The 144,179-nt window shown below is 34.2% G+C and overlaps 7 protein-coding genes across 14 annotated transcripts; 6 read left to right on the plus strand and 1 right to left on the minus strand.

The window, feature by feature from the left end:
- The first annotated feature begins 4,441 nt into the window (after positions 1-4,441).
- LOC104894269 (hypothetical protein) lies at positions 4,442-8,108 on the plus strand. 2 transcript variants are annotated; one of them, XM_010680455.4, is made up of 3 exons: positions 4,442-4,749; positions 5,211-7,211; positions 7,559-8,108. In XM_010680455.4, exons 2-3 carry the CDS (start codon positions 5,272-5,274, stop codon positions 7,767-7,769), a joined length of 2,151 nt encoding a protein of 716 aa, XP_010678757.2. In that variant the 5' UTR covers positions 4,442-4,749; positions 5,211-5,271; the 3' UTR covers positions 7,770-8,108. The 2 variants fall into 2 exon arrangements, with proteins under 2 accessions (XP_010678757.2, XP_010678758.2); XM_010680456.4 differs by having other exon boundaries at positions 5,244-7,211.
- Positions 8,109-20,707: 12,599 nt separating this feature from the next.
- On the plus strand, positions 20,708-27,469 carry LOC104894270 (uncharacterized). The gene is made up of 9 exons (XM_010680457.4): positions 20,708-20,931; positions 21,017-21,091; positions 21,853-21,939; positions 22,796-22,852; positions 23,910-24,002; positions 25,903-25,975; positions 26,067-26,142; positions 26,405-26,495; positions 26,708-27,469. The coding sequence occupies exons 1-9, from the start codon at positions 20,881-20,883 to the stop codon at positions 26,825-26,827; spliced, it is 723 nt and encodes a 240-aa protein (XP_010678759.2). The 5' UTR covers positions 20,708-20,880; the 3' UTR covers positions 26,828-27,469.
- A 985-nt stretch (positions 27,470-28,454) lies between these two features.
- LOC104894271 (peroxisomal membrane protein PEX14) lies at positions 28,455-34,559 on the plus strand. 2 transcript variants are annotated; one of them, XM_048644124.1, is made up of 13 exons: positions 28,455-28,613; positions 28,728-28,813; positions 30,083-30,324; positions 30,497-30,542; positions 30,664-30,845; positions 31,067-31,262; positions 31,352-31,441; positions 32,555-32,625; positions 32,720-32,759; positions 32,852-32,916; positions 33,028-33,072; positions 33,165-33,233; positions 33,893-34,559. In XM_048644124.1, exons 2-13 carry the CDS (start codon positions 28,759-28,761, stop codon positions 34,382-34,384), a joined length of 1,593 nt encoding a protein of 530 aa, XP_048500081.1. In that variant the 5' UTR covers positions 28,455-28,613; positions 28,728-28,758; the 3' UTR covers positions 34,385-34,559. The 2 variants fall into 2 exon arrangements, with proteins under 2 accessions (XP_048500081.1, XP_048500082.1); XM_048644125.1 differs by having other exon boundaries at positions 32,858-32,916.
- An 847-nt stretch (positions 34,560-35,406) lies between these two features.
- Positions 35,407-40,555, plus strand: LOC104894272 (UDP-rhamnose/UDP-galactose transporter 6). 3 transcript variants are annotated; one of them, XM_048644122.2, is made up of 5 exons: positions 35,407-36,018; positions 37,445-37,629; positions 37,709-37,840; positions 39,519-39,680; positions 39,907-40,555. In XM_048644122.2, the coding sequence occupies exons 1-5, from the start codon at positions 35,889-35,891 to the stop codon at positions 40,219-40,221; spliced, it is 924 nt and encodes a 307-aa protein (XP_048500079.1). In that variant the 5' UTR covers positions 35,407-35,888; the 3' UTR covers positions 40,222-40,555. The 3 variants fall into 3 exon arrangements, with proteins under 3 accessions (XP_048500079.1, XP_010678762.2, XP_048500080.1); XM_010680460.4 differs by having other exon boundaries at positions 35,410-36,018; positions 37,709-37,909; XM_048644123.2 differs by lacking the exon at positions 35,407-36,018 and adding an exon at positions 36,482-37,381 and having other exon boundaries at positions 37,709-37,909.
- An 11,747-nt stretch (positions 40,556-52,302) lies between these two features.
- On the plus strand, positions 52,303-58,726 carry LOC104894273 (1-deoxy-D-xylulose 5-phosphate reductoisomerase, chloroplastic). Its single transcript, XM_010680461.4, has 12 exons — positions 52,303-52,626; positions 54,291-54,475; positions 54,573-54,659; positions 55,126-55,251; positions 55,334-55,396; positions 55,505-55,654; positions 55,815-55,882; positions 55,979-56,090; positions 56,234-56,338; positions 56,783-56,904; positions 57,002-57,148; positions 58,168-58,726. The coding sequence occupies exons 1-12, from the start codon at positions 52,539-52,541 to the stop codon at positions 58,334-58,336; spliced, it is 1,422 nt and encodes a 473-aa protein (XP_010678763.2). The 5' UTR covers positions 52,303-52,538; the 3' UTR covers positions 58,337-58,726.
- Positions 58,727-69,375: 10,649 nt separating this feature from the next.
- LOC104894274 (uncharacterized) lies at positions 69,376-71,463 on the plus strand. The gene is made up of 4 exons (XM_057395253.1): positions 69,376-69,509; positions 69,846-70,071; positions 70,551-70,632; positions 70,931-71,463. Exons 1-4 carry the CDS (start codon positions 69,464-69,466, stop codon positions 71,159-71,161), a joined length of 585 nt encoding a protein of 194 aa, XP_057251236.1. The 5' UTR covers positions 69,376-69,463; the 3' UTR covers positions 71,162-71,463.
- Positions 71,464-117,303: 45,840 nt separating this feature from the next.
- LOC104894276 (probable inactive poly [ADP-ribose] polymerase SRO2) lies at positions 117,304-125,567 on the minus strand. 4 transcript variants are annotated; one of them, XM_057395254.1, is made up of 5 exons: positions 124,896-125,564; positions 121,357-121,565; positions 119,834-119,973; positions 119,623-119,755; positions 117,304-117,561 (listed from the first exon to the last, which is right to left on the minus strand). In XM_057395254.1, the coding sequence occupies exons 1-4, from the start codon at positions 125,408-125,410 to the stop codon at positions 119,645-119,647; spliced, it is 975 nt and encodes a 324-aa protein (XP_057251237.1). In that variant the 5' UTR covers positions 125,411-125,564; the 3' UTR covers positions 117,304-117,561; positions 119,623-119,644. The 4 variants fall into 4 exon arrangements, 3 of the variants coding, with proteins under 3 accessions (XP_057251237.1, XP_010678766.2, XP_010678768.2); XR_008969629.1 differs by lacking the exon at positions 119,834-119,973 and having other exon boundaries at positions 124,896-125,567; XM_010680464.4 differs by lacking the exon at positions 117,304-117,561 and having other exon boundaries at positions 119,413-119,755; positions 124,896-125,563.
- Positions 125,568-144,179: the final 18,612 nt, after the last annotated feature.

Consider the following 144,179-nt stretch of genomic DNA (forward strand, 5'->3'; position numbering starts at 1 on the left):
GTCTTGCATGGACCCGGTTCACACTAAAAATAGTGTAGACCAGGCCCAGGCACGTGACCGGTTAAGAAGTACTCACTTATACACTATATCAAAAATCGAGACACTATATGATACATAAGTACACTATATCAAAAATAGATACACTATATCATAACTACGTACACTATATCATAAAGAGTTACACTATATCATAACTAGGTACACTATATCCTATAGGAATACTATATCATAACTAGGTACACTATATCCTATAGGAAAATATTTACTTAAACGCATTATAGAAACATACATACACTATATCAAAAATAGATACACTATATCAAAAATAGATATACTCTATTATACATAGGTACACCATATCATTTTAACATACACTATATTATTTTAACATATACTATAGCATTTTTAACATATACTATATCATTTTAACATACACTATATCATTTTAACATACACTATATCATATCAATATACACTATCCTAAACTCACGTGATATGGATCGGTGCACACTAATTAGTGTGCACCGGGTTCATATTAGTTTTTTTATTAGTCTTTTAAGAAAGAACATTCAAAAACGAAGGACTTTATACATATAGCTTAAATATCAAATAATTCATCAAGAAGGGAAATATTATTATTTAGGCTATATAGGACTGTAGGAGTATAGCGTAGAGTGAGCTTTGCTCGCAACTAATTATATAATTGCTTCAGGTGCAAAAGCCATGCTCCAACTTCTAATTAATGCATCTATCAATGCTCAACCTCATGCATGACATTCATACTACAACCATGAGATATAAGTGGTACGTTTCCTCATGCATGACATTTAATTTGAAGACCTAATGAAATTTTATAAAATACGACCTAAGAGAAAAGTTCGCAAGAAGTATGTGAAGCCCAATTGACTCTAGAAACGCTCTTGTTTCTAAAAAAAAAATAAAACAAAACTAGTTTTTAGGGTTGAACTATGCTTCAGGTACTTATATTTTTTATCTATTAATATTTTAATTTTAAAATGATTACACCATATATTACTTGGTATAGACCGTATAGTGTTAAATGTATCTTAATTCATATTAATAGGTCATGGGATCAATTACAGACATCATGATATTTTTCCAAAAAATATGATGACTAGTGACACCGGTCTATTGTTTGTTAATTGGACACGCGACAAAATTCTAGTGCAAGAGGAAAGGTTGCACATGGCGCATAAAGGCACACCTGAATCAAATTATATCTGCAATCAAGGAATTTGTGCTATGATTAACAATTTCACTGATCTTCTTTATGGGCACCTATGACCTTTGAACTTCATCTTCCGATTCATATTTTTGAACAACAATAATAAGATATGATTAGCATCAGGAATTATTTGTAACGCTACCCCATTAATTACGAAGTAGAGGACTCTAACGTTCATGTGAATTTCGAAAAGAGAGATGGATCAAGGGGATGAATGTAAAAAAAATAAAATAAGAAAAATAAACTTTATGGCTGGAAGTAGGAATCGATTGCCACATTACTAACTACAACACATATTTATAATTTTGTGAAAACGTGAATCACACTAAAAGATGTTAGATAAGATTGTGAGTCTTTGGAAATCCTTATCTGAGGTCGGGGGTTCGAGCACAGACTTCAACATACATATATTTTTAAATAATAATCACCTGACTTATTGTTAGTTAATAGACACGTGGCAAAATTCTAGTGACAGAAGGGTGTCATATGACGCATAGACATTGTCAATCACACCTTTTAATATATTTGTATAGATTAAAGTGAAGGCCAAAGATGACGTTAAAAAGAAGTATATTGGATCATGTTAATATGTTATGTCGTATATTATGGGCTTGTATTGTTATTTTATCCCTTTGTATAGCATGGGACTTGGCTCTCTTGATATAGGTTGTGTATAACTCCCAGTTAGTTCAGTAATACAACTATCACAACTCATTAAACCTAATATTTTATCAAAATACCCATAAAAATGTTCAAAGAAGTAATTCGAATAATATGACTATGTCTATATGAGTCTATGCACCAACTCAAGAAGGGTATAAAAGATCAAAAGTGCTCCCACATAATGTAGGCTAGATATAGCTCCTGAGGGAGTAACTCGGGAAACCCTCTATCAAAAATCACAAGTGGTCGAATTAAAATTATGTGACCTTTATGAATGGTTTGGTAGATCTAGGTGATGCTTAATGACAATAGTAATGGTAATAATTTTTCATGTAATTGCATGGTAACTTCTATATATGCATTATCATTGTTATGTATCCTATCCCAAAACATAATAAATTATTTTTTTCAATACTTTATTCACACTCGAATAGATATCACTTCTAAATTGATAATGAATAGTAATGTAATTGTGTAAAGAAAATCACAAATTTGAGTGTAGTTGTACAAACATCACTGCTATGAACATCGACATTATACTTTCTATATAAAACTACAAATTAAACGAATTTATTACTGTTATCACTAAACAACCATGAGGTCGTAAGGCAAACTCTTAAAGAATCCACTAAGTTTCTATAGTATTTTTCGTATCATTTAAACTATATATAGTGTTTTTTTTTTATAAAAACAAGTGTTACTGTTAACACTATTATTAACAATATGGTAAAACAACAAAACTTATGGTCCCTAGTCACTATGAGTTGTGGCACCAATGCTTAGAAACCAAGTAGGGCGATTAAGGTGAGCTTTCTTTGAGTGCGACCCTTAGTCTAATTCTAAAGCTAAGAAAAGTACATTCACTCAAAACCAAAATTTCACCAAAAATAGAAATAATGAGATCTCAAATCTCCTTTTTAGGTAAACCTTTATTATCAAGGGGTACTACAGTGGAGCTCTAAAAGTCTCATTAACTTGTGATGATTAGATATACACTATGGTTATCATGTATCACTTAGGATAGACTGCAATGATTTTCTCTTTAAGAAAAATTAAGATCTTGTAAAATGTATTATAACTTACTATATGAAGTATGTCACTTCATTCTTCTGTCATAAATAAAGAAACTTATCCATCAATATAATCTTTTATCAAAGTAAGAGTGATATTATTGGCTTTTAATAGTAATTATGTATTTAAGTGAAGACAATTCTACACTCTCCCTTAGCCTCCAAGAGTGACATTTTAATGTATGATATATATGGATAAAATGACTTTTTTTCTTTCTTGATCTCTTTAGTTACTAATTTGATGTACACCTAATTACTAACACATATAAATTGATCACAATGATTGCACATCACTTGCCAAATGTAGGACATTATATGATCAAGGTATTATATTATAATTTGAGGTCGTATTAAGCTTTGTTCTTTTGAGTTGAATTGAACTTAAGTGAGTTAAGCTGAACTGGACTGAAGTGAGTTGAGATGAGCTAAACTGAACTGAAATAAAACTATGAGAGTAAAGTAGCTGGACTGCACTGGATTGAAATGAATAAGTAAAAATGTGAGAGAAAAGTATAGCTAAACCGAGCTGAATTGAAATTGTGTTCAAAAGAACATGACTTTAGAGCTGTTTGAAAAATGTATCTTCAATATATTAGGTTTTCATTCTCAAAATAAAATTAAAAATATTAATAGTTGAAATTGTGCATTGAAAAAATCGTGAATATTTCGGTGTTACAATTTAAAAACTTATATGTTTTTCGTGCAACTTTTTTTCTCCTTAAACGTTCAATAAGTGTTTAGTATATGTAAACCATGATTGCAGTGCCGACTGGATTAAAACAAACCCTTTTTTTTTTTTAACAATTACTCCTTCTCACATTGGATTAAATAATATATTTTACACAATAACATTTGGTTATATATAGTTTAATAATATAATGGTGAAGTTAGGTATTTGAAAACTCATACTAGTTCAAGTATATGAGCAATGCAAAAGTTAAATCGATATCTTTTTCAGAAAGAAAAAACAATAAAGTAAAATTAGGAGTAATTAAGTTAAGGTTTATTAATCATAACGCATGCATAAATGAATTAAGGTTAAATTCTCAAAACTACCCCTATCTGAAAAAATCCTTTAGACGGGGACATGTTTAGCCTTTTAGGATCGTTGAGGGAAAAAAGAGCGGTGGTAATGGAGTGTAAGAGAATGAAGGTGGGTCGGTTGTATTATCTATTAAGATTCTTTTAGTTAAGTGCATTAAGTCATCTAGAGAAATTGATCGAATAACTAATGCTGCGAGGTGATATTAAGAAACCGTAACCAGTTAACCATTTGTTAGCAAACAAGAAAGAGAACAATATATGTATAATCTTATTTATACGACCACATACCAACCTCATTTCCTCTCTCGCTTTTGTTAACAAATTGTTTACTGTTTAGCCATACTCCTATTACGAATCCCTAATTCTCTATTGAACAATGAGAACAATCCTGTTGTATTAAAGGCAGAAACAAACAGTAAACTGAGCGGCGGTTGTAGGGAATTCAAAGAAGTGAGTGGGTTGGGGGAGAAGTCCACTTCTCTTACCTCTGACATTCCAACTTCTCTCTCTTCACATTCCCCATTTTGCCCTCTCTCTTTCTCCCTATATTCTCTCTCTTTCGTCTTCAGTTATTCTGTAAAACCTTCAGTTTTTTTCTTCTTCTTCTTATATTCTTCCAATTTCCCACTATATATTTGTCTCTTTTCTCTCACTTCTTCTCTCAACTATCTTCAAAAAAGTTACATTAACCACTCACATTATCTTCTTTAATGGTTAATTTCTGAGGTATGGATTTATTTATATGTTTTTTAGTTAGTTGCATCAGTTTTTTTCTTTTGACTTGAGTCAATAAATCATTGCATTTTTCTCCATCTTTCTCACATTGCTTCCTTTTGATTAGTTTGTTTAATTAAAATATTTGAACCCATTTGTTAATTTGTCCAAAAATTGGGTCTTTTTATATATATTTTATATCTTCTTTTTGCAATTTATGTTATTTTGTGTAGTACTATAGATCTGTTATGTGATTAATTGAAGTGGGCATTGTTTTGTTTTTCTCGTCGGTGCTGTATGCTTTAGTCTGTAAGGTGTTTGTGTTAATGCGTGAACTAATTTTTGCTTGGATCTGTTTGTAATAATTTTGACATTAAATTGATTGGTAGTTGAAGTAGTTGATGTTTTTTCTTGTTGGGTGATTCTGATTTATGTTTATTATGTTTTTGGTTAAATTTTTGTGGAAACTGCAGATTGTATAGCTTTCTAATTGAAGTAATTTGCAGTTAAAAGTTTACTGTAAAGTTTATAAAGATGCCTGGAGTTGTTGTGGAAGGAGTAAATGAAGATGGGTTAGAAGTAAATTTAACACCTGGTAAGGAAAATTCTGTTCAGAATATGAGGTCTCCGAAAAGTACATTGAGCCCTCAAAGTCCTAGGAGTATTGAAGAGGAAGAAGTTCTTATGGATGGAGCTGTTAACACTTCAATTGAGCAACTTTATGATAATGTGTGTGAGATGGAGAGTTCAGATCAGTCGCCTTCAAGGCAAAGTTATCTGTCTGAGGATGATAACGAGTCTCGAATTGATTCAGAGTTGAGACATCTTGTGGGTGGTGGAATGAGGGAAGTGGAGATTATGGAAGAGGAGGTTGCAGAGGAGGATATTCATGGTGATTCTGATAAGAGAGAGAATGATTCTGCTGGTGAAACTTCTGGTATGGTAGAAAAGACTCGATCTTCCAGCTCAAAATCTGCGTCTTCAGGGAATTCCAAGAAGGCTTCTAATTTGCAGCTGGAACTTGAGGAATGCATAAAGTCAAGTCCAGAGAAGAAGGCTGAGAAACAGAATGGCAAAATTCCAAAGAAAAAGCCAACCCCTCCTAAGAAGCAGAGGAATTTCCCACTTGCAGGACCTGATTCTGCCTTGGATAACCCAGATATCGGACCCTTTTTGCTAAAGCAAGCTAGGGATTTGATCGCTTCGGGAGATAATCTCCCCAAGGCTCTTGATTTTGCACTACGAGCCTCAAAATCGTTTGAAATATGTGCTGACGGGAAACCCAGTTTAGAATTGGTCATGTCTTTACATGTTGTAGCAGCTGTATACTGTAGCCTTGGCCAGTATGATGAGGCGATCCCAGTTCTTCAGCGCTCCATTGAGATACCCTCTATTGAGGATGGCGACAATCATGCTCTAGCTAAATTTGCAGGCAATATGCAACTTGGTGATACTTATGCAATGGTTGGACAACTTGAGAATTCTATATCATGCTATACAAAAGGTCTGGAAATACAGACTCAAGTTCTAGGTGACAAAGATCCTCGAGTTGGTGAAACATGCAGGTATCTTGCTGAAGCCCATGTCCAAGCTATGCAATTTGATGAGGCTGAGAAGCTTTGTCAGTTAGGACTCGATATCCATAGGGAGACTGGATCACCAGCTTCTCTTGAAGAGGCAGCAGATAGAAGGCTTATGGGTCTCATTTACGAAACAAAGGGTGACCATGAAAAAGCTCTGGAGCACTTAGTATTAGCTAGTATGGCAATGGTAGCCAATGGTCAAGAAAAAGAGGTGGCATCCGTTGATTGCAGCATTGGAGATACATACTTGTCTCTCTCACGGTATGATGAAGCTATATTTGCATATGAGAAAGCATTAACGAGTTTCAAGGCAACCAAAGGAGAGAACCATCCAGCTATTGCTTCAGTATTCGTTCGTCTTGCTGATTTATATAATAAGACAGGTAAGCTCAGAGAGTCTAAGTCATACTGTGAAAATGCTCTACGCATCTATAGCAAGCCCATTCCCGGAATCCCTCAGGAGGAAATTGCAAGTGGGTTCACTGATGTTTCTGCCATTTATGAGTCCATGAATGAGCTTGATCAGGCAATCAAGCTGCTGCAAAAGGCTCTGAAAATTTACGGTGATACCCCTGGACAGCAAAGCACAGTTGCAGGGATTGAAGCACAGATGGGAGTCATGTACTATATGCTTGAAAAATATACTGAATCTTACAATTCTTTCAAGAGTGCTGTTACTAAGCTCCGTGCTAGTGGGGAGAAGAAGTCTGCCTTCTTCGGAATAGCTCTTAATCAAATGGGGCTTACTTGTGTCCAGCGTTATGCCATCAATGAGGCAGCAGAGTTATTCGAAGAAGCCAGGAGCATTCTGGAACAAGAATATGGTCCATACCACCCTGATACTCTTGGTGTATATAGTAATCTTGCTGGAACATATGATGCAATTGGCAGGTATTAAGCCTGTTTCTCATATTTCTTATACTAAGTGCTCTACTTATCTATAAGGAACTTTGAAAACTTATCTTGCAAAGATATTGCAAATCATTAACATTTTTGCTGACTATGATTGTGTTCTCTTCACCTGAATTTTGCTGCACTTATCTGAACTTAACTTATCGGAACTTATGTGTCCTGAATTTTTTATAAATTATATTTTTTAATGCGAAAAGAATGCACCCTATTTCTGAAAGGTACTGTGGTATTTGTTTAGGAGATACCATGTTATACTATCGCAAATCGCAATCATATGTACTAATTATAATTCATTGCCAAAATTTTTGCCCTTGGTTATGTTACAGGTTGGATGAGGCCATAGCATTATTGGAATATGTTGTTGGAATGAGAGAGGAGAAGTTGGGAACAGCAAATCCTGATGTGGATGATGAAAAGAGGAGGTTAGCTGAGCTGCTAAAAGAAGCTGGCAAAGTTCGCAACAGAAAAGCTAGATCTTTGGAAAACCTTCTTGATTCAAACTTTCAACATATAAATGATAATGGTATTAAGGTATGAAAAAGTATAGGTTTTATTTATAATAAAGCAAAAGAGTAAAAGAAAAAGGCGGTATCGAAAAATCATTAGATTCTTATTGTGGGGGTTAATGAAATAAGATGTTGAGTAGGTTTTGGTTGTGATATTGATTCTTATATCATTCTTATTGTCTAAAGGTGTTTTATCTTCTATTAGATTCTGTTATCATACTTTGTATAAATGCCAGTTCTTTTGTACCTTTGTATCTTTGAAATGCTTAAAGAAGTGCTATACAAGCAATTTGTACGTATGATCCAGAAAATGTTCCATGTTGTATCGTAGTGATTCAGATAAATTGTGAGTACTTTTCTTACTTATCTAGTGAATTGAGTCTGGTTCTATGTTTACGGTCGAAAAAGAAAAGAACACATTATTTTAAGAAGAAGAAAGCAGGACTGTGCTGTATCTATGGACTATAATATGGTTGTTTTGTAATAGAAGATTGATTGGCATATCTCAAACTAGATGATGTAACTAAAGCAGATAAAAGGGTGATTTTATCTCCTCTGCTCCTTTTGCGTTATTTTCGGTTGTTCTTCACAATTTCTGGTATAAATATCTTTAATTATGTAGTCGTATCAATCATAGAAAAAAGTTTATATTTTCTATAACACATTTAAATATAACTAACAATATCTCACATGGCAATGGTTTTTTTTTTTCACCTTTAATGATTAGTGAAAATTAATGGTCCATATCGGACTTATTATTATTATTTTTAAGTTGGACTTGTTAATTAATTTCTTAAAGACCATTTCAAAACCTGTGGATTGATGCGTTGTACACTTTTAAATTAGTTTAAGAAATCTTGGTAACGAGAGGCTATTTGGCTAAATTTTACGAAATTTTTGTCTCGTGACGCCGTGTTTTAGGTAATACATATCCATGAGATGATGAGATATGGTAGAAGTAGAAGAGTGGGACTAATTAGGAGTATTAGTTTCTTTGTCATTAGGGCCTACTGCTGGTCTGGTATATTGAGTATTGACAGTTAGACAAACTGGTGCTGTCAGACAGTTGCCTTCACTTAATGCTAACTCTTCTCTCGTGTTTCCAGTGATTGGCATATTTGTCCAACTAGCATATACTTATAATTCTGCAAGCTTCGTTGCACGTCAAAGCAATTGTTTTTTCAAAATTTGATTTTGAAATCATATATATTACTGTGCAATGGGGTATCCACTCACTATCCATAAATTGTTACAGTATCAACTGGTTAATCGTAAAGTACCGGTTCCCCCTACCTGTGACATCTGCACTCATGAACCTGAAACTCTTCAGCACCTTTTCAAAGATTGTTCTCTCACTGTTCAAGCTTGGCAGCTCTGCCCTTTCCCTCTTCACAACCCACATAGCACCCCTCTCTCCTGCTCGGATTGGGTGGCTACACAAATCCTGCTTCTTCATAGCGAGGATGGACTTCATAGTCCGAACCTTAAGCAGTTCATTTGGACTCTTTGGAGCATCTGGCTTCACAGGAATGAGCGCATTTTTCGCCAGATTGATCCTGATGTTAGTCGCATTACGCATCAGATTAGGGATCTCATGGACTTGGATACCCATCTGAGCTCTTTGCCTTGTTTCAATAATTTAAGGTTCCTTCACCCACCGGAATCTTCCCTCCGGTCACCCCCGGGGTTTCTTGGGGTCCATCTAGGTACCTCACAAGGTTTCTCTCCACAATGTTTGATCGCTTTTGATGCTGCCTGGCAGAAAGATACGGGGGTAATGGGCGGTGCCTGGACCCTACATAGGCCTGCGGTTCCTTTACAGGCAATTGCCACTGGTGGTGGGCGATATGGTCTCGCTACCTCAGCACTTCACGCTGAGTGCCAGACCTTGCTGCATGCTTTAAAATGGGCAAGGCACAACCACCTAACCTCAACCACCTTCTTAACGGATTGCTCCAACTTAATTACCGCGCTGCAATCTCCCATGGCTACACCATCCACGATCTTATGGACTATCAATGCAATTAAAGAAATTGCAACAACTTTCCCATGGTGTTTTATTTTAAAGGTGAATCGCCAACAAGTTCAGGCTGCCCATGATGTGGCTCAACTATGTGCTCGAACTTGTTCGCAATTCACCACAGCTTATTTAGATTTTCATTAAGCCTTTGCTTTTGTCCTTCCACCTTTGTCAAAAAAAAAAAAAAAAAAAAAAACTGATAAAGGAGCAGTTTCCCACCTTTATGAGTTATCAGTTTTAGAGGTAGGCAAAAATCCAAAAAACAACATAAAACACGGTCCGCGCCTGCTGGAGGCACGAACCCGGCTTGCAGGCCCGTGGGCCTGGGCCAAGTCGTGGACAAAATCTAGAAATTTCAGGCCCGGCATGACACATCCTGCTACTCACGGGCTTGGACCTAGCCTGGCCCGTCATTTCCCCAAGCCTGCGGGCCGAGCTCGTAAACAGGCTCGGCCCATGTCCAGGTCTAGTTATCAACTATAAATAGTATTGTCGTGTATTCTTCCGTTTTCTTCTAACTTGCAACATTTTAAATATGATACAAGAATTTAGAAGAAAAGGAAAAAGAGAGAGATAAAAAAACAAAGACCTCTACGAGTCTACGCAAAAAGAGATATATTGCCATTTGAGATATATGTTGCCAAAAATGGCGTAAGTAAAAGAAACGGGGAAATATATCCTAATCTTTTCAGCTTTGAATACCTACTACCTAGTCTAACAAATTACTAATAGAAATTTCAAGGATTGGCATACCATCAAAGATTAACATCATGCTATAAATGCAAGAATTTGGATTGGGTGGAATCCAATAAATGTTGATGTAAAATTGTGTAGAATATTTTTTGGCTACAACATTGAGGTGTCGTGTTGATAAGGGAGCTCTAGATTTTTTTTTTTATATCGCATCATAACTCAAGCTAATAAGCCTAATTCCTTTGTGGTGATTTCTAATTTGTTTTGCTTCTTTACAGTTAAGGGTAAGATTCCCCTCAAATAAAAGGTAGATTGATGTAGGATCCTTTGTATTAAACTCTAAAATCTGAAATTTATTGTTTGTGTTTGGGCTCAATAAATGACTAGCTCAATACCTTCACAAAGTCATCATAATCATTAGAAAATAATAATAATAATAATAATAATAATAATAATAATAATAATAATAATAATAATTACTATTATTATAGTTATTTTTATTTGACCCACAGCTGCCACCTGTTCATATAATAATAATAAAATTATTTTTGAGACGTGATATCATCAATATCTTGCCATTGTGGAGGATTTGGATAAGCTCCAATGATTCAGCATAATAATAATCATCCATCACCGAAACACGAATCCAAGAACTCATCACCCCGTACTCCTTTATCACCCAAATTTCAAGACTGCTACTATATGTGCATATACTGGAGGCTCCAACACAAAGTAATCCATCTAACAAGATAAAGAAGCTAACACCCATGACCCACTCTCCGTTGTAGGGTGTAGGAAAGAACTCGAAAACCTCTGTATCGATGTCGAACCTTGAGATTGAATTTCCATAACTTTTTAGCCAATGGAAAGAATCATTCGCCAAAACTGGAGCACTTAATTACATTATAAAAACCATCATGATCATCATATACACCAATTTGCTACTACCTAATATAGTTAAGACCTCAAGAACTCAATAATTTGAAAATATATTTCTTGTAAACCTAACCACTTTGTACAGCCCCGACTTCTGGCTATAACCCCGCCCATATTTTGGTTCCATTATTCTTATTAGAGATGGTTCGTCATACTCGAAAGCAGTGTAACAACGACGTGTCACGGGATTTATGAGAAGCAAAGACTCGCAAAGACGACCAATAGTACTATCATCACTCTTATTACATACTTAACAAGAAGAACACCGTTGCAAGAACACAAAATGTGCAAATTTGACATTATTATTCTAGAGTCTTTGTTATTATTTAGTACAAGACAATTCATGTCAAGCTTATGAGTAAAGACACGAGTGTTATTTTTCCTCTTGTATTCTATGAGATAGGAGATATTAGGATTGCCATATAAACCTATGAAAGTGCATGGATAAGTTATGTTATTATTGTGACGGCGTTGGAATAGCTTAGCAAAGTGAGGGGTCTTGACAATACGTAAACTCGACATTAACACCAGTAATACTGCGTAATTAATGATGAAGGACAGGAACATTGAAGTATAGTATAAACAGGTAACCTACTTATAATTCCCATTAAGATTTCAGTAGGTAGCACACCAGAAGATTTTATCTTCCTCTTCATCATTCTAACTAGTTGCGCCATTATAGATTATAGTTGAAGCTCTTCTTAGTAAGAGTGAAAACTGAGAAGTTGAAAATTGAGAAAGACGAGAATTGGTGTGTGTTTTTCTGACAAAGGATAGCTAGCAAAACAAAACAGGAAACCAAGAAACATAATATCTAAAGCCTATCATCTCTACTTGCCTTAATAGCAAGTATATGGACTTTCCCGATTTTTCCTTGCTAGCCATCTCTTCATCCAAAAAGAAACGCTCTTCGTTACTTTTATTAAAAACAATATTGTTCCTTAATAACCAGATGCTCCATAGTATGGCCATGAATTCAGCAATTCTTGTGTCATCTTCTTGGTTGTTATGCATAAAGTACCATAGCCATCCTCGAGAGTCGAGACCAAGAGGAAATTTTGCATTGCCTTGGCATAGTTGCATTGATCCCAAGATTCGAGGATTTCCATTTTCTCATTGAAATTTCACAATATATGAAAATGGGCCTGGGTAACCCAACAAGGAGGAGGAGAGTTTAGCCGGTTCCATCCTAAAACCAATTGGTGATAGGAGGAGTAAGTCCTCATCTTATAAAGTGTCCTCTTAGGGGCTGGACATCCTGTCGAGGTAAACCCTTATCCAGTTGCTTGATTAGAAGCCCAGTTTAGAAGAGATCCACAATTCGGGCTCTGATACCATGTTAATTTTTAGATTTATATGAAAATGGGCCTGGGTAACCCAATAAGGAGGAGGAAAGTTTAGCCCACTTACAAGCTAGGAGGTTCCATCCTAAAACCAATTGGTGATAGGAGGAGTAACTCCTCATCTTATAAAGTGGTTTATTCTCTCCTCTTTCTCCAATGTGGACACTCACAAGTGAACTTTCAATGGGTTTCAACAAAATTGTATCAGATTCTTCATGTTTCCAACAAAGTGGGAAAAGAATATCGCTTATTATTATTATTATTATCATTATTTATTTTTATATCAATACTATTAAGTATTATTATTATTATTATTATTATTATTATTATTATTATTATTATTATATTATTATTATTATTATTATTATATTATTATTATTATTATTATTATTATTATTATTATTATTATTATTATTATTATTATTATTATTGTTTCTATATATTATTTTGTTTATTATAGCTTTACTCATTAATATTAGGAGGAACATGGTTTAGGTCAAAACACAAATAAACCCACGTTTTTTAGCCCATAAACCAATCAAATTGCGTAAAAACAGTTTATAATGCCATTTTCGCGATCCGATCCAATCATTATTTTTATTACTAAGTATTATTATATTATTAAATCTAATTATTAAAATAGTAACTAGTTATTAGGCCCGGGCTATGCTCCGGGTAAGAAAATTTTCATTTATTAATATTGTACTTTGATATGATATCACTAAATACAACTTGGTCTAGTGGTTAAAACTTTAGTACATGAACTTGAGGTCACGGGATCAAAACCTATACTATGCATCAGGTATTAATATATTAATACAAATAATATAAAATTATTATTATTAATTATCATTATTATCATTAATTATTATTATTAATTTATGATTATTAATATTATATATTTATAACTATCATTTAAAAATATCCAAAATACTATTATTATTATTATTATTATTCATTATTATTACTTATCATTATAATTATTATTTAATATTCATATTATTATTGTTTAAATATTATTTATATATTTATTACATTCAATTATATTTATAACATTCAATTTAGTTCAATTCAATTCAATTCAAATCAGTTCAGTTCAATTCAATTCAGTTCAGATCAGTTCAGCTGTTTTATGCCGAAGAGAACATGCCCTAAGAACTTTTTAGAAAATTGGTGTTATTTGAGTTATTATAGTAGCATATGGTACCCTGAGTAAACCAAACAAGAATAGGTTTAGAAAACAACGTAACTATCCTTAACACCATATACTAACAAACAAATAAAAAAAAGTGTCGTGAGGTTAATAAAAGTCTCTCTCTAGGGCGAAACTAGGGTTTGAGTAGGAGTCTCGGGTGTCCAGCGTTGTTAATCCCCTTTGGGATTTGGATTAGCCTCTATGGCTGATCAATTGATTGAACGAGTGTTGAGTATGAAAATTACAGCGGAAGAAGAGGGTATAATCGAACTGGGAGGAATTACGGAGGAGTCGACGGACACGTCGATGAGTATGGCGGTTGTGGGGAAGGTAGTTACTGTGCGATCGTATAATTTCGACGCATTAAAACGAACGATGAACCAAATTTGGACTTTAACAAAAGAGGCACTTTTTCGGCAAATTGAGAATGGATTGTTTGTTATACAATTTGCCGCAGGTAAAGACAAGAAGAAAGTCATGGAGGGCAGACCATGGACTTTTGACAATAACCTTATCTTACTAGAGGAGATTGATGGGAGCAGCCAACCATCAAATATACCAATGCAATGGTGTCCGTTTTGGCTACGATTGTATAACCTTCCGATGAACAGCAGATCTGAGCAGGCGGTTAGGGCAATTGGAGGATGTATTGGGGAGGTGCTTGAGGTGGAATCCGATGGGATAGTGTGGGATACGTCTGCCAGGCTAAAGGTGAGGCTTGATGTTTCGAAACCGCTTCGCCGCGTTCAAAAAATAAAGGCGAAAGGAGGGGAAGTTTCCATGATAGAGATTAAGTACGAAAGACTTCCTACATTCTGTTATGAGTGTGGGGTTATAGGGCATATTGAACGAGATTGTCAGGTGGATCGAGACGAAGGGGATGAAGATACTAAACAGTGGGGGACGTGGCTGAGAGCGTCTCCTCGAAGGGGCAGAATCAAGTTAATGGAGGAGACAAAGGCTTTCCTCCGTAGTAACCGTAAATTAAATTTTGATGGCCCGCTGCATAGTGGATGGATGAAAGGTGATGGAAGAAGAGTGGAGGATACGAGGGGAAGGGAGACTATAACAAGGGAAGATGGGGTTAGGGGATGTGCTAGCGTAGAAGTGGAAGGGGAGAGAATCACTACTGGGAATAATGAGTGGGTGGTACAATCCAACCCAGGTGCTCAAAGTATTGCGGTAAAGAATGCAGAGGAAGGCATTCAAAGTGGTGAGTCAGGCCTGCAAGTAGGCAGCATGTATGGGAAAGCTATGGGGGAGTGTGGTGATAGTGAGTATAAGGAACCCCAGGTGGGGGAAGGAGAGGCAGGTAGGAAGGTTAAGGAGAGTTATGGAAAGGCGAACGGGGAGGTGGCGAGTGTAGGAGGGGGGTTGGAGAGTCTGAGGACGATAGCGGGAGAGGAAAGTGGAAGGAGTGTTGTGATTACCAACCTTGATACCCAAATGGAGGAACTAAGCGAGACAGTTAAGAAGGAGGGAAAGAAATGGAAAAGAGTGGCCAGGGAGCAAGCTGGGGTGAAAGGCAACGGGAGTATTGAGAAGCATGATGGAAAGGCGAAGCAGAGGGAGAGAGATAAGTTGGCTGATGAGGAGGAAATGGTGAAGAAACGTATTGTAGCTGCTGCTGAGGTTGTTGTGGCGGGCCCCACCCCCTGGGCCCTCGGTGAGCAATGATGTACACCCTCTCATGGAATTGTAGGGGCTTGGGGAATGCTCCTGCAAAAAATGTGTTAAAACGCATTGTTCTTCTTGAACATCCCCAGCTAGTGTTTTTATCTGAGACTCGGCTAAAAGCACATGAAATGGAGAGTATTAAACAAAAAATAAGGCGAAAAAATATGCTAGCAGTGGATTGCATGGGTGAGGGGAGACGCAGGAGGGGTGGCGTGGCTTTGTTATGGGGGGAGGATCTGGAGGTTGATATTCAAACATTCTCGCTGAATCATATTGATGCGTATATTAAGTCTGATGAGCAAGGGTGGTGGAGATTCACGGGGGTGTATGGCTACCAAGAGGAGGAGCAAAAATTTAAAACGGGTCTTTTATTTGACCAACTTTGTAAGGACCCGAATGAGCCTTGGTTGTGTGGGGGGGATTTCAATATGATGATGATGTCCCATGAGAAGCAAGGAGGTAATGAGTTTCGGGTTAACGAGGCTGAAATTCTTCGTAAAGTGGTTAGAGAGTGTAACTTTGAGGATTTGGGTTATATTGGTCATGATTTCACATGGACAAATAATAGAGGAGGGGAGGATAATATTCAAGAGCGGCTAGACAGATTTTTTGCTACCCCGGCTTGGCGGCAAAAGTTTCCTGGCTCGTATGTCACGCACCTTGCTAAGCGTAAATCTGACCATCTCCCCCTTATTCTGTGCGCCAGAGGGAATATTGACGCCAACACACAACGAAAGAAGTGTAGAATATTCAGATTTGAAGAAATGTGGCTGAGAGATGAGCATTGTGAAGAGGTGATTAGTTCTGCGTGGAGTGGATGCCAGGAGTTAGGTGCTAAAATGGGTCAAACGTCGAGTAAACTGAGCGCTTGGGGGCGGAGGAAGTTCGGGGATTTTTTGAAAGAATTGAAGGAATGCAGGACGAAAATGGAACATCTCATGACCGAAGTGCAGATAGATGATATAATCGCACAAATGAAAGCTCTAGATTGTAGGATGGATGAGTTAGAGAGTAGAGAGGAGATGTACTGGAAACAGCGTAGCAGACAAAATTGGCTCCAACATGGTGATAAAAATACTACGTTTTTTCATACGAAGGCAAAACAACGAGAAGCTCGTAATAAAATTGTTAATCTAAAAGATGCGGCTGGGCGTGAGTATAAGGACGAAGATCAGATTACAGAGCTCCTGACCACTTTTTTCGAGGAGCTTTTCACTACGAGTGGCAATGTTGAAGTTGAAAATGTGATTGATAAAGTGGATGCTCGAGTTTCGGCTGAGCAGGTAGCACAGTTGGCGGCTCCTTTCACGGGAGCGGAGGTGTATGATGCACTATTTCAGATGCATCCGACGAAGGCGCCAGGCCCTGATGGTATGTCTGCACTCTTTTTTCAAAAATTTTGGCATATTGTTGGCAAAGATGTGGTGGAGAAAGTGTTAGATATTCTGAATAATAATGGTGAAATTGGCTCTATAAATCAGACTTACATTGTGCTTATCCCCAAAAAGAAAAATTGTGAGTCCCCTGTTGATTTTAGACCAATTAGCCTATGTAACGTGATTTATAAGATGGTTTCTAAAGTGTTGGCAAATCGATTGAAGTTTATCTTGCCTACAATAATTAATGAGTCTCAGAGTGGTTTTGTGCCTGGTAGATTAATCACGGATAATGTGCTGGTGGCTTATGAATGTTTCCATTATCTGCGGAAAAAACAAAAAGGGAAGAAAGGTTTTTTGGGGCTCAAACTGGATATGAGCAAAGCATATGACAGGGTGGAGTGGACCTTTTTAGAGAAGATGATGCTGAAATTCGGTTTCCCGGAAAGGTATGTGCATAATATTATGAGATGTGTTAATTCGGCCTCTTTTAAGGTCTTAGTCAATGGTCAACCTTCGAGGGAATTTGTGTCTAGTCGGGGACTCCGTCAGGGAGATCCGCTATCTCCGTTCTTGTTTATCATGTGCGCTGAAGGATTGTCGGCACTACTTCGTGATGCGGAAAAAAGAGGAGCGATCCATGGTATTAAAATTGCTAGGCAGATTGACCCCATATCTCATTTATTTTTTGCTGATGATAGTCTACTGTTTGTGCGCGCTAGTGAAGATGAGGTGGAAAATGTGATGGATATTCTTACTACCTATGAAGCTGCTTCAGGGCAGAAACTGAATATGGACAAGTCCGAGATGTCTTTTAGCCGAAACATTGATCTTGAAAAGAGAAACATGCTTCAGATGAAGTTAACATTTAAGGCTGTAGAAGGACATGACAAGTATCTTGGTCTGCCGACATATATTGGTAGCTCAAAGAAACAAGTATTCCAAGTTATTCAGGATCGTATCTGGAAAAAGCTGAAAGGGTGGAAAGAAAAATATCTTTCTCAGGCGGGTAGAGAGGTCCTTATTAAATCGATCGCTCAAGCCATCCCTACATATGCCATGCAATGTTTCTCACTACCGAAGAGCATATTATATGATGTAGAAAAGGTATGCCGGAATTTCTTTTGGGGTCAGAAAGGGGAGGAAAGGAAGACGTGCTGGGTGGCATGGGAGAAGCTATATGGCTCGAAAAAAGAAGGGGGCATGGGGTTCCGAAATATGCAGATTTTTAATCAAGCTATGTTGGCAAAACAAGCGTGGAGAGTGATGAACCAAAGTGAAACCCTTATGGCAAGGGTGTTGAAAGGGAAATATTTCCCGAAATGTTCCTTCTGGGAGGCCAAGGTCAGTAACAACATGAGTTATACGTGGAGGTCGATCTTAGGAGCGAGGGAGGTTATAGCGAAGGGTGCACGAAGGATTATAGGAAATGGTGTAAATATTAATATTTGGCATGATCCTTGGGTTACGAATCTCCCTGGGGGGAGGGTGGCTTCGGTTCCGGGGGAAAATTTGGAGTGCCCACAAGTGGTAAGAGAATTGTGGTATAATAGAGAGTGGAATTCGGAGTTGATAGAGACCCTCTTCTCGCATAGAGAAGTTACCGCCATTAAAGGTATGCAGGTACCTTTGTTTGACAATGAGGATAAATGGATGTGGAAGTATTCAAGGGACGGTGAGTATTCTGTGAGGAGCGCATATTATATGTTGTTGAAGGAGGAGAAGGAGGGGCAAGCATCATCATCCAGGCCTCGAAATAGTTTCGCATGGGAACGGATATGGGGGGCAAATTTACCCCTAAAAATCAAACATTTCGCTTGGAGAGCAGTGAAGGAGGGGCTGGCTGTGAAGATCGAGCTGGGGAAGAGAGGCGTGGCGGCGACCAAATGGTGTCCGATGTGTGGGGAGAAAGCAGAATCGGTCCTCCACGCCCTGGTAACATGTGTGGAAGCACGCAACATTTGGTATTTATCTCCTTTGCGGTTGGAATTTGAGGGGGACGAATCCAGTACCTTCATGGGTTGGTGTAATTCTCTCGAGAAGACGGCGAGGGATAAGGACTGGTGGAGCATTTTCTGGAGTTTGTGTTGGGGCATCTGGCTCAAAAGGAATGCGTGGGTCTTTGAGAATAGAAAGAAAGGGATTGTGGAAGTGCTCCATAAAGCTTTGGAGATAGTTGGGGAATTTGAATTCGCGGCTAAGGTGGGGCTCATACCGAGTGCCAAGGCCCAGCTTTCTCAGATATGGAAGCCTCCTGATGTGGGTGTTTACAAAGTAAACACGGCGATGTTCAAGGAAGGGGGTGTTGGTCTGGGAGGGGTGGTGAGGGATCATAAGGGGGAAGTTGTTGCTGCAACTTGTCGCCAGATGGGGGGCGAGATGGACGTGGTCATGGCGGAGGCCCTTGCTGTGAGACATGGCTTGCTGACCGCAATGGAGGCGGGATTTTCCAACCTTGTGATGGAGATGGATAATCTTGTGGTGTTTTCAAAGCTGAAGAAAGGAAAACACGAGGCTACGGTGCTTGGGAGCATCCTTCATGATATCTTTGTTTTATCTAGACAATGTCATAGAGTTCTGTTTGCTTTTGTAAAAAGAAAAGGGAATGTGGTAGCTCATGTACTAGCAAAATTAAGTAGTTCTTTCGAGGGTCTTCGGGTTTGGGTGGAGGAATATCCTCCCGAAGCTCATGATGCTGTAATGGCAGACTTATCTGCTAGCCACAATTAATAAATTTGCTTCCCTTTCTTGTCAAAAAAAACAAACAAATATACTCCTAAAGGAGGGTGAGGTTTAAGCCTTGTAAATTGTGACTTATATGAAGTCTTGGGATTAATAAGCAATTTCCAAAACGCGTCATCATAAAAAATTAAGTCTTATGTTTAGCCAAATTCTACTTGTAATAGTGAAACTAATATATAACGTTATCCCCCATATACTTATTGGGTTCATCCTTTTTTGTTATCATTTTGAGTGGGAGTTTATATATATGGTAGGTTAAACAATCCGACTTGTGTGGATCCGGTTCACACTAAAAATAGTGTGGACCAGGTCCAGACACGTGACCCGTTATATCACTTTAACATACACAATATCATTTTAACATACACTATATCATTATAACATACACTATATTACTTTAACACACTCTATATAACTTTAACATACACTATATCACTTTTAACATACACTATATCAATTTAACACACACTATATCACTTTAACACACACTATATCATTGTAACATACACTATATCACTTCTTTAACATACAACATATCATTTTAACATACACTATATCACTTTAACATACACTATATCACTTTAACATACACTATATCACTGTAACATATACTATATCATTTTAACATACACTATATCATTTTAACATACACTATATCATATCAATATACACTTCATAAACTCACGTGATATGAATCGGATGCACTAATTAGTGTGCATCGGGTTTATATTAGTTTTTTTATAGGTTAAAAGTTTAAGTTGAATTTGAATAGAGTATTTTCGAATTCGGTTTATTTTAGAAGATAGAAATAGAGTAGGATATTATTTTTATTTGGTTTATGTTTATCAGTTTACCACATATTTGGGTTATAGATTTAGGCTAAATAAGGTCGAGCCAGGTTGATTTCATCTACTTAATTTTTTTTAGTTGAACGAGATATTGAAAAATAACAAAGTTCTTTCTACTTGCTTTCTTTCGTTTTAAATTCTTTTTACCAAACAAGCTGTTATTGGGAGTTGATGTCTTGCTGTCTCCCGCTAACTTTCATACTGCACTGACAGTCGCACCCCTCTTCTCTCTCCTCCCTCCATCTTCTCCGACCAAACCTTCTCCGCGCCAAAAAACGACGCTCTAATTTTGATAACACACAGAAAATTATAATGGAAGAAAAGCCATCTACACCACCCAAAAACTTTATTAATCAATCTGTTGTAAGTTTCTAATTTCCTCTTTTATTTTGTTTTCTTCTTCACTTTATACTTCTTCCCTAATCTCTCTCCTACTTTCTCTCTCCAGGTTCCTGGTGACGTCGTCTTGGATCTCTCAACTATGGCGGAACAAACCATCAAACTTGGCGGCGGTCTTCGTCAGGTTATTTTCTTTTCTAGGGTTTTACTCCATTGTTTTGGGGAAAAAACCAACTTTATACAGTGAATTAGTAAATAAGGACGGAATTAAGGTTTAATATTTCACATTTTGATTTGTCAATAATATGCGATTTTGCAAAATGCCAGAATTAATTAGCTTGATTATTGTTTGTCTGAATTTAAGAAACATTGATTGTTGTTGTTTCCTAATTATATGCAATTTAGGTTTTTTTAGGGGTGGAATTGTTTATGCGTGATTGAGATAAGACAAGTGATATTGGTGTAATATCTTGAAGTTTTTGGTCTCAACATTTATGTATAAGATTTCTGTCTATTGTGAGCTCTGATTTGTAGTTTGTTTCGGAGCATATTGTTTATCTCGCTCTTGCCTCTTGAATTCATTAATTTATCATTTTTAACTGAGGAAATTGAGTGGCATTGGTTATTACATACTCCCTCCGTTTCTTTTTAATTTACCCAACTCACTTTCGGGAGAACTAAGGAGAAAGTACAAAAGTATGTGAGAGAAAATGAAAAGTGAGAGAGAGAAACTGAAAAGTGGGTTAAAATATTAAAGAGTGGATGACATTGGTGGAAAAAGAGGAGAAAGTAAATGTGACATGTTACTAAAAATAGAAAAATCAATAGTGTGTAGATTAAAAAGAAACAGACTAAAAAGGAAAGTGTGTAGATTAAAAAGAAACGAAGGGAGTAGAAACGTTTTTGGTTTGTTGATATTAACTTTCTTGTTTGAATGTTTTGTAGGATGGTGATGTAATTTCCGTCACAAAAGCTGGGAAATTGAGGTTTACGAAGCCAAGCAAATACTGGGTTGAAGGTTCTCATAAGAGGGTAAGTAGAAGGCCCCTTATCAATATGTATTGTTCATATATTTCCAACTAAGTGTTTAGGCAGAAAAATAGACGAGAGACAGAAGAGCTTAGCTTAACTTTTTAGAAGAAGAAAAAGAAAAGAAGAAACTACCAGGATTTGGACTTAGAGATGTAATAATACTTCAAACATCTTTAGTTTAAACCAATGATGTTTAGAATTGAGATTGACCAGCTGATTACTGATAGTCATTCATGTAGAGTGCATGACGTTGTGCATATATTTGACCTTTGCAATTCTAAAACCTTTCTTCTTTGGAAGTAATTGGAGCCTTATATGAGGTGCATCAATCAATTCTTACGTAAGTGGCTCTGATGGTAGTCTGATATTGTGTTACTTTCTTATCCGAAAATGGCAAACCGGTAGATTCAAGTGGTATACTTCATGGCAAAAGGATTTAAATTAGCTAATGGATTGTGTTCCATAGCTTTTGTTGTCATGCAAATTAGGACTGTTTTATTATGCTGAATACATTAGTTTTTGAAATATGCAGCAGTTGAATTGACTGTTCATATGGGCGTACAAAATACCATAATGAGGGTGAAACAGATTCTCTTTTGTTAATCAAAAGTTTCCAATCAATTGATTTATATAAACTGATGAAAGATTTGTTATTACTAATTACAGCTTTTACAAGATGAAGGTTTGAATTTGAACTCTTTAAAAGATTTATGTTGTCAGTTTTGTTTTATTACACACCACTTAGCTATAATGCACATAGTGCTGTAGTTTGAATGCTTAGGCATTTGATGTTGTAAACCATCCCGCTTAGACAAAGGATTGAATATCTTAGGTTCTTGGCTCTTGCTTTGTGCAGTATGTACCATCGGTGGAGGATCATATCCTTGGCATAGTGGTAGAATGCAGAGCTGAGGTAAGCATTTGTATCTAATCAATACCCATCTTCTAAGCTTTTTTTTCCCATTCAAACTCTTTCTTTACATGTTATCTATCCTATAATATCCTTGTTCTACAAACTGGCATCATTAGAATTTTGCTTTCAACAACTATTTTATTGCAAAATCATCGGAAATTGGCGGTTGAGGAGGATGCTCTGCTGAAAATGCATTTAGAAAAATATTAAGTGGAGATTATTACTTTTCTAGTCTATTAGAATTGAAATGTTTGAGTCTCAGCATGTGGAGAAGATTCTGCTACTTAGCTGTTATCAACTTTGGTGTTGATCTTAGCATCGGGTTGCTAATTATTTGGCAACTGTGGTGAAAAGGAATAGAATACGGGTCAGAAATTGCTTGAATGATTAGTTATAAAGATTTGGAAAGATCTGATATCAATTTTTTGTATGTTTATGTGTGTGCTTGTACATGCTTCTAGATGTAGTGCTAGGCTGCTAGTATATAGCTTATGCACTATTCCCTTGTCTGATATCTCATACTTCTGTGTTCCCTATTAATTGAAACATTTCTCTTATATGGAAGTTTCACATTAATTGCAATATCATCTTATATGGTAATGGGTTCTCTCGATCTCTCTCCTTATCACATAAATCCCTCTTTTTATCTATCTCTATCTCTCTCTTCTTCACGTGAACACCTTAAAAAATGTGACATCCTTATATGTTGCAATTAACATAGAACACTCGAAGTATTACAATATATGTTTCTCTAATGATAAGGTAGTTGTTGGTTTATACTTTCAATTTTGAGAACAGCTGCTTTATTGCAGTATTTTTTTCATCTCATGGTTGTTAATCTATAGGTATACTCATTTGAGTCTTGGAGGAAAAGGCAGATTCTCCGGTATTTCTCCTTGCCCCCTCCCCCTCAATAAAAAAAGATAAAATTAAAAGATCTTTATTGCATGATTGACTATGTGCTGGTTTTATCAGCTTAATTCTGTATAAGCTGTTGGTGATAAGGTATTTGAACTTACTACTTAGAAGTGTTGCCTTCTGTTCCTCTGATGTGCAGAACTTTCTAGTGGACATCAAGGGACCTACGTTAGCAGTTTTGCCAGTGTTGGCTTTTGAAGGAGTAATTAGGCGTAATATCCCAAGGTTTGAGGTATGTATCTGAATATCTTTTGGAGTTTTCTTTTGATCACTAAATACCTTTGGAGTTGCATCCATAGAAATTGCAATTTTAGAACTATTTAAGCAATCTCTTGTACTCAAAGTATATATTTTTTTTCTGTGTTGCTTGATGAGCTTATTGTTAGCATTGAGATCTTGAGGTCTAATATGGGATTGAAGAACCTTTTTTATAACAGCTACATGAACCAAACGGGACAAAAAAAAAAGCTAATCTGGTTTCGAGATAGAATATTTTTAATCCAGGTTCAGTTCTAGACGTCTAGCCTAAACCCAGAAAAAATCAGTAGTGGATTGTGTCCGATTATATATTTTGATTATATGTTCCATCATCTTTTTTCATTCTAAGCTATCGCTCATTTGCATCTATATTTTGATTATAACGATATGGGTTTAAAATTTGGTGGAAAAAGCAAGATTTTATATGAAGGGAAGGTTCTTTGAGACATGAGTGGTGGTAGACATTAGCTCAATACTAAATTTCTAAGAATGGAAGGAAATTTCAGGTGGGTTACGATGATGATGGTAGCTTAAGTGGTGAATGTTGAGATGAGCTATGAGAAAACTTGCTGCACAAAAGCAACAAAGAGGAGGGAAAACCTGAAATGAAGGCTGGGTATTTGGCTTCTGATTGTAAGGAAGAAAGGAGAATAAGAGAGGGAGACAAGAGCGAAATTCTAATTGGGAAAAGGATGGGCTGAAAGCAGTTTAAATGAGGAAAGTTGTGGGCAAAATTTAAAACGGTAGCAGCGTGCTGGCTTTGGCCCTTTATAGGTATTGTTCTTTGCTAGGAAAACTTTGATGCACTTAAAATTCTGAGGTGGAACCACTATATGAGTGCGGCACGTTGTTGAGCATGTCCAAGCCGGCCAGGTTTGGACTTCGTGATCCTGTCCCCTGGTTTTAGTTTGGTTTTCTACTCTTACCTATCTTGGTGGTACACTTGAAATGGGAGAGATGGGCAGAGTTTTATGGGCATAGAGTGTACACTTGAAGCTTTCGATTTGTTGTTGACACTTCTGTAAAGTTAAAGGTATCTATATGGACCATTGTTCGCTATGTGTGCTACTTTTTAGATATTAGTTTGAGATCTTGCTTATTTTTTCTCTTACCCTCTATGTTTAGTGCCATTTTGATTTAGAAAAGGCCTCAATTTCTTATCCACATCTGACTCTTGTGTTATAAATGGGTGATCTCTTTCAGTCTTTTGCATCTTTACAATATGTTTCCTCTGTATTCTGGAAAAGGGCATTTTGTTCTCCTCTGCTATGAAACTCAAATAGGCCAAGGAAGCAACTTGAAAGTTTGTTTTTATTGCCTTTTCGGCTATATGTTTGGTTTTATGAAAATCAGTTGGTTCATCATTCATAGCTTAGTTCCGAAATAAACTATAGGTTGATTAGTGTTAGTTTGTTATAGTGAATTTTTTTTATGAAGTTATAAATGTTGGAAGGACCCTGTGTTTCTTGACAAGCTCCGATGATGATAGCATAATGCACTCTGAATATATGGAGACAGAGTCTCATTGAGGATCATTTTGGTTTTCTAGACACTCTTAAATTCTAGGATGTCAGTATGTTACTATATAGCATCCTCTGTATGTTACTATACAGGATCATTACTGGTTGATCTGCCCGGAGAGGTATTTTTGCCTCTTGTGTGTGTTTCCTATCTTCTTTGGAAAGTGGGGTTGGGGTGAGGAACAAAAAAGAAATATAAAGGTATTAGATATGTAGATGCTCAATGGGTGATAAATTGTTAGATTGTGAAGCTGGCTTTTGATACATCTTTTCTCACTTCCCTCCCCAATAAATAAGATCCGCAGTATGTATATCTGGTTTCTTAATCATATATTCATATGCTTTCTGTTGCAGATTGGAACCTTGCTCTATGCTCGTGTTGTTAAGGCAAATGCTGGCATGAACCCAGAGCTATCATGTACAGATGGTGGGTTGTGGGCATTCTAACTTTGTGAGGCTTCAGTTGAATCAGAGTGATGAAACTTTCTTACCTATTTCTGTTATTTTGGTTAATACAGCAAATGGTAAAGCAGCAGAATTTGGTCCACTCAAGGAAGGTCTCATGTTTGAAACATCAACTGGGCTTTCACGAATGTAAGAACTTTCTCCTCCCAGGCAAACTATTTTGTTTTATGTTTCAAAACATATATTTTCTTTTCTGGATTATAATATCCTGGAAAGTAAAGACAACTAGTTGCCAAAAGTAGAGCTACAAGAGTTCCAGGATCAAAATATTTCGACAATGTAGTTCTCCATTCTAATTAATGTGCTTAATATGAATTGTTTGATTATTTTTAGTTTGAGAACCCTTTTTGTAAGATTTATTAATGCTCCAGTCTCCACCTTGTATCTTTAGGCTTCTGAGTTCGCCGACATGTCCAATCCTCGAGGGTCTTGGAAAGAAGCTATCGTTCGAGCTTGCTGTTGGTTTAAACGGCCGAGTTTGGGTATGATTCTTAAAACATCCCTTTTCTCTTAACAGGACATGCTCAGTTTGTCTTTCTGGCTACCGCCTCTTGTGATCTTTATGATGTTTATCTTTTTCGGCTATCATGCTTCATGAAGCCTGTCACATTCCTTTATGCATTTGACATCTTCTGTTTCCCTTGTATTGAAAGTGGATCATGATATCCTGAAACACATATCCTCATCATTGCAGGTGAATGCGGACTCCCCATCAACAGTGATCCTAGTCAGCAATGCAATCATGAAATCTGAGTCTCTAAGTGCCGCTCAGCAAAAGATTACAGTGGACAAACTGCTTCAAAGAGTACAATGACCCCCAATTTTGATAAGATTATGAACCTGATAGGTCTGAAACTCATAGATCAAAGATCACAATTTCGCCTCCAACCCTGTGAAGCTTTAGTTTCAGGTGTTGCTTCTGGTAGAGAGGTGCCTTTTTTTTTGGTCTTCAGTTTCCGGTGGTACATCGGTCTGTAGGTTATGCCCATCTTTGTTTTTCATAGGATTCAGAATTACATGATGCAATTTACTTTTGAGTTTCCTGTTGGACTTGTTAGAAGAGGATATTTTAGGGGTGCTAATTGAGTATATCTAGTTGCAAGCGACTCAAACCCAACTCAGTCTACTATCGACTTATTCTGTTTCCGAGTAGAGTCGAGCACGACTCAACTTAGCTTGAGTACTTGACTCAGCTCTATTAGCACCCCTAGGTCATTTTGAAACAGAAGGTAAAGAGTTTAGATGGAGCAGCAGAGGAACAGTAAGCTAGCAGGTGTATTAGAGTATATAGCAAGCAGATTTGCGAAGCTAAAATGGATCACATCTTTACGTATTCTTATTTTTATCATGGTTTGTGCACGGTACACTTGCTGAGAAAAATTATGACACAAGTTGAAATTATTTTTCCTCAATGCTCTCCACATTAAATATATTGGTACTTTCTATGTTTTTCAAAGTTTTTCATTTCGGATGAGAAGATCTTTCTTTTGAAGTTGGGTTGGAGTATCTCCAACGACATCTACCTTTCTCTCTCATCAATAAGACCTTGTATTTTCTGACTAACTTTTACAGGCTCAATAAAGAAAATTATCATCCAGGTATTTGTACATCAGTGAAGTTTTACGGGATGAATGGAGTAGGTTTTTGTCATCGTCTTACAGAAAGTTGCTTTTTTGTGTACTATTATCAATATTGAGTGTCACCAATTGTCCAATTATATGCTCATGCTCCATATAGATGGCATGCCATAACTTAATTGAGCTCATAGAGTTATAGGGCGTGTTCTACAGTAGCTTTTGAGGTAGTTATTAGTGTTTGGATTAACTCAAAACTCTAATAATGGTAAAAAGTTGTATTTGGAGTAGCTTTTGGTGTTTAAACTAGTGTTTTGAAAAAGCTATAATATTAGCTTTTGGAGTAGAGGTAGTAAGTTTTGAACGTGAAATATAGCTTATTTTTGTTAATTTTTTAAACTAAAAGCTAGTTTTACCGAACACTAATTACTATAAAGTTATTTTTATAGTCAAATTTTAACACCTAATATCTGACTGTTGATAGCTAGTATAACAATTAATAGTTACTTTTACCACTAATAGTAATAGCTCTAACAACAACTACTTTTCCTGAACATGCTTATAATGAACAAGTTTTCAAATTGCGACAAAAAATGCAAGTTAAGTTAATGCTCCCGTCGCTTAAAAGTATGAAAATGAAATTAGATAATGGACCTAATTATTAAGAAAATGAGAAAAAATAAAATTAATCCTTATAAATATATATACTTCAACCGTCCTAAACCGCAAATAAAAATAATCCTTATAAATATATATACTTCATTTGTCCTAAACAGCAAATAAAAATAATCCTTATAAATATATATACTTCATCTGTATTCCGTCCTAAACCGCCAAAAATCACACATGCTTGATGCTTCATTTCATTTGTTATAAACACAGATAAATGTAATTCATTTCGTACAAAAACATTATTCAATTATGCAAGGTTGAGAAAGATTGAATTTTGGCGTCTACTGAAATAAATTTACTATTCGAAGACGACCTTAATTTTCTCAACTCTTCCATCATCGTCTTCTTCCTCCAGTAAGCTTTCTCTCTCCTCCTTCTCTTCCCTTACACTGTAGTTTACTGTTATATTTCATGATTGAAGATTCGAATTAAGTAGTGGATTATTTCATGATATTTTATTTTTTACAGTTTTGATTTAATGCTTTGAGGTCGGTTCGCAATGGCGAGCGAATCACCTCCACCTAATCCCGCAGACAATAATTCACCTAATCCAGGTCTTTCTCTCTCCTCTATACTTCTTACTCATCATTTTTCATTTGTATGAATTCATTTAACTCTTTCTTCTTTTTGTAATTTTTTTGGATGTTGCTAAACATGTTCAATTTTGATTTAATTTGCTATAATTCTTGTTTAATTTAGTTGCACGGCTAATTTGTAATCATAATTTAGTATTTTAACCTTGTTTTGTTATGATTTTTGCGATTTAGGGCGGATTTTGAGTTGTGATTGGAGGAGTGAAATTGAGACGAAATTGATAAAGAATTATAGTTTAATAAGCTGAGTGTTATTTGTATTTTGCAGAGGACGATGTGTTTGTCTATCTGTGAATTGTATATGATGTTGTTGTTGTGCGGATTGTGAAAATCTAACATCTAAAACAACCGAAGTTTATCAAGATGATATTGAACGGAAGTTGAGCATGGAACTTAACTTCGAAATATGTTCTAAAATCAAAAGTCAAGATGTTTAGGTCGTGTTTCATTTAACTTATTTTGACTTGTTTCGGAAAAAACTAAGTACACTTAACTTTCAATGAGTTAGAAATATTTAAGTTCCAATGAGTTTAGATGAGCGAAGGTCAGTTGAATATAACACACCATTGAAGTGAAATGGAGCAAGAACTAGGAATCATTGCAAAAAGGTACCCGTCAAATTTTAATCATTATGTCTGGAAATTGGACAGGAATTTAATTGAGACCTTGGAAGATTTATGATAGGAAATCTTAGGTATTAAGCCTTGGCATTTCGTATAAGCTGAACTCCTGCAAAATTGCCGAGGAAGAAATTCTTTTTTTTGCCTAGGCTTTGTTCTCAGTGAGATATCAATATCTTCGATTGGTATGGTGCCAAACTTGTCGTTATTTCTGCTATATTGAGTGCCACAAATTTACGATTTCTTAGTGTGTGCCCCTCCAAAACGGGGATGACGCATATCTATTGCATTGGCTGCCTTGGGTAGGGTGAACATTTGTGCATCTCTTAGTAAACTTGTTTTGCTTGTTGACTAGGATATTATTTCTAATTTGTACTTTGGCGTCTTCTGTACTACAAACATTGTTCCTCTGGATAATATGCTCTTCAACTATGTATCAGTCTTTTGACATCTAAGTTTTGTCCTGTGTCATACTGATGCTTGCTGCCAACTGGAACAGGTGTAGGGACTTTTTCAATTTCTTGGCTGAATATTAGGATCCGATTTGATGCGTAGAGTTTGTGCATTTTACCAAAGTTCCATTTAACATGTTTAACTTGTTCTTTCACAGCTTCGGAACCTGCACAAGCAGTTGTGAATGAGTCACAAGCAACTTTGGAATCCTCAAAAGAAATTCCAAAAAAATCTGTATTTGTGAATTCTGAACCTATAAGAGAGGAGCAGGTGCAGAATGCTATTAAGTTTCTCTCCCATCCAAGAGTTAAAGGATCCCCCATTGTCCATAGAAGAAATTTTCTTGAGAAGAAAGGTCTGACAAAAGAGGAAATTAATGAAGCATTCCGTCGAGTACCTGTAAGTGATTATAATTGTACATAAACCTAATAGGGAGAGGGATGCACTGAATTGGAGGAAGCATGAGAAATCTTCTAATCCCTGTCTTTCTGTGCATGCACTTGTTTGATTTGTCTTTCTTTGTGGTTCTTTTTGCTTCTCACGCAGCTTGACTTTCTGTACATAATTACAGGACTCATCTCCTGCTGTTGCGAGTGATCAGGGTAGCACATACCAAGGTAAGATACATTGATGTATGTTAGGTTAGCTAACTTGAAGAAGCCTCATAATATTTAAGCTAAGAGTTTAGAAAATCCCTACTTTGTGAATTCAATTGATTTCTCTATCATTTGACAACAGCTGCACAGACAACCCCTGCAACAAATACTCAAGCTCAGGCCCCTATGCAGGCCATGCAGCCAGTGACAGCTTCTCAATCTGGTATTATGTCAACAATGGCCAGACGATTTCACTGGTCGCATGCAGTTCTTGCTATAGGATTTTTGGCCATATCTGGTGCTGGGACAGCTATTGTTTTTAAAGTATGGTGCTCTTAGCCATTCTAAAATATTTTAGAGTGTCTGAGTTCTTCATGTGATCTGCTTTACTATCCAATTACGAATTCCTTTTTTTAGTGAAGTTGGTTGTAAATTCCTTCTACTGTGATGAGTTGATGATTATTTGTTATACTAGTTATTTTGAATGAGCTCTATTATCTTTTACCAGTATTTAGTTACTGATACAAGATGTGTGTCATCTGCAGAAGTCACTCCTTCCTAGGCTAAAGTCTTGGATCCGCAGGGTTGTTTTGGATGAAGAAGATGCCAGTGACCTTGATAAAAGTATTGAGGAAAAGCCAACTCTGGCTGAAGAAGCGACGGCAGCTGCAAAAGCGGCAGCTGCTGCAGCTGCTGATGTGGCAAAGGCTTGTCAAGATATGTTGATGACTAAGAATGAAGGTGTGTTTTTACTTAATGCTTTGTACATGCATAATATCTCGTTTGCTGGGTATTGACTTCTTTAAATGACATCTTTTTACCCATTGCAGAAAAGAAATGCTTCACGGAGTTCATGAGCTTGTTGGACGTGCAACTTCACGAGATCAGGACAATGAGAAATGCACTAACAAAATTAGAAGGTGATTATTGTTTTGCTGCAGTATAGGGTGTGCTTTTATCTTGGCTGTCAATTGTACATCTATGAATATGCAAGATTTTTTTTTTTATAAAATGTTAACATAAGAACACACACTCACGCGCGCACGCACGCACACATACACACACACGCACTCACGCACGCACGAAAACCCCCACCCCACCCCACCCCACCCCCCACACACACACACATTAAATTTTATGGGCCGCAGAGAGGATTTTTTATTTTTTTTCTAACGTGAGCAAGGTAGGAGTAGAGATAGCCGAGCAGAAGATAAGTGAAAAAGTGAAGTTTTCGACTGCACTTAGTTATATGGTTAGACAGTCGTGTGGGAGCTTTTCTTTGAAAGTTGTAGAATTATGAATGCTGTCCCTGCTATCTGGAGTTTGTTATCAGAATCAGTAAAAGACTCTTTGGGTTCAAATAGAGAGGTAGTGTGCACCATAATTTTCCTTGATGTTAACGTCTTTCTGTTAGCAAGTTATATCCGTCAACACTTTTCTGTACTTTATTGGTGTTAAGTAGGTGGCTCTTGAGTAGAGTTTATTAAGATAATAATCTCGAGTTTTGAATTCTGATTTCCCGTCAGAACGAATAACATAAGTCTCTGTGGTCTATCTAAATTTCTTAATGGACAAAGTCTTCATGCATGGATTTGAGTCACTCAGCTTGACTGGCTTACTTTCACGATTTCTTTTCTTCTGTGTGCTATTATTTTCTTTAACTTACTTTAACTGTCTAAGTTTCCTTTGGAAATTTGTTTCTGGTGTTTTTAAAATCCTTCTTAAAATGTTTTGGGGAAAAGGCCGATATGACCCTGAGATAATTTCCCCTTTTATTATCTATTGCTTATTGAAAGTTGTGGAGCATACTAACAAAATGAACTTAAGTTTGTGCTCAATCTTAAAATCTAAAAATCCCTTCTCTGTGTTCGTATAAATTTAAATTCGTTATTTGGTCTTATTGAACCATTTTAATCGGACAGAAGCTTGTAAGTATATTTATTGATGATTAGAGAATGCTATTTGGTATTTTCCTGCCATACGAACTCACATTGGTGCGCATGTCCATATACATTTGGGCTGGCAATAATCAGGGCAATCCTACGTGGCTGGGAGAAATCCTGTAAGGGAAGAGTATCTAGATGGCTCTGTTGCGCGTTCAATGGTGAGTTGGCCTGGATATCTTGATCTTACTTTTGGCTGGATGTGCTTAAAGAATATTATGCCTTAACCTTTTGCTTTCCTGTTCTAATGTTCAGCAACCAATAGACAGCAGGCCTGAATCTGACATGCGATCAGGTTATTGTGACATTTATTCAATTTATTGATGCTTCACTTGTTGCTTGCTTCTCTTCGATATGCTTTTTGACTGATGTCGTGTATTTTCTTAGTTGCAGTGAAGTCTGTCTCACAACCTGCATCAGCTGAACCTCCTCATCCAAAATCCTATGCGGAGGTTGATTTTTTTAATCTATTTATAACTTGCTTCAGAATTATGTGCTATATCAATCATTTACTTTTCTTCATTTGCCAACTTCAGGTTACTGATCCTTGATAATTGCTGCAGATCATGGCCATGGTGCAGAGAGGAGAAAGACCACCTAATGTCAGAGTAAGTGCATTCCCTTTCACTAAATTCAACATTGATTCTGGAATTTAGACTCGTTATTTATTGGCCTGATTTTGTCTTTTGACCAACTGCAGGATATTGATGATCGCGCTCCGAATCCTAATCAACCTATTTCAAATCCAAGTTTGGCTCCTAAAGCCAAGGTATTAAAAGTCTAATGTTTGTCACTCAGCTGTTTGATGATCTCAGAATCAGATTCACGTATGCTATCAAGTATCCATCTTACTCCATCCCATAATGCTGGATCAATATATTTTTTTCTCATTCTCCAAGACAGACCTTTGACCATTCATATATTTATTGATGATGTGCGGATAAAAAGTTCGATATTTTGGAAATACACATTGAAATGTTCTTGAAAAGATTCTACCTTTCCACATGATAATGTTCCATTTTATAAATTAGTATAGTGTCAAAGTTGATAAATTTTGGCTTCAAAGAAAGTTAATGTATCCAATGTCTTGAAATAGAGGGAGTACATTTAAGTATGTTCTTTTTTTCAAACCTTGATGAGGATCACATCCAACTTCCAAGTATGTAGTATGAACAACCTTGTAGAGGTGATCATGGGCTGGGCTTTGGCATCAAAAAGTGGCCTATTTCGGTCTGGCCTAGACGGCCATCTGGGCTAGGCTAAATTTTAGCCCGAAATTCTGAATTTGATTGTGCAAAGCCAGTTCTTTTGCTAAATAATCAACCCGGGTCAATGTGATCCCTCGAGAACAAAGTATCATGCATTTGAGTTTTTGTAGTTATATTTATTGGCGTATTACCGATGTAATCTTTCTTTCCTTGCTTTTAGCCCTGGGAAGCTGGTCAGACTGGTAGCAGCTCAAGCTTTGCTTCTCCATCTCAATTTACTACTGGAGGCGTTAATATTACACAAGATAATGGTGCTACCTATCAGTACAATAACGACAGTTCTGCATCCTCGTGGCAGCAAAAGAATGCAAGAATCTCCGAAATTGAGAATGGAGATAGTCAAAAGTTTGGTTCAGGATCAAGCGGTACTGTAAACATTGGCCCAACCCAACGTAGATGGGTCCCACCTACACCTCCCCCTGTATCAATGCCAGAAGCAGCTGTGGCCATTCGACAGCCTAAATCGACCCCGAAGGACATGAATCTGAAGGCTGAAGAAGCAGCAGCACAGCCTGTGACTAACGGGTTAGAAGAGTTGCAGAGAATTACACAGATATCTGAATCCGGTGGTCAGGTAGAGATGAATGGAGGGGGTGGAAGCTCAGAAATGAACTTCAGTGAGATACAAGAAGAGCAAGTTACAGAGGTGTGAAAACAGAAGCATGCTGAGGATACGAAATTATCTTATTTCAATATGCCATCAGTACTTCATATGTTTCCTATAGTAAGAATAAAAGATTGGTGATTTAACCAAATAATCATTGCCATGATGTAGCTATTGTAACAGTTATGTGATTTTTAATAGTTCGATCAGAGAGTTTCGTGTGTGTTGTCATTGCTGTCACTCAATGTTTAGGAAGAAGATTGATTTATCACTTAGATAGATGATCAGTCTCCTAATCTCCCATATTCCATCTATAGTCTGTGAGACAACTTGCTTGCCCATCTTTGTTGGCAGGATTTGGAAAACCTAGACATTTTTTAATTAACATTTGATCAATTAAGAAAACCTATTGAGAATCTATATGCGTGAAGTTACTCTTGAGTCATGACTCATGAGTTTATGAAGATTATAATTAATGCATATGGGGTCGCTTGATAAAGGTTCGACTAATTGGCTGAAGCTCTTCTTCCATCCTTGTGACAAAGGTTCGATTCTTGTCTTTTGTAATGCGGGGTTCTCAAATTTCTCCTAATTAAAAGGGGTTTTCATCCTATCTTATGAAAAATATGTGGAATTATTGACAGATAAAAACGAGAATAATTTGTAACAGTGTCAAGTTAGTGTCTTCTTTTTCTAAACGGAGGTTAGTACATAACAGTGTGTTTGGTTCATTTTTAGTAAAGGAAAGAAAGGGAATAGAAAGGAAGGGAAGAGAAAGGAAAAGAATGGAAGAGAAAGGAAAAAAACCTTAATTTCCCATGTTTGGTATAAATTTTCTCTTTCCTTCCGAATTCCCCCGCTTTTGGGAGGAAAGGAAAGTGAAATTTTATTAAAGAGTCTTTCCTTCCAATTCCTCCAATTTCCTTTCACTTAATTTTTTTTTTAATAAACCAAACATTGGAAAGTAATAAATTTCCTTCCACTTCTTTTCCTTTCCTTCCAAATTTCTTCTACCAAACAAACTGTAAATGTCACCAAATCATTTGCACCAAAAAAAAAAATGTCACCAAATCATTGATCATACCAAACTTGGGTAAATTTAATGGCCCAACAAAATCCAAAGATAATGGGAAGATAATAAAAGAAATCCAAAGAGAGAAACATTTGCAAAAATTCCAATTCTCTCTAGATTCATCCATTCCTAAATCCTATTCTCTCTAGTTCTTTCTTTAATTGTCACATTCTGATTCATTTCTAATTACGGACAAAAAACATTGAGACAACTCTCTATTTTCCGATTCATCCATCAAAAAAATTAAATTATCACACGCAATTCGGGATTTTCCACAATAACATTCTTGTTCAAACTCAACTTTTTCGACGAACTCCGAAAATCGGATCTTCCGAAAATCATCGAATGATCTTAAATTACTCCAATAAACTTTACGATCAGAAAATTTGATCTCCAACAAATTCGATGAAGAATTCAGAATTGAAAATGGAAGAGAAATTACAAGGTTGAGATATTTTTCGTCGCTTAATTATATAGATAATGGCTCCAGCTAGTAAGGCAAAGATGAAAGCTGCAGTTGATGTCGGTGCTTGGATGTTTAATGCTGTCACTTCCGTCGGAATTATTATTGTTAACAAAGCTTTAATGGCTACTTATGGCTTTAGTTTTGGTAACAATCTTTCTAATTATTATATACTCATCTTCTTTATTTTTATTTTTTTATTATGTAGTGCTTGAACATGTTTAAATATGATATATTGTTACATTATGTTATTTAATTGTTTAGATATTAGCAGAACAAGTAGTTTAGACGTGTTCTACATTATGGCTTTGTTTACTTCAACTTAAATACGATAATATTTAGTAAAGATAAAGTTTGATTAGTAAAAATTAATAGTAGTTAGTAATTTGCAGAAGATAAAAACAGTGCAGAACTAGCAAAATCAGTTTTGATTGTTGAAAATGAGTTTTATTTAGTAAAAATCGGTTTAATCATGGGAGATAATTTAAATTTGAGTAGAATTTAGAAATCGGATGAAATGAACGGTGTCTATGTTGAACTCTTAGGCTCCGTTTGGTAGGGCGTAAAACATTTTCAGTGTAAAATGATTTTCATGGAAAATAATTTACAATGTAAAGCACAATTCCAAAATTAGTTTTTCGTTGTTTGGTTCCATGTAAGAAAAATGATGAAATGAAAGGAAAAGTAAGGAGATAGTGAGAGGAGGGTACAATTTTCCCTTTATTTTGAAAGGAAAATGGTTTTCCATCATTGTGGAGTAATATTACCCCAAGGTAAAATGGTTTTACACTCTTTTGCCAACCAAATAATGTAAAATTGAAAATAGAGGAAAACAGTATTCTAGGAAAACGTTTTACACCCTACCAAACGGATCCTTAAACAATGACCTTCAAATTGAGTTGTAATTTGGAGATAACTTGCTATTATCGAACTCGATGTGATTAGAAACTGCACCTTTTGGCACGGACAAGTGATCTTCTATAAAGTATAGACATAGTCCGTGCTAATGAGCAGTTGAACATGTGGACGTAGGTAGGAAGACAGAGAAGCATTTTGTGGGGTGGAGATAGTGGAATGGCGTCAATATTGATGCATTCCAAGACTTATCTTACCTGAGGTGTAAGTATCGTGATTGGGTAGATTACTTAAATTGAGCTCTTTGATGGATCACTGCTAGTATTAGTATGGTTTGATAACGAAAGTGTTTAATGATGGTTGGTCTCGATAATGTACGAGAGATAGTTGGAGCTTTTAGAGATATGTTTTTGTTGTAGATGATCCAAGCATTGCATTTCATGTTACCTTTTGGCAAAAGCTTTTCACTTTTCTGTATTTTGTCCCTTGGTTTAATGTCACTGTGCATATTCTCCTACGTTCTATTTTTCTAGATGTTTCGGTTGGGCGAGCGAAAATGCAGCATCTAGAAACCTCCTTTGTCTTCCTATCTAATGATAATATTTAGTGGCTCGCATTGGTGCCAATGTCTTTATGATCTGGCAATTAAGTTATGGTACGTAATTTTACTTTCATCAATTTCGATAAATTTTATAAAATTTATGAATGATTTTTGCAGCGACGACCCTGACTGGATTGCATTTTGTTGCCACTACATTGATGACGCTTGTTCTTCGTTGGCTTGGATTTATTCAATATTCTCATTTACCATTGCTGGAGCTGCTGAAATTCATCTTGTTTGCAAACTTTTCAATTGTTGGCATGAATGTTAGTCTTATGTGGAACTCAGTGGGTTTTTATCAGGTGAGTTATCAGTTTGGTTTTTCCACCATTTTTAGTACTCGTTGTATTCATGCCGTAATAATTTGTTGTTGATTTCCAGATAGCAAAGCTGAGTATAATTCCTGTGCTGTGCCTGTTTGAGATCGTGTTTGATAACCTCCGATATTCCAGAGACACCAAGCTCAGCATTGGACTTGTTCTGATAGGTGTTGGTGTATGTACTGTTACTGATGTAAGTGTAAATATGAAAGGTTTAGTTGCAGCGTCAATTGCAGTATGGAGTACTGCTCTGCAGCAATATGTGAGTTTAAGTTTATTTTAATCATCATACAGTCTTTAATCAACACTTAAAGTAAATGCTTACATTTGACGGCAGGATTGTATGTATATGCGTACTTTATTGCTTGATTTTTATCCTTGTGAATCATACTTGCACAAGTAATTTTAGACCTTGGATGGTAATCCTGGCATAGCTGGTACTTGAGGGTTACAGATTCTTGACACGGTATCCTATTGTATTTAGTTGATATAGATTCTTTGTATAATAATAATAAGATTGAATTGTATGGACTATTTGCTGTTAGACAAGAGAACATGCCTAGAAAACGCAATATGTTTGCTGATATGCGAACAACCCTGTTCAAGTCTTGTGTTCTTTCTGGATATCGTAGTGCTGAATTTTTTGTTAGGTAGAAACAATGATATGCTGGAGCTGACTCATGACATATCAGTTGCTATCTGCTGCTATGAAAAAGTTAGGGGTTGGTCTGCTTGGCTGGATGTGTATTGCTGCTCTTTTTGTTTATAAAATCATTTTTCTTTAGCTGGCATCTTGGCATACTGCAATAAGGTTCTAGCTCATTGAGACGTGGCTCTTTTTCAGTGATTCCTCTAGCCTCTAACAGATGTGAGACCTCATGGAGTTTTAATGATTGGGTATAGTGTTGAAGTAGATTATTTGCTTTAGTGATTATGACAAAAGATCAGGATGGTTGATATTTGGTTTCAGTTGAAGGTGTTGGAAATTGATCAGAGCTGTTGTCCAGCTCTCTTAGCTGGAGATTGTGTTTAAGTGTGATTTTCATTCTTGAAGCTTTAGTTAATGTAATGTTTATTGTATAGTGTGTTAGTTGTTACGAGGTTTTAAAAGGATTGTTGTAATTAAGTCAGTAGCTTTATTGGGATATGCATTGTATTGATTTACACCAACAGAAGCTTTCAATATGCTTACAAAATAGTTTTTCCAATAGAACCCTGAACTACAAATTAACCTAGTTTGTTGCAAAGTTTCTGTCAAACTACCTTACAAGATAACTTTTCCCACATACCTGAGTAATTTTTTCTGATGGAGTTTGGTTTGACGTGGATGTGATTTGTCACAATGTCACTCGTCAGTGATGTTTTTGTATGATTACCCATTATTTATGGATGATTTCACTGATTTGTGGATATTTTTGCTTTCTCTAAGCCATGGTTTATGGGGACTTGTGGAGACATCGATCAAGTATAGTTTGTGCTGGCAGTGCACTCATTCTTTGATCTTTGCTTAATATATTGACTTGCGTTCTGCAGATGCAAGTGCTATGTTGTGTTGGTTCAGTAGGAAGTTTTCCATAACAATGCTGACACATCTGTGCTCACAAAATTGGCAATTGAGGCTTTTTGTCAACAAATTATCTGTACTATATGCTGTTTCTTCAAGATTAATGTTACTCAATGAACTCTTGGCGCAGGCTTGTATAAGATCTGTTTATCAGTCGAGAACAGTTCTTTTTTCTGCTCTGTTCTAGCTCTAGATTTTTCTTTTAGTTTTACTTGGGAGGGCCTTTGCGATCTTGTTTTGTTTCCTTGTCATAACTCATAACTTTGTTTCTCTGGTATGAGTTAATTTGGTTACATTGCCTTCGCAGTATGTGCATTTCCTCCAGAAGAAGTATTCGCTCAGTCCATTCAACCTCTTGGGCCACACTGCTCCGGCACAGGCTGGAACTCTGCTTTTAGTGGGTCCCTTCCTGGATTACTGGCTGACTAATAAGAGAATCGATGCATTTGACTATACTACACCGTCTATAGTAAGTGATGTCGACATTCTTTTTTTTTTTTTTTTCATTTTTCTAGTCTGCAATAGTTTTTATCCAATAAAAAAAGTTCTCTCTTCTGATTTTCTTTCTCCGGAACTTCATTAATTCTTGGAGTTAAAATAACTTAAATATGTAGTAGCATTCAAAGTTTTTAGATGTCCGTTCTGTATATTCTTGAAATTTTCATTTATATATTGCCATTTCTTGGTCCCTGCAGATGCTAATAATTCTTTCATGCATAATTGCAATTGGGACAAACCTCAGCCAGTTTATCTGCATCGGCAGATTCACAGCCGTATCTTTCCAAGTACTTGGCCATATGAAGACGATCCTTGTTTTGATACTTGGGTTTGTTCTATTCGGGAAAGAAGGTCTAAATTTACATGTGGTAGTGGGCATGATGATAGCTGTTCTAGGGATGATCTGGTATGGAAATGCTTCATCAAAGCCTGGTGGAAAAGAGCGTCGGAGCCATCCAACACCCAAGCAGCAAAGACATGGACAAGATTCCACAGAAGATGAGAGAGTCTAAATAAGCTAAATGTACACAGCCTGAACCATCATCTACTACATAGGATGAGTCTCCAAATTTTCCACTGGGGCTAGATGTTTCAAGGTCAATTTTTCGATTCTTTATTCTTTGGTTAGGTTCATTTGATCTTATACACCATCAGAAGAAGTACATCTTGTTAGATATGATTTGATCCCTAGATCAGTGTTTAGATTTAATTTCTTTGACATTGTCATACTCTGTCGTCGTCTTTACCTATGTTTAGAGCTTAATTCAATTTTGGCGATTTGATTATGTAATCCGATATTTGGTTTGTTAGCTGCATTGTTAGTTGGGTCCTCTGTATTGTCTTAAATTTTCTTTTACAACTTGTTTAAATTCTTATCTATTTAACTTGAAATAGCTGTGGATGACACTATTTTCCACGACAAGCTCGTTTTAACTCATGGATTTGCTTTCCAATGGTCTATGACCCCTCGATGTATTTCATGAGGTTTTGTTGTACGGGATCTAGGAAGTACAAAAAAGCGTATATTGTAGCCTTTGAAATCCAGCTATTTTGGCTTCTTTGGTGGTGAAAGTTTTTATTTGGGATTTTTTGGGATATACGTATGCCTCAGGATGATTATTGGGTGTTTTGAACCGTCTACATTGATTTAGTTTGCTCTGTGCACCTTGTTTTCTGAATTTATTCTTCAACTTCGAAATAGCTCCAAAGACCTTCATTCTTCAGCTTATGCTCATTCTAAAATTCCAACTCATGCATATGTTTTCAAATGGTATCTTATGACCCCAAGACATATCTCATAAAAGCTACGTTTCCCGAGCTCTAGTAAGGGTGAGTTTATTCCTCATACTCAACTCCAAACTTCAGACTATGCCACATCAGCTTTCCACTAATTTTTAATTCTACAGACTCACTTCAAACTCATTTCAATTTTGTACTTTATTCCTTAGATTCGGTACAGATTCACTCCACAGAAAAGAATAAGACACATCATTTTTTTTACTGGCCAAAAAATATATCATTTGCATGACAAAAGTTTTGAGAGGAGTCTTAAATATCAAAACCCAACTCAAGACTCTATCCAAGACTTTACTCAAATATAGTTGAGTCTTGCCATAACTCCCCTTAAGACTCTCAATATTCTGACCCTAAGGGTAAGTTTATCCCTCAGACTCAACACTACACTTCAGACTCTGCCACATCAATTTTCCACTAATTGAGACTCTTTATACTTTTATACTTTTATACTTTATCCCCAGACTCTAATCAAGACTCACTTATTCATCAAAACAAAATCTGATTTATATATATATATATATATATATATATATATATATATATATATATATATATATATATATATATATATATATAATTGGTTTGATATTTTAAAAAAACTCACCCAATCAATATTTGACATTGGGCAAGGGTGAGTCTTGAGTTGAGTGTTGGAAAACAAAAATCAACTCAAGACTCTCCCTAGTCTTGCATTACTTTATCCCTAAGACCCATGAAAATCTTGTCTCAAGAGTCTCTCAAGACTCCTCCTAAGACTAGGGATATTCACACCCTAAGGTTTCTAAAGCATGTACTTCCTCCATTTCAAAAAAGCGTGCCGCACTTCCTATATATGAAAGTTTCATATTACTTGCTACACTTATTTTTTTTTCTTTATATGGTAACTTTTAAGGTGTCATTTTACCAAATTACCCTTACTTATAAAATATAACCCACTATTAACAACTAACAATAATTAACTTTAAGGCGGTTTCATCCCCTTTTTTAACCACACATGCACCTTACTTAATAAAATTGCAAGTGGTCCCCTCCCCCATAATCACATACCTCTAACACAACTAATTAGACACTAAGAAAATTTGCATTGAAAACCGTGAAAAAAAGGAAGTGTAGCAAGCTTTTTGAAACGGATGAAGTATTATAACCTTCAAATTTTGGCTATTATGAACAATTTATATTTTTTTGCACACGACGATATTTCCCATTTGAGACCTTTCTGAGAGTTCCAGAACGCCTTGGAATAAATTTTGGAAGGTTGGATGCCTCTACATTGAATTAAAGTTCATTTAACATGTAATTATTTTTTCGTTAACCTAAAAGTTTTCCCATTATGCGTTCGTCCCAGCACGTGGTTATTCTTTAAAATGGTCTCCTATGACCTTAGAATGCATTTGATGAGATTTGCCTCTAGAAAAGTCTCATAAGTGTGTATTTATAGCCATCAAATTCAACGATTTTTGGGGCATTTCTAGACTTCCAGACTCAGCGATATTTTATTCGGGACTTTGGGCCTGTTCTCTTCGGCATAAAACAGCTGAATTGAACTGAACTGAACTTATTGAAGCTGAACTGAACTTATTGAAGCTGAACTGAACTTATTGGAGCTGAACTGAACTGAACTGAACTGAACTGAACTGAATTGAATTGAATTGAATTGAATTGAATTGAATTGAATTGAATTGAATTGAATTGAATTGAATTGAATTAAATTAAATTAAATTGAATTAAACTGAATGTTATAAATATATAAATAATATTTTAAACAATAATAATATAAATATTAAATAATAATTATAATGATAAGTAATAATAATGAATAATAATAATAATAATAATAGTATTTTGGATATTTTTAAATGATAGTTATAAATAAATAATATTAATAATCATAAATTATTAATAATAATAATTAATGATAATAATGATGATTAATAATAATTATTTTATATTATTTGTATTAATATATTAATACTTGATGATGATATATAATAACAATAATATCTAAGAAGTAAATTAATATTACTATTTTAATAATTAGATTTAATAGTATAAAAATATTTAGTAATAAAAATAAGGATTGGGTCGGACCGCGAAAATTACATCATAAACGGTCTTGATGAGATTTGATTGGTTTATGGGCTAAAAAAAGTAGGTTTATTTGTGCTTTGACCTAAATCATGTTCCTCCTAATAATAATAGTAATAATAACGAGTAAAGCTATAATAAACAAAATAATATATAGAAACAACAATAATAATAATACTACCTAATAGTAATGATATATATTTAAATAATAATAATATAATAATAATGATAATAATAATAAAATAATAATAATATAATAATAATAATAATAATATAATAAATAATAATAATAATAATATAATATAAAATAATAATAATAAGAGTAACTAGTAAAATAAATTATACCAACATAATAATAATATTTAACAAAATGGTTATAAAAGAATGGAGCTGAACTGAACTGAATTGATTGGAGCTGAACTGAACTTATTGGAGCTGAACTGAACTGAAAATAAGCTGGGGAAAACAGACCCTTTTTCGAGGAAATTGATTAATTTCCCTCGCACAAATAGTTTTATACTTTCTCCTTTTCAAAATAACTGATACAATTTGAGTTTTGTACTAATCCACACATTTTCTTTTGATTGTATTTTATGATTTTTACAGAAGAAAATTAGTGTCATATTGGATCTTGTTAGATTTGTCTCAATATATAATTTCATTTAATATCGATTTTTTTTATAGTTTTTACATGTTGGAAACTAGAGATATTAAAAGTTGAATTTGTGCATTGTCAAACGTGTCCGATAAAGGAACTAAGATGTATACCTCCGCGGATGTATAAAGATGAGAGAGAAAGCTAGAAAGAGAAAGAGAGGAAAAAGGCGATTAAAGTCCCCAAAGTCCCCCCATGAAACCCTAGTTCATCCTCAAAAAGCATCCCAGTTCTATTCCTGCCATGGTACTTAAAAATTCTAGTTACTTCCTCTTCTGTTGTCATCTCAGTGGTACTATTTTGATTTCGTGTTGGGTTTCCCACCCTAACACCTTGCTTAAGGCTCTTGCAGCTGCGATTAATAGCAGTAATAATCCTCTTCTACTCTATTGCTATAGGGCTAGTATTCAATTAGAGCTATTGTTGATAGCCTATAATGATGATTTCCAGGCTGGAAAATTTCTTTTCGCTGTAAATTTGAATGAACTAGGGTTTTCGCGAAGAATTGGGGCTTTTTATTGGAGGTGCTTTTTTCGGGCATTTAATGTTTGGCAGAGGAGTGGAGTGAAGAGTGAGTTTAAGAGGGTAATTTTTGTGCTGTCATTCATTGTGGGTGGCTTCTTTCTCTTAAATCCTTTGGATTTTTGGCGTGCTGTTCATCAAGGTTCCAGAAATTTCCGTCAGACCGAAACCCTAGCATTTATGGCGATGGTAAGTGACTCTAGTAAGATTGTTACGAAGCATGATTGCGTTGCCTGTGTGCATTTTATACATTATATAAGACAATTGAAGGTGTGTATTATTTCTTCATCTCATCTCTCTCTTTCTCCTTTTATTCTTGGTCCCAAATTTTTCTTCTTTTGGTTTTCATTAGTGTGCCTTCATCCTTTTAATTTTTCTCTGGTAATGAATTTTAAGGAAGCTATTCTTGAGTCAGGACCCTCTAAGGAGAATGAGGCCCTGCCTCAGGATCCTTTGCGAGGTCTTGATGATAGTTCTTCCTCAAAGACTGCTACTAATGCTGTTTGTGGTGTTGAGTTTGCCCCAGACCCTCCGTGTGATGCCTCATTCCCTGAGGCTGTGGTTGTAGATGAGCTTGCTCAAGTCCAGCAAGATATCAGGGAGCTTTCTAAGGCATGTCTATTTGGTAAGATGTTGGGTGAACCCCTTGATGTGCGTACTGTTATATCCCGTACCAAAATCTGAATGGAGTTTGTGCATGGTGATATTGATTTTCTGGAAATGGGCAACCATTGGTTTTGCTTAAGTTTGCAAACCCTAATGACTTGGCCTTGGTATGGGCTGAGAGCCTTGCATGTCCAAGGAGACCTTTTTGTGTTGCAGGCATGGCGACCAAATTTTGATCCATTTATAGAAGAGATTAAGTGGGTGGACCTTTGGGTTCGTATCCCTAGGTTTCCCACTGAACTCCTCAATTTTGATTCTCTTGCTAATCTATTTGCTGCTAATAATGTTGGAACTTTAATTAAGTTGGATGCTAATTCTCTGCTACGTAACAAGATAAGATTTGCTAGGGCTTGCATTCGTGTTGATATCACTGAGCCATTACTTGAATATGCTGAATTATCTCGTGCTGGTGGTAAGAAATGTAGCTATATTATCTGGTATGAGGATTTTAGTACTGGTTGCTCTTTTTGTGGATTTGAGGAGCATACTATTGATAAATGCCCTCTTTTGCATGCTCCTAAAAAGGAGGTTACTGTGTCTTTGTTAAAAAGCCCTAAACAGAAGTACCTTGCTGAGATGATATCACTGGCAACTAGGCAAGATCACCTTGCTACCAGGGCTGTGGAAGCCAATGTGGTGCAAGCTAAGCCTAAGTCAGTGTTCAGAAACTCTGGGTCCCAGTCTGTCCATAGAAAGTTTGGTGGTTATGCTAAGTCTGTTGCTCATGTTTCTAAGAAAAAAGAAGTTGGTGTTGTTTTCAAGGAACCTGTGACTTTCCCTGATGTTCATGTGCATGGGAAGGGCAAGGGTAAGGCTATTGTGTTTGCTTCTGCCCCACAATTTGGTTGTAATAGTGATTCTGATGATGATTCTGAAAGAACGCCCTCCCTCTTATTACTTCCTCTGCTGGCTTCCAAGCAGCACTGGTAGACTATTCTTATGTCCAGGTAGGTGAGGGTGTAGGTAATATGCTTGCTCCAGCCAGGGCTGCTGACATAGAATTGTCTCCCACCCCTCTTCAAGTGTTCTACCCAGGTGAGTATATGCATCAGAATCAATTTGGTCCCCTCATTCATGTTGAGGATCAGTCTTATGGGTTTGGTTTGCTTGAGTCTGGTATTGAGAATGAAACTATGATCCTCCCTGATGAAGAGAAATCTGGTGATGCTGTTCCTCATATTCATGAGGCATCATTCCATTCTATAGACTCTGCCAGTCTTATTGTGAAGCATATTAATGCCCTGGGTGTCGAGCAGGCTATTCCTATGGAACCCACCTCCTTGTCAAGTGCTGCTAAGAGGAGGAAAAGTAATTGTGAGGAAGATTCGGCATCCTCATTTCTGAAGAAACCAAAAGCGTAATGTTATGGGGTGCTTAAAAATTTTTTGTGAGATGGTAATAGTCAAGGGATTAGTTCTAAGGGCCTTCTGGCTTTTTTGGGAGCAATTTGATATGTTCGCATTATTTGTAATCATCCTATTTTGTTTTGTAAATAGTCTAGGTGTTGTAATGCTCTGGGAAACTTCTCCTCTGCTGTGTTGGCTGTTTGTATGGCAGTGGAGGCTTAGTTTCTCTTATTCTGCTTCATGCCCCCCCTTGCGCCATCTTGTTACCGGTTTTGAAGTAGTCCGGTTCAGTAGTGATGATAAAAATGGGACTATTTTTTATTTGCATGAGTGGTTAGTTACTAGATTCCAATTGAGATTTGTTTTATTTCGTATCTATCAATGGTTGCAGGTAAGGCTTTGGTGGGACTCCTTTTTTAGGAGGTCTGGAAATTATTGTAGCTTATGTATGGTCCAAGATTGGTTTTTTTATATAGTTAATGAGGTTGCTGCTGTTGTCATATGTTGCATTCGTAATAATCTCTTGTTAGCATTGATTTGCTCATTAGTGCTAGTAGTTAGTGTCTTAGAAAAATGTAGTTTTTTAGTGTCTGATGATGGAGTAGGGTGCTATATCCTTTACTCTTTTCTACTACTACGGTATTATATGAATATTAGCTTTTGGAATATAAGAGGGTGTAGAAGGTATTTAGCTATGGAAAAAGTTAAAGATTTTTGTGGTGCTAATAATATCCATATTATGATGTTGTGTGAAACGAAGATGCAAACCCCTCCGGGGGAGGGTAGTATTCGTCGGTGTGGGTTTCAGTATTTTGACTATATCCCTTGCTTAGGGCTAGCAGGGGGGATATGGTTATTATGGAAAGATAGTGCTAGCAATCCTTTTTCCCTAACAGTTATTTGTAAAAGTGATAGATTCTTGGCTTGTAATATTAATATTCTTTCGATGGATTGTAGTTTCATAGCAATCTTTATTTATGCTCCTCCTAATCAAGCTTTTAAACAGCAGTTTTGGGATGAGTTAATCGTTTATATTAAAACCTTATCAATTCCATTTATAATTTTAGGAGATTTCAATGAACTAAGCTCGCAATCTGATAAACTAGGAGGTGCTAATTTTAGATTCTCTAGACTTTCATTTATGAACTTACTTTTCTCCTCGGTTGAATGTTGTGAACTACCGTTTGAAGGTAGCTCATATACGTGGCGGAAAAAATCCCATGGCCCTAATAATATTTTGGAACGCTTAGATAAAGGGGTTGTGAGTCTTGATTGGTTATGTCTTTTCCCAAAGTCTAAGATTTATAACCATAATTTTACCTCATCTGATCATTGTCAAGTTTCATTGGCCTTAAATATTAGTAAAGTAAGAAAAGCACCTCCATTTAGATTTAATAAATTGTGGACAACTAGGAAGGATTTTGATTGTTTAATTAAAAAAGAGTGGAGTACGCGATTTGCGGGATCTTATATGTTTTGTTTTACCAAGAAATGTAAGTTACTTAAAGAAAGAGCTAAAGTATGGTTTGCAACTCGGTTTGGAAACATCTTTAGACAACTTAGGAAGGTGGAAGCTAGACTAAAAGAGATCCAAAATGAATTAGTCCTTAAGGATGATTGTCCAGTTCTTATTGCTCGACAAGAAAAATTCTTAATAAAACATGCCAAATTACTTCAATTCCAGGATATTCATTGGAAAGTTAAAGCTAAGTCAAATCATATTAAATTAAGTGATGCAAATACTAAGTACTACCACGCATGTGCCACTATTCGAACGAATCGTAATCTTATTAATTCTATTCAGGGTATGCAGGGAGAAATCTTTACCCACCCAGCTCGCATTGAGGAATGTATCTCTAATGCCTTTGCAACACGATTCATGACAAATTCTCAATGTTCTTTTGACATAGATACTGATTTCCAAATTCTTGATGAAATTATTTCTGATGATGACAATGCTCTGCTTTGTCGCGAAGTTACGTATGATGATGTTAAGGCTGCCACTTTTGATTTAGCACCTGACAAAGCACCTGGACCAGATGGTTTCCCCCTTTTTTTTCAAAAATATTGGGTCCTTGTTGGAAATTCATGGTGCGTGCTGTAAAAGCATTTTTCCACTCAGGTAATATGCTTAAAGAAATTAACCATACTTTTATTACTTTATCCCAAAGAGATAACCCTTCGAACCCAAATCACTTTAGACCATAAGCTTGTGTCTACAATTTATAAAATCATCTCTAAAATTATGGCAATAGGCTAAAGTTGTTATGGGTAAGATTATCCATCCATTGCAAGGGGCCTTTGTCCCCGAGAGACTAATTCAAGATAATGTGCTTCTGGCACATGAAGTTTTTCACTCTTTTAAAAATAAGAAAGGGGCGAAAGGGTGGCTGGCCATTAAGTTAGATATGGAGAAAACATATATGATTTAGAATGGAAGTTTATATTTGCTACTTTAAGAGAAATTAGGTTTGCGATCGGTGGATTTGCTGGGTAAAACAATGTATAACAACGGTATCTTTTTCGGTTCTAGTTAATGGGATCCCAGGGGAGTCTTTTATTCCTCAGAGGGGTATCCGTCAAGGGGACCCGCTATCTCCGTATATTTTTATCTTGTGCGCCGAAATTTTAGCTCGTAATTTACAGGAAGCTAGTGTTGCTGGAAGTAGATCAATTGGAGTAACATTGGGACACTCGAAAATTAAGATCCCTTTTTTAACTTTTGCAGATGACACGATGATTTTTGCTAAAGCTTCAGAAGATAGTTGTCATACGATTAGACAGATTCTAGATAAGTACTGTGCAATGTCGGGGCAGTTAGTCAATTTTCACAAGTCTGCCTTCCAATGTACCCAGAATGTTTCAGACGCTTTTTCTATAAATTTCTCGGCAATACTTCAAATGGAAAAATCTTTTTCCCTAGGCAAATATTTGGGCTGCCCTATTATCGATTCTAAGGTTACAAACATAACTTTTGCTGATATTCAAGAAAAAGTCTCGTCACAGCTCACTAAATGGAGAGCAAACTCTCTATCTCAAGCAGGGAGGACAATCTTAATTCAATCAAACTTAGCAACTAAGGCAAATTACCAAATGCAGAGTTTCTCGCTCCCATCAGCAGTTCTCTCTTCTCTTGATAAGTGTTATAGGAATTTTTTCTGGAACAAAGATCCTGGTGCAAAATCCCCAAATTTATGAAAGATTTGCTATCCTAAGAAATTCGGTGGTCTCGGCTTGAGGAAAGCTAAGACAAATAATGTAGCTCTTCAGTTTAAACTTCTTTGGAAAATTTTAGTTTCTCCGGAAAATTTGTGGGTACAATTAGTGGAAAGAAAATATCTTAAAGGCGAGGATTTATTCTAGTATAAAGTTAAGGCAAATGTTTCGTGGCAATGGAGAAAATTAATGGCGCTACGGGGTATGTTTAAAAAGGGTTTGAGATGGATTGTTGGGAATGGTGAAAAGATTTCCTTTTGGTATGATATTTGGTTATTTGAGTACCCTTTGTCTGATATCTGTGCAGTTCCCGCAGGATCTGAACAGGTTACAGTTGCTTTCTTTATTTTTAATGGTGGACAATGGAATAGTAATCTTCTTAGACGCTATGTGCCCATGGAAATCTGTGTATCTATTGAAAAATTCTTTCTGCCTAGTAATAGTATGGTTGATACCAGGATATGGGGGTTGTCCCCAGATGGTATCTATTCTGTTAAATCAGGTGTTTCTTTAATTCAAGGCCTCAACTCAAGCCAAGTGGAGCCGTTTGCTTTTCATTGGCTTTGGAAGCTAAAAGTTCCCCCTAAGATTAAGTTTTTCCTGTGGAAGATCTGCCATAATGGTCTTCCTACAAAGAAGAGATTAGAACTTAGCCATGTGTTTCTCCCTCTGGAATGTATTTTTTGCAAATTCCATACAGAAGATATTGCCCACCTCTTTTCCCGTTGTCCTTTTGCTGTAGATGTCTTCTCTGATCTCCAGTCCGTGCTTCAGTGGAGCCCTCCTCCTATTATTGGGCAGAATGAGAATTTTTTTGATTTTTTAATACGATTAAAAAATTCTCTCTCAACTCTTCAGTTTGAGAATTCTGTTATTGTTTGGTGGTTTATTTGGTATATTCGGAATGGGGCTATTTTTAGGCAGGAGAGTTGTTCACCTAGAAAGGCTAGTATGATGATAAAAAACTATGTGTCAAATCTGCGTTCTGAAAATAATATGTCTTCTGACCTTGAGTCCCAGTTAAATCCTGTGTCTACGCCCCGTCAGAAGTCGATGCTGCGAACCAATGCCGCTTGGTCCCCCCCTCCCCGGGGGTTTTATAAGATGAATTTTGATGGGTCTAAACTCTCCAATGGACAAGCGGCCTTTGGGTTTGTCATTCGTGATGAGGAAGGAAAAATTATGCTGTGTGGGGCTGGTAGTCTTGATAAGTCAGATTCCATTCTGTTGGCGGAGGCCAAGGGGTTGCGGGAAGGTATTAGAGGGGCAAAGTCTCTGGGCATCTCAAATATTATTGTTGAAGGTGATAACATGGTTGTCATCAATTCAATTAGAAAACTGTGGAAAATTCCTTGGATGATCAAGTCCATTATTTTAGATACAGAACAGGAGCTTGCTAATTTTGATGAGGTTCACATTTATCATGTTTTCAGGGAAGCGAATATGGCTGCGGACTGGATGGCGCATCGTGGTCAAGTGACGGCCCTCACCACTTACTGGTTTGATGTTCCTGATTTATCCTTTGCTTTAATCATCCGTAAGGATGCTTTAGGGTGGCCCAAATCTTGGGACCCACCTTAGTTTTTTCCTTTCCTATTAAAAAAAAAAAAAAAAAAAAAGGTGTCCGATAAAGTGTGCCAAGTATTTTGAAATAGAGGAGGTATGTTTCCATTTAACCATAAAATAGCTTTGAAAACCTCCATCATCTACCCTATGCTCATTTTTAACTCATGAATTTGCTTTTGAATGGTGTCATATGACCCTATGATACATCCTACAAGCTCTATTTTCTAAGCTCTGGGAAGGTCTCAGAAGCGTGTATTTTGGAGCTTTTTCAGACTTTTTCGGACAAGTTGATATTGGAATGCCTTGGGATGATTTTCGAGTGGTTGAAACCCTCTATATTGACTTAATTTTTCTTATATAGGTTGTTTTAAATATTTTTGGTCAACCTTAAAATAGCTTCAAAGACCTTCATTTTCCATCATACACTCAAAGACCTTCATTTTCCATCATACACTCGTTCGAAATCGTGGATATGCTCTCACATGGCCTTCTATGACCCCTAGATGCATCTCATGAGACTTGTTGCTCGGGCTAAATGAAAATTCTAAAAGCGTGTAATATGACCTTCAAATTCAACTAATCACGTCTATTTATGAAATATTTCGAACACAATGTTGATTGAAACTCAAACTTTTTCAAGGACATTTTGAATGCTTTGAGATGATTCAGAGGTGGTTGGAACCTTGTACATACCTTCTACATTATACTATAAGTTGTTTTACACAACTTTTTTACTTCCTCCGTTTTATAATACTCGCTACACTTTTCATTAAAATTTAACATTACTTGCTACACATTTTTTTTTAGGCAATAAACTCTCTTTATCCTCTTCTCTCACATGAGTCCCTTTTCTTTTTAGTCCCTACCTCTCTCTTCTCCAAAAATTACCTAATAGTTCGTGAATGGAGAAGTGTAGCGAGTAATATGAAATGAAGGAAGTAATAGATATGAGAAGATTCTCTTAACTTTCTTTGTACCTCACCCAAAAAAATAATAATCTCCCTATTAAGAAAAATAATCATCATTTCCAAATTCCGCATTAAAAGAGTGCAAAACAGTTAAAATGGGAAAGACTGATTTGTGAGGCAAAGACCGCATGTTGATTGATGCTGCAAAATTACGTCCACTAATCCAAATTTGTTTTATTTTCTTCTGATTTTCCGTTTATCACATTTTTTCTCTTTTGTTTTTGGCTGGGCCATCAACTGATAATACTACTATTTGCCTATAGGTGCTCTCCTATGATCTTATTCTTATCTTTGCCTATTCTTTCTTACATTTTCTACTTAAAAACACCGCCCCATTAACGTTTCTCTCTTATTTTCATTACCTTTTTTGTCAATTGTCACCCCTATATATTTGATTTAGTGGGCATTTATCAAAGGAATTTCTATTGCTAATAGCATTGTAATTCAACTAAAAATCAATTCTTTAGTTCAATATATTTTCTGGGTGCACAGTTTGAAGCAGAGTTTTAATGGCTCTAAATTTTCTGTCAACAGTAGAGATAAGAGCAGTCTCATTTTTGGATTCCTCTAATTCTACTCAACATCATAAACTTAAAGGTATAACCTTTTTTTCCCTCTGTCTTTAAACTTCGGTTTAGCTATATATGATTTTGTGTTTTTGTTCAATTTTTTCTGTTGGAATGGAATTTCTTGATTCTGCTACTGTTTTAGTGATCTGGGTATTAAGAATTTTTGACTTTTTGTTACTTTTTTGCACTAATTTCTTTGCTGATAAGGAGTTGGGTGTAAAGTATTGCAAGTAAACCTAGTTTAATATGCTATTATGTTGGGAATATTTTTCTGCAGACTCTTTTTATCACTAAGCCTAGAATTTTGATTGGAATTTTAGGTTGACCATGCTTTAGTGCTCTTTAAGCCTGAGTTATTCTAAGCTAATAGTCAAAAATTCCATTTTGGAAGGTCTCAACTTTTTCATTTTTTCATTATGGAACCCTGCCTAGTTTCCAAGCCTTACTTTTTAATCCATTTGAGGACTGCTAATAGAGGCTTTATCAACATGGTTTTAAGGACAATTGGATATTGTAGTCATCAACTATAAGAATTCAGCAGGATTTTAATCTCAGGTAAGTTATACTAAGGATTTTAAGCTTCATAGTAAAAACGCATTTACTAAGGGTGCATTCTCTTCCCCTTTGAAGTTTACGTTTATATAAGTTCCAATGAGTTACAAAAATAATTTTCGATTACTTCAGTCAATTCAGGTGAAGAGAATGCACCCTAAAAATGGGAAGCTGTTAATACATTAAGAATTTCCAGGATTTTTAGAGTTTATACCTACTAGTGAAGGCTTGGGTCTAATGTGTATTGAGTGTTTTGCTGCATTTATCGTTACTAGTCGAAATGTGTAGCTTGATAAGGGATATATAGTGTTTTCTGTGGACTTGGGGAAGCCTCTCTAAAATAATACTTCTTAGGGTCAATCGTTTTGTTGTTGTGCTATTTTTTGACTCTTTGTGGTTCTATAGAGCATATTGTTAGAATGTTAGTGTAGTACACAGAACTTTAGGGATCAAGCACTTCTACCAGTTGAACTCAATTACCTGAGTATAATTGTATGTATTTGCCAGCAAATAATATTTTGTTTATACGTATCAAAAATCATTTAAGGAATGTGTTTTTCATTTTAGGCCACCCTTTACATCTCTCTTTTTAAGTCTACAGCTGCTGATGCCTTCTCTTAGTTGCCCTATGCCAATCCTACTTAACATTCGCTCATGCCTGATTCACACCTCTTGGGTTTCAGTTCCTCAAGTCCTTTACAGTCAAGTTTGCATCATTTATTTAGGTAAAGATAACTCAAGGTTTTCGTGCAAATTTTGATTTTTATAATCACCTGAGATCCTTTGCCCAACCATCTTTTTTCCTGATTTCACGTGCTCTAGCAGGTTTCTGACGCGCACTTCAAACTAGTGTTCACTATAATTTCAGGAATTCTCAATAAGTAGTGGGCATATCTCTTGTTTAGTTGAGTTGGTTCCTAGCAAAGTAACACTACAAGTTACACATAAAGACAGCTCATTAGATTATTGATAGACAATGAAAATCTAGGTCCATTGCACTGTTATCCTGATCTGCTTTCAAGTGCCATCATAGTATTAATTTCTGCTCAATACATCAGGACTCTTGTTGTGAAGTGAGTACGTGACACCATATTGCTGTCCTTGGTGCATAATTGAGTTTTGACTCTTATGTACTTTTAGGTAATTTCTCTTGGAAAAGGAAGGACATACAAACGCTTAGCAGAAAGATCTGTTGTTCTGCTCAATCAGCTCAGGCACCACCTCCAGCCTGGCCTGGACGAGCAGTAGTGGAGCCTGGTCGGAAGGCTTGGGATGGTCCGAAGCCTATTTCTATTGTTGGATCTACTGGTTCTATTGGTACTCAGGTATACCTGATATGCTTGATGAGATTAGATGTTTTAGTTTTGACATCTGAGACTTCAATCATCTGCCATCTTCTAATTAAGACTTGGTGCTCTGCAGACACTAGACATTGTTGCAGAGAATCCAGATAAGTTTAGAATTGTAGCTCTTGCTGCTGGTTCCAATGTGACTCTCCTCGCTGACCAGGTATCAGTCTATGAACTATGTTGATCATCATCATTACCTTTTCTCTTTTCTGCTAATATGCCACTTACAGTCAGTGTGAAAGATGGAAACTTTTTTTATATTTTGAAATTTATGCCATGGCCAAGATGTTTTCTTGATGCAATCTCAATTCAGAGGCATCAAATTTCTTAAACTTGCAACTCAATACTAAATGTAATATAGAAATGTATGTTGTTTGAAGTGATCCAATGGCTCAGGGATTTTTTTTTTCCCATAAAATATGGCTTAGTGTGTGTTACTTTAACCTACGGGTTGCATTATGAGCCCTTCAAGATATGAAACCTAAATTGCATGTAAAACAACTTTAACAAGTATTAGCACACTGGTAACGGAATAATTAGCTCCAGGAGTAATTTAACCCAATCTTGCTGGGTGCCCAAGTCCTACATCCTATCTCTTAGTTAGTATTCATGGTTATGATTCTCAGATCAAGAGGTTTAAACCTGAATTAGTTGCCGTCAGAAATGAGGCCTTACTTGGTGAACTCCGAGAAGCTATAGCTGATGCTGAGTACAAGCCAGAAATTATTCCAGGAGAAGAAGGCGTAGTTGAGGTAATAATGGATTCAATTCCTCTGGTCGTTGCATCAGTATTCAAATAAAATTTTAAACGGTAACTGCCTGCTGTAATTTCAGGTTGCACGCCACCCAGATGCTGCTACAGTAGTTACAGGAATAGTTGGCTGTGCGGGGCTGAAGGTGAAAATACTAATTATAAATGTCTCATATATCTTAAAATAATTTCTTGGACCAACTTAAACAAACAGCTTTGTAGCTCTGAGGTTTTACGGGTTTTCTTTCTTTTAGCCTACAGTGGCTGCAATAGAAGCAGGCAAAGACATAGCCTTAGCCAATAAGGAGACCCTCATTGCTGGTGGTCCTTTTGTGCTTCCGCTTGCACACAAGCATAACGTGAAGATTCTGCCAGCTGATTCTGAACATTCTGCTATATTTCAGGTAAGCCGCTGCTGTTGCTTGTGGACATAATTCTATATGGAGATACTTTATTGTGTTATTTAATGGCTGATTCATGTTTTCAAACAATTTTTGGATTTTGGATCTTTATCTGTCATGTATCTGTTAAGAAGTCAACTAAGAACAGGCTTTTCTTTTTCAGTGTATCCAAGGATTAACAGAGGGATCTCTTAGACGTATCATTTTGACTGCATCTGGTGGAGCATTCAGGTTTGTGAGGGAGATGGATAGATCCGACATTTTTGTAATTACTTGCTGATACTTAGTCTAGTTGCTCCTTTTTTTTGTTTTTTTTTTGTTTTGAAGGGATTGGCCTGTCGAGAAACTAAAAGAAGCTAAGGTAGCAGATGCTTTGAAACATCCTAATTGGAGCATGGGGAAGAAGATTACGGTGGATTCTGCCACCTTGTTCAACAAGGTCTGTTCTTGGCTGCCATTGTACGGACCACCGTTGTTTATATATGCTTTCCAAAATCGACGTGTGGAAAAGAGAGAAGATAAAGATGGGAGCATAACCTGTGGTCTTAATAGTAATATTTTCTTATGTTACAATATTGACAGGGTCTAGAAGTTATTGAGGCCCATTACTTGTTCGGGGCTGAATATGATGACATTGAGATCGTGATCCATCCACAGTCAATCATCCATTCGATGGTTGAAACACAGGTTTGTCCCATTCTAAGTGTCATTTTATGTTTTGTACTCGGTGATTAGGATTTCGGTCCAATGCAGACTGTGGGCATAGCTTTTTTCAGGATATTGAGGCAGATCAGTTGATGCTGTCAAAGCTTTTCCCTACATGATGTGCCATATTTCTCCTATATAAGATGTCTTCAGTGTTCCTCATATCAATGTGGGTGTCTTAGTTGACAATGTCATGCATGTCAAAGATTTGATCAATAGTACTGATAATTAGTGAAGTGATGCATATTAAGCATCTACGAGTGCCATATTGGAACATCTCAAAGTAGAAATTAGGTACTTTTAGGTGATTCAGAAGGATTAGAAAGTTATAGTTAGTTTCATTCTTTGAAATTATATGGAAAGCGCAAGATGCTGTATTAATTGTCTTCAATATCCCTGATTTTCCATAAACCTCTGCCATGACAGGATTCATCAGTTCTTGCACAACTGGGTTGGCCTGATATGCGATTGCCTATATTGTACACAATGTCATGGCCAGAGAGAATATACTGCTCTGAGATAACTTGGCCACGCCTTGATCTCTGCAAGTAAGTATTGACTACGATTATGACTGATGAGATATGATTACTTGTTCTTAGTTGGTTTTTTGAAAGTCAAATTGACATATCGAAACCAATATTGCAGGCTCGGTTCCTTGACATTTAGAGCTCCTGACAATGAGAAGTACCCATCTATGAATTTGGCCTATGCCGCAGGACGTGCTGGAGGCACTATGACAGGGGTTCTTAGTGCAGCTAATGAGAAAGCCGTAGAGCTGTTCATAGACGAGAAGTATGTTAATTTTATGTTAATTTCACCTTGAGATTTGTCTTTTGAATCATTTCAGTGAATCCCCTTTTTCTAAATAAAAGTCCCAAATATAACCCTAGAGCTATTTATAAGAAGCTAAAAGAAAGACGACGAAAAATAAACTAATACTCAACACCAAAAGGGGGTATTCCTATCATGAAATTTTTGAACTTAATAGTTAATACCATGTTGGGATACATATATATCTTGTGCTTAACCATCCTAATTCCTAAGGGTTATGGCTAGCAAAAACACTTCAAAGTACAGTGTATTGAGGACTTCTAAAGTTCTAATGCAAGCTTCTTGAAGTGGAATTTGAACTCCTTGATGTGACAATTTGATTTGGATAGGGGTGGCACGTCTTTTTATCATATATTAATCACGATTAAGATTGCTCCTCTTGTATGTTGCTCATGCATTTCCCGAAAATCAGAATTATTGAATTGATCTAGAATGGTAACCTTGGTAAGGATAATGTTATTAGCATTATCCGACCAGTGTATTTCATGCTTGGTAACACAATGTATGAGTTTGACTAGTTAGGGCTTAGGTGTTAGGTTGCAAACATTTGCACTAGCCCATGCTCTCCTCACCTGAAATAGTGAAATAAGGTGTTGTGATATAAATTTATAAGTTTAGGTCTAGATTGGACAAAATCTTTTTACTTTGAGGTGGTTGGTCTAGGTTGGTGTGAATCTTTGTAGTTTGGTTTAGACTGAACATCTCTGGTCTGCTTTGAATCTTTCTGGTCTAGTCTAGTTTGATTTAAATAACAATAAGTAATAAGTTCATAAAATAAGTTGAAGAGAAAATGGATTCGATGTGGTTTTCTTTCTTTATCTCCTTTATATGTAGGGGGGAAATATGTTCAGCATTGCATATTTGAAAAGCTTGCTTCTTGATGATAATTGCTTATTAAGTAGTGGTATCTCAACTTGCTAAGCGCTCCTTGCGTAAAGCTCTTCATAGTTAATGCTCATCATTGGGTTTTATCCTTACAGGATAAGCTATCTAGATATCTTCAAGATTGTAGAGCTAACATGCGATAAACATCGGAACGAGTTGGTGACATCGCCTTCATTGGAAGAAATCGTACATTATGACCTGTGGGCACGCGATTATGCTGCTAGTTTGCAGACGTCCTCAGGCTTGAGTCCCGTCCCTGTCTAAAACTACCGACAATTTATATCAACCTATTCAAGTCTAAGAATTGTGCATAGTTTCTTTTCTTGCCCTCCTTGCTTAATTTATTTCCTTCTTTTATCTCCTCTCTGTCTTATTTAGCGATACATTTATCTGCCTGAACATCTGTAGGGAGAATAATTTTATAAACAGGTCGAAAAGAATGGTTTTCCATGTTGGGGAAGATCGGTGAATGTAATCAAGCATTGTTGGTGGCTCTGGTATTGATACATTTTGTACAAATAAGTGCACCTTGAAATACTTGTAATGCAACAGCGTTGCCGTTGTCATTTTTCAGAAAATGTAGAGCTCTAAAGATATGTACACATGATATTCTTCTATGAAAATGAATATATCTATTACTATGTAGTTGTTCAACTGGGGTGTGTTAAGGTACTCTTAAATTTGTTGCAAACAAACAAAGGTGAGATGTACCCTATTATGGGTTATCAGAACCCGAACCCGAGCCCTATCCAAATTGTTGGGTTTATTTTAGGAGTTTATATTAAAGGTATTTGAGGTTATAGGGATATTAATCATGCGGGTCAAATGTAGATGCCCCTTCCTTTATAACCATACTCATCATTCACCCATTACTCATGTCGGGTCGGGTACAAATCTACATTCATACTCATTTATGTGGGTACAAACCTAAATTACATCTAATCCAACACCTAATTGGACATCCACTAGCCATCTATACCCGCTCACCACCTATATTACATCCACCTCAAACCCATTTAAGGAGGAGGAGGAGGAGATCATAAACTACCCACCAAAATACCCATACCCGCTCTAACCGGGAAAAATACGGTATGCACGAAATTATACCAACCTGTCATATCTATATAAGGAAGAGCATAAAAAAGTATGGTGGTATAGTTGTACAAAATATGAGGGTAATAATACCTCTAAAATTATTAATATATTATAGTCACGACAATTAGAACTTAGAAGTAAGTATATAGGTCGAATGAGAAGTATGATTAGTTCTTGCGAGACAGTATTGGTAACTAATAATAAGATCCATTTTGACATCTCACAAAATTTTTGGTACCAAAACTAAGTCGAAGTGGTACCAAAATAGAATTATTTGGTACCAAAAGTAACTTTGGTGTACCAAACTTACACTTTGGTACCAAGTAAGAGTTACTTTGATTTTGACTTTGACTTAACTTTGGTACTAAGAATTTTGTGAGATGCCATTTTAACATCTTACTATTAGACGCCAATCCGAACTTAGTTCTTGCACTTATAAGTAATTCACACAATTAAAAAGTAATACTTACCATTTGTAATTAATAATTTGTAAATTCAAAAGATTACGGGGTCCCTAACTTCCTAAATCAACTCAAAGCAGCACAAACAACTTAACTACTCCCATATTTGCATGTGTATGAACTGAGCAACTAAGATAACTTGGATGTTACTCAAACTTCACACCTTTGGATACATGAAAGTCAAGAGAATCAACTTCTAGGATGTCATATTTAAATCAACTCTTTTTCATCATCAATGATGTCTATGGGACTGTTCTATTTGTTCGGATTGATCAAATATGGTAAAAGTTTCATGCTTTTATATCTTAATTTAGGAGTATATGTCATACTATAATGGTATCCTGCTTTAATTCAAACAAGTTGGCCAAATACAATCAATTTCACTTAAACAAAGCATATATTGAATTAACATATTTCAATGTAATTAATGATGTAATAATTAATAACTTATAAATTATAAACCGGAGATCGGAGAATTTTTTTTGTCACAAATTATAATGCATCATTTTTTTTTATCAACAAGGAGAAATGTAGTAACATATATTCTTGATTGTATGTTTTTTTTTTTTGACATTTTGATTGGTTTTCTTATGTAAATAATCACTGTGGTACTTTATTAATGTTTTTTTTTTTCTATTTTTATGATTGAAATAAGCATTTCCAATTTCCCAAGAAAATACTAACAATTGATATTACAAATAATTTTCTTTCTGAAAAGCATGGGTGTAGTCAATCGAAACAAACATCATATTAATTCTTTTATATAAGCGGAGTAAAACAATTTGGCTAAATTATATTAAACTAAGTTTTTATTTCTTGAGAACAATACTATGCGTACAGGTACACATATTTTCTATCTCATATTTAGCTATCTAAATTTTAGCCAAATATAATTTTTTATATATAATTAGAAAAGCTTTTAATTGAAATTGGTGATGAGAAAGTTAACTAAACTAATTCCATCAAAAAAGTCACCTACTCACATATCAATATATATAGCCTGCAGATTTCATCAACCAATGTACGAATAATATGAAAAATAATACGTAAATATTCGACATAACTTCTAGGTATGTGATACTACATGGTTTACTAAATATTGAAAAATTTGACACTTTTAAGTAATAACCGAGTATTTAACAAGCAGTCACTATCAACTCGAAAAAGTTCACATGAGTTATACCATTATACTATAAGCTCTTTTGAATAAATATAATCAAACTATTACATAACTGAGTGATTGTTGTATAAGTAACACTATAAGAAGTCTAATTTAATAAGTAATAACCATAAAGCTGTAAAACTAGTAAGTTAACAGGAGACATTGAAACTAATTGCTACACTAATATAGTTTGTTATAACATGTAGGGAGGTTTGTTATTATATCTTATTGCATAAACAAGATCTTAATCGATTAATAAATCTTATTGCTAATTGACAAGATCTTAATCGACTAATAAATCTTATTGCTAAGCAACAAGATCTTGATACGGAACAAACATTCGTTCATATACTATAAAGTTTGTTATAACTTATATAAGGTCATTTAAATGAGTTATTCCAATGCAAATTGATGAGCTATTTTCATTTCGAAAATCAAAACATCTATCATAAGGTTTGCTATAACTTATTGCTCAATTACAAAATCTTGATAGGAAACAAATATTTGTGTACTTGTCATTAAGCTATATTCATTTCGAAACTCAAAACATCTGCTTGAATTATTTCAAGTATTTTTTTAGGCTAAATAAATGTGTCAATAATAAGTTAAATGTAACCATCATACTTTTTTTGGTTATAAAAAAAAAAGGAAAATAGAAAAAGAAGAAGGCTCTAAGGATGAATTTGGCCCAAGCTACTCAAGTGTTTTGAGCTGTTTCAGGCTGAAGATTGATGATGATGTCTCAATGCAAACAGAAAGAAAATGAAGCAAACTTCAATTTTACTGAAAGTTCACTTCCTCTTTTCATGTTATATGATACTAGAGGGAACATAAAGATTTGATCAATATATATGTGATAACTTGAAGGCAAGTCAATTTCCTCGTTTGATAGAAATGATGAGAGTACCATTACATTATGATTTTTTGAAGTAGCAAGCCTAGCTTGAAGAGCACATCACCTCAACATGAGTTTGTTTAATTTCTTATTATCTTTACGAAGTTCTAATCTCTTCAATGTTATACTACCTCAATTTTCTATTTATTATCGTAATTTCCATTTTGTCAATGGGAAAAATTTGCATTAAGTAAAAATGGAAGTACAGTCTAACGCTAATACAACCAAATTAAAATAAAGAAACTAAACTGAGCTTTACTTGCTCTTACATAATTTCTATTTTGAAAGTTACACAATAATTACAAGAACAAAGAAAGAAAGAGTACTATTATATACTTCCTCTGTTTTTTAACTGCACCATTTCGTTTTACACGATTATCGAGACTCTTCTTCAAACATTAATATCTTTAGTTGTATATAAGTAAAAATTTGATATTTGGTTTCTTGCATTGAGACAATCTAATAAGACCTCACTTGATCATGGTTTTTCTTATATAATGATTCAAGATAGCTTAACAAATTAAAGTTGGTTGATAAATAGTGCCAAATACGAAATGGTGCAATTAAAAAAACAGATGAAGTAAATTCAATCCTAATTCCTAATGTAGTTTCTTTTTTTTTGAGGGGTCCTAATGTAGTTTCTAATTGCTTGAAAAAAATGTAGTTTATATGTCATTATATTATGAGTTCGTATTGTGTCGGACGAGTCCGATACAATATTCTCGTCGGACCACTTCAGTTAGAAGCACTTGTGCTTCAGTTAGACTTACTTGGGTTTCAGTTGGTCTTTATTTTTTTTAGGTAGTCTTCATTTTTTTTCAGGTAGTCTTCTTTTTTTTTCAGTTGGTTCTTGTGCTTCAGTTAGACTTACTTGGGTTTCAGTTGGTCTTTATTTTTTTTCAAGTAGTCTTCATTTTTTTTCAGGTAGTCTTCATTTTTTTTTCAGTTAGTCTTCTTTTTTTTCAGTTGGTTCTTGTGCTTCAGTTAGACTTACTTGGGTTTTAGTTGGTCTTTATATTTTTTCAGGTAGTCTTCATTTTGTTTCAGGTAGTCTTCATTTTTTTCCAGGTAGTCTTCATTTTTTTTCAGTTAGTCTTCTTTTTTTTCAGTTAGTTCTTGTGATTCAGTTAGACTTACTTGGGTTTCAGTTGGTCTTTATTTTTTTTCAGTAGTCTTAATGTTTTTTCAGGTAGACTTACCATATCAAGTATCATGGATTCTTAGTTTTATTATTCTTTCATGTAACACTAACCTCTGCTTTGTTGTTGTTGTGATTGTGGTTGCTTCCTAAGCCGTCTGATCTAGAATCAGAAAAGCTGAAACAATTGATTGATGGAGGAGATGGTGAATTATTGAACGGAGGAGATGGTGAATTATTGAACATGAGTAGTTGTTGTTGTTGCTGTTGAACATGAGACTAAAAACCAAGTATGGAGGAACTCATTTCTCTCTCCTCTACAACAATGGCTGCCACCAGTTGGATCTTTCTCTCTTGAACGTCCACCGTCGACACAACAAGGTGGCGGAGGAAGAACGAGCAGCGGCGCGCGGCGGCGGAGGAAGAACATGAAGAAGGAGCAGCGGCACCGTTCTCGCGGCTTCGTCCGACGAAACATATAGGGTCAGACGGTCTGACCCAATAGTTTCACTTATATTATTATTATAGCCAAACTCTTACTAGTTAAACTTTATAGTTGTTTCAAATTTTATTATTCTATAAACTAAACCTAAAAAGTGTGTCAAAGGACCAACTCAACCAAAAGCTTAATCTGATGGCTGGAGTCCCAGGAATAGTTTTATACTCTATCATCCCCCGTCACGCGAGAGCGCATTAGACTATTGTGGATGCAGCACAGGCCTCTCTCACGTCAGGCGCCAAATATCCCACTTAGAAAGAAGGGTGGATGAGATTTGAACCTGTGACATTTATGTCACGCTGGCTCCGATACCATGTCAAAGGAGCAACTCAACCGAAAGTTTAAGCTGATGGCCGAACTCTCAAGAATGATTTTATACTCTATCAAAGAGTAGATTTATTTAAGCGTTTGGTCATGTAGATCTTAATTCAGAACATATGTTGATATCTTATCAATCTCATACACGTCTTGATGATAATTTTTTGAAATAGTATGTAATGAAAGCTATATATACTTTATCTTATTATTAACTATACTTAGTTAGAGGTGGTAAAAAATGACACGATCCTTCAAGTCACTCCAAATCCAACACGAAATTACCGACTTTGGGTTGAAAATATCAACCAATTTAAGTAAGCAGGTTGATTTGGCATAACCCATTTATTAATGGAGTTATGGTTGAAGTTGAACTTATCTACCATAATCCTATACGACTAGGGGTGTGCACTGGTCCAACTTTGGACTGGAACCGACTAGGCGGGTGGATTAGGACCGTACTGGCAAAATTTCGATTCGGATCGGATCGTAAAATGGACCGGGCCAGTTTTGGACCTGTTGGACCGGAATCTATTTTTTTTAAAAAAAATATTTTATTGAAACATATTTATAAATTATATATATTAAAAATTAATAATTTTAATAACAATAATCGTAAAGTATTAAATAGTAGTCAACTTTTAAAACTTTTTTTTAACATATACATTATTTTTTAATAAATTATTGTAAATTCCCATCCAACCCGTCCAGACTGGAATTTTACTGGTTTGGACCGGACCGAAAACCTAAAATCGGGTTTCTTGTGTACCGAGGACCGGTCCAAATTCCGATCCGACTCTGGTCTTTACAGCCCTATATATAACAACTTATTTAATGTTATTAGTATGGATTATAATAGTTTTAGTATTTTTCTTAAGATTTATTTTCTGGTTGTTCTATTTTTTTTTTTTTTTTTTAGCCAGAAAGAAAAACTAGGGTGGGGTCCACGAGACAGGCCACCCTAAAGCATCCTTGCGGATGATTTTGGTAAACATAACATTTTGTGATTCAAACCAATAACAAAGATTAGCAGTAGAGTGCCCATAATTCGCCATCCAATCAGCTGCCATATTAGCTTCACGAAACACATGATGAATTTCATACGACTCAAACTTTCTCAAGTCTTTTTCAGCATCAACAATTAGAGCTTCAATTGCCCACGGGATTTTCCAAAGGCGCTTAATCGCCTGAATAACAGACATGTTATCACCTTCAATAATATTCTTAGCCCCTAAAAATAGAGCACCCCTAATCCCTTCTCTAAGCCCCCAGGCTTCAGCGACAACGACAGAGTTAAACTGCTCAATCTTACTAGCTCCACTAAGCAGGAGGTTACCAACAGAATCTCTAATAATAAACCCATAAGCTGAACTCCCATCAGAAGACTTAGAACCATCAAAGTTAATTTTAACATAGTTAGTGGGAGGCAAAACCCAACAAATATCTCTCCTGGGAGCCTTCTGAGAAACTTTCTTACTAGCTAGAGAAGAAAGGTGACCATCCAAATTCAACCCCTTATTAGCCTGTTCCCAATTCTGAATAAACGTTTTTATCATAATTGCAAGAGCTCTAGCAGAAATGGAATGTTGACGGAAAATAATACTATTTCTAGCATACCAGATAAACCACCAGACAGTAGTAATAAAACTAACAGACTGCAGAGAAACTACTTTTTTTAAATTACAAACATAATCTATGAAGCACATAAAATTACCCATCCTAGGGAGATCCGGAGATCTGAATAAAAAGGAAAATGAGATGTATAAAAAAAAACATCTTGACTATATGGGCAAGAGAAAAACAAATGATGATCATCCTCTGCATGATGATTACAAAACACACATTCTAAAGGTAAAAAGACGTTGCTAACCTCTAAACGTTTTTTTGTGGGAAGGCCGTTCTGACAGATTTTCCAAAGAAAAAATTTGATCTTTGGGGGGATGTCTGCAGACCAGATCCAATCAAAGGTCACACGGCTGTTTGTACCAGACTTAATATCTTGCAAAAGGCGCGCACCGGACTGCACTGAGTATTCCCCATTAGCTGTTAGCCCCCAGACAACCTTATCCGCAGCAACATTAGAAGGGAGAAAAATACCACAAATATCTTTGACGACAGTCATAGGAACAAACTGAATTAACAAATCATAGTTCCAAATTCCTGTTGCGGAAATAAAAAAACTTACCTGAATTTGAGCAGAATTTGGTCGTGGCAAGCATTTCTCACTAATAGGCGAGTCATAAACCCAATTGTCATCCCAGAAAGAAATATCCTTACCATTCCCTACTACCCATCTTAGCCCAGTCCTAAAAGGAGTTCTGAGGGCCATAAGTTTACGCCATTGCCACGAGACATTCGTCTTAGGTTGGTAACTGAATATAGAATCACGCTTTAAGTATTTTTGAGTAACCAATCTAACCCACAAATTATCCGGCATCTTAATTAATTTCCAAAGAAGCTTGAGTTGGAGAGCTTGGTTATTAATCTTAGCTTTCCTTAAACCTAATCCACCCATCTTCTTAGGCAGACATACTTTATCCCATCCTATCAAATTAGGAGCTTTAGACTCAGGATCCTTGTTCCATAAAAAATTCCTATAAGACCGATCCAAGGAAGAAAGAATAAGGGGAGGCAAGGAGAAACTCTGCATCTGAAAGCTTGCTTTTGCCGCAAGATTGGATTGGATCAAAACAGTTCTACCGGCCTGCGAAAGAGAGTTAGCACGCCATTTGGTTAGCTGGGCAGAAACCCTTTCTTGAATCAAAGAAAAGGAGGAATTGGTCACCTTACCACTAACTAGAGGACAGCCTAGATAATTTCCTAAAGAGTCAGAATGAGACATTCTTAACACCCTTTGAAAGGACGAAATTAAATCCTCCGGAGTGTTGTTTGTACACTAAAAAGCAGACTTATGAAAATTAACTAATTGACCTGACATGAGACAATATTTATCGAGAATGGATTTGATAGCAGCACAGCTCTCAAGTTTAGCTTTGGCAAAAATCATAGTATCGTCAGCAAAGGTTAGAAACGGAATGTTACACCGGGAATGACCCAGAGTGACCCCAATTAATTTGGGTGGATCAATACTTGCTTTAAACAATAATCGAGCCAACATTTCCGCACACAAAATAAAAAGATACGGAGACAAAGGATCACCTTGCCTTATGCCCCTAGAAGGGTGAAACATTTCCCCCGAAATACCGTTAACCAACACAGAAAAAGAAACAGTCGTAATACATTGTTCGACCCAACTAATCCATTTTTCACAAAACCCCAATTTTCGTAAACATGCCAGCACATACGTCCATTCCAACCTGTCATATGCTTTTTCCATATCTAACTTAATAGCTACCCAACCTTCCCTCCCCTTTTTGTTTTTAAACGAATGGAAAACTTCGTGAGCTAACAAAATATTGTCCTGAATTAATCTTTCTGGAACAAAAGCTCCCTGTAGAGGATGGATTATTTTTCCTAGAACAATTTTCATTCTATTTGCCAATATTTTAGAGATAATTTTGTACATAGTAGAACAAAGACTTATGGGTCTAAATTGATTAGGATTATCGGGGTTTTCCACCTTTGGGATCAGCGTGATAAAAGTATGGTTTATCTCTTTAAGGAGTTTACTTGAATGGAAAAAAGACGCAACCGCCCGAAATACAGAGTTACCTACAAGCGACCAATATTTTTGGTAGAAAAAAGGGGTGAACCCATCAGGGCCCGGCGATTTATCAGGGGCAAGATCAAACAACGCATCTTTAACTTCTTCCATAGTAATAGTCGCACATAATTGTTCATTATCTTTCGCAGAAATAATAGAAGTTAACAACTCTAAATCAATATCTGCATCTAAACTACAGCTCGTATTTGATTCAAATCGAGTTTCTGGTTGTTCTATATACAAGGTTGATTTTGTTTTGTTTATATATATGTGCAAGCTTGATTAACGGTTTAGGTAAGGGTTAAAAGGGTTCAGCCGATTTACAGATGAATCTAAACAATTTTGATACAACAAGATCGACTCATTTAGAATGCTCTATTCTTAGGTGACTTTTTTTTGTAAACCAAACTCTAGTTTGTTCTTTTATCCACATATTTGGATTGATTAGGCATCTTTAAAAATCTATTGATATTAAATTCAACATATATTTTATCACATAACATACTTATCTAACATGTTCTACACTCTTTAAAAGTTCTTTTATCTAGAGGGTCAGATTTTTTTTTGGTAATGCTTTGCATAAGATTTGATCACGTGACTTGAAGTTCATATATTAAAGCATTAACCACTAAACCAAGTCATATTTAGTGTTATCTTCTTAAAGTAAAATATTAATAAATGGAAAAATGTCATTACACGGAACGTAGCCTGAACCTAAAAACTAGTTTATACTATTATCTAACGTCCGATGGAGTATTGGAACTCAACCCATATCACTAATCTCCACGTGTTGATATGGCGCCACTTAAGACGTGGCACATCATCTTTCTTTTAAATTTTTTTTAAAAACTTTCTTTTCAATTGAAAAAAAAAGATATTTAACAAGTTTTGGTTTCTGACTGTTTACCTAAGAATGTCATCATTCTACCAATTAATTATATCTCTTTATTTGTAAACCTTAGCTCTTTAGAAAAATATAGTCATTTCATTCTATAAAACAAATACTAGACATCGCTCAAGCTGACAATTAGCATATAGAAGTATGTTATAAGGTGAGATAGAAAGAAGTAGTATTTTGTTCATATAGTGATATAGGTTTGAAATCAAAATTCAAAAATATAATCAAGGTGGTATAGGTTTAGAACTTGATACCTAATACCATATGTTTGGAATATAGCAACGGTAAGGAAGGCCTTATCTTGTTAGACCATAGCCCAATTCTCCTGTATATATTACCAATTAGGGCTGGTTAACAGATCAGGTTGGGTTGGGTTCAGGTTCGGGTCAATGCTAAACGGGTTGAAATTCTATCAACCCAAACCTAACCCGTTTATTAGACGGGTCGAAAAGCTCAACCCTAACCCGACCTGCTTATTAAATGGGTCACCCACTTAACCCGTTTAACCCATTTATCTATTATAGTTTTTTTTAAAAATATTTATAATATTTATAATACTAAGTGTATATGTGTACAAAAGCTATACTTAAAATCAGAATATGATTCAATAAATTATTTATAATAGATCTTTAGCTTTTATGAAATTTTTGTGAGCAATTTTCCCATTTTAAATATCATTTTCTTATATAAATTTATTTAATGGGTCTTATCAGGTTATTTTCGGGTTCAAAAATTCAACCTTAACCTAACCCGTTTAAATAAACGGTAAAATCAGGTCGACCTATTTATTTAATTGGGTCAAAATCCTCAACCCAAACCCGCTTATTTCAGGTCGGGTTCGTATTCGGTAAACAGGTTGGGTCAGTTTTCCCCAGCCCTATTACCAATCTTCATGCCAAACTGATATATCAAGATGCATCATTAGTAGACTATTTTAACATTAGGCCCATTTCAACCAGGTCCCAATTTTTCAACCCCAAAAATATGACACTTTTTTAGCACCTTCTTCAAGAAAACTGAAAAAACCGAATTTCACAAACCAAGAAACGAGTAAAAGAAAACAAAAATAATGGAGTCAGTAACAATAATATCCAAGTTTCCTTCACCACCACAACCACAACCACAACCATCAATCCCTTCTCTTCCTCCCCAAAATCCTGCAACTCCATAAACCGTCGTCACCTCCTCACCTCACTTTCTCTCTCTATCACTACTTCTTTCTCTCTCCTCACCTCCCAATTTCCCATTTTACCCTCTCCTGCTCATGCTCGTGGCCTCTTCCAAATGCCCCCATTTCGACTCGTTAACAGGTTTTAGGCCCTATTCTTTTGGACTTATTTTCAGTTCAATTAAGTGTATCTCAGTTAAATTAATTTCAGTTCAGTTTCTCCCAGTTCAAAAAAAACGGAGCCTTATTCTCATTCTCATTGTTTAATTTGAGGATTCATTTTGTCAGAATGCCTTGAATATGTAGTCTGGCACTTCGAATAACCCAGCACAAGATCCGTGCGTCATTATTCGTTATTACTATTTTGTTGATTGTTTTCGTTATAACACATTATATATATAAATATAGAAGTATGATCAATTATTTATTTTGGTTTTGTGGGGTTTGATTTGATGAAGGTATTTTCTGGTGAGGGCAGGGGAGTCCCAGTACGAGAGCTTGGGGGTGATAAACACGAACCCGGTGGCGAAAACATCGGTCGATAACGGGTTGTCGGAGAACGGGAAGAGACAAACAGTGAAGGCAGCTTTGGAATTAAAGAAATTGGGAGCTTGTAATGGGAGTTGTTGGATATGGCCTTCTATCACTCAAAGAGCTTACCAAGCTGCTGAGATTATCGCTTCTGTTAATAAACTTGATCGCAGGTAGAGCCTATTCTCCCCAGCTTATTTTCAGTTCAATTCATTTAGTTCAATTCAATTCATTTCAGTTCAGTTCAGTTCAGCTCTGGACAATACTTTTACTCTCACATATCACTATTTATTTCATTTCAGTTCAGTTTAGTTCAATTCAATTCAGTTCAATTCAGTTCAGCTGTTTTATGCCTAAGAGAACAAGCCCGTAGGTTATCAACTTAACTTGCTTAATCGAGTTCAATTTAGATTAGTTTTGTATATAGTATGACTAATTTTAAGTTCATTATATAATATGATTTTTACATCTACCCACTGGATGTCTGGCGGTCATTAGAAATGATTATTAATGTTGGGTTGGATTTCACCTTACATTAAATTTTATTTGTAGCGCGTGAATTACCCATTAAATCAATCTAAGTTTTATTGGTAGGTTTGTGTGCTTTCTTAAATTTACATGGTTATATGTTGTTTCTTTTGTTCTGGTGTAGCCACATAGTTCCTGAATATAGCTTTTTGGATGCTCGTGGGCTTGGGGCTTATGAAGGCAAGGCGCTCGAATCTGTTTCAGAGGTGTGGTATCTGTTCCATTTTGAACTAGTTCTATATTGAATGAGCTTAATAATGCATAATGCAGTTGACGGTACCTTACACTTTTATTTGCCTGGACCAAATTCAGTGTCAGATACTTCATTTTGGGCTTCAATTGTCAGAAACTTCTATAAAATAGTTGAGTCACACAACTGAATGCATACTTGTGTCTAATACGAGTACTTGAGTTTGAGTAACATAAAATTCTAAAATGCATTCAAAATATTGGCTAGCTTGTACATGCAATTATCTTTTGTTTACCATTTTATATCTTATGCAGGTTTATGCATCAGATGGTGTGTCTCCCAATATAAAGCCACCTCCTATTGATGATGGAACCCCAAATGAGAGCGTGGGAGATGTCTTTGTTCGAGTAACACAACTCATGTCTATTCTAGAGACTCAATACTCTGGAGACACTGTCATCGTGGTATCTCCAGATTCTGACAATTTAACAGTTTTACAAGCCGGTTTAACCGGACTTGATCTTCAAGCTACTATAAGTCACTAATCCATGCAAAATTTCACTAACATTTTTAACTTGCATTTGTGATGATAAATTGTTAATTGTAAAACCGTGATTTTTCCAGGCATAGTGATCTTTCTTTCAGCCCAGGAGAGGTAAGATTTGTAGACGCGGATAGTATACCTACTTACAAAAAACCCACATCAAATGTATATAAGTGCTTTAATCCACCTAATTGTAGGTGAAAGTTTTTCTCTTTCTGCACATTTAATGTACATGCTTGGAGAAATGGTAATCCATATGTACGAATATATTGTTTTCATTGTATGAGAAATATTTACAAGCCATAGTACATATGAATGAAACTATGCAAGAGACCACTTGTAGCACGCTACTAGCACCATGAGTACTACTTCTTAAGATCCATCCGAAAATGCTTCATATATCAACAGTGTATTTGAACATAATCAACAAAATTCTTGTTCAAAAAATTGGCCCTATTGATAATTTCCAGTGGCTTGCATTTTGTTGATTTCATGTGTAGCAAGGATTGTGTGCATTATGCAGTTTGCATATAATACAAAATTAAGGAAACATATTCACCAAAATTTATCAAAAAGACATTAAACAGTTCTTAAGTTGCTTGCCCAATATTAAAAAACTTGTTTTAAGAAAGATATTTTGGCCTCATGTAATTAATTGAATCTCAGTTATGCAGCTGGATTCAGATTTCAGACGAAGAAAAAAAACAAGAAAGCAAAGTAATGTTTGTTCCAGTCAAAAAAAAAAAAAAAAAAAAAAAAAGAGTCTGTTAAGTGCAATTGTGAATGTTCCATATTAAAATGAAGTATTAAGTTAATAATCTTAAATCTTTCAAAAAAAAAGTTAATAATCTTGAAAATGCGATTAACATGGCTCGATCAAAAAAAGTTAATAATCTTGAAAAAGTTACTCATCTTTTACCAATTAATTTCAGGATTGAATCTTACATGGGCTTCATTAATATATCACGTTTGGGGTAGATTTTGGTGAGTCGTCAAGTTTAAGTTTAAATTTCTCAGCTATTCCAATATTGAAGATGGGTTTAAATTTCTCAGCTAATCCAATACTTTTTGAAATTACAATTAGCTATTTTTTGAAGGATTATTTGTCAAAAAGTACCTTTAAATTTATAACAACATTTTGCAAATTAAGACCTTTTATAATAATTTTTGTAAAAAAGTACCTTAAATAACCTTATTTTTTAAAAAATACACCTTAATGTAGGATGTCGGTAAAAAAAATCAATTGTTCACCAGTAAAAAAGTCCAAATATTAGAAAGATCTAAAGGAAATAATAAAAGATATGGGGATAAAAGGAAGAAAAATATGGTAAGAAAATGAATATAAAGATTTACATGGGAAAGACGAGATGTGTAGGAAGAAATATAGAGGTAGATTTGATGTCAAAGACTCAGAAAAATTGACTTTTTCGGCCAGCATTAAGGTATTATTTATAAGACAAAAGGTTTATAATAGAGTGTTTTTTCCCTAAAAAAAATAAATAATAGTCTTATCTCACAAAGTTGATATTTCAGAAGATGCCCTTATAAATAAAAGTTCATTATTGCTAGCCACTTTCCAACTAATCTATAATTAAGATACCTACATAAATATCTTTGTAGCATTTTGTGAATATTCAGAAAAATTAAGGGTAAACTTTTCTACTAATTTTAAAAAATACTTATTGTTTTTCCCTTGAATTTCCTAATATGTGCCTTATTTTTTATGAAATTACTAAAAATGCTATTCAGATATCTTTTTAAGAATATCCATTTATTGCAAACATTTAATGTTTGGCAATCTCCTATTGGCTTTTGGTTGTTAGTTGATTTACTTGGTTTTTTTGATTGACTGAAAGTTTTTGGCTTTATAATTATGTTGTTGTTTATAAAAATTGTTTGGTAAATTTAGTCGTTGGCCATGGGCTGCTTATTCGACAATTTGTGAGCCAACAAGCTAAAAGCCAACGAAAACAATTACTTTTAAGTAATTTTTTCATTTTAGCTTAAAAGCTAACTTTAAAAAATCATTTACTAAACTCCTTTTTATGGATGTTTAACTATACGAAAAGGCCAAAAGCCGACCAGAGGGTCATCAACCATCCATCTCTCAAATATGACCTTTGTCTTGTACTATTGTAAAGTAGTATAATACTCCATTTGTCATTTTTTACTTGCTACAAAGTTATTTTTACTAAATTTTGGGAGTAACAAGTGAGGGTGGAGTGTGGACCATGAAAAAACTAGGGGTATTTATTAATAAGCTCACAAAAGTTGGGGTAAAATGGACAAAATTTATGTTGAAACACAGGGGCGAGGCAAATATGACCAATTTAACGGGGTCTCATACACTTTCTTACTTGAAATTGGTCCCTTCGTTTGTAATTGAAAAAAGATACTTCCTCCGTTTTTTTTTAGATGTTACACTTTCTATTTTAGGAAGTTTTACATTAGATGTTACACTTTTATTTTGGGTAATAACTTCTCTCTATCTCTCTCCTATCACATGTTCACATGGGGCCCTTTTGTTTTCCACTCTCTCTATCTCTCTCCTCTCCAAAAATTACCTAGGAGTCCGTTATTTGAAAAGTGTAACATCTAATAAAACACGGAGGAAGTATAAGATTTATACTTACAACTGGCTAATGAGAACTATTGTCAAAAGTTTAAACAACAAAACTGTAATGAATTTTGCGGATACCAAGAGTTAAACTTGTGTTCTCATTGTTCCTTCCTTACAATATTACTACGAATCCGGAAGTTTTTCTTTTGTCTTTTAATTTATTCAAATAATTAAAACAAATATATTTTAAGGCCCTTATATTTTGGATGTCGTATTATGTCGCCTTAATTGCATATGCCAGAAACGACCCTGTTGAAAGAAACTAAGGCTGAAATGGAAATTAATAACTCATGTAGACTCACATACCATAAAAATGAATTGTACTCCCTCCCTCCCAATTTAGTTGCTACATTTTGTCATTTAGGTGTCCCAATTTATTTGCTACATTTGCAAAATATTCTACAAATGGTAAAAAGACACACCTACTAAACCATTAACCCAATTAATTTAGCCCAAGTTAATCCCACCTAACACCATTTAATACCCAACCTCCCCCATTTAACCCTCACCCAACCGCCTTATAATTACCCTCCAAAACCCTAATCTTCTTTCAGACGTCATTTCTCTCTCTCTCCTTCTGACTCCCTCTCTCCTTCTGACTCTCACTTTCCTCTCTCTTCTTCTTCCTCAAACCCTCAAATCTAAGGTTTGACTTCAAATTTCACAAAAAAAATCGTAGATTAATAATCTACGTCTTCCTACGATTATTCTCAAACCAAAATTTGTGGTTTTTGAGAGAGTTTTAATTTTGAGTCCCCTGTTTCTTGTTTCTGTCGGTTTTCCATGGATGAGTTAACTCCAAATTCAAATAAAATACTCTTTGATTTGCCTAGATATATAGGAATGGGATCTTGTGAAAACCACTAGCTAATCTGAAAACTGAAAACAAGCAATCTCAACCGTTAGATTATCCATAATATAATCTGACGGACGAAATTCACGGATGAGTTTTGAGCCAAAAAATCGAGCATGCTTTCTCTCTCTTCCTCTTTCTTCTCCTCTCTCTCTCCTTCGTTTATTCTGAAACTCAAACTTTCTCTCTCCTCTTCTCCTCTCTATCTCCTTCGTATATTCTGAAACTCAAACTTTCTCTCTCCTCTTCTCCTCTCTCTCTCCTTCGTTTATTCTGAAACTCAAACTTTCTCTCTCCTCTTCTCCTCTCTCTCTCCTTCGTTTGCTTTCTCTCTCTTCTCCTCTCTCTCTCTCCTTCGTTTATCTTCTGAAACTCATCGTTTCTCTCTCCTCTTCTCCTCTCTCTCTCTCCTTAGTTTATCTTCTGAAACTCAGAATTTCTCTCTCCTCTCTCCTTTTTCCTTCGGTTATTCCAGATCAAGCGAATTCCAGATCAAAATTCGAGTAAGATTTCCTCTGTTTTTTGGTTTTAGATTTAGTTTATTTTCATTTACATTTTTTTATGAGTTATGCGATTTGATGAGTAATTGTTAATTTTTTGATAATTTTGAGCTCATTTTGGTCATCATTATCAGATCTTCAACTGAATTTTTGAATCTAGTAATTTTCGATCGAAATTGTCAAGAGATCTTCATTTTCCATTTCTGAAGACAAGCTTGCTGAGATCTTTGTTTTCCATTTCCAAAGAGCTGTGCAAATAAATATCAAGGATGAGAATGTGATATTGGAAGTAAATTCGCTACGGTAAAATTGTCCGTTGTACATTACTGCTTACTCTGTCCATAATTTCTTGAAAATGTATCCTGTAAGTAATTTGATGAACTCTGTGGTTGGTTTTTGAATTATTTGTCGTCTTCAAATTCGATCTGTTTGGTTTGCGATTTTGAAAGATCATTCACATTTTTCATAATTAATGTATTTATTTGTAGCAGATTTTGATTACACTGGACAAAAATGAAGAGATATGTTTATATCAATGATGATGAATCCATGCGTGAACTTTTTTTTTGACAATCACATATCGAACCGGAAATATACAGTTCTTAATTTCTTGTATTTTTATTGATAGTTAATTTGCTTTTTCTTTATCAAGCATTTGTTGTTGCGAAATTGAATGTTATTGCAAGTGTTGATAAATCGAGTTATTGTTGTTTTGATATTTTTTCATAGTTATTACCTTAGAAGTGGAAGAAGTTACTCTTATAGCATATAAAGTTATTACCCTAAAAGTGCTAAAAGTTACCCTTAATATATATATATAAAATTATCCTAAAATTGTTAAAAGTTACCCTAAAAATGGTAAAAGTTACCCTAAAAATGGTAATAGTTCCTCTTATAATAAATAAAGTTATCCTTGAAATATATAGAAGTACCCTTAATATAATAAAGTTACCCCAAAACTGAAAAAAGCTACCCTAAAAGTGTTAAAAGTTACCCTTGTTTTCAGTTTTCAGATTAAGAGGTGTTTTCAGCGGATCCTACCCCCATATATATATATATATATATATATATATATATATATATATAATATATATATATATATATATAATATATATATATATATGTAGAAGTGAGTTCACATGAGAATGCATACTTACATGAGAAATGAGAATGATATTTACGCGCTATAACTCTTATGAATAAGTAATGTAACCCTAACGAAAAAGTGATGTAACTCCAAAAAACAGTATATTAGAAACAAAAATTCAAAATTCAAACTTTTTTTTTTGGCTCCAAATTTTTTTAGCTGGGTATAACTCTAATGAACAAGTGTTGTAACTCTAATCTAATCGTGTGGTTGAGATTCATTCTCATTTCTCATGTAAGAAGCATTCTCATGTGATCTTGCCCCTATATATATATATATATATATATATAGTAAATATATATAAATTTTTTGCTTATTTTAGGTGATTCTCATGTTTCTCATCATAGGAGGGTTATCATTAGAACCTAACATATATATATATATATTCCCTTGATGTCAAAAAAAAAAAAACATACATATATTCCGAAGTTTCAAAGAAATGAAGCATTATGGAATTTAGAATTATGTGTTTTAGTTTGGCATTAAAAAAACATTTAAGTGGTTTAACTCAAAATTTCAACCGAGGGAAGTGATTGTCAACAGCTTTCTTAGCTTTGACTCTTGTTAAGAAAAAGAAAGTTCCTATTAGGTGGGTGTTTTTTTATGGCAGCCATGAATATATAATCAAACTCCAAAGGTGGTTCTTGTTCACACATTCATCTATGAGTTACTTCTATTTCAGGTCAATATAAATGCTGCTTATTGCAATTTGCGATAATGCCATAAAAGAGATTTATGAGTTATGATAAAACTTCTTTTTACTAATTGCAAGCTAAGAGACTATATAGTTAACTTTGACTTTTTCTACTGTCCACATCCTAATTTATTATTTAAAATCAATTATTAACAGAGGGTTGAGTATTAGGTTAAATAAGGAAAAAAAAATTGAGTCTAAATTGTTACTTCGATCCCTCCATTTGTTTAATATTTTACTCATCTATATATGTAATACTATATATAGCAAGGACATAATTAGAATCATCAAAATTATTTTAGAGCCAATTGTTCAAAATGGATTTTCAACCAAAAAAAAAGATCTTTTCTTAAAGGTGTGTCTTTAGCTCCTTTCCCCTAGTGTTTCTCTGGCTTTTAGAAGTGCGTCCCCTTTATCCAGTTTAAGTTTTAGTTAACTGCTTCCGTTGTCGAGGTTTTTGGTCGGATTAGTATGGTGTTGCTGCTTACTATGTTGGTGGTTTTTGTTACGTCAATCTGTCTCAGTAGTTGGTTAGGGTTTGTGTGGCAAACGATTTCATGTTTGGGGTTTGTTTTATCCGATTTTAATAATCGGACGGTTCTTCGAAATCTAACCTTGGTTAGATTTCATTCTCGCTTGGTAATGATTTCATATATCATTGCCTTGACAAAACGAAATCGGAAGGCGACCCCCTAATTTATCAATTGGGGTTACAGCATGTCAACTTATTTGAGCTTCTCCTCAAAGGTGAAGCCTGCAATACCCTTTCAAACGGGTATTAAGTCACACAAGCGTGTGATTCTTGCCACAAACTCGACCATCAAATTCCAGGTGACAAAAGGTCACTGGCATTGGTCTTGTTGCGAGTTCATAATCTCGCAGGTGCCTCGTTACCCCGCACGTGAAATCAGCTCTCTCCTCCTACTCTTTTATCAGGATTCTGGCGATTGTCATCCACCAGCAGCAGCGTTCTCCACCGGATCGAGCAGCTTTATTTTAGTTTATGTTATTTGTGTTCTAGCCGGTGTTGCGTAAGAGTGAGTTCAGCTCAATTTAGTTTTTTATGTTCTTTTGGTTGTTTTTAGCTCTAGGTTGTACTTTCGTTTTTCATTAATGCACAATTTCTTCGATGTCAAAAAAAAAAAAAAAAAAATTTTTACATGAACTAGTTACATTACACTTTGTTCTCAGATAATATCATGATTACAAGTTTATTTTCGTCCCGAAATTATTAATCACGTAGATAGTGTACTTTGAACTTGTAACATGCTAATTATATCAAGACGAAAGTACTATTTAAGTGTAGGAATTCATAGAATATGCTTCACACCTGTGAGATTTCCATGTAGAAGTTCTCTACTGGCTGCTGAAACTGTACTAGTGCGTTATGATAGGATGTTACTAATTTCCAAAGTCCATAATGTACCACTAAAGTATACGATTAATGAAGAATCTAACATTATGAAATCATCTTATAGATTGTAGAGTAAAATCAGAGAGAAAGTTACAGAATCTTGTGAGAGAAATGTAATAATCTCACATCAAACTGATTATTACAGAAATATTGAAATAATGTATTTATACTAGAGATTGCTATAACAACTAACAAATTCTATCTAATCTGTTAACTAACATGTTGAGTCAACAAATATATTAATCAATACATCTTATATTTTTTCTTCAAGCTGGACTTGGAAAACAAGGTCAAACTTGGAACATAGAGAATGATGATGAGAAGAAGCCAATGATTTGGTGAGCAAATCAGCTAGTTGAGCTGAACTTTGAACATGAGCAGTTTGAATGAATCATTCCTCAACTTGTTCCTTAACATATTGCATGTCCCTCTTCAAGTGTTTAGTTTCCTCATGAAACTTAGGATTCTGAGCAAGATGTTTTGTTGAGCTATTGTCACAATACATGATGCCAGGCAAAGGAATTTGAACCTTTAAATCTTCAAGCAGCAACCCATGAATCCAAACCAGTTCACTAGCAGTTGCTAAGATACTCTTGTATTCAGCCTCTACAGATGACTTGCTGACATATTGTTGTTTCTTTGTTTTTCAAGAAACCAAGCTATGACCAAGGAATACCACATAAGAACTTAAAGATTTGCTGCTGAATTGACAACCACTCCAGTCCGAGTCACTGTAGGCAGAAACTTGCAATTGATTTTGTCTTAGGATAGAACAAGCCATAATCCAATGTCCCTTGTAAGTATTTAACAACATGTAAAGCAACTCTAAGATGAGGGACCCTAGACTGATGCAGAAACTAACTAAGATGTTGTATAAAGTAGGATAAATCAGGCCTAGTAAGACTTAAGTACAATAGCCTTCCAATCAATCTTTTGTAAACATCAAGTTCTAAGAGTACATCACCAATGTCAATAGAAAGCTTTAATCCAGTGGGTAAGGGAGCAGGAGAACTCTCACAATTTTCCATCTCACAATTAGCAATAATGTCTGTAATGTACTTCTTTTGAGATATAAATATCCCATGTAAATTCCTAGAAATTTGAATACCCAATAAATGTTTAAGATCACCAAGATCTTTGATGGTAGAAGCCTTATCAAGAGCCTTTTTTACAGCTGTATTAATTTGATGCATACAAGAATGACAATGAATTCTCCATCTAAGCTTCTAATGAACAAAGAGTAGTCTTGTTTGGATTGTATACAACCCAAACTTTTGAGAAATCTGCTCAACTCTTTATTCTACTGCCTAGAAGCCTGTTTATGGCCATACACACTTCACCAAATTTTGCTTCATCATAGCCTGCAGGTGGCAGCATATAAACTTCCTCATCAAGGAAGCCATGTAAAAATGCATTGTTCACATCCAATTGACACATAGGCCAATTATGAGTTGTAGCCACAACTACCAAAACTCTAACAGTAGCCAACTTTGCAACAGGTGCAAAGGTTTGAGTAAAAACTTTACCTTCAATTTGTTGATAACCAATGGCCACCAACCTGGCCTTATATCTCTCAATACTGCCATTTGGGTTCAATTTGGTTTTAAAAACCCATTTTGAGCCAATGGCTTTCTTTACCAGCAGGAAGTAAAGTTAAGTCCCATGTTTCATTAGCCTCTAAGGCCTTCAATTCTTTTGTCATAGCATTGATCCAATTAGGGTTGTGTTTGGCTTGGTTATAATACTTAGGTTCAATCACATGATGTGAATTGACAGTAGAAGAAGCTGATTCACTAGAAAAAAGAAATATCTTGATTTTTGTGAGGAACATAAGTGTTAAAATAATCAGTGAGTTTGACAGAAGTTGAACAATTCTAGATGATGTTCTTGGTAAAAAAATCACGAGAAGAAGAAAGATGAGCCGTTGGAATGTCAGCATGATTAAGCTAAACATTATCATCAGAAAAAATAGAAGTAGATGGATGATTTTCAGAAGAAGAAATAGAACTAGGAGAAGATATAATGTCAGAGTGTATAGGATTATGTTGAGAATTAGAAGAAAATGAAATATGAGGAAAAGTAGAAGAAGAATTATGAGAATCAGAGCGTTATGTAGTTGTAGAACCAATAGGACGTGGATTAATGAAATTACAGGAAGAACTGAAATCAACAAGAGATATAGATGAGCTAGAGTTATTTTGTGAAATAGAAGTAGGATAAGGAAATATATTTTCAAGGAAAATGACATCTCTTGAAACAAAACAAGTATGAGTATCTAAATCATACATTTTATATGCCTTTTGGCCATATTTATCACCCAAAAATATGCATTTTCTTGCTTGTATTAAATTTTTTATCTCTATAAATATTCATGTTATATGCATAACATAAACAACCAAACACCCTTAAAGTGTTATAAGGAGGAGGTTTATGAAAGGGTACCTCATATGGTGATTTCCACTGTAATAGCTTGATAGGAAGCATATTAACAAGATGAGTAGCAGTGAGCAAGCAATAATCTCCCTATACTAGAATTTCTTAGGTAATAGGTTTGCATGAAACATTAGAGCCCTAGAAATCTCTAACTAATGGTTATGCTTTCTTTCAACTTGGCCAATTTGCTTAGGTACATGAGGGACACTTGATTAATTCTATGTCATTATTTGATCTAATACTTTTAACTTTCTTATTAAACTGAGTCTCTATCATCTCCAAGAAATCAACTACAGTCTTTGAAACTTGCAGTTTATTGTGTAATAAGAAAGTCCAGATAACCTTGCTATGGTCATCTAAGATAGTTAAGAAATAGGATGCACCATTCAGTGTTGGTACTCTGTAAGAACCCCCCCCCCCCCTCCCAAAGATCTATATGAAATAGATTAAAGCATGCCAAAGCTCTACTTGTGCTAATAGGAAATGGTAATTTCTGCTGTTTGGAGTGTGAACAAATACTACAAATCTACCATTGTACACTTTCAGCCCTTTGCAATTACACAAATCAATATGTTGCATTTTGGACAAAGAAACATGTCCTAAAGGAGCATGTAACATATCTAGTTTAAGATCATTATTGCATTTATTCTTAAGACTAGTACTAGTCTTAGATGGAAGCACAACATTATCAACAGGTAATTTAGTAACAGCTATATTGCAAGTAACCTGAGACTGAGATGAGTCAAAGCTCCTTGATGTCAACAAACACTTTGTATTGAAGTAATACAAGCCATTGTACTTTATCCCTACAACAATGATGGCTTTAGAATGGTCCTGAAAAAACAACAACCTTTCCCATAAAAGCTTACTGTAATTCCAGATTTATCTACCAATTGAACAATGGACATCAAGTTATGTTTGAACCCCTCCACCAGGAGCACATTATACAATACCAAGTCTTCACTTAAAATAACATTCCTAGTCTCTTTCACCAAACTATAAGTACCATCAGGAAGCCCTGTCTTAATAGGTATATTCAACTCTATTTTATCAACCAAAAGTAACTCATCAAACATCATATGATCACAAGCACCAGAGTCTATTATCCAGTTTGTATTATCATCTTGTTTAAATACAGAACAAGATAAAGAAGTGATACCTACAAAGCTAGCAAAACTGCTAGAATTAGCACCACCAGAACCATCTTCAGCAGTTTGTTTACCCTTCATAGACTTCATAACATGTTGACATATCATAGCAACCATGTCATAATTGATCCTAGTAGCAGTGGATGAAGCTGGAACAGAAGCTGGAACAGAAGCTGGACTATGATCTAAAAGAGTATCTCCATAATCTCTGTAATCAACATGAGCATTAGCAACGAACTTATAACCTCATGTATTTCCTCCATTACTACCTTTCTTGCCAGCTTTAATAGAGTTATACCAATCTAGATAACCTATTAACTTAAAACATTGATCCATGGTGTGGCTTCTCCCTTTACAATGTTCACAAAACTTATCCATTTTCTCCTTTTTTCAATCTCTCTTGTTAGGATTAGAAAAATTCTTCTGTGATTGAAAGAATCTATTCACTCTTTGGGTTTCCATAGCACTACTTTCAGCAGAAAATTCAACAGAATCAACATTCACCTCCTTTTGCTTTTCAATTTGTTGCACAATTGAAAAAGCACGATTAATTGTAGGAATAGGATCCATAGACAAGATGTTAGAAATAGTAGTATGAAAACCACTATTCAATCCAAGTAGAAACTGCGTTAGCTTATCCTTAACCTCCAAATCTTGCAATTTCTTCAGAAAATTACAAGAACAAGAACTTAAAGCACCACAAGAAGAAACAAAAAAATGTCTTCAAACTTTGTAACTCATCTCAAAGTTTCTTAATTTTGCCATAATAAGCAATGATTGACATATTTTCTTGTTTGAGTAATCCTATCTTTTTCTTCAACTGATTTACTAATGCTCCATTAGATTGACCAAAATATTTTTGCAATTCATTCCCCAATTCAGCTGAATTCTACATGAATCCTAACTCATCTGCCAATTCAGAACTCATTGAGCTCAAAATCAAACTCATATAACCATGTAATCAGCACGTTTCCATTTTTGAAAGCTTTTATCAATCCTTTTCATCTGGCATTCTTACAGTTCCATTGATAAATCCCTTTTCTTCTTCGCAATTAATGCTCTCCTCACATTTCTACTCAACACATTAAGTTATTGCTAGCAAATACAGCAGTAACAAGCGAAGATGTAGGATTATCAGAAGTAGAATTGAATTAAAGTAGGACCAACCATTATCACTATTTCCTCCATTACCTCCATTAACTTCAGAATCTTGCGCCATAAATCTTCAATCAAATTGATCAATTCTTGAAATCATGAAATTTCTAATCAATTTCAAACAAATTCGTCTTCAATTCAAAACTTCTAACAATCGCAAATCAATTGTTAAAGAATCTCTCATAATTAAATCTTCAATTCAAGAACAATGAGCGAACCTCAATCTCATGAGAGAGATTAATGCTCTGATACCATGAAGAATCTAATTGTATTATATCATCTTATTGATTGTAGAGTAAAATCAGAGAGAAAGTTACACAATCTTGTGAGATTAAGAAACGTAATAATCTCACATCAAACTGATGATTACATAAACGATGTATTTATACATGCAAGAGGTGGTTCGTTGTTATAACAACTAACAAATTAAACTCTAACTAATATGTAAACTAACATGATGAGTAATCAAATATTTTAATATATACATCTTATAATTAATAACTATGGAAAAATTATCACTTCTATTCTATTAGTTCTAGATCGTCAACTATAATCTTAGTTGACGGTTTACGAAAACTCATCTCACACTCAATGTATCTTGTTGATTTTTAAAAGATCTCATGTTATACTCGTTGGAAGAATAGTAGGTTTTATAAAGATTGCTTCAGATCTTTTTAACTTATTTGAGATTGATCTTGTATATGTATGGAGCTATATAAAATATAATGAATAATGATACAACTTTACAAGCTGAAATTTAAGTCAAGGTCTTAGATGATACTTCTTATAATGTCCTACAGATTAAGTTAACGAACATCTTTTATATATGGTGTAACTTCATATAACTTTGTTTGAATTATTAATTAATTGTCCATCTTCCTCTAAAGGATCATTACAAGCATTATTCTTAATTAACCATATACATGATCTTTTAGAAGGAAAATCAATATTTAATTAGCTTCTAATATGTATATGTCATGATGTCTACTTTAGAAAAAAAAAAAAGCAATTTTGATTCAATAAGGTTTTAAATTCGTCTTTAAAATATAATATATGGATGAGTTAGGGCCTGTTCTCTTCGGCATAAAACAGTTGAACTGAACTGAACTTATTAGAGCTGAACTGAACTGAACTGAACTTATTGGAGCTGAACTGAACTGAACTTATTGGAGCTGAACTGAACTGAACTGAATTGAATTGAACTGCATTGAATTGAATTAAATTAAATTGAATTAAACTGAATGTAATAAATATATAAATAATATTTTAAACAATAATAATATGAATATTAAATAATAATTATAATGATAATTTAAGTAATAATAATGAATAATAATAATAATAATATTTTGGATATTTTTATATTTTAAATAATAATATATAATAATCATAAATTTAATAATAATAATAATTAATGATAATAATGATAATTAATAATATTATTTATATTATTTGTATTAATATATAATACTTGATGATGATATATAATAACAATAATATTTAAGAAGTAAATTAATATTACTATTTTAATAATTAGATTTAATAATATAAAAATATTTAGTAATAAAAATAATGATTGGGTTGGACCGCGAAAATTACATCATAAACCATCTTGACGCGATTTGATTGGTTTATGGGCTAAAAAAGTGGGTTTATTTGTGCTTTGACCTAAACCATGTTCTTCCTAATAATAATAGTAATAATAATGAGTAAAGCTATAATAAATAAAATAATATATAGAAACAACAACAATAATAATAATAATAATACTTAATAGTAATGATATATATTTAAATAATAATAATAATAATAATGATAATAATAATAATAATAATAATAATAATAATAATAATAATAAGAGTAATTAGTAAAATAAATTATACCAACATAATAATAGTATTTAACAAAATTGTTATAAAAGAATGGAGCTGAACTGAACTGAACTGAACTGAACTTATTGGAGCTGAACTGAACTGAACTTATTGGAGCTGAACTGAACTGAACTGAACTGAACTGAAAATAAGCTGGAGAGAACAGACCCTTATATATTACGACAAATTTTCATATTTTTGTTCCATATTAGTATAATATTGGAACTTAATTGATCTTTTGATATTTCATTTTACCTGAGACATGTTATATTATGACAAATTTTCATATTTTTGTTCCATATTAGTATAATTTTGGAACTTAATTGATCTTTTGATATTTCATGTTACCTGAGACATGTTAAAGCATGCATTATTTTCTAAGGATGCATGACTCAGCAACATTTTCTAACAACAATCAATTGTGGGTTTGATTTTATATATTGTCCCAATAAAAAAAGGTTATAAGCTTTCCGTCAAATTCCTTCATGATGTATATACCATTTATACTATGTTATCATCTTGTTATAGAAGTATAACTTGTGATCTTGACTATAAATAATTGTTTGGAAACAAAAAGATTTCCTATGATTCTGATCATGTCACATATTTTATAGGGTTTGATTATGAATTCATAACTTATACTATTAATTCCCAAGTGCAAGTGTGCAACCAATATTAGGTTTTGTTAGTTGAGGCCTCCATGGCCATTAATGATGTAAATAGGGCCTCAACTCACTCTTGTCATAGATTTCCACCACTGCTTTAAGGGGCCTCATGATTGGTAATCTTTGTAAGCAATTGTGATTTGTGAATCTTAGCTTGCCATTTTCTCAAAGGCATGATAGTTTGAAATATTCTTCATCTTGTGCCAATTTTTTCAAAAATATTTCATCATTATTTAAATAGTGTCCTCTCTTTTTTATAGCGTATGACATTTCCCATCTCTAAAGCTCCGTTTGGTAGGGCGTAATACATTTTCAGTGTAAAATGATTTTCATGGAAAACAATTTACAATGTAAAACACAATTCCAAAATTAGTTTTCCGTTGTTTTGTTTTATGTAAGAAAAATGATGAAATGAAAGTAAGGAAGTAGTGAGAGGAGTGTACACAAGAGAGCTAAGGAAAACAGTTTTCCCTTCATTTTGAAGGGAAAATGATTTTTCATCATTGTGAGAGTAATTTTACCCCAAGGAAAAATGGCTTTACACTCTTTTGCCAACCAAACAATGTAAAGCTGAAAATAGAAGAAAACGTCTTTCTAGAAAAACGTTTTACACCCTACCAAACGGAGCCTAAGTACAACTAGAATTACGTTCACAATGGGTATAAAAGACAAATTTGAATAAACGAGATTACTTACAACGACTGACACTATACAACATTGTCAATATTATGACAAATTTTTAATACAACCACTACATTTGTTATGTTACTAATTAGAGAAAGAATTATTATTATTAATACCTAATAGTTAGGCACATAACAATAGTGAAAAAGTCAACGCTATCTTGAATGGGAAAGTATGGTGAAGGATTTGGGTTAACTAATTGTTTGTTATTTATCTCTAACACATGATTTAATTTAGTGAAAAGTCATCTCAACTCTATTGCTACCTTCATTCGATCATGCCATACTTTTATCATCAAATTAAACACTAAAATTGTCATCTATAATATACAAATGACAAAACAAATATATTTTAGTTGATCATATCTTTCAAGTTGATCATAATCTTACAAGCTAATATTTCGACCTAATTAACTGATCATAATCTTTTAAGCTCGCATTCAAGAACATGGAAGGTGTGTTTTCTAACAACATTTGATAGGTATATATTAGCCATGCATAACGTCGATCAATATGTGTTGAATCCCATGTATGTTGTGCACATGTGAGTTGTCTCACATTGGAGAAAGAGGAGAGAAAGTACCACAATATAAGGTAGAGGAGCTACTCCTACTATTGCCAATTAGTTTTAGTATGGAACCTCCTTTGGGCTTGTATGCGGACCGAACTCTCCTCCTCCGTATTGTTGTTCAGACCCATTTTCAGTCATATCAAATTTAACACTATGTGCCTATGTCAACCCGTAATTAGTATTTTTGTTTAGGACTCTGTGATCTCAACTCATATCTAAGAGGGCTAAAATTTACTTTATCAACGTGAGATTACTTCACAAAAGAAAATTATAGGTCGGAGGCAAAACTAGGGTTTTTTCTATTAGTATGGACATGATGTTAGAATTAATTAATAATCATGGAACTTCCAGACAAATATGTGATAATGTGACAGTTGTTTTTATTGAAAACTCCTCATAATTTTGAGCAAAAGTTGAAAGAATTGGCATGTGCTAGAGAATATAAATGACACTTGAGTCCCCAATGATTGATAATTATTATCATCAAACTATAAAATCCTCTAAGATTAGGAATTATAGGGTCCAGCAAAGTTTTCCCTAAACAGACAAAAAGCTTGTGTATTGAATATTTGTACGTACTAATTAACGTGACAACCATTATCATCTCAGCAAATTAAAAGAAAAGTTGTCGTAGTATATTAATTAATTATGAAACTTTAGTTTATAACTCTTTATATTGTTTCAGACAAGCAAATGTACTAATCAACTACGCTATAATATTTATGTTGGTTTTTGTGAGAGAAAAAATCATTTAAAGATAAAATATTATTTCTATATTTAAAGACTTTAAATGCACGTTGGTAAATAATCCGGAACGTATCAGTTATCACCCGGAACAAGAATTAGTTTTGATTATAACTTTTTATATTGTTTCAATAAAACCATAATTCAACTTTTTTTTTTTGTAATACTATGGTATGCGGTAGGTTTAGGCATTTTCAGTTTGAAGCTTGCGGAAGACATTGAAATTTTGACTTTTGAATATTAGGAGTTTAGGCCTTATTAGGAACGTCTAGAAGCAAATGGTATTAGTTGACTGGCGCAAAATAATTATAAACCTAATTTTGTGATGTTGGACCTAAATATTTTGGGTTTTGTGACATTTTGTCAAGTGTATTGACAAGCTATGCATTTTTTTAAAAAAATCCGTTGACCTGAAATATCATAAATTGACCCTAAAGAGAGTTCTCCCACCCTCTTGAGTCTTGATAGTTGATACTTGATAGTACAATAGTTTATTGTTAGATCTTTTATTTGGTTATGTTAGATTTTTTTACTAGAAATCAATGTATCAATTTAGTTATATATGTTATAAAATTATGAAATTGATAATTGATTTTATCATAAAAAGATAATAACAAATAAGATATTACTCCCTTTGTTTCATGAATAGAAGTCCGTTCCATGAAGAAGTATTCACTATGTCTTATCCCCTTTCGACAAAAAACATAATACTCTAACTTTTCTTGTTTACCTCTGTCTCTCTGACATGCTCTTCAAATTTATCCCCTAAAAACATAACAAATCCACGTTCTCTTTCTTTAGGAAACAAAGTAAATTAAGAAAATAAGTGGATCTGAATTTTTACATTCTCTCTAGTATTCTCTAAAGTGTATATACAATGACGGGGTACTTCTTCATGGAACGGAAGGAGACATGATTAACCAAATTGATATTTCCTAGCTATGTTAGATTATTAACCTGAAAAAACCTGAATTTATATATACGATCGAACTGAAATTATTAGACCTGATTAATAACCCTTATTGGAACTTATTTGTGTGTGGGTGTTGTGTTAGATAATATCTTAACTTAATGGAGCTAAAACTTATTTTTTTTAGGTGAAGATAAAACACATTAAGTATTTCAACTATATTGTGTTAAATAAGAGATAATGATTTAATTCAATTAATTAAAATAAATTTGTAACACCCCGATAATTCTCTCTTTCTAGAAAATACTTTTATAACAAATCTAGAGAATTACCCAGGCATTATCGCCCGTGTGAAAACGTTTCGGCTTACTCAGAATTTTGCAGCGGAAAACTTATTAAAACAAAATCAACTTTATTAAACTTATGAAATAAGAACCAACAATGTTTGAATTGAAACACACCAACTTAAAGCTAAAGTCTGAAAATATAAATTCCTAGAAACAACTTAAATACTACTAATGTCACAAAAGCCTCTCCATTCCAGATTCCCCAATGTATGCATCTTCGAACCTGTAATGTCAATGCTTTCTTGACTCTGCTCCCCCGAAGGATCACCACAGGATCAATAGGCAAAGCCATGATCACAAACACAGACAAGCACGTAATCAGCAAAGCTGAGTACTACATATCAGCATAAAATAACCTAAACATGATACTACAACATAAATAATAATAAGCATATAACAAACTGCATGACTCTTACTGAACTAGACTCTAAACTTTTATTTCTTCTTTAAATGGAATAGTTATGGACGAGTTGTCTATACTGAAGTAGGAGATATGGGAGCTACCACATATTCCAATTGACCTGCGATATCGAGGAACCTTTGAGCTAAAAAGGAAAGGTGATCAATCCAATCCTAGGAAAATACATATCACGGCGGACTATGTATCCCAACCCTTAGTGTCCAACTCTAGACGTGCACCAGTCTAAAGTCTATAACCTATCTCGTTTCACTTTACGTTGCATTCATTTTAATACTTGTGTTGACACCAACCAAGCACAACAATATAACTAATAATCACATAAATCACAAAACTCCTTTTTATCTTAGATTAACAAGTTCACAACTTATCATTCAAGACTCTTTTAACTTCTTTTATTCTTTGCTAACTTGCCTGTTGAACCTAGCCAACAGTAAACTGTACCTTTATATAGGCATAACTCAAAATTACCAAATAAGATCCACGGTTCTTATAAGATAAATAAATAACTTCAAAGAATCTATGTAACACATGATTCCAATTCACTTACATTAATTCACTCACGAATTAATACCAAACTAAACTTATCTGCTTGCATCAAACTTCCATACAAACAATCTTACTTATACATATTCTTAGTTTACATGTAGCACGCAGGCAAGTAACATGTAAAGAAATTTCAGTAAATCATATATATGAACAACAAGGTCTTATACATGATACTACAAAATAAAAACATCCCTAAGCATGTTTCTAACCATATAGCACGTAGACTATGTACGTACCTTGTATAAACGCAACGGTAGGCCACTTTTATGTCTAAAAGTCCCCTACTATAAATTCTCCGCCTACAACAATAAAATAATCAAGTAAATACTTGAACTAAAAAAATACAGCAACTTTAAAACGTCCCAAACCTTTTAAACGTCTTTAAAAATCGTTTTTATAATTTAAATCTCGTTATTTTTAATCCCTAGTATAGTACAACTATTCCAGTGATTAAAAATCATTAAAACCTTAAAATACTAACTTTCTGAATTTCCAGCATTTATAAAATTTTCTAAACTTTCTGAAAATATTTTAAATGCATATAAAAATCGTATTCCAATCAAAATTCATATTCATACTCTAAATATACGGTTTCTAGTGATTTAAAACCCTAAAAACCATATCTTTCATGATTAAAACTAAAAATAATAAATCTGAAATTTTTTTCTTTTATACATATGAGGACCGAAACTAATTTCTTCATAATAAATAATAACTCAAATCATAATCATGTAAATAGTAATAAAATAACAATAAAAATTAGGACTTTAATGGAATCTTAAGGGAGAAGTAAATAAAACAACCGAAATCGGAGGAGGAAGGCAGCGCCGGACTGAAGGCAGCAGCAAGGATGGCGGCAGCAAGAGTTTGGCTTCAAGAAAATATTTGTGACGTTTCTTGTTCAACAAGAAACGTTACTTAGCGAAGAAGAAAACGATTTTTGAGAGAAAACGATGAACTCACGCACAAAGGAGGAGAGAGAAAATGTCGAGTGAGGGAGAAGTATGAAGGACGTGGTTTTTGAAGAAAATAATTGGGTTGGATAATATAATTGGGTTTTAGGGTATTTACAAAAAGACTAATCCTTTTTGGTTTGGAAAAGAGATAAGATTAGAATTTAGGAAAAGAGATAAGATTTAAAATTTATTTGATGCTAAAAAGATGATCAACTTAGGACTTTAATCATCAATAGGACTCTTTTCCTTTTTATCCTTTTAGGAGTTTCGATTCCATTAAACTTCTTTTTAAATAAATATTTTTAATGCTTAAAGCTTTTACTAAGACATGCTTAATTAAAACATTTTCAATTTTATTAAGTCATGCAAAATATTTTTAGTTGACTTTTAAAAATAGTCAACCCTTTTCAAAAGTCAAACCATTTCCAAACTCATTTGGACTTAAATATAACTACATAAATAACTTAATATATTTATGAAAATCCTTTTAAAATGTGGGGAATTACAAAATTATTCTAGGCTACGATCTTTTATGCTTCTTAAAATTTCCTCCTTCAAAACTTAAGCTAAAACACTAAAAAAAACATAATTGTTTTTTTGTAAAACTATGACATATATAAATTAGTTTATAATAAAAAACACTAGAAAAAACAAATTCAGGAGTTCATGTTCTAAATTTCTAATAGTTCTAGATCCGATAGCCTACTAGTTAACAATAGTTTAATTTTCACCTAATTACAAGAATTAAGTATCTCATCATGCTTAGATCATATGAAAAAGGAACATGCAAAAAATAATTAATGTAAGAGAAATGGAAAGTAGCAATATTATATGCATGTAATAATCCTTACACATGAGTCACACCTATGATTAGTACTTTGATTTCCCACTATGAATTCCATTTTAGGGAAAATTTAGCACTTTACATGAAACTTCTTAATCTTGTTTTTTTAAGGAGGATTAAACTTCTGAATCTTCTTTTGCTATTAGTAGCATCACATACTCCAATATAATCGAGAAATTAATAGTGGGCAACAACAAAATTTTGTAGATTGGCTTTCATGTGTTTCACATCACTTTCTTTCTCTTTCATTCCCATGTATGTTGATGGTGCTTAAGGATACATATGCTTTTAGGCTGTCAGAAAATGAATGAATCCAATTAATTAAAGCCAATTTAGCCCTACACCACTTGTTATTTGGATTGAGACTTCTCTTTACTTTTCCCCTACGCCTTTTGCGATTCCTCAAGTCTCTTATTCTCTAGTAATTACTTATGTAGGAGTACACAATACAAATTTAAGCCCAAAGTGAAATAGTTGATATTTTCTCTCATTTTTTTCAATTTCAATTATTCTTCTCATTTAGTACTTTTATTTCATATTGCCTTATATTTTGTAATACGTGACACAGTAAAACTACTAATGCGATCAGGTTGTATACAATAATGGGTAAGATCCACATGAAACATATATAAAATTGGTATGACGTACTGTATGAGTGCATTCATCTTAAATTGGAGTGTAGTAACAAATATTATACATCTTTTTTACATTCTTCTACATCATATGGTGTGCACTTAACACATGAATGAAGAATGTGATAGAATGTAAATTTACACCTAGATATAAGATGCTAATAGACAAATGCTCAACCGAGATGAGGTGATTAATCAAATATGGCATGACCTTTTGTTGAGATATTCTAGGCATATTTGTTATTATTTGATATGATTCTATCCTAACTTATATTCTTATCTTTTAGGAAGGTTTTCTATCTTTTGTATCTGGCTCCCTAATATATTATGGGGATGTATTTCACACGTTAGAATCATAATAACCAAAAGCTTCTGCCTTTCTCTCTATTCTATCATGGTATCAAAGCAGGTTCTGCAAACCATCATCAAAACCTAAATTTTTTTTTTCCAAAACCTATTCGGCATGGCAGGCGAGGATGTTCCTCCGCCACCACCACCCAAAATCGATTTTCCATCACCGTTTTATCTCGGCCCCCAAGATCGGCCTGGTGATTTTCTCACTCCTACCCGTCTCCGTCATGATAATTATGCAGATTGGGCTTCTGATATTCAATTAGCGTTGGTTGCACGTCGAAAATTCGGCTTTGTTGATGGTAGTATCTCGGCGCCTCTTCCTCCCTGCACCGACTGTGATTGGCTCACCATTCAAGCCATGCTCGTGTCCTGGATCACAAACACCATCACTCCTAAGGTAAAAAGTACATTAACTAAATTTCGTGATCCTAAACGTTTATGGGATCATCTTCGTCAACGTTTTTCTGTTGTTAATGGACCTCGCATACAACAAATAAAATCCTCTATTGCTCGTTGTGAACAACCTCTTACCATGTCTATTTCCACCTATTTCGGTCAACTGAATGTTTTATGGGAAGAGCTTTCTCTTCTTGAACCTATTATCACATGTTCTTGTTGTTCTAACTGTACTGCTGGTGATCTTCATAATCAACGTCGTGAAACCTCTAGATTGCATGAATTTTTGATGGGATTGAATTCTGATTTGTATGCAAATCTGCGCTCTAATATTTTATCCATGGACCCCTTGCCCACCCTTGATCGAGCCTATCACCTAGCAATCCAAGATGAACGGGTTCGGCCCTCTTTATCTGCCCCTCTTGACAAACCCACAGAAGCTCTCGGCTTCACTGTTCGCGGCCATTCACCTGCTGGCCGTGGGTCCTCAAAGCCGATTTGTGGTCAATGTCACAAGTCGGGTCATGACACTTCTTCTTGTTGGGCTTATCTTACCTGCACTCATTGTAAAAAGAAGGGACATGGGGCCTCTCATTGCTATGAATTACATGGCTATCCGCCTGACCGCAATAAGGGAACTGGCCGAGGAAAACCACCTGCTCGAGCCAATGCCGTGGCTGCTTCTAGCAGCTCGCCTGCCTCCTCCACCGTCCCGGACAGCAGCCCCGCTTCGTCTCTATTCAGCCCCGACCAGTGGAAAGCTCTTGCAGGCCTCTTTGGTAATACTCCTGTGTCTTCTAACAGATTGAATGGTACGTTTGATAACTCTTTGTGGATTATAGATACTGGTGCTACCCACCATGTCACTGGTATTGATTCTTGGTTATTTGATGTAAAATATTATGATTGTCCGGTTGGCCTTCCCAATGGGTCTTCTGTTGTTTCCACCATGGTTGGTTCTGTTTGCCTAACGTCTCATATAACTCTTAAGAATGTTCTTTTTGTTCCAAATTTGAACTGCAATTTACTTTCTGTGTCGCAACTTAGCGATGATTTACAGTGTGACGTTCAATTTACATTATCTATGTGTGTCATACAGGACCCCATGAAGGCGCTGATTGGAACGGGGATTAGGAAGGACGGCTTATATTATTTTTCCAGCACTGATTCCATCCATCATGTTTCTCTTCCTTCTTCCACTTCGCTTATGGAGCTCTGGCATTGCCGTATGGGTCATCCCTCTGAAAAAGTCGTAAAATTACTCCCTCCTCTATGTAATCATAAGGGTCACCTCGATCCAAATTGTGAGATTTGTTTTCGTTCTAAGCATTCCAGACACAAATTTCCTTCTAGTGATACTCGTGCTTCTCGTATTTTTGAGAAAATTCATTGTGATTTGTGGGGGCCATATCGGCATGTTTCTTCTAGTGGTGCACGTTATTTTTTAACCATAGTTGATGATTATTCTAGGGCTGTTTGGACATATCTTTTGATTGATAAATTGGAGGTGTTTGCTGTTTTTATGTCCTTTGTTGCTATGGTTAATCGCCAATTTTCCCAAACCATCAAAATTGTTCAAAGTGATAACGGCACTGAATTCAATTGCTTACTTGAGTATTTTTCGGCCACTGGCATTCTTTTTCAAACTTCTTGTGTGGGTACTCCAGAACAAAATGGGAGGGTAGAACGAAAACATCAACATATTCTAAATGTAGCCCGTGCCTTGCGTTTTCAAGCTCACTTACCAATCTATTTTTGGGGGGAATCTGTTCTTGCTGCTGCTCATCTAATTAATCGTACTCCATCTCTATTACTTAATGGCAAGTCTCCTTTTGAATGCTTATTTGGTCGTATTCCTGCATATGATGCTATTCGTGTCTTTGGTTGTCTTGCTTTTGCCCATAACCAAAAAACCAAAGGGGACAAATTTGCTAGCCATAGCCGTAAGTGTGTTTTTATGGGCTATCCATTTGGTAAAAAGGGGTGGAAGTTATATGGTCTTAACACTCGTGAATTTTTTGTGTCTAGAGATGTTAAGTTTTTTGAGGCCACTTTTCCTTTCCTATCTCCCGAAGATGTCAATATTGCTCCACAAGAAATGTTTCCTGACACTCCCTACATTCACTATGATTTTGATGACTATGATCCTCCACAAAATATGTCTCCTGCAGCTCCACAAAATTCCGCTTCTTCAGCCTCACAAAATTCGGCCCACATTAATCCTTCCACCGAGCCACAAAATTTTTCTCCCCCTGCTTCTTCGGTCCAACCGTCCACTTCACCTGCTCCTGATTCGCGTGCCCAGCCACACGCATCCCCCACTTGCGATACGCCAGCCCAGCCCACAAACCCCGACACTCTTTCTTTACATCCTTCTCCTTCCGGCCCAGCGCCTCCATCTCCCCTCTTCGGTCGAGGTCCACACTCCTCCCTCCTCTGATCCGGATACTTCCTCCTCTTCTCCCACGGCCTTAGGACGTGGGCTACGTGCCAAAATTCCCTCCACTCGTCTTCGTGATTACATCACAAATGCCATCAGTGCTCCCAGCAGTATAAGCTCGTCTCCCCCTTCTCTCTCTTCCTCTCATCCTTCAGGTACTCCTTATCCCTTGACTCATTATGTAAATTGTAACAATTATTCTGTGAGTTACAGAAAGTTTCTTGCAGCTCTTATTTCTGAACAGGAACCACGTTCTTTTAAAGAGGCTATGAAACATGACGGCTGGCGGGCCTCCATGCAACAGGAGATCCAGGCTCTTGAGGACAATGGTACATGGACACTTGAGCCCCTTCCTTCGGGCAAGCATGCTTTGGGTAGTCAGTGGGTTTACCGCATCAAATATCATTCAGATGGACGTATTGAACGTCTAAAGTCCCGTTTAGTTGTCTTTGGTAATCATCAGCAGGCTGGCATTGATTATACAGAGACTTTTGCTCCCGTAGCCAAGATGACTACTGTTCGGGCTTTTCTTGCTATTGCTGCTTCCAAAAATTGGGAGCTTCACCAGATGGATGTACATAATGCTTTTCTTCATGGGGATCTTGACGAGGAGGTTTATATGAAGCTTCCTCCTGGTTTTGCTCGTTCTGATCCAAATCTTGTTTGTCGCCTGCGTAAATCTTTATATGGGTTGAAACAGGCTCCTCGATGTTGGTTTGCGAAATTGGTCACGGCTTTGAAAGGTTATGGGTTCTTACAATCTTATTCTGATTACTCTTTATTCACCTTTACCCGTGGCACTGTTCAGATCAACGTGTTGGTTTATGTTGATGATCTCATTATTTCTGGGAATGATTCCGCTGCGTTAACTCTGTTCAAAGCATATCTTAGTGACTGTTTTAAAATGAAGGATTTGGGAACTTTAAAATATTTTCTAGGCATTGAGGTTGCTCGTAGTTCATCTGGGCTCTTCCTTTGTCAACGCAAGTATACTCTTGATATCATTTCTGAGGTTGGTCTGTTGGGCGCAAAACCCTGTGGTTCTCCTATGGAGCAGAATCACCGTCTTGCCCATGATGAGGGTCCCTTGTTTGAGGATCCTGAGCGCTATCGTCGACTGGTGGGTCGACTCATATATCTGGTTGTTACTCGTCCTAATCTCGCCTATTCGGTGCATATTTTGTCCCAGTTTCTTCAGGCTCCTCATGTGGCTCACTGGGAAGCTGTCGTGCGTATTGTGCGCTATCTGAAGGGCACCCCTGGGCAGGGTGTTCTTCTTCGGGCTGATAGTAATCTTTCTCTTCAGGGTTGGTGTGACTCTGATTGGGCTGCCTGTCCTATTACGCGACGCTCATTGTCTGGTTGGCTTGTCTTCCTAGGTGGTTCCCCTATTTCCTGGAAGACTAAGAAACAACACACTGTTTCTCTTTCTTCTGCTGAGGCCGAGTATCGTTCTATGATGGCCATTACATGTGAGCTTAAGTGGCTCAAGGGGCTTCTTTTGAGTCTTGGTATACAGCATCCTCAGGCCATTGCTCTTTTCTGTGATAGTCAGTCCGCCATTCATATTGCCAATAATCCGGTGTTTCATGAACGCACCAAGCACATTGAGGTCGATTGTCACTTTGTTCGAGATGCCATCAAGGATGGCTTGATTGCTCCTTCCTATGTTCCTACTTCTACCCAGTTGGCCGACATTTTCACCAAGGCGCTTGGCAAGTCCCAGTTTGATTTTCTGATGTCCAAGTTGGGCATTTTTGCTCCCCATGCTCCAACTTGAGGGGGGTGTTGAGATATTCTAGGCATATTTGTTATTATTTGATATGATTCTATCCTAACTTATATTCTTATCTTTTAGGAAGTTTTTCTATCTTTTGTATCTGGCTCCCTAATATATTATGGGGATGTATTTCACACGTTAGAATCATAATAACCAAAAGCTTCTGCCTTTCTCTCTATTCTATCACCTTTTCACAGTTATTGAAGGATAAAACTAGGTCATTTTTATGATAAGAATTTGAGTGGATTTTTGTTACTATATATATAACATGTATCTGTGTGGATTTGTCAACCAATTTAATTGATTAAAGTCTTTGAAAATGATGTCCTAAACTTATTAAGATCAAGTTGCCTCTAAATTTTTTGTCCTTTTAGCTATCTCTACCGTCTACGTCAAATAAAAATAGAATATGTGTACTTTTGTAATTAAACTGCTATACAAGTTTATGCCTCTTGTACATGATCACTTGGCTGATGGAAAGACTTTTTGAGATTCAATTTGACCATAAATATTTTTACTTATATCCAAATTAATGATAAATACAAATGATCAAATTTCATCATCTAGCTCCTAGGCTAGAGAATCAATGATCAAAATTGGACTTTAGATTAAATAAACTTCAAAAGTAACATAAGATTTAATGTTGATAAAAAGAAAAGTCTATACTATAATGTGTGAATACCTTATCTCCTTCTTGTGGAAATCACTATCAAAATCTAGATAGTATAACTTGCGACTAAAAAAGGACCACCCCACCCTATTTTAATGATGCTAAGTTTCTAGATAATCCTATTGCAAATGACATTTTCCTCCTATATTTTGAAGAGACTCACTTTGCTTGACATTGACTTTGAGGATATACCACCTACTCAGAGGGGTAGATGAGGGTGTGCAAGGAGCCCAACAGCACAGAACCCCCAAAATTATAAAGGCCCAAAAATATACTATTTTGAAAATTTTACTTCATATTTAAAGAAACCACCCTTGTTTCCCACCCTTAATAAATTTGTCAATGATTTATCTTTAGATTTTCAACTTTCTATCTTTAGAACTCTAACCTTCCATCTTTATTTTTTTATAAATTTAGGGGCCCAATTTTCATGTTAGAACCAGGACCTCAAAATCTTCAAGACGGCCCTGCACCTACTTAAGAAAGCATACTACAAATCATATCTTAGGACTCATTCAATAATATTATGGTTTTTTTTTCTTTTTTAATTTGTATTTAAAAGTTATATGATAAATTGATAATTGATATATGTTTTATAATGATTAAAAAATTAGTCAAAATTATTAAAAATATATAATTTTGAAAATCAATAACTAAAAAATAAAACACTTTTTCTACTTTTCAATTATTTCTTAATGTTTAGAAAAACTAAAAACTGAAAATAAAAAACGATTACGAAATTACCCTAGTAGATGAGTTAAATTAAACCAAATAGCCATTTTTGTTATATTAGGATACAGCTACAGCCTACAAGTCATCTTTTAGGTAATGGGCTCTAACTTTGATAATTTCTTTCACCGCATAATTACAAAAAAGAACATTTATAAAAGCATGCCATTGCCTAGTGTACGAATCAGATTGCATTATCTATGCGTCTATTCAGGCTTAAAGACTTTCAAGTCCCTAATAAAATAAGATAGCTCATTACTTTTTTTTGCCCTTTCTTGCGCTTTTTGGCTTGAGCCTTGATTGTCACAATTACTACAACTTACAAACCAAAAGTTCTTTGCTCTTTTCCTTTTAAAAATGGTATAGTATAATTTTTACCAAAAGAAAATTTAATAGTACTCATTTTTTAAAAAAAATCTATTACTATTTTCTTGGTAATAGGGGTGATTTGAAATTGTAAATCATAGACTGTCGTTTTTACAAACGATTTTCATAGTCTTTTGGAAATTCGATTTTAAACTATTTCTACTTTTTCATTATAAAGTAAAATCATTATATATATATATATATATATATATATATATATATACACTTCCTCCGTTCCGTTTTAAATGAAACGTTTGCTTTTTCACGCAACCCAACGCGCTTCTTTAGTCATTAATATCTTTAGTTGTGTAAACGTAAAAAATATAAAAAAGTTATAATTTGATAGTATACATTGAGACGAATCTAACAAGATCCCACTTGACTATGTTTTTCTTTATATAATAGCGATAAATTGGAGTTAAAATTGATTAGTGAATAGTGTCATTTCATCCAATATTTCATTTAAAACAGAACGGAGGAAGTATATATATATATATATATATATATATATATATATATATATATATATATATATATATATATATATATATATATAGAGAGAGAGAGAGAGAGAGAGAGAGAGGCAAGATCACATGAGAATGCTCCTTACATGAGAAATGAGAATGAATCTCAACCACACGATTGGTTTAGAGTTACAACACTTGTTCATTAGAGTTATATCTCTCTTAAAAATTTTGATTTCAAATTTTTTTTTTTTTTTTTGAATTTTTTTTTCCAAATATTTTGTTTTTGGAGTTACATCACTTTTTCATTAAAGTTACATCACTTACTCATAAGAGTTATAGTGTGTAAAATTCATTCTCATTTCTCATATAAGTATGCATTCTCATATGAACTCACTTCTATATATATATATATATATATATATATATATATATATATATATATATATATATATATATATATATAACAACTTTTATAACATTTCAAAAACATAGGAGTCGTTTGGTTCAAGATTTGGAATGGAAAGGGAATGGAAACAAATAAAGAAGGAAAATGATAATAGAAAAGATTACATTTATTGGATGTTTGGTTCAAGACATGAAATGAAAATGAAATGGTAACTATTACGGCCAACTAATGAATTCTGTTACTTGAGGAGGAGGCCGTATGGTAACAAATTGGTGGAGTCCATTACCACTAAGTAATGGTAATAATGAATTGGTGAGGGTTGAACCAAACATGAAGAAAGGAAATTGGTATTTGATTTTGTTTCTTGGACCCCGAAAATAATAAACCAAACAGGCTCATAATGTAATTGATGGTTAGTTTATGAATGGAAAGAATATATGTGTTGTTGTTAGGGGTGTTAAAAAAATCTAATCCGAAATATCCGATCCAAAAATCCGCTGATTTCGGATATCTGATCCGATTGTAAGATTTCGGATATTTTTGTTTTCGGATCAGATATGGATCCGAATTTTTCAAAAATATCAACGGCCGATTCGAAAACCCGTTGATCCGATCCGAAAATTTCGGATCGAATTCGGGTCGCAATTCTTCCGATCCGTTATCCGACATTAAGCCGTCCTAGTTGTTGTGGGTTACAAAATCAAGGTTGTTGAGGATGAGAAAGAGATATATATACACCTTTGAAGCTATACTCATCAAAGGATCCGCCGTCCCGTTTGTTCACTAAATGAGGGTGTATTTAATGGAGTTTGAGAGTGGTTGGTTATAGAAATATATACCCTAATTTCTCCTTGTTGATGATTGGTTAGATAGTGGAGATGTGCCACTTGTCCTTGTTTGCTTGGATAATGGTGACTATTTAATCAAATTACTACTTCCATAAGTAGCCTCAAGGAAATTAAGCTTTGCCTAATTGCAAGTTAGATGATGGGAGGGAAGTGAATAATTAGTATAAGGAGGAAATGGGTGTATTTTATCTTTTTTAGAAGGAATATGTTTTTTCATGGAAAAACTATCTTCTATCTTTTGGAGAACTATTTTTTCATTTACAAACCAAACAAAGAAAATGAAAACATCACTTTTTCGTAAAAATATTTTATCGACCACCCAAACACTATTTGAGTCTTTGACCTTGTGTCACATATTGTTTGGCACACATGGAAACACTTGGTACCAAACCAATTTTTTTTAGATACTTAGATAATAGGTGTTAAATATGGGCTTAGACCAGACTCATCATAAGAAAAGATAGTTCATTTCATAAGACTAAAAAGTTTCTACCTTAAAATCATATGACAATAAAGAGATTCATCTCTATTCTTTTATTAATGTGTGATATTCACATATATATGTCGTACGATATATATCATAGCTTCAACAATAGGTCTTAAATAGTTGTATATATTGGGTTTATACTTCATGGAATACATTAGGCTTAATCACTCTAACTTATATAGAAGTCAACTAACTTTACTATGACCTTCCTATTTTGAAGGTAATATTTTGTTTTTTCAAGGAAATAGGAATAATGTTGAATAAAAGGGCCTAATAATCCAAGTATCGCTTGTTGATGTGTTGCATATGCATGCACATTAATTGGTTATATAAAGAAAGGGGAAGTCCAAATCAAGACAGCTAAAATTTGCTCTTAAAAATTGATGCTGAGAGTAATTTGGATGCCTTTTTATCTATCTCACCCACTTTTGTTGATATTCTTCTTAATTCTTATACTTCCATTAAAACTTAAAAGACATGGTTTTGAAAGTTCCACTGTAACGACTAGTTCAAATATCTAGCAACCGTCTCATGCATTAAAAATAACTTCAAAAAAAAAAGAAAACAAAGAGTAACCTGGATTGTAAACAATATAATTATCAAATGGTTTGTATACTCTTGTACTGCATTATTTCCTTCATTTGTTTACTTAGCTCTGTTACTGGTTATTATTTCATCCGTCTCATAATATATTGCTTGTTTTTCTTTCTTAAGGTCAAACTTTAAAATCTTTGACCGAATATTCTCATTAATATACACAAAAGAACATAATCAGGTACGATCCTATTAGGTTCACCTCGATGTGTACTTTCATAATATCAGGTTTTTATATTTTCATTAATACAGAATTGAAAATATTAGATCAAAAATATGTCTTCAAAATCGTGCAAAAAGAAAGCAAGCACTGTAATATGGGACAGAGGGAGTAGCTACTAACAATAGTAGAACATATAGACCGTATTATCAAATTTATTTATTCCCTTTTTTTATTGTACTTTATTTTAATATTCTTTCCATCCTCATATAATGTGGCACATGAAATTAAACATCAATTAGAGATAATAACATTTGTTTTTCTTGTCTACTAGTCACAATATATTAGTATTTCTTTTAAGACAAAAAGGGATGCATTATTTTAGAACAACTTTAAATCAAAAGAATGAATGGTATCCAATTATATAGGAGCATAATAAGTTCTCATTTCGATCTTCGAGTGCATCTTAATCCTTTACATTGTGGAAGAGATGGAAAAATATTCAAAATCACTTGTTACATATAGCTCCATACGTTTTCAAATGGTAGAATCCAACAAAATTTATAAATTTTACACCACATATGGTAGGGGAATGATACTTTAATCACTAAAATAATATTTCATTTATGAAAGTGGGTTAGTTTAACTATAATAAGCATGTTCATGTTGCATTTAATGACTTCTCAATTTACACAAGCTTGTTTGGTCGAGGTCACAAGTTCGAATCCTATTACCTACTTATGTTTGAAAATAGTGATTCTTTTATATCCTCCTACTCTCAAGCGTTGACCTGTGTCATTGGATTGACTGACATTTCAAGCGTTGACCTGTATAATTGGATTGACTGTAGGGCTGGCAAAAACCGATCCAACCTGATAACCCGACCTGAAACTGACCTGAAAATTCCGGGTTTGGGTTGAGATTTTCGACCTTAAAAAAAATGGGTCGACCCAACCCGACCTAAAAATATAATGGATTAGGTTTAGGTTGACCTTTTAAACCTGAAAATAACCCGAAATGACCTGATTTAAAAATAACTTATATTATGTTAGGTTAGCCCTTAGCCGGTTAGGTTATAATATTGGGCCAAACCCAACTCACTTCAACCTGAAAATTCCAACTTTGAATGTTGAAACTTAAACATGCTACATGTACAGTGCCTTTCGAAATTAAGTTGGCAGTTTTTTTTATCATTGGATATTTAGATTTTTATTTCAAGTCATTTTGGGTTGGTTTCGGGTCAATCCGAAAAATATAAGGTCGGGTTTAGGTTGAGGTTTTTGACCTGAAATATAAATCAGGTCGAGTTTGGGTCAGGGGTAAGTGACCTGAAATATAAATCAGGTCAACCTAAAACTGACTCAACCCGACCTGATTATCAGCCTTAATTGACTGACCTACGAGAAGTGCTAATCTGCATATCTTTTTTCGTAACAAGAGTTCAAAAATGTGTAATGTAGCAAGAGTATTTAACAATTTATTCAACTATATGCAACATTAATTTCCTTTCTCTTTCATAAAAAAACAACATCGTGATTTTCAGACATTGGCATTCATATAGGATGATATTATATACATACATTTTAGTAACATAAAAACAGTTGGGAGACCTAGAGTCCCCCCAAAATTTGCCTAACTCATGACCAACCAACCAACTAACCAAATATTAACCCTCCTCTCATCCACCACCCACTTGAGTAATTAACAAAGTAATTAACTAACTAATCACAATTAAGCCGTAAAAACCCTCATCAAAAGGGTCTTACCGTCCTACTAATCCCATTCACATTAGCGAAAAATCCAACAAGATCTCGCCTATATGGTAAATACGACTTCTTATTCTTATCCTTATTCTTATTCTTACTAATATTATTATTATTACTATTACTATTACTATTATTATAATCGTTAATCATCCCATTACTTTTCTTCACCATTTTCTCTCTCCTCTTAAAATCAGCACCACCGACTCCGATAGTTTTATGATGAATCGAAGGTGTTAAAAAGACGAAAGTATCCTTCCCATCACTATTACTTCTTGTATACAACAAATCTTTAAACCTCCATCTCTTTGAAGACCCCGTTGATTTACTCTTTTTCTTCATCATTAATTTTTCCTCTTCTTTTTTCTTTGGGGCCCACACGCAGTATGTACCCGGTGGGACCCCCTCCAGGTCATCTGCTTCCGATGAAGAGCTTGAAACGGTACCGTTTGAGTTTGAGTTTGAATTTTCTCTCTCCTCTAGCAGTTTTCTCAGTGGTAATCGTATGGTTGTAGGAGGATGATTTGAAACGGCGTCGTTTTTGTTGTATCCGTAGACTAAATCTGTGTTGAATATTGGAAACATCGGTTTAATTTGACCGTTGTCGAAGATCTCGTCTGCTGAAATCGGGGATGAATTTAAAATTGCAAACTCAAATTCACTTTCATCATCAGAATCTGTACCTTCTTCTTCATCTTTATCATCATCATCTTCTTCTTCGTCGTCGTTTTGGTTGGTTTTATCGTCGTTTGAGGGTTCAACGGCGTCGTTTAAAGAAGACGGTTGAAACGCGTCGTTTAAGGTGATGGAAGAGTAAAAATCATCATCATACGTGTCGTTTTCGGATAAATTAAGTTCCTTAACAACTCTAGCAGCAATATCAGCTATGTTTTCAGAAGAATATGTACTAAAACTTGGAGATTCAGAGGAGAGTGAGATTGACGCGCCACTTATTTCTGCGCTCATTTTGATTGTTATTTTTTGTTTTGTTGGGGGAAAGTTGAGTGTTTTTTTTTTTTTTTGTGGGAGGAGAGAGAAAGAAAGAAGAGGGAGAAGAAGGGATTTTGAAAGTATTGGGTGGTTGAAATGGGGGAATATATAGGGAGTTTGTTGTTGATGAGAGAGAAAAAGTGAGGACGAAATCACTGACGCGAGACTCTCACTTTAGAGAAAGGTGGAAAAAAACAATAAAGAAAAAGAAGGAGATAAAGAAAGGAGAAAATAGACGCGTATATTAGTAGTCCTACTAGAAGGGGAAACATATTACATATCACATTTATGAAATTGGCTAGTAATTAAGTAGCTAGGTTGTGACCGTTTGATGCAGGTGGGGAACTTAGGGCTTGTTCTCTTCGGCATAAAACAGTTCAATTAAATTGAATTGAACTGAAATGAATAGTGATATGTGAAAGTAAAAGTAGTGTCCAGCGCTGAACTGAACTGAAAATAAGCTAGAGAGAACCGACCCTTATCTTATGACTTTGATTTTGTCGGGTAAGAAATCTTTTATTTTTAAATTAAAAATAGGCAATGGTAAGATTAATATTAAAAAGAAAATTAGTCCAATAGTAAAAAAGTTAATTTTTTTTGGTGACTAGTTTAATTCATTTAATGACTAATTTTACTTTTATATTAAAATTAGACTGTCTCTTTTAAAAATTTTGTATGACTTTGAGGTTACAAGTTTGAGCTATACTAGTTACTTGTATTTGGGAGTAGAGATTCTCTTAATTCCCCTTACTTTCAAGCGTTGACCTGTATAGTTGGTCTAATTGATCTGCGATAGGTGATAGTTCAATAGGGTTATTCTTTTTACCAAGGAATTTCCAGTAGAGGTAAAAAAAAAAAAGTAGCTAGGTTGTGTCATGTGTGAGTTTTGTGATTTTGAGTCTTGAAGTTGTGAAGTTGACCTGACTTGAAATATTTTAGACTGAGGATAGTGTTTTATTGTATTTGAGTTAAGTAATTTGATTTTGCCTTGAATTATTATTGGTTCGAATGAATATTGAGAATTGTCTTTGTGAAATGATTTACTTTTTTTTGTGATCAGCAACGTATCTGTATATGGTTGGAAATGTATTGAGGGTCTGTTCTCTCCAGCTTATTTCCTGTTCAGTTTAATTCAGTCCAGTTCAGTTGAATTTAGCTCAGTTCAATTCAATTCAGTTTAGCTTTGGACAATACTTTTACTCTCACATATCACTATTCATTTCAGTTTAGTTCAATTCAGTTTAGTTCAATTCATTTCAATTCAATTCAATTCAGTTCAATTCAACTGTTTTATGTCGAAGAGAACAGACCCTGAATGTATATAGAACCAATATATAAAATTAGCAAAGCAACAGATAAAAAGGTTAACGATCATATTATAACATCGATACGAACTTATTAGCTTATAATGGATGACATAAACTTCAACTTTTTCATCAATTTTAGATATGTGATAGGAATTTTATATAAAAGGTGATATAATGTTGTGCATTGTAACTAGGATTTAGGAAGTAATATTACAATTTATAGTTTTTGTAGGACATTAAATCTTTTTTTTTAAGCTTTAGGAAAACAAATCAAAATGTTAAAAATGAGCAACTTCAATGAAATATGTATTATGGGTGTCTCTTCACTCAACATAAAAAAAAGAATATGGATAACTTGTGAGTTGCGACCATGATAAAATGAGTAAATTGAAATATATGTGATAAATTTCTCACTGGTAACCAATACCAATATTAATATTGGTCACATCTTTTCTCATTAATCAATCACATATTTTTAATACAAGATTAGGAAACCTTACCAAACACTAACTCTTAAAATATGTCCAACTAGACTTCAATTTGTATAATAGATAGACTACATCTCCTAATTTAATCTTATTAACTTTAATGGTCACTATACTTATATTGTGATAATATTACCATACATGAATTCTATCAACTAGGATAACTACGTTATCATCAACAATATGTGTATCAGTAACTTTGTCTCAATATACGAAAAATGATTGAAATAATATTGCGTTAGTTATTTTTATCTACAAACTTAATTTAATTTATTTGTATGGCTCACTAACTCTGTTGTAATCATTCTTAATGATTTATATGTGAAACAAAATATGATTATCTGTAATCTTATTAGTTTCATCTCAATATATATTTTCAAAATATAAAGTTTTTAGTCTTCCTTTTTTTTTGACCTGAAATTTTAAAATTTTAGTTTTTTAAATGGCAAATGTTTTGATTGATTAATTATCCATTATTATTTTAAATTTTAAGCAAAATTCATGTAATAAATAAAAAAAGAGTATTATATAGTCATTTAATAAGGGGACAACATGTCTCCCCCTTCACTCATATACTCCCTCCATTTCCTAAAGATCTTCCTTGTTACTGTTCCTACAGATACCAAGGATGATCCATTTGTAGGGTGTGTGGTGAATAAAGTAGGAGAGAGAAAGGGGTTAAGATAAATAAATAAATAAAAAGATGTTAAAATAGGAGAGAGAAAAGGAGTAAATTGAATTAGGGCCTGTTCTCTTCGGCATAAAACAGTTGAATTGAACTGAACTGAACTGAATTGAACTGAATTGAAATGAACTTATTGGAGCTGAACTGAACTGAACTGGATTGAAATGAATTGAATTGAATTGAATTGAATTGAATTGAATTAAATTGAATTAAATTGAATGTAATAAATATATAAATAATATTTTAAACAATAATGATATGAATATTAAATAATGATTATAATGATAAGTAATAATACTAAATAATAATAATAATATTTTGGATATTTTTAAATGATAGTTATAAATAAATAATATTAATAATCATAAATTGATAATAATAATAATAATTAATGATAATAATGATAATTAATAATAATTATTTTATATTATTTGTATTAATATATTAATACTTGATGATGATATATAATAACAATAATATCTAAGAAGTAAATTAATATTACTATTTTAATAATTAGATTTAATAATATAAAAATATTTAGTAATAAAAGTAATGACTGGGTTGGACCGCGAAAATTACATCATACAACGTCTTGACGCGATTTGATTGGTTCATGGGCTAAAAAAAGTGGGTTTATTTGTGCTTTGACCTAAACCATGTTCCTCCTAATAATAATAGTAATCATAATGAGTAAAGGTATAATAAACAAAATAATATATAGAAACAACAATAATAATAATAATAATAATACTTAATAGTAATGATAATATTAATAATGGTAATAATAATAATAATGATGATGATAATAATAATAATAATAATAATAAGAGTAATTAGTAAAATAAATTTTACCAACATAATAATAATATTTAACAAAATGATTATAAAAGAATGGAGCTGAGCTGAGCTGAACTGAATTGAACTGAACTGAACTGAAATTGAACTGAACAAAATAAAAAAAAAAAAAAATAAAAAATTGGAGCTGAACTGAACTGAAAATAAGCTGGGGAGAACAGACCCTTAATAATGTAATGTTGGACCATATGATATGGACATGAGAGGATAAAAAGGGGAACAAAAATTCCAAATAAGGAATAAAGTAAAAGAGGGAAGATCTTTTGGAAACGCACTTAAACGAAAAGAGGAAAGATTTTTAGGAAACAGAGGGAGTAATAGGTATGTATTTGATTGTTATATTTCTTTGCAACTTTATTGATGGATTGATCTTTTCCGTTTCTTTGTTGATTAATTGACTCGTTTTTTTCTAAACTAAATAATCCCTATTCTATATTTAGAGGAAGGGAGTTTCAAACTTTTTTAGAGGACGAAATGTACTCCTTCTTCCCTTACAAAAAAGGTCAAGGTACTTTGTATATTTTTTTTAATTGAAATATTTGATGTTACCATAGCCTTTTCTGCACGCTATGGGTGCGGTGACAGCCTGACAGGCATAAGTATTACTCGGTATTAAAAGAAATGAAAAATACAATTATAAAAGTACGTATCTACGTCCACTTTCATTTGCTGAATAAGAAGTATTTTTACAAATAGTATCTAAAAACATTTTTAAAGTAACTATAAGTGATAAAATTGCATATCCAAGTAATGAAAAAAACTTAATTTTTTTTGGAGTTGTATTTGTGACTAATTTTGTATATGAGTTGTCTTGGTAATGAAAATGCCATATAATTTTTATTATCTGTGGTATTAATTTTTGGTAAGTTCTTAATTATGAATTTTTTAGTTGATTGGATCTAAATTTAATCTGATTGAATCTTTTATATCGGCAAGTTTATGTGATTGACAATTATATGAGTTGATTGAGTTTAATAGAGATTTGGTTGAATTTTTTTTGATAAATTTATATGTATAATGGTTTTATATTGTGGAGGGATGAATATATAAATTCAAAGGGGATACTATTGCTGCAATTGACTTATACTAATATGATAGAGATATGAGTATGTTATTTAGTTCAACTTTTTTCTTTGTGTGGGTGTTTGGCAATTCGCGGGGTTAATAGCTAATTAGCTACACGTCTTTGTCAACATAAGCAAGCTCCAAACTTCTTGCTTCGTCTACACGGTGACACGTGCGTTGAGATTTGAGAATCAATTTGGGTGAGGGTGGAATTGTTTTTTTTTTATTATTAAAAAAGGGTAATGTTATATGTAGCCCTAGCCCTTAGGGCTACATATAAGCATTAAATACATTTCTTTAAATGGAAACAGTTTAAGAATTCAAGACACATTTTCACATCAACTGAGGTAATAAATGCTTGATTCAATATTTTATTTCCATTTTAAGCACCTTATACATAGCCCTAAGGACTATATATATCATTTTTCATTAAAAAAAGGTTATTTTAAGGGTGGATTATTAGGTTAGAAGTAAGATGTGCAAGGTGTAAGTTTAATGAGACATTCACGCTTTAAACTCATAAAGACTAAAGTTGGTGTGAACAAAACTTTTCATTGTTTTGGTGATCTAGAAGATTTAGTGGACGTTATGTTGATATATCAGCTTCCTAGTTTTATTTTTGTGCCACTTGTGACTTGTTCCTTCACGTTTTTTTACCTTTCCTAATGAAGTATGAATGTATGATGCTTCAACTATTTATTACTACTTCTATCTTAGCATGCTTAATTTGGAATCACACTATCGGGTTGTTTCAAAAATTTGGTGGTTCTACTTCTAATTTTGATGATTGGAGTCATAAAAAGGAAAAACAACACATTGTTGATTTTATTTCTAATTTCTAATTTTGATGATTGGGGTAGTATGTTGTTCTTTAATTGAAAAATACTTAACTCCACATAAAATTATGGAATATTCAAGTACGAGGTAATTATGAGTGAATGAAATTGATATTTAGATTCCTTATGACAATTATCAAAACAATAATATATACTTTATGTGTTATTATTACTTTATGGTCGGATAATTTTCCTCACAACATATATATTAGGTGTAGAAATTGATTATCATATATACCCAATAAAATTGGTTAAGCTTTGTGAGGCATATATATCTAAGACTTCACCCTTGGGAGTTGGGTGTTTAATAACGTGGGTGACTTGGTGGAGTGTTGCCGGAGATAGAGATAAGCCAAATTCGCAATTTGATGTAAAGGGTAGTATATAAAATTTTGTTTCGCCTACTTGGAAATCGCCTTTTGCTCATAATGATCAACCTCATCTAGATTTGTATGTTTTTGTTTTATATAAGGTAAGGATAAAGCTTAACAGGTTAAAGGAATGAAGGGGAGTCCAACTTGTCAAAGGGGCAAATCGATCCCAGGAACTCCTGAAATCGAAAGAGAAGCTCTAACCATTAGACTATCCCTCACTCAGACGATGGATTTGTGCTTAGCTAGACTCTTCTCCAATACGGAACTTTTCTGACTAACCTCATGAAATGACGGCATGACGCACTAATTAACTTATTGGATGATTAGGATGAAAGTAGGTGGTAGTTTTCAGGCAGTGATCATCGACGACAATTAAAATTTAAAGCCACAATGCATCATAGATATGATTCATTTTAATCATGCATGCATAATAATTCATGCATGGGATGGGTCGGCTGGTGAACTGCTGTTATAGTTTCGGTCTTGTTATTTACTACTTGGATGTATATATGATGGTTGGCTGGTTGCTATATTAATCTCAACTACATTTGTAGACAAGTGTCAAGCCTAATGGCCAAACACCTGTTTCCTTCTGCAAAAAATTCGACTAGATTGATGATGTTCCATCATCAATGTAGAATTTGTTCCTCTTTTTGAAATAATGAATTCATCTCTATATGTTGCATAAAAATCTATACATTACACGCTCGGTTTCATTTTAATCTACACACTTACACTTTTCACGCATGCCAATGTAAAATTTTGGGGACATATATCTTTAGTTTTGTATTTGTAAAAATTATAAAAAGTACATATTAATAAAATACATACTAAGACGAATCTAATAAGATCCCACATGACTATGTTTTTATTCACGTATAAATCACAAACAAGGGTCAAAGTGAAATTTGTAAATAATATAAAATGTCAAAGTGTGTAGATTAATATGAAACGGAGGGAGTATATTATTTGTATTAAGAAATGAAGGCAGTTGAAATCCTATACATATATACTCCCTCCGTCCCAAAATGTAGTTCCTATTTCATTTTGCACAGTCTTCAAGATATATCTTTGACCTACGATATTTTCTATTTCTTATTAGTAAAAAATATAAAAAGTTGATATTACGAATGTACACATTGAGATGAATCTAATAAGACCCATCATGAATATGTTTTTTTTGTATACATTAGTAAGAATATTTGGTCAAAGTTTTTATCCCAAAATAGAAATGAGAACTATATTTTGGGATGGATGGAGTATTATTTATAGCTTGATTGTAGCTCCTAAGGTCAATAAAGTGGATCTCGACTTCAGATTCAGTCTTTTTTTAGACTCATATATTCAACTAATTATTTAAATCTGATAGATAATTAAGGTTGAATCTAAATTCATTTTCGAAATTTCTGGTGTAAATTCTAATTAATATTTTAAACCGTCATGTGGATTTAATATTTATATATATATCAATACATAGGTATATTTTACAAAAAAAAAAACATAAAGATGTACTCCCTCCGTTTCTTTTTAATTTACACAGTTTCCTTTTTAATCTGTTTCTTTTTAATCTACGCACTGTTGCTTTTTCTATTTTGGTAACATATTACACCTACTTTTTCCTCTTTCTCTACCCATGTCATTCACTTTTTTAATATTTAAACTCACTCTTTTGTTTTTCTCTTTCACTTTTCAGTTTCTCTCTCCACCTTTTCAGTTTCTTTCTCATACTTTTGTACTTCTTCCTTGATTCTCCCCAAAGTGAAGTGACTAAATTAAAAAGAACGGAGGGAATAATAAGCAAAAGAATAACTTTGCTAGAAGGATATAGAAGAAATATTGTCTATGTTTTCATTTCAATTAGTTACAGCTAAAATTCATTTTAATGACATTTTTTTCTTTTGCTTTGCTGGAATTTTTGTTCCATTGTGATACTAAAACTTCACATTTATCTTTTTGTCCATGATGTGTAATTTGTCAAATAAGTTGAATTAATATTGGTGTTATGTTTTTCCTTGATGGCATTATCAGTTAAATATACTTCATATGTTTTGGAAGAGACTAGGACATATATATATTATCATGGACGATATATATTGACATGAGATATAACTTACAAATTCAAATTATACTAATACTATTATAAAGTATATATGTTGTTTATTAATTACTAATCATCAAACGAGTCTTGATATTTATAATAAATCTAACAAAAGTCTATTCATTAATGAAATATTTCTGATAGAGTCCGTTGAAATAGTTTTATACTCTATTACGCCCCCTTACGCAAGAGCCCATTCTGCTTGAATTATGGATTAGCACATACCTCCCTCATACTTAAGCTTAAGTTGATAATTAAGGTTTCAGAAATAATTTTATATTTTATCAATTCCTAGCTAGCTGGTTGTATTTGTTATTTCTAGTGGCAAATACCGAGTTTAGCATCATAATTCATATCCCAACTTCATAAACAATGTGAAATGACTTGAATGTTTCAAAGTCAATGGACTGCGCTAAAATCTTTGTCCCCAAGAAAACTTCTATTGCTTGGGCAAAAAGGTTTTCTATGTAATGTTGTGTTTATACAATATGTGTCATTTTCTTAGTTCGTGTATGAATTTGGCCAAAACACAATAAAATACAGTAGTTGATTTCTTTTTTATTTGGAAAATTCTCGTTTACCTAATTATTTTTTGACGTCTAGCTTTATTAAATTTGACCTTTCTAGAAGATGGACTACTAATATAGCTGGTGGAATGTGTAAAGTGTGAAGAATAATCCGCAAGCAAATGAGTACTTTCAAGGAGACCGCCATTTAGAATTCTTATTTAAGCCATAAGTGACAGGACCCTTCACTAGCCAATATAAATGTAGTTTTATCTTTAAATGAGTGACTAAAAGCTCCATATTTTTAAATGGAGAGAAACTGAATTGAAATGAAATTAACTAAAGTGAATTGAACTGAACGGAGATCCGAGAAATTGAATTGCAAAAAGAAATTGAACAACACTGAAATTAACCGAACTGACCATAAATTAAATAAGTCCAAAAGAATAGGGGTTAAGTGCAATGACGTAGCGAGATTCAATATCATACCTCATATACCACCCTCACAAGACTTAGCAACTAAGTTAGATGACATACACAGATATAAATGTAGTTAAATGTATTTAACTATTGATTTAAAAATTGGTTACTGGCCTAGATAATGTCCTATATTTTAGTAGTGATGAAATATAATTACTATAATATTAATTTATATTGGTGAAAAGAAGATGATATCATTAACTTTGAAAATGCAAGAAATTTTACTACCTGACTTATATTTTCAAATGATTTTCATAACCATCACTCTTTTTCTCTTTCACACAATTTTTTTTTTCAAATTTTTACAATAAGGTCCACTTCATATGGGATCAGAAAAGGACAATATTGTAATTTTAATTTGGATCATCTTACTTGTACTCTTAAACAAGCCAAGGTTTTTAATTAAGATAAATGTATTCCCTCACATGTTATTATCTTACCTTCTAAGAAATATAAGACTATATTTTTTTTCTTATGTTGTGTCTATTTGAATTTTATCGTCAAAGCTAAGAACATTGATTATAAAGTATAATCATTATATATGAAAAAATTAGTTATATATAATCTTGTTAGATTCGTATTAATGTGTAAATTTTAAAAATTTTATTCTAATTGAAAATTTTAACGGTCACATGTATACATAAAAAACATAAACAAAAAAAAAAATCAAAATCAAAGTTGGCAAGATTCCATCCTAAAACCAATGAGTGATAGGTGGAGTAACATCAATCTATATTTTAGTCATTCTCTCTCTAATTCTTCAATGTGGGACAATGTATTCTTAACTCACATGTGTGCAATTCTCTTAACACTCCCCCTCACATGTGGGGATTTGGATAGGTCACAACATCCTTGTTGGGTGAACCTCTTCTTGGACCATTACATTTCTGTTGGGCTTACTTTGCTCCAGAGAGATTTTCAACATCTTCCAGCTTGCATTTTATAATGGACCAAGATCATCCACTCTGATTTTGATTTTACAATGGCTCCAGATCCAAATCAAATTAAGCAAGAGATATTTTATACGGGTTGGTATCCGACCCGAAAATAGGTGCAAAGCGGGTCTAATGATGGACCATCTATTTTTATTGATCGGTACACGGGTACCCGCATCTTTTTAATTCTTGGTTTCTTTTTTTTAAACTCAATAATCAAAATGGTACAAAAAAAAATTGTCCTTATTAGTAATTGTGAAATGGTAGATGTTGCATGTTCGATCAAGGGTCAACTTGAAATTGCCTCTATGATTGCATATTTGCATCCCCTTTTATCCTTCATAGGTAGAGTGATAGCTTTGATTTTGATGTTAAAGTACATAACCAACAGCAAAATGGGTTTGAGGGTTAGATTGATTTTTCAAATGCAATTAAGAAGGATGTTAATCTCTAAAGATGGCTCTTGGCAGTAGCTTCTTTTGTTACTCTTAATTTTAAACCATGTGTTTTATGTCTCAAACCGGAACAATTAGATACCCGTTTTTTTTAAGTCGAGTTACTAGTCACTTTTTGTTTATCCGCACATCTAGGTATCCGAAAAACCGGATACCTTGTTATAAACACCCCTAATTGTGATATATCCCACATGTTAGGAGCAGATTAATTAGGGAAGAAATAAAAAAAATTAAAGAGAGTAATAATAAGGGAAAAAAAAGAGAGTATCACATGGGTCAAAAATTAAAGAGAGCAGATAATGGCCCAAAATATTCTCCGCTTGCTAAGCCCAATTTAGCATCACTTTGGGTCTTTTGGTTTTTCAAGTTAAACCTCAACACTATCCAGTTCGTTGCCAATGAAATCCACTTGCTTGATCTCCCAATAAACAAGGGTGACCAACTGACCAATGCCAAAAAACTTCATACAGATTGCACAAAATTGACAAAGTTTCGAAAAAAAAAAATGGGACAGAGTTACCGCTAACTCTAGATCATGTGGGTTATATTAGAGTATACTAGTTTTTATATGCACGCGATGCGTGCGAAAATACGTAGAAAATTTTTTTAGGGAACGTAGAAAATTAAATTAATTGTTAATTACATTTAATAAATTAGGGATATTTGAATTGTTGATGGTTTCTTTTTGTAATGTCTTTTTTTATTTTTTAAATTAATTATGTAGTTTCCTTTTTATTTTTAAATTAAAGTAAGCAGTTAGAATAGAGATGTAATGAGGGTAAAATGGGGTTTCTAATATTTTGGTGTCCTACCCCTCTTCCCATATAGAATAGAGATGTAAATATTCTTTGGTATGTCATCCTCTGTCGCTGGTCTTGTATCTTACAAAGATGATGATTACAGAGGTTGTCCTGATACTCGTCGTTCCACATCCAGGTATTGTATCTTCTTGGATGACAATCTTCTTTCTTGGTCGTCCAAAAGACAGCTACTCTATCTCGTTCTAGTGCTGAATTTGAGTATCGTGGGGGTGACTAATGTAGTAGCCGAGTCTTGCTCGATCCGGAACCTTTCTTTTGGAGCTCCATTGTCCCCTTAAGAAGGCCATGTTGATCCATTGTGATAATGTTAGTATTGTCTACCTTTTCGGTAATCCTGTTCAACACCAACGTACTAAACATATGGAAATGGATATTTTGTTTGTACGCAAAAAAGAGGTACATGGTGAAGTTCATGTCCTTCGGTTAAATTAAAACTTTTAATAATTTCAATAGTGTACTTTAGTTAGAAAAATATAAATTTTGTTTAATTTAATTTCTTATTTAGAGATGTAAGGAGATGAGAGAAGCTTTTTTTTTTTTTTTTTCCAACTGAAGGTAAAAATAAGGTGCAAATTAGTGTACACTGAGTACAACCATGAAATATGGTTTTAATTTGTTTGGAAAATAAGGTTTGGTAATGTCAGCGGATCATTTTACAATTGCTATAATTTATTGTAGTCATGATAACTTGACCAATATAGAACATTCATTTTTAATCTAAAGTGTACACCATTCATTTAATTAACTTTGATAATTAAACAAAAACTGAAACTAACAATTATACATTAATAAATTTACAAATAATCGTTCACCTAGTTTTCGGTAATTTTTTTTAGAATGTTTTAAAGGTCAATGAAATCGGTGGACAACAAGAGTCACTAAAAATGAAGGGATGAGATTGGTGTTCGGCAACAATAGCTGTAATAGTAGTTTTTAGCTGTTAGAGTAGCTGTTAGCTGTGTTGGTAGGTGTTAGTGGTTGGTGTGTAGTTGTTAGTTGTCCAAGTTGCGGTATAAGATATTAATGTTCGGTAAAAGAAGCTGTCAAATTAGTTGATTACAAATAATTAATTAAAAACTCAAACAAAACTTTAATATATAATTTATGCACCACTAACTTGTAGCTTTTCACAAACACTACTAAAACATTACTTGTACCACTAAAAGCTACTTACACCACTACGTACCTTGCCAAACACTACTATTTTTCTTAATTAGTGTTTTGACCTAGTCAAGATACTAAAAACTACTTAAAAAGCTTGTGCCGAACACGCCCTAAGTAATTACAGTAGCTATGATTTTAATATAACCATTGAAAAAGCTTCCTCAGCCCTACAAAATAATTAAAAATAAGATAACGATTTTATCAATATTTGATTTTGTGTTGAAAATTCTGTAAAGTCAAAATTCTAACATTAACTTTAATTTGAATTAATAAGGGTTGCATAAAGTCTCGTATCGGGCTGCTTGTAGAGATTTCTAAAAAAACCGCAAAGATGAAACTTTATTATTTACACCACGAAAGTACATAGTACTTCTAATTAATCTTTGCAGCTTCAAATTTATGGTGATGAGGATTCAACTAAATGATATTCATTTCAGAAGATGTAATGATATTATTTTAATGAATTCATATGCTAAGTGAAAAGAATATTATGTAAATTAAATCAAATATCTTTACATGAAAATTCTAATGACTTAAGCAACCAATAAAGTTTCCACTCATTACAGTTATAGGTGACTCAAGCAAAAATATATTACTAAAAACATGAAGAATAATGCAAAATTCAAAAGAGGCCTCTCATATTCATATATATGTTCTTGTCCATTTTTGCAATTCATATCATGCACTGGCTTTGCCCCATCTGGGAATAGATTAGGTGAATTTTTCGTGGCCTGCAAAAGAAAATTACATGTGAATTGATAATGATCAACTCCAGTTTGGTGATTCTTTAATTTTTCTTGACATCGAAAAAATTTGCATAAATAAAAAGAGTTTATACTTGGGTCATTAGTGATCCTTGTAATACTTTGAAGATAAAGTAAAACCAAATAATAAAAATTAGAAGGGTAGGATAAACTCCTCCGTTGGATCTTTTGTCGGCGATTCTTTATGATACTTGATATCAAACGCAATTTTGTAAGCAAAATTTCAACATTCATATTGTATATAGAGAAGGTATTGTGTCAGACTCATCTAACACAATACAACTGGTCGGACCACTTCAGTTAGAAGCACTTGTGCTTCAGTTAGACGCACTTGTGCTTCAGTTAGACGCACTTGGGTTTCAGTTGGTCTTTATTTTTTTCAGGTAGTCTTCATTTTTTTCAGGTAGTCTTCATTTTTTTTCAGGTAGTCTTCATTTTTTTTTCAGTTAGTCTTCTTTTTTTTCAGTTGGTTTCAAATTTTTTTAAACACCAAATGAAACATATAAAACACCAACTGAAAGAACAACAAGAACTAACTGAAACACTAACAAAGCACCAACTGAATGAAAGGAAAAATAAGAGCAGCTGAAACATATTAAACACCAACTGAAATAACAACAAGAACTAACTGAAACACTAACAAAGCACCAACTGAAAATAATAACAAACTAACTGAAATACTAAGAAAAGTACCAACTGAATTGAAAATTAAAGCATCTGAAACATATTAAGCACCAACTGATAATAACAACAAAACTAACTGAAAACCTAAGAAAAGCACCAACTGATAAATTCAAATGTCATGATTGAACTGTTACACCCCCTCCCTCCTTACCTTACTGCATTGCGCCCCCACCCTCTCTCTTCCTTATTTCTCCTCTTTCTATATGATCCCCCTCTTCCCCTCCTTTCTTCATCTCCCAACCTCTCATCATTTCTCTATTTTCACTCTCTCTCTATCTCCTTCTTTTCCTTTCTCTCTCTACTTTGGTGCCTCAATCTCAGTACTAACGAATGGAGGACACTCAGTACTAATGCTCCTCAATCTCACTTAAGGAGGAGTCCAGCCTTCTTGGAGGGCTTGCTTCACTAGTGCTCTGAGGGTAAAAAATTTATTTGGTCATTCAATTTCAGTAGAGAAAAGTTTTCACGTATTTTAGTACCTGATGGTATGAAGAGGAGAAAGGGAACAGAAGTAAGTGTTTCATTTGGGTCAGCCCGTCTGACAGTAAATATTTGGTCAGACGATCTGACCCAATACTTTCACTTGTATATATATATGTATATTGCATATTTTATAAATTCTTAGGTGCTTTTGTGAACATCTAAAACTATGTGCTTTCAAACACTTATTTTTTGCAAATTTATCACGTAAATAAGCAAGTGTAAAATGTGCGAGAGGGAGCACTATGGAGACTTTGTGCTTATTCACTCCTAAACTATCTATTTTCTTCATAATATTTCATAATCACTCTTGATGGTGGTTTTTAGTGGTTATGAAAGAAGAAGAAAGTACACCTCAGGTATGATCATACCATGAACGTTGTCATAAGATTTTTTCATCGCCCATACCGCAATTATTATTTCCTACCAGACGCCCTGCGATAAATACATTATTTTATGCTATCATAAATTGCAAAGCCTCCATAATGCTCCAAAGAGCAACTTTCTCACATTTTCTTCACAATTTATAATTGCACATATTACTCATTTAAGCAAAATATGTGACAAATATGCAAAATAATATACTTGGGAGGAGCACCAAGGAATTTGTACATAATTTGTAAACAAGATGGGTCTTGAATTTTTTTCCTCCCATGCAACAAAATAATAATTGTGTACTTTGTATATATGAAAAAGTTTACATTCTTATTAAAAGGGAAACAAACTTGGGAAACAAGGAATCTACTAAAGAGATGCTACTATGGATTATGATTGTACATCCAAACAAAAAAATATAGTATATATTGTATACAAGTGTATAAATATTAGAAATTTAAAATAATAACTAAACATATATCTTCAAACCTCTTTAATTTCATTCGTATTTTCAGGGAGAAACTATCTTGGCTCCACAACGTTTAATGATCTTGATTAATAATTCCTTTCCAACATAACGCGTAAGTCTCTCTATCATATTCCGGCGAGTGATTTTCCCTTTCTGCAAAAATAAGTCAAATATAAATAGCATAAAGTTATTAGATTAAGAAAATGAATTAGAGGCAATATTAATGCGCACCTTAAAATCCTTGTAATGCTCATTAATCAAATTAATGGTTGGTGGAGGCAAGAACTCGGAAATAGTCGAGATCAAAGTTGAGAAAGGCAACCAAGGAGAAGCTGCTGGTTTCTTCCCCAAGTATCCACCTTTTGAAAACCCTAAAGAAATTAAATATATATGCACATCATAAATTACTTTTGACATCTATATTGTGTTCGAACTACTATTTCGTCAGGATTTATCGTTCTACCATTTCTACTTTGCACACACATTTACATACAATTAAATAAGGACGTAAATGAGACAAGACAACTCGCAAGCTACACTCAAGATTACATTCAATAAAAAAAATTGGCTTAAGTGAGTGTGACTCAAGATATTGGCGAGTAGGGTCGAGTTACTATATCAAAACTTGACTTGAAAACTCGTGAGTAACTTGAAAACACAATTGTCAAGTACTATCAAAAGCAAAATCTAATTAAATCCAAGATATTGTCTACCACTCTACCCTAGGAATTCTAAGTAATGAGACCAGATACAACTTGCAAGCTACCTAAAGCTACCTAAGATTACCTGCGCCAAAACTCAATCAAGTGCACTTGACAAGGTCAAACTTCGATTAAAACTCGATGGGAGCTTAACTCAACTCCAAAGATCAGCCAATCAAGTGGAGTTAACCCAAGCTTGAATTTGACCCAAAAGGTTAGTGAGTCAAGTGGAGCCAAATCAAACGTAATAGCTCGATTCGATATACAAGCGAGTTGAGTCGAGTGGAGCAACCCTAAACTCGAGCTTAACTCGCATAATCATAACCCTTATGCATAACTTTGAGCATTAATTCAGGAAGGCTCGGCTCCTCCTAAATTCAAACGTTTAGTCTGGTCTGTCTTACTAATAAAAACTCAACACAAATTCGATATATATTGTTTTTCATTTGAGCTATCAAATATAGCTCTTTGATGGGAACCGTGAATGAGAGAGTGGTATATCCAAGAGCGCCTTCGATTTTATTGGAATAAACTTAAGAACAATATCCATGTTTTAAAAAAAAAAAACACCTTATGTTATTATGGTTTTGGGTGCCACATCGATCAGTAGGAGAGATAGCACACTTTACAAGACGAAAGAAGGTTTTACCCTAAAAAGTTAAAATCATATGGTAATAAGAGGAATAACCCTCTTGTCTTCTAAAATAACTTCATCTATTTTTTTTATTAATATAAGATACTCATATGTGTTGTGCGCCATATATCATAGTCTCAACACCTTTCAACATCAAACGAGACAAGTAAGATGGAAGTAAACGAATTGGTAAAAGAGGCGATATTTTGGAGGTGGAGTTTGTATTGTAAGATAGATTTCGTTTATTTGATTCTTAAACACTAGTCTTGGTATCTATTTTCTTTCTATTTTGGAATTTTATACAAGTTTATCTGAGAAATAAATAAGTAATACTGTTTATGAGAAAGAGTTGGTCAATTTTTATACACCAACTTGCAAAAAGAAAAATAAGGAAAAGAAATAATTGGTCAATTACTTACCGTCCAAGCACAGAAAAGTTCTGAAAGATACGACATATTCTGGCAGAATATGAGTGTTCATCTTGGTACTCCAAACAATATATTCACTTGGAGAAACAACATCATCAACTTCAGAATTGAGCTCCTTCGAGCTCTCTCCATTCTCTACTAGAACTCGGCAAAGTATAACATGTTTTAGCCCATTTTCATCAATACCACAATTTTGCACACTGCAAGGGAAAAATTCAAACAACAAGATTTAGTAATTAAGTAAGTTTGCACCACTTTCTATCTATGGAAAAGCATACTAATTATAAATTTAGACATGCATATAATTGAATTTTATAGTGAACATTTCTGTTTTTAGTTATTTATTGGTGGCATGGCTTGATAGTTTGATTAAACTTTTGACCGTTAATTCAAACAAATAAATAAGAAAAAGATATAGTAAATATGTGTATCGGAAATTATGTAGAAAACATCTATAATAAACAAAAAGGAATGAAGGGAGTATTAATTAGTAACAATAGTGATTGAATTTAAAGACTTTGTTCTCATAAATCAAAATTACAAACTTTTAACCTGAAAGATTGATCGACAATATAAATAGGACTATTATTATGCTGTAAAAACTATGTTTTTCTTTTTCGAGAAATAAAATCTATGTATTAATTATAGAATATAGAGAACTAGTGACTAAAGCTATGAACTTTAATCTATCAAATTTTGACTATAATATAAAAATCAAAGTTTTGCAAATGAAATCATTGAAAGCTACAAACTTTTGATCTCAAGTTACAATATTAATGTAATTATATATTAGTGACAAGAAGTTACAAACTTTAATATATAATCAAGTTATAAACTATACTATAAACAAATTTTAGGTAAGGCAAATGTATTATGAGAGGGAAGTGTTGGTGCCATAAATCCATTAATTTGCGACTGCATCCAGACCCGTCCACAACGAATTTAAGTTGTCTGAAATACAACGTATTTTAAGATATATGTGATCAAGAATGTTGTATACAAAAACATGATCTCAAATAAGGCAACCCAATAGTAAAATTAAACTTTTTGTAATCAAGAACCAATTATGGAATTGCATTTTTTTTTTATGTTGCGTCCGCTAAGGCCGTATGAAAACTTAAAGCTTCGTGGGTCGTCATTGTTCGTCACAAAGCACATGATTAGGGAGAAGCAACGCGTTGCGATGCTCACATGACGGATTTGGCAACCAAAAATGAGAAGAAGCAGATGGATCAAAGATCCCAAGAAAATTCGAGAAAAAATGAAATATCCAAGGAGCAAAATTAACTGTGAGGAAAATCAGATATCATAACGATGTGTTACTATATTGGATAATTTAAACTCCCTAATAACTATAGGTGTGCTAGGTTAGGAATACTAATTCTACAAGACAGTGGCGTTACGAAATACTATATGATTAATCAAATTAGGTTAGGAAGAGAATTGTATTCTTTATCAACTGCTTTTTACGAATAGCAAGAAATGATCTCCCAAATTAGAAAAATTAATTTTTTTCAAGATAAATTATTGTAAGTTTGCTCATCTTCACTCTGTTTCTTGTTGGATGAAACATAAATTTTTTTTTATGCAGTAGAGGCAAAGCCAAAACAAAAAAACAAAACAAGAAACGAAACAAGGAATTATTCGAAGGATCAAAACCCCACGAACATCCTCAACAATAATTCTATGCAGATCTAAATAAGATTCATCAGAAAGACATAGCCTATGAATTTCATCCACTCCACGATTAGCCAACTAATCAGTAGCTCGGCTGTACATTCATATTTCGAAAATACAGAAAGAAAGAAATTCCGCGATCGAACTAACAAAAGGCAATAGAAATAGCAGCCCTAAAAATTCACTTTGGATTGAAAGGCTAGAACTTCCCGATTCTTTTGGATTTCATTTTATGGTGGATTTCCCTGTAGATATGAACCACTCTCACCTTCCAATCCTCTTTATTAAGTAACCTAACACATTTTTTGTTCTTTTAGATTTCATTTTCTTGTGGATTTTCCCTGTAGATATGGACCACCTTCACCTTCCAATCCTCTTTATCAAGTAATCCAACACATTTTTGGTTCTTTTGGATTTCATTTTCTTGTGGATTTTCCTATTAAATAACCCAACACAAGGTGGGAACACCTCCAGCAACAACTGCTACCTTCAATAAATTACTCATATTGACTTAGGTCATATTAATATAACCTACATGACTTTGACTATCTTTTGTGATTTGTACTTAAGGAAATTGATAGTAATATGGAATGTTGTCAGATTCGTCTCAATGTAAATTTTCAAAATATCAACCTTTTGTAACTTTTGCTTAGCTTGTTAATAATTAGAGATATTAAGGTTCAAATTCGTGTCTCGACAAGTGCGCTAAAAAAAAGATCAACTAATAAAAAATGGAGGAAGTATAGAATTTTATACAAAGCTTTGGGTTGTTTTAATTCTTTTATCTCCTTTCCCATCTTTTCGTTTTTCCTACCGAAAAACTCTATTAAGCTTATTTCACGACAATAATGAATAATCTCCCTTGTGTCTATATAATGGAGAGTTATGCTATCTAATTACTAGGTTACTTTTACCATCTATATATTCAATCAAAAATTTATATTTTTTTTGATAGTTTGAGATTTATGTTTTAAATTACACAGGAAATTTAAGTGTGTGCTGTCGCAGTAGATATGAATTAATCATACATCTATAATGAATTGGATCAAATCTAGTTATAATTCAAAACTATAATAAATCGAAGGACTCTCTCATAGAAAGCTACATCAAACAACAATGTGATGAAAGAGGGTATATATAAGAGTCATATTTTATTTACAACAATCATGATTTTGCCATCTATAGAATTTTATTTGAACAAAATTGTTATGTATTTGTTAGTTTTGATTTTGATTGTAGATGTCATATACCTATCTTCAGGGGTGTGCACCGGTCTAGAAGCGGACCAGAATCAGTGGACCAGTATCTGAATATTTTTTAGGATCGGGATCGGAATTTTTCCGATCCAGTCAGATTTTGGACCTAATGGATCGAAACATGCATTTTTTTGTATAAAATATATTTTTTATTTAGATTTATACATATTTATAAATTAGATACATTAAATTTTTAATAATTCAAGCAACAATAATGTTAATAATAATAAAGAGTAGGTTTTTAACTTTCTAATATTATAACTTTCTAATTTTTTTTAACCTTTAAATTTTTTTTAACCTTTAAATATTTTCTATATTAAAAAACAGAAATTCCCATCCACCGGTTCGGACCGGACCAGAGACACAAAATTGTGATTTTAAATGGACTGGGGACCGGACCGGAATCCTGATCCAATACGGTCCGGTTCAAATTCTGGTCCGACCCTACCCTTTACACACCCCCTACCTATTTCATTAATGAATAAAATTCTACATCAAAATATCTATGCAAAGCTTAATATCATAAAATCAAAGTTTTGAGAATAATTTCAAATATGGAAATCAAATAAAGAGTAACTACAGTATAGGATTTCTTACCTCTGAGCAAGAGAGTTAACGGGGGAAAGACGAACACCATCACGATTACCAAGTTGAAGATGACCAAAACCAAGAGAAACAATCCTTTGAATCCCATCTTTATCATCACAATACCAACCATATTTCATGCAACTTGTAACACCATTATTAAAGCTACTATTGTCATCATCCTCCAATAATGCTGCACGAAATATATTAAAGCATTTAAACCTTGCTAACATTGTACGAGAATATGACCAATTCATCTTATGAATAGCTTCAATTATGGTATTATTTTTCTTCCCAAAACCTCCCATATTTGACATGAACACATGCCCAATTACGTCGAAAATCGCATCGTTTTCGTTTAATCTAATCAAATAATCATCACCAAACAATCCTTGAATCCTCTCATTCTCATTGCTAATGCAACTTTCGCAATCAGAAATTTGTTCATGATCATAATCATCATCTATATTGTCAGATGAATAATTTTCCAAGCTTAGGTTGCCATTGATTTGAATATGAGCTTCCATAGTTTTTATAAACAAAGTGTAAGTTATTGGGATTAAAGATTGAAACTTTGGTTTATGAAGATGAACAATTTTAATGGGTTTTTGGTTTTATGGAAGACATGTTATTAAATAATGAAGAGGGTAAGATTTATTTGAATTGTAGTTTATATAAGAAAACTAATTATGAGATTACTTGGAGGATAATATTGTGAGATGAGAAAATTGGCGGTTACTAAAAAGGAACCGGGGAAGCCACGTAACCTTATATGATTGACCGACATCACTATGTTCACTTTTTGGTCGGTTTTTTATATCATATAATTTTTTTACTTTTTCAAAGGTTTATAAATTATAAATATGACGTCAGTGATTAGGAAAGTTCAAATTAGGATTACTTGGAAAGGGATCCACTAATGTTAGATGAACCTGTCCAATACTCCAAGTAAAAAACTTGAGTTGGGCTGATTTTTGTGTCATGACACTTTTGGACCTAGTTGAATAATGCTTGTTCAAGTTTTAGAGGCTATGGGTTTGAGATGATCCAACATAAAAGGGGTTTTAAGATACCTTATACAAAAATATATTTTTCGATTTTTTCACCAACATATACTCCCGACAATTTTTTTTTTATTATCATATGATCTCGCGATTAGATTTCTTTTTTTAAGTTTTTACTGGGAACTCCATGATAAGATGAAGGGTCCTGTCAAACTAGAACCTTTTGCAAGTTAACTCGGCTTGCATTAAAGGATATATATACTTTGAGAGTGGGGGATGGTAAGATGAAACCGTCTCCCAAAGTGACTTAGTAGGGATGGAAACCCTCAAGTCCCCAGCCTTGAGTCGGAAGGTTCTTTCCGTCCACTAGGCCAAGTTCAGTTTGGTATATCGCGATTTTAATTGTCCACCCTATATCCCTGTTTTTTTTAAAGTATATCAAAATATCCTTTATGTGACTAACTGGTCAACTCTAGTGATGTCAATGGGTATAATTGGACCGGATCCTCTAGGATCCAGATCCAAATTTGTTTTTCAATCGTGGATCCAAATCCTATGTAGATCTATTGGGTGATAAAACAAAGGATCCAAATGGATTCGGGTTCAAAATAGATCCTAACCTGTTTTCTTCAAACGACCTTTATTTTCACAATAAGATTTTAGAGAATAAAACAACGTCATTTAGCATCTTCATTTGTCGAGTTGAAGTAGACAAGCATTCAACCTTAATGCAACAAAATCAAGCATAAATAATATTAAGAGTTTAACACAATTAGGATTTTCAGTTTTACCCTTTTAATTATATATTTTAAAATAAATTTATAAAATGGGTACGGGAAATAATTTAGGACTCGACCCAAATATGTTTTTAAAAACTAGGATCTAGATCATACTCGGTCCAAATTTTAAGGATCCAAATCCGCATCCATAGATTTGAGTAGGATCCATTATCCACTAACATTCCTAGTCAACTCCATTAGTAATTAATCTCTAATTAGCTCATAATTCTTAATTAAATTCTAATTAAACCTATTTGATCCTTTTTTGTATCTTCCTTCATAACTTTTCCTTCTCCTTTCTTCCCCTTCCAACCCCCTCCTCCACCAGCCACCATCACTTGCCACACCCCTCTCTCTCTTTAGCCCACCTTCTTCTCCCTCTACACCTGCACCAACCATCACAACCCCGTCGCTTCCACCACCCTGCACCACCACGACCACCTTCGCCATCATAATTTTTCCTTATTAAGGTTTTTTTCAATTCTTTTTATATCTATTACCTTTCCTCCCAATAACTAAACATGGTCTACCATACATAATAGAGGAAAAAGACAAAGGGTCAAGCAAATTAACTAGAGAGAAAAGGCAAAACAATGTAACCGTGTAACGTGGTAGCTCCCAACAAACAACATATTCAATAATCATACCCCTCACCCCTCCCAACCATCTCCACTAGAGTCATCATGTGCTTTAACATGCTTGCATATATATATTTGTATTTAACCCACAATATTGACAGGGTCCACGCCCCCGGGCCCAACATTGCTCCATCCATGGATGATGGATGCATGTATATATACATTGCATATTGAGAAAAAAATTACTCTAAAAAATTAAAATAGCGGTTGTGTTAATGATAAGATTTTATATGACAATGCTTTTCATTACATATTAATAACAAAAGAGTATGTGAATATCGCAAAAGTATTAACGGTTCATTTGGTTAGTGATTAATTATAAATAGTTGTAATACTTCCGTATTTTTGGTAAGTTATTATTTATATTTTTATAAAATTTTTAGTTTTTGAAAAAGGTTTTATTTACTAAAAAAGCTTATTATTTATTAGAAAGGCTTTTATAAGAAAGGTTTTGGGTATTTAAAACGAATTTTAGCCCAAATGAATTTTGGGCCTAACTTTCCTAAGTTTTACATTCAAGTAGTTGTTTCAAAATAAAATTAAAAATATTTTAAAAACAATTGCAAAAAGGTTTGTAAAAAAGAAAAGAAGAAAAAAAAAAAAAGGGTTATAAAGAGAAAAAGATTTTAATGAAAAAAAAAAAAGGGAAAAAAAAAAAAAAATTCAGCCGCAAACTCATAACTCACGCCAGTGAGTTACATGTTTATCAAATTTTTGTAATCTTTTCTTTTAACTTATCTTTTAGTTATTTTACCTTCTATAACTACGTATTATCGAGTAATTTCTACCTTTTCCTAATTTTAGTTGGATAAGCGTAAATATTAGCTATATCTTAGTTAGATTAGTTTATCTTTTTTTCATAAATCTATCTTTTAGTTTCCTAATCCTATTCCGATTCTACTTTTCCAACTAGTATAAATAGGGGTCTCCACCCATCATATTTTTCACACCAAATTTGAGAAATAAATCTCTTTTCTCAAGTTTAAATCTCTCTCCCTCTTAGCCTACCTTTTCTCTTTTCCCTAGTAGTTATTATTATTCAAGGTGCGTGTATTTGTAGACTTTAATAATTGTTTTGCAAGTGTAGTATCATGTTTTTAAGAAAATATTTTGGATTGAAATACATGTTTTTATGAGTTTTATTATGAACTGCATCTATTTATATGAACATGTTTAAAATTTATGAACTTTAATTATGTCTTTCGTATAATATATTTATAAAGTTTGATCTTTGAATTTATATTCAAATATTTTAGAAGGAGTTTGATCTTTGATTCATGTTTAAATTTAAAAAGGTGTTTTTAAACTATTATTTTTTTCAAAGGTTAACCCTGAGCAAGTTATTTTATTTATGCCTTTATATGGCTAAGTTTATAAGAATTATTATTCTTTTTTAAAGGAGGATTATTTCAGAAGGATTTTTATTAGTTATATGATCTTTTATGATCACAATTTATAAAGAGGCCACGCTTGTTATTTATTAGCAAGAACGGTAGCTATTATATTATTTACCCATGTACTTTTTGTATAAGTCATGTGGACAAGGTAGTTCCCCTCGTAATAGACTCAGTAAGGAATACTAAACTTGGGGGGTGTGCACACTTTAGGCAAGGTACCTAGGCAAGGAAAAAGGATTTTTTATCAAGGTTATATACTTTATATTTATAAGTATTATCAAGTATCCTATAGAAAGGTTTTTTGAAATTAAATATTTCAAAGTTTGATTAAATAAAGAGTTTAATATTTCACATATACATGTACTCAGTATTTTTACTGACACGCTTTTGTTTTGTTTTGTTTTATGGCTTTGTCCCTGTGATGACCCTTTTGGTGAGCAGAATTTACAGGTTGATTGATGCATACTTCATATGGGGGAGCTAGTGAGGAATCATAATTAGTCAAGGAGTTGTTATTTTATTTTCTTTATTTGTATTGTTATATAGTTGTACAATAAAGTTTATATTAATAAAGAGAAGTTATTTAAGTTATTTCCGCTGCATTAGTTTCAAGTTCAGTTAGTATTTAGTATTAAAGCCTTTAACGTTATCACGTGGCGGTAATACTCTCAAGTTTCTCAAGGAGTTTTATATTAAATAAGTTTTCCAAAAGAGAGACAACACTTTCAAAAATAACTTTTAAACTTTAAAAAGAATAGCCTCTATGTCAAGGTATTAATAATAGGAATAATTGCCATCAAAATAGATAAACATAATAAAGAAAGTACTTGAATAAGTACAAAGTGGTATCAGTTTTCCAGGTGCTTTTTTAAAATAAAATAAACAGTCAATGAGAGTATGGGTAGATCTAGGAAGGGCATATAAGCTAGAGTTTCGCATTCTATTTGCATTATATTTTCAAGTATAAATATTTTCTGATTTATATTTTGAAGAACGGAATAAGTATGTGGATTTATTTTTCTGAGGAAAGTTCTGGCTAAGGAAAGACTTGGTACTTAAGTTGGCCGTTTGTGTCGCACCTCTCTTTCCTGGGAACTCACTCGATTAATTATTCATACACTAAGCCTAGTACTCAAATAAACAACTCTTTTGGTCATATACACATACATGTATTTTTCAAGGATATCAAACAAATTTTTTTTATAGGAATTTCAAATATTTTTCGATTCATTTCAAATTATAGTTCAAATGTTATATTTATTTTGACTATTATGTCAACATACAATCCGTATTTATCTTATAAATCTATATATATTTATTCGAATTATAAAACTGAAACTTTTTTATAAAGTATTGTTTTTTAAGAATTGTTTAGTGTTCATTGTTCTATTTGTAATATGATTATTTTTAATATATTCTAAGGAAGTTTGACTTATTGTCAAGTTAATATGAAAAATCTTCGTATTTTTCATAAGCAAAAGAAAGAGTTTATTGTTTATTACAAGAATTGAGTTATTATTTTGTCTTTCATGACATGCTATTAAGAAGCTACTCGCAAGTTGCGAGATTACTATCTCTTACGATATTTTTTTTTTTTTTTGGCATGTATATTTTCTATGAGTTGAACTTGTTTTTTTTTTTTTATGTCTTATATGACATGTATGCATGTGATCAAATTCATGCAAAGTGATTTATATATATTGTGTAAAGCATCAATATGTTTATTTTATTGATTTATAAGTGTTAAGAGAAACTATGAGTTCAAAGTAAGTCAAGTTGACTATTTGAGATCCATTAAAGGTGAAAATTGTTCTAGTTTATTCCTTTGAAGGAAAGAAGTTTAGTAGTTATTTTTTTTTTTATAGTAGGAGTGAAGAGGCTATACATTTTATTATGTGCTAAGGATTGTGAAATTAGTCATTTGAAGTTTTATGTAGTTAGATGATCTTTAAAGTTTAGTGACATTAGCAAGGAAAGGAAATTTCACAATTTGTGGAAACAAGTAGGAGGTCAATGGTTTATACCAGCTTGGAGGATTTATTAAGATTTAGATAAATTATATATTTTATTTATGGATATAGTCAACACCATTTTAGCAATGCTATCGAGATAACCTTTGAAAGGTGACAAAATAAGGAATATTATGAGGACCTTATAGGTATACGAGGTACCATATTTGAAACTTTAGCAGGTTCCTTTAGATCATTTTTGTTTTAAAGGTGAAGTAAGATACTAGAATTCTCTAAACGTATTCTAAGGTTATTTTGGGGATTATTGAGTATCAAGAGGAGTATTATTTTTGGAAGTAAGCTTCAACTATTGCTCAAGTTGATAGAGTATTCACAATAATTGTTGTTTTGGCAATATAAAGGATAAAGTGATTATGAGGATTATGTATATCACTTATTGGAATAAATAAGTGACTCTAATAATAGAAGAAATATATTCTTTTGGGAGAAATCTGGAGCTTAATAAAAGAGAAAAAGGGAAAAAAAACTAGTCAATCAAGGTTTGATTTTGGAAAGAATAGTCGTATTTTTATATTATGGATTTAAGCATTGAGTTTATATTATGTGAAGAAGTTAATTTTATTGAAGTGAAGATTGTGTGAATTTTCAGGAAAAGATTGTTTATATACTATCACAAGTCCTAGTTGACTACTGTCTATTTTTGAAAGAATATTAATTATGGTACGTTAAGAAAAATTTTGAAGTTCAATTTTGAGGAGTTTTAGTTTTGAGGACCTAAGTAAGGAAGTTTTTTTTTTTCTTCAAGTATATGTTGTGTTAGTATATATACTAACAAGGTTTGCTTGTGAATTATGATGAATTGATTTGATTTTGATTAATCAAGTAGGATCAAAGGTAATTTTTTTTATTTTTTGATATTCATTGTGATACCTTCATGAGTTTTGTGAAGCTCATTAAATTTTGACGAGAAAGCAAACGTATTTTACAAACAAAAGGAAAAAGTTGTTTGAATATTGTATTTTGAGTAAAGCTTACGAAAGGTTTTATAAAGTTCTTTTGTTCTCACTATATTATAGCATTTTGATAATATATTAGTATTTTCTTAAATAGTTTTCCTACAAAACTTGTCTTTAGTATCAGTATATAATTCGTTATTATTTCAAGAATTTGGAAAATTTTCCTACTCAAGTTTTAGAAAATTTTTAGTATGTCACAAACTGTACCCCTTTGTACTTATTCAAGTACTTTCTTTATTATGTTTATCTATTTTGATGGCAATTATTCCTATTATTAATACCTTGACATAGAGGCTATTCTTTTTAAAGTTTAAAAGTTATTTTTGAAAGTGTTGTCTCTCAAGTGATTTTACTATTACATTTCCAACAACGATTTTTGTATTGTTTTTGTATTATAAAGTTGTTAAATAATTTTAAGTGAAGTTTTAAGCCTTAGCGAGTTACGGGGGCGTAACTCCTTTTAAGAGGGGTAGAATACGATAGAGTTTCGCGCTTTTAACTTAAAACGCTATTTTTGACCTACTTTTGACTTATTTTATGAGTTATTATGTGAGCCAACTTATTTTTATAGAGAGTTTGTGGTATATGTGAATTACATGCTTTACTTCTTACTTGCTTGTTTCAAGTTTCGAGGACGAAACTTCTTTTAAGGGGGGTAGTCTGTAATACTTCCGTATTTTTGGTAAGTTATTATTTATATTTTTATAAAAGTTTTAGTTTTTGAAAAAGGTTTTATTTACTAAAAAAGCTTATTATTTATTAGAAAGGCTTTTATAAGAAAGGTTTTGGGTATTTAAAACGAATTTTAGCCCAAATGAATTTTGGGCCTAACTTTCCTAAGTTTTACATTCAAGTATCACTAGTAGAAAAAGGATGATTTGCGTCCCCGGATTTGCGTCGCACAGACACGGAAGTGACGCAAATTACCTTTGTGCGTCGCATGACAAAGAGCACTCGACGCAAAACATCAATATTCATATCAGCATACGAGCAATATGCGTCGCACTGTATGTAAGTGCGACGCAAATTACCTTTGTGCGTCGCACCTAGCTCCGCGTGCGACGCATAATGAGCTTCTCAGTGTGGGGGATTGAGCCTAATGTGCGTCGCACCTAGGCCACCATCCGACGCACATTGGGCCCAAACCCTAAAAACGCGTCCAGGCCTCCAGCCGTTTCATCTCTCTCTCCCTCCCTCCTTCTCTCTCTCCCCCTCACTCCAGCCGTTTCATCTCTCTCTCCCTCACTCCAGCCGTTTCATCTCTCTCTCCCTCACTCACTGTAACTCTCAAATCAACGAGTTCATATGAAATACCTATGAAACAACTCTCAGCATCTCTAGATAAACCAACGAGTTCGAAATACCTATGAAACAAGAACCCAATTAATACTCCTACACCATATCTAAAGTTTTAGTTTCGATTTTCAATTTTGTTTCAATTTTCGCACTCGATCTTCCTTGTTTGTGATTCCGGCGACGCGACAAGCTTTGAATCTTCAACTCTCAGCATCTCTCAGCATCGAAGACCCGACAAGCACTCGATCTTCATCGTTTAATTCCGGCGAGCGAGCGAATCTTCAGCCGTTTAATTCCGGCGAGCGAGCGAATCTTCAGCATCCTTTTTTCGCCGACGAGAAAGATCGAAAATTCCTCGCTCTGATTTTGGGGATTTAGGTTTTTTTTTTAAATATATTTAGTGCAATTTCATTCTTGTATATTAGATCTGATTTTGTTTTTTTAGGTTTATTCTTTTAATTTCGTTTTTTTGTATGTTAGATCTGAATATTTTTTTAATTTCGTTTTCAGATTTAGGATTTTCTTTTAAATTTTCTCTTCTGATTTTGTTTTTTTAGGTTTATTTTTCTCTAATTAGTTTGTAATATTTTTGATAGTAACAGTAAGAAATTATGTGCAGAATTAAAACAATATTGTTGTGGAGTGTAATTTATCTCTTTTTCTTTATTTTCTGTAGTTTATTATTACAAATCTACGATTGCGTTTGCACAGAGCCTCATTCTGTTCATAAAATCAATTTTTTACCAAAAAAAAAAAAATTTTTTTTAAAAAAAATTGAAATTTGCGTCGCACGTAGTAGCCCAAGGTGCGACGCAAATCACTTTTCTGCGTCGCACCTCAGGTAATGTACGACGCACAATACTGCTCTATGTTGGGCAAGGGAGCACCACTTGCGTCGTACCGTATAAAGGTGCGACGCAAATAGCTGAACCATCTGCGTCGTATGCGATACGACGCACATCGTTTTTAAGTCATTTGCGTCGAGGGCTTTGGCGTCGCACCACAGTCCGACGCAAATAGGCGCCTCACATCCGACGCAAATTGCCTTTTCTTGTTTCAAAATAAAATTAAAAATATTTTGCATATTTTAAAATAGTTGTTTCAAAATAAAATTAAAAATATAGCCAAGTAAAATAGTTGTTTCAAAATAAAATTAAAAATATTTTAAAAACAATTGCAAAAAGGTTTGTAAAAAAGAAAAGAAGAAAAAAAAAAAGGGTTTATAAAGAGAAAAAGATTTTAATGAAAAAAAAAAAGGAAAAAAAAAAATAAAATCAGCCGCAAACTCATAACTCACTCTTGTGAGTTACATGTTTATCAAATTTTTGTAATCTTTTCTTTTAACTTATCTTTTAGTTATTTTACTCTATAACTACGTATTATCGAGTAATTTCTACCTTTTCCTAATTTTAGTTGGATAAGCGTAAATATTAGCTATATCTTAGTTAGATTAGTTTATCTTTTTTCATAAATCTATCTTTTAGTTTCCTAATCCTATTCCGATTCTACTTTTCCAACTAGTATAAATAGGGGTCTCCACCCATCATATTTTTCACACCAAATTTGAGAAATAAATCTCTTTTCTCAAGTTTAAACTCTCTCTCCCTCTTAGCCTACCTTTTCTCTTCTCCCTAGTAGTTATTATTATTCAAGGTGCGTGTATTTGTAGATCTTTAATAATTGGTTTGCAAGTGTAGTATCATGTTTTTAAGAAAATATTTTGGATTGAAATACATGTTTTTATGAGTTTTATTATGAACTGCATCTATATTATATGGACATGTTTAAATGTTATGAACTTTAAATTATGTCTTTCGTATAATATATTTATAAAGTTTGATCTTTGAATTTATATTCAAATATTTTAGAAGGAGTTTGATCGTTTGATTCATGTTTAAATATTTAAAAAGGTGTTTTTGAACTATTATTGTTTTTCAAAGGTTAACCCCCTGAGCAAGTTATTTTATTTATGCCTTTATATGGCTAAGTTTATAAGAATTATTATTCTTTTTTTTAAAGGAGGATTATTTCAGAAGGATTTTTATTAGTTATATGATCTTTTATGATCACAATTTATAAAGAGGCCACGGCTTGTTATTTATTAGCAAGAACGGTAGCTATTATATTATTTACCCATGTACTTTTTGTATAAGTCATGTGGACAAGGTAGTTCCCCTCGTAATAGACTCAGTAAGGAATACTAAACTTGGGGGGTGTGCACACTTTAGGCAAGGTACCTAGGCAAGGAAAAAGGATTTTTTTTATCAAGGTTATATACTTTATATTTTATAAGTATTATCAAGTATCCTATTAGAAAGGTTTTTTGAAATTAAATATTTCAAAAGTTTGATTAAATAAAGAGTTTAATATTTCACATATACATGTACTCAGTATTTTTACTGACACGCTTTTGTTTTGTTTTGTTTTATGGCTTTGTCCCTGTGATGACCCTTTTGGTGAGCAGAATTTACAGGTTGATTGATGCATACTTCATATGGGGGAGCTAGTGAGGAATCATAATTAGTCAAGGAGTTGTTATTTTATTTTCTTTATTTGTATTGTTATATAGTTGTACAATAAAGTTTATATTAATAAAGAGAAGTTATTTATAAGTTATTTCCGCTGCATTAGTTTCAAGTTCAGTTAGTAGTTAGTATTAAAGCCTTTAACGTTATCACGTGGCGGTAATACTCTCAAGTTTCTCAAGGAGTTTTATATTAAATAAGTTTTCCAGAAGAGAGAATTTTGGGGGTATTACAATAGTGGTAATGATAATGAAATTTAGTGTAACTGTTGGAACACAAGGTGACACTCAAGAGGGGGGGTTGAATTGAGTGGAGAAATCTAATCGATTTTCGCAAAATCTCTTTTATGGCTCAGTGCCTGGCACTGTGCCAAACACTCGTAAATCGCTGATTTAAGTTTTTGCGAATAATAAACTGAAAGTATGTTAGATTTGATACGCAAACACAGGATATAACGTGGTTCAATCTCACCTCTGAGATCTACATCCACAAGAAACAAAACTCTTTATTTCTTTGAACCCTATAATATCAAACTCTTGATACAATAAGATTCCTCTCACTACTAACCCTAGTAGTGACCCCCAACACTTAACTCTAAGTGTTGACACTCTCTATAATGGTAAAGTTACAGAAAGAGAACGATCCTCAATAATGTGCTTCTTAGTCAAGCAAGTAGAGGACAATTACAATCGTATAATAGTAACTTAAATCTGACTCGCTCAGTGCTATGCTCAGTGCCGGAGGAAATAGTTTTCAGCTTTTAATAGACTCGATTTTTCTCTCTGAAAACGTGAGATCTAAAAGTGAATTATGAATCCCTTTTATAGAACATGGATTGGACGACCATCCTTCCAAAGGATATCTTTCAATTCCTTAATTCAAGTGATTTAATTCTCTTTTAGAAAATCAAACTTTATCTTTTTCCATCTTTATCTTTATTCTCAAAAAGATATGTTTTCCATAACAGATTTTCTTTTCAACTCAAAAAGTATCTTCCAAAATAAAATATGATTTTATAAAACTTGTTTTAGGAAATCTCGGATTTATAAAAATGTTTTAAAACACGTTTTTTAAGGAAACACGGTTTTTTGCAAAATCTTTTTTCTGAAACTCGTTTTTCCAAAATTTTATAAAACACGGTTTTATTAAATTCCTTTTCTAAAACTCGTTTTTATAAAATCTTTTTCTAAAACACGTTTTTTCCAATATTCTTTTATAAAACACGGTTTTATAAAATTCTTTTTCTAAAAACACGTTTTCCTAAAAAAAAATTATTTCTTATTTCGAAAACCTATTTCCTTTTTATATAGATATATAAAGTTAATACAATTATTTATTTTCTTAACTCAAAGAAAATAATAATGTAGAAGTTTATGCCTTGAATATGTTTGTGGAAATGCGTCAAAAGGCTTCGAGGGCTGTTTTGGTGCACCGCCCGATCAGGCCCGTAACTGAGCTGAGGAAAGAAGTTAAAGGAGTTCGCCCGATGCCATCGGGCTGGTTCGCCCGATCGGGCGAGTCACCGAACAACGACTCGGGCGACTTCGCCCGACCGGGCGCGCAACGAAGATTGGGAAAGTGAAATACCGCCCGATCGGGCGGCTGCCCGGTAAATGCGGAAACGCGTTTTCTGAACGGATATAAATACCTTTTTTGTATCCTAGGGTTATTACTACGAAATTCATTCTTTTCTCTCTGTAATCTGTTCTTCTCATAAATAAATATTCTCCTCTCTCTGCCGTGGATGTAGCCAAATTGGTGAACCACGTAAATCTGTTGTCTGATTTTATTGTTTTTGCATTCGATATTTGTTTCTCTCTCACGTCCGTTATAACCAATTGGTATCAGAGCTTTGGTGATCGATCTGTGTGAGAAAGATGTCTGGGATGAATGTCAAAATTGATAAATTTACTGGGAGGAATAGTTTTAGTCTGTGGCAAATCAAGATGCGGGCTTTACTGAAGCAACAGGGGTTGTGGGCACCGTTGGCCAAGAAGGCAACAGATTCAGTTACCGCTAGGGGTGTTCACAAAAAACCGAAACCGAAATCCCGTACCGAAAAACCGGAAAACCGGTTAAAATGGGCGGTTACCGAACCGGAAAATTTGGGATTGAACGGTTCGGTTACCGAACCGGTAAAAATAACGGTTAAACGGTACGGTTAGGTTATTGATTTTTTTATAAAACGGTTAACCGAAAACCGGATAAATTTATCTATTATTATTATTTATTTTTTATAATAATTTATATTAATTAATTTTTTATTAAAGGCATTAATTATAAAGTGTAGTTTGTGACTTCACTTCTTGTATAGTGAAAAAAAAAGTAAGTCACTGGTAACTTACTAAAAGAGTTAGAGCCTAAGACTTAAGAGGATTAGAGGAGAGTAAGCCCAAATTTGCAAAAAATAGTTAGCAGCCCAAGTCCCAAAATAATGAAATACTTCTTATTCTATAATGAAAATATTTGTACTACTGCAGTGCTGCTGTTTTTTGGTTATACTACTGCAGTTTTTTTTTTTTTTTTTTTTTGTAACTTCTCGATCAATTCTCACTGTGAACTGTGAGTGTGTGTGTTGTGTGCTCAACTTGTAATAGTTTAATGTTTTTGTGCTTGTTTTTTCTTAGAACTTTGAAATATGTATTTCATTGTATCGTAATATCTATATATTTTGTGTGAATAGTTTGTAAGATTGATTGATATTTATGATAATTTTGGTATATAAAATAATTAAATTGATTTGATAAAATTTGAGTTACGGTTAATGGTTAACCGGAAAACCGTACCGAAAAATCGGTTAACCGTTTATGCGGTTACCGGTTTGAACGGTTACGGTTCGCAAATATGACGAACCGATACTTCCGGTTACCGTCCCGAAATTTTATTTTGGTACGGTTAACCACCCATGAACACCCCTAGTTACCGCTGAGATGGAAATTCTGGAGGAGAAAGCGCATTCAACAATTATGTTGTGTCTGTCTGACGACATAATTACTGAAGTTGCGGAGCAGGACACTGCTGCTGGTCTGTGGTTGCAGTTAGAGAGCTTGTACATGACGAAATCTCTAACCAACAAGTTGCTTTTGAAGCAACGTCTGTTCAGCCTGCGTATGCAGGAAGGTACGTCTCTAAGAGATCATTTAGATAAATTAAATACCATCTTACTAGATCTGCGAAATATTGATGTTAAAGTAGATGATGAGGATGTTGCTTTAATATTGTTGGTATCTTTGCCTATGTCATATGAGAATTTTGTGGATTTATTTATTGTTGGTAAAGATAGTCTGTCGTTAGAAGAAGTAAGATCTGCTCTGCATACTAGAGAAGTCCGTCACCAGGCTTCGGGGTCTAGTACAGAAAACAGGCATCTGGATTAGTAGTTACTGGGGGAAGGGACAAAAGAAATCTGGTAAAAAGAAAACGAACTTTAAAAATTCGAATTCTAAGGGTCCTAAAACTACTGATATCTGTAATTACTGTAAGGAGAAGGGGCACTGGAAGAATGAGTGTCCTAAGAAAAAGAAACAGCAGGATAAAAGTGAAGGTTCTGCTGCTTTGGCAGAAACTGGAGGTGATTCTGAGGAAGATCTGGCCCTAGTAGTTAATAGCCAGTCACATTGTAGGGATGTGTGGGTTCTTGATTCTGGGGCATCGTATCATATTAGTCCATGCAGGGAGTGGTTTTCAACTTACAAGCAGATAGATGGAGGCAATGTTTCTATGGCTAACAGTGCTGCCTGCAAAGTAGTTGGGATAGGCTCTATAAGGGTGAGGACTCATGATGGTACACTCTGTACCTTGAACGAAGTTAGGCATGTTCCATTAATGACAAAGAATCTGATATCTCTGAGTCTTCTAGATAGTAAGGGGTTCAGTTTTCAAGGTGAAGGTGGAGCTATGAGTGTCTACAAGGGTTCAAAGGTGGTTCTGAAAGGTATTAAAGTTGGTACCTTATATATTCTTCAGGGGTCTATTGTGACAGGGTCTGCTGTTGTTGCATCATCTGAGATTCACAAGGAGGAGTTGACCAAGTTGTGGCATATGAGACTTGGGCACATGGGTGAAAGAGGGATGCAAATTCTGTCAAAAAGGGATCTTCTATGTGGGCACAAGGTGCAGAGCCTAGAGTTTTGTGAACACTGTGTGTTTGGGAAGCTTCATCGCAGCAAGTTTCCAAAGGCGGTTCATACAACTAAAGGTACACTTGATTATATTCACTCTGATTGTTGGGGACCTTCCCGAGTTGCATCTATTGGAGGTCACAGGTATTTTGTGCTATGATTGATGATTATTCAAGAATGACTTGGGTGATTATGATGAAGCATAAAAGTGATGCTTTCAAGAATTTCAAACAGTGGAAGGTTTTAGTGGAAAATCAAGTTAAAAGGAAGGTCAAAAGGCTGCGAACTGATAATGGTCTGGAGTTCTGTTGGTCTGAGTTCGATGAGTTCTGCAAAAATGAAGGGATTGCTCGCCATCATACTGTTAGAAACACGCCACAACAGAATGGAGTTGCAGAACGCATGAATCAGACACTTCTGGAGAGAGCAAGGTGCATGCTCTCAAATGCTGGGATGGCTAGGAGGTTTTGGGCAGAAGCTGTAAGTACAGCTTGCTATCTGATCAATCGGGGACCCCATACAGGTATTGACTGCAAGACACCTTATGAGGTGTGGTCTGGTAAGCCTGCAGATTACTCTTTGTTGAGAATTTTTGGTTCTATTGTCTATTCATGTAAATGAGGGAAAATTAGAACCTAGAGCTAAGAAGGGTAGATTTGTTGGTTTTGGGATTGGGTTAAGGGCTATAGAGTATGGTCACCTTCTGAAAATCGTGTCATACTTAGTAGGAATGTAATATTTGATGAAAATTCCATGCTTAACCCTTCTGTGAAGTCTACTGTGGTGTCCGTCAGTGGAGATGTTGATAAACAGGTGGAGCTGCAAGTCACTCAGGCTGAGAGTGAATCATAGCACCAAGGTGGAGAAGATCAACATGTTGAAGAGCCATCTGAAATTCATCAACCAAGCATAGCACATGATAGAGCTAGAAGAGTTGGTGTGGGGCCTCCAAAGAGGTATGGTTTTGAAGATATGGTGGCCTATGCACTTCAGGTTGCTGAGGAGGTGGAGGTTGAAAATCATGAGCCATCCACCTACAAAGAAGCTGTTTCTGGAAGTGAGTCTACTTTATGGCTTGCTGCAATGGGAGATGAGATGGAGTCTCTCGATAAAAATCAGACTTGGGAGTTAGTCAAACGTCCTAAGAAGAGGAAGATTGTGACATGCAAATGGGTCTTCAAGAAGAAAGAAGGGTCTTCACCTACTGAGGGGGTTAAGTATAAAGCTCGGGTTGTTGCAAGAGGGTTCACACAAAGGGAAGGGGTAGATTATAATGAGATTTTCTCACCTGTAGTCAGACATACTTCCATCAGGGTGCTACTAGCAATGGTTGCACATCAGGATCTTGAACTTGAGCAACTAGATGTGAAAACAGCTTTCCTACATGGGGAGTTGAAGAAGAGATTTATATGACACAACCAGATGGGTTCCAAGTTCCGGGAAAAGAAGACTATGTTTGCAGATTGAAGAAGTCCTTGTATGGGCTAAAACAGTCTCCTAGGCAGTGGTATAAGCGGTTTGACAGCTACATGATTGAGTTGGGCTACAACAGAAGTGAGTATGATTGCTGTGTGTACCATAACAAGCTGAGTGATGGTTCTTTCATATATCTGGTTCTGTATGTAGATGATATGCTTATAGCTGCTAAGGCTAAGTCTGATATTCAGAGGTTGAAGGGTCTTCTCAGTGCTGAGTTTGAGATGAAGGATTTGGGTGCTGCAAAGAAGATTTTGGGGATGGAGATCTATAGGGAAAGAGGTCAGAAGAAACTTTTCTTGTCTCAGAAAGGTTATATTCAGAAGATTCTGTCAAGGTTTGGCATGACAACTGCAAAGCCTATAGACACTCCAAGTGCTTCAAATAATCATTTGTCTGTGGCTTTTGCACCCAAAACTGCTGAGGAGAAGGAGTACATGAGTCGGGTTCCTTATGCTAGTGCAGTAGGGAGTTTGATGTACGCTATGGTTTGCACTAGGCCGGATCTTGCACATGCAGTCAGTGTAGTTAGTAGGTTCATGGGTGATCCTGGTAAGGAGCATTGGCAGGCAGTCAAGAGGATTTTTGGTACCTAAGAGGTACTTCTGATGTTGGTCTCATTTATGGGAATGATACCCAGTGTTTAGTCACTGGTTATTCGGATTCTGATTATGCTGGAGATGTTGACAGTAGGAGGTCAATGACTGGTTATGTATTTACTCTTGGTGGTTCTGTCGTTAGTTGGAAGGCAACTTTGCAGGCTACAGTTACTTTGTCTACTACTGAAGCAGAGTACATGGCATTGACAGCAGCTGCTAAAGAGGGAATATGGCTAAAGGGACTAGTTAGTGATCTTGGGTTGCATCATGATCAGGCTACTGTTTACTGTGACAGTCTGAGTGCAATATGTTTAGCTAAGGATCAAGTTCATCATGAGAGGACTAAACATATTGATGTGAGATACCATTTCCTGAGGAGTGAGACTAGGATTAAGGTGAAAAAGGTAGGAACTGCTGATAATCCTGCTGATATGTTCACCAAGCCGGTTCCGCAGAGTAAGTTTCAACATTGTTTGGACTTACTCAATGTTCGTGATTGTTAATTGCCCTCCTTGGGCAATTCTGGGGTCCTTAGGGACTAATCTATTCTGGTTGTCTTTTGGGACAAATCTGGTGTTTGGGAGATTCTGGGCATTGTGATTAATGCATCTGTTTTTCTGGGTATTGTGAGAGGATTCAAGTCAAGGTGGAGATTTGTAGAAGTTTATGCCTTGAATATGTTTGTGGAAATGCGTCAAAAGGCTTCGAGGGCTGTTTTGGTGCACCGCCCGATCAGGCCCGTAACTGAGCTGAGGAAAGAAGTTAAAGGAGTTCGCCCGATGCCATCGGGCTGGTTCGCCCGATCGGGCGAGTCACCGAACAACGACTCGGGCGACTTCGCCCGACCGGGCGCGCAACGAAGATTGGGAAAGTGAAATACCGCCCGATCGGGCGGCTGCCCGGTAAATGCGGAAACGCGTTTTCTGAACGGGATATAAATACCTTTTTTGTATCCTAGGGTTATATACTACGAAATTCATTCTTTTCTCTCTGTAATCTGTTCTTCTCATATAATAAAATATTCTCCCTCTCTCTGCCGTGGATGTAGCCAAATTGGTGAACCACGTAAATCTGTTGTCTGATTTTATTGTTTTTGCATTCGATATTTGTTTCTCTCTCACGTCCGTTATAACCAATTGGTATCAGAGCTTTGGTGATCGATCTGTGTGAGAAAGATGTCTGGGATGAATGTCAAAATTGATAAATTTACTGGGAGGAATAGTTTTAGTCTGTGGCAAATCAAGATGCGGGCTTTACTGAAGCAACAGGGGTTGTGGGCACCGTTGGCCAAGAAGGCAACAGATTCAGTTACCGCTAGGGGTGTTCACAAAAAACCGAAACCGAAATCCCGTACCGAAAAACCGGAAAACCGGTTAAAATGGGCGGTTACCGAACCGGAAAATTTGGGATTGAACGGTTCGGTTACCGAACCGGTAAAAATAACGGTTAAACGGTACGGTTATGGTTATGATTTTTTATAAAACGGTTAACCGAAAACCGGATAAATTTATCTATTATTATTATTTATTTTTTATAATAATTATATTAATTAATTTTTTTTATTAAAGGCATTAATTATAAAGTGTAGTTTGTGACTTCACTTCTTGTATAGTGAAAAAAAAAGTAAGTCACTGGTAACTTACCTAAAAGAGTTAGAGCCTAAGACTTAAGAGGATTAGAGGAGAGTAAGCCCAAATTTGCAAAAAATAGTTAGCAGCCCAAGTCCCAAAATAATGAAATACTTCTTATTCTATAATGAAAATATTTGTACTACTGCAGTGCTGCTGTTTTTTGGTTATACTACTGCAGTTTTTTTTTTTTTTTTTTTTTTGTAACTTCTCGATCAATTCTCACTGTGAACTGTGAAGTGTGTGGTTGTGTGCTCAACTTGTAATAGTTTAATGTTTTTGTGCTTGTTTTTTCTTAGAACTTTGAAATATGTATTTCATTGTATCGTAAATTCATTATATTGTATGGTGTGAAATGTTTTTAAAGATGATTGTATTTTATTGATAATTTTGGTATATAAAATAATTAAATTGATTTGATAAAATTTGAGTTACGGTTAATGGTTAACCGGAAAACCGTACCGAAAAATCGGTTAACCGTTTATGCGGTTACCGGTTTGAACGGTTACGGTTCGCAAATATGACGAACCGATACTTCCGGTTACCGTCCCGAAATTTTTATTTTGGTACGGTTAACCACCATGAACACCCCTAGTTACCGCTGAGATGGAAATTCTGGAGGAGAAAGCGCATTCAACAATTATGTTGTGTCTGTCTGACGACATAATTACTGAAGTTGCGGAGCAGGACACTGCTGCTGGTCTGTGGTTGCAGTTAGAGAGCTTGTACATGACGAAATCTCTAACCAACAAGTTGCTTTTGAAGCAACGTCTGTTCAGCCTGCGTATGCAGGAAGGTACGTCTCTAAGAGATCATTTAGATAAATTAAATACCATCTTACTAGATC

This window comes from Beta vulgaris, chromosome 5 (genome assembly GCF_026745355.1).
Source record: "Beta vulgaris subsp. vulgaris cultivar EL10 chromosome 5, EL10.2, whole genome shotgun sequence".
Lineage (NCBI taxonomy): Eukaryota > Viridiplantae > Streptophyta > Magnoliopsida > Caryophyllales > Amaranthaceae > Beta > Beta vulgaris.

Bases quoted from the DNA above. Each gene is read 5' to 3' on its own strand.
- LOC104894276 (XM_057395254.1), bottom strand. From the start codon at position 125,410: ATGGAAGCTCATATTCAAATCAATGGCAACCTAAGCTTGGAAAATTAT. The intron at 119,974-121,356 runs GTAAGTAATTGA...TAATTTCTTTAG, and splicing joins AACTTTTCTGTGCTTGGACG to GGTTTTCAAAAGGTGGATAC. The intron at 119,756-119,833 runs GTGCGCATTAAT...TTATTTTTGCAG, and splicing joins AGCATTACAAGGATTTTAAG to AAAGGGAAAATCACTCGCCG.
- LOC104894272 (XM_010680460.4), top strand. From the start codon at position 35,889: ATGGCTCCAGCTAGTAAGGCAAAGATGAAAGCTGCAGTTGATGTCGGT. The intron at 37,630-37,708 runs GTGAGTTATCAG...GTTGATTTCCAG, and splicing joins ACTCAGTGGGTTTTTATCAG to ATAGCAAAGCTGAGTATAAT. The intron at 39,681-39,906 runs GTAAGTGATGTC...TGGTCCCTGCAG, and splicing joins ACTATACTACACCGTCTATA to ATGCTAATAATTCTTTCATG.
- LOC104894270 (XM_010680457.4), top strand. From the start codon at position 20,881: ATGGAAGAAAAGCCATCTACACCACCCAAAAACTTTATTAATCAATCT. The intron at 21,092-21,852 runs GTTATTTTCTTT...AATGTTTTGTAG, and splicing joins TTGGCGGCGGTCTTCGTCAG to GATGGTGATGTAATTTCCGT. The intron at 26,496-26,707 runs GTATGATTCTTA...TCATCATTGCAG, and splicing joins GTTTAAACGGCCGAGTTTGG to GTGAATGCGGACTCCCCATC.
- LOC104894273 (XM_010680461.4), top strand. From the start codon at position 52,539: ATGGCTCTAAATTTTCTGTCAACAGTAGAGATAAGAGCAGTCTCATTT. The intron at 54,476-54,572 runs GTATACCTGATA...GGTGCTCTGCAG, and splicing joins CTGGTTCTATTGGTACTCAG to ACACTAGACATTGTTGCAGA. The intron at 55,883-55,978 runs GTTTGTGAGGGA...TTTGTTTTGAAG, and splicing joins GCATCTGGTGGAGCATTCAG to GGATTGGCCTGTCGAGAAAC.
- LOC104894274 (XM_057395253.1), top strand. From the start codon at position 69,464: ATGCTCGTGGCCTCTTCCAAATGCCCCCATTTCGACTCGTTAACAG. The intron at 69,510-69,845 runs GTTTTAGGCCCT...TGGTGAGGGCAG, and splicing joins CCATTTCGACTCGTTAACAG to GGGAGTCCCAGTACGAGAGC. The intron at 70,072-70,550 runs GTAGAGCCTATT...GTTCTGGTGTAG, and splicing joins GTTAATAAACTTGATCGCAG to CCACATAGTTCCTGAATATA.
- LOC104894269 (XM_010680455.4), top strand. From the start codon at position 5,272: ATGCCTGGAGTTGTTGTGGAAGGAGTAAATGAAGATGGGTTAGAAGTA. The intron at 7,212-7,558 runs GTATTAAGCCTG...GTTATGTTACAG, and splicing joins ACATATGATGCAATTGGCAG to GTTGGATGAGGCCATAGCAT.
- LOC104894271 (XM_048644124.1), top strand. From the start codon at position 28,759: ATGGCGAGCGAATCACCTCCACCTAATCCCGCAGACAATAATTCACCT. The intron at 30,543-30,663 runs GTAAGATACATT...ATTTGACAACAG, and splicing joins TCAGGGTAGCACATACCAAG to CTGCACAGACAACCCCTGCA. The intron at 30,846-31,066 runs GTATGGTGCTCT...TGTCATCTGCAG, and splicing joins GGACAGCTATTGTTTTTAAA to AAGTCACTCCTTCCTAGGCT.